Source organism: Vulpes vulpes, chromosome 13, assembly GCF_048418805.1.
Source record: "Vulpes vulpes isolate BD-2025 chromosome 13, VulVul3, whole genome shotgun sequence".
Lineage (NCBI taxonomy): Eukaryota > Metazoa > Chordata > Mammalia > Carnivora > Canidae > Vulpes > Vulpes vulpes.
The window spans coordinates 144,016,677-144,136,199 of NC_132792.1; the positions used below are offsets into that span (position 1 = coordinate 144,016,677).

Below are 119,523 nucleotides of genomic sequence, written 5' to 3' on the forward strand. Positions count from 1 at the left end.
TCATCGGTGGTGAGTGGAATCCTAATAGTTCCCAGCAGGCTATGCCAGTGCAATTGTCAAAACTTCCACTGTGGGTGAAAGGGAAGAGAATGCACTGGTGGTGCAATGTCAGGAGTTTGAGAAGTTTGGTGGACATAGTAATTATAAGGCCTGTGGACTCAATTGTGTCTTGCTGAGCATTATGTATTTACTGGCACAAGACAAAGACATGCTGAGGTAACCAATTTAAGGTGAAGTGTCAAAGCCAGGAGGCCTCCATTGCAGCACATAAAGAGATTTGTTTCCAGCTGAAGGGCAGAAAAAACTTGAGCTCCAGGTTTTTTATAAGAGTAATGGAGTTCTAGGGGTGCCAGGGTGGCTCAGTCAGTTAAGTGTCTGCCTTCAGCCCAAGTCAGATCTCAGGGTCCTGGGATTGAGCCCCACATTGGGCTCCATGCTCAGCAAGGAGTCTACTTGACATTCTCTCTCCTCCCCATCCACCACTTGGGCGCGCTCTCTCTCTCTCTGTCTGTCTCAAATAAATAAAATCTTAAAAAAAAAAAAAAAAAAAAAGTAAGGGAGTTCCAGAGAAGATTGAGTTCTCAGGCGCAGGATTACTAAACCAGTCAGGCTCTGATTGGGAAGGAGAGATCCTGAGATCTGGTATGAAGACATCCTGTTTGATGCACTGGGAGATACTGAACCCCCAGAATCCCCTGAACCCCCTGAACTCACTACTCTGCATTAAAGGCTAGAGTCCCCCATGCTTACAGATGATACATAGGTTTCTGCCTTGGAAGACTACAGGCAACACCCCTGAAGACCTACCCGCATCCCCTCCTGGCCACCAATCCAATAAATAGCGTTAAGAGACAACATAACCCAGCCAGAGATGCACTGGGTCCCCTAAGGGAGAACGAGGACTGGCCAACCTGTACTGGCATGACCTGGGAAAGTTTCTGCGGGAATCGATACTGAGGGTGTTAGATCAGAGAGTAGAATATAAAGTTGGGTAAGGAAGCATTTCTCAATACGGTTAGAATTCAACTCATTCACATAACATATATGACCCTCCGTGAGGCAGCTTTTGTATGTCTCTCCAACCTGAGATTTTGTCCCACTTTGCTCCTTCTTTTTTCAGTCATAACAAGCTACCTAGACCAAGTTATTTTACCCTTCTGTAAAATCACTAACGACTCTCTCTGCCCGGAATGTTTATCCTATTCCATCTCCTATCCCATCCCTGCCTTAGGTGCCTATAGTCTACTTGTATTTCATAACACAGCCCATCTGGAAATTATATCTGCTAATGGAAGTAGAAACTCATGCACATCCTTTTTGGGAAACAACTTGGCAATACTAGCAGCCTAAAAATGTTTACATATCCTGACTTGAGAATCCCACTTTTTGCTGGGGATGAGGGTGGGGGATACAAAATACAGGCAAAACTTATGCCTGTATTAAATATATAAAAATGGCATATTATTATAAAAATTAATGTACCCCCAACATCTGAAAGTATGGGTTTATGGAAATTATATCCATACAAAGAAATTGTATGCAGCTATTGAAAATAACATACTTAAATAATTTGTAATATGAAAACGTTTATCCTAAATAAAAGACTACACTAAAAAGTTAATATGATATAAACTATGTAATAATGTGATAGGAAAAAACATTGAAAGGAAATGTTCCAAAATCGAACAGGATTTAGAAACAGCATTTCTAAATCCAAAATGCTTATTGCCAAGCATTGGAAGTACAATTGTTTTAAATTTTCTTCTGTTTCAAAACAGCACAGATATTGCTTTCCTAATCCAGACTCAGCTTATGTATCACTTCTGGTAAGAAAGGTCTCTTTTTCCCCATAACAGGGTTAAAGTACATGTATACACTCGCAATATATAAATATTAAGTCAGAGTCCCTACCAAACACAATCATCTATCGACCTATCTGCAGTCTTCACCAAGATTATGAGAATAAGAATTATTCGTATTTCTAGAACTTTAGCACCTGTGCACTGCCTAGCACATACCAGGTTCCTACCTGTTTTTGTTTTTGTTTTTGTTTGGGAAAGAGGCTGTTGGTTGTAAACTTTCAACTAGGACAAATGGTCTCTGTTAATTCTGAATCTAAGAACAAGAAACCCCCACACTTTATTTAAACACACACACACACACACACAACTTTTTGAAGAAATGCTAGACTAAATAGATTTTACTTTCGGTGAGTGAAATCTGTGGCTAGCACAATTTTAAACAAAATCCAGGACTCCTGACCAAAGGCATAAACTTAGGGTCAAAATGTGATAAATGTCGTAATTATTCCCTGACATTGAAATGAAGACTAATATTTTCCTCAAAATAAACTCAAAATGTAACACAGTGTCCTTCCAGAGGGGTGTGAAGGGAGGCAGGTGTTTTCCCAGCGCTGCTCTGTGGCAGCTGGGGGCTCCCACGCAGCAGTCACAGCTGGGGCGTAAACAGAATTCATCCCAACTGGCTCCGCGCACACTTAATAGTCATCCAACAGACACCAGGGGTCTCATTTCTTCTCCAAAATGTGTTATCTTGAGCCGACCTCTACGGTGAAGGAAATCGTAGTTTGCACACAGTACGCCCAGCTGGAAATCTGAGTCCAGTTGAGAAGTTACATAAATCAGAGTCTTTAAGGGGAATTCTGAGCAGCACAACAGGGACCTGAATGTAGGACTCACCTACCGTTTTTGGCACAAAGTGGCGTGTTCAAAATGGAAAGGAGGTTTTATACTGGGAGCCGTGTGGACAGGCTGGGGGAAATCTAGGTGGCCGCACCTGTTCCTGGGGGTCCCTGGTGGGGAGCAGGGGTGCCAGCCGCCGGCTCCAGGGGCAACCCAAGGTTCTCTCCGATGGCGTCTGTGGGTGCGCGCGTCAACAGTGGCAGGCGGCGCAGGAGTGCGGCACGGCCACCTGAGGGCGCCTCACAGCCCCCTGGGGACCTCGGGGCCCCGGGGCAGAATAGAATTGCCTCCAGGGGGTGCCCAGGGCAGCGGCGGGGCGTTCTGGCCGGCGCCCTGCCCGTGCGCGCCACCTAGTGGGTGCGCCGCTCTGAGCGCCACACGCCCCCGCCCCGCCCCGCGCCCCCCACCCCTCGCCCCCCCAGTGCCCCCACCGCCTCTACCCCAGCGCCCTCCATCCCCTCGCCCCCCAGCGCCCTCCATCCCCTCGCCCCCCCAGCGCCCCCATCCCCTCATCCCCCCAGCGCCCTCCGCCCCCGCGCCGCCCACCCCTCGCCCACCAGCGCCCAGCGCCCCCCACCCCGTCGCCCCCCAGCGCCCTCATCCCCTCGCCCCCCCCAGCGCCCCCACTCCCTCGTCCCCCCAGCGCCCTCCATCCCCGCGCCCCCCAGCGCCCTCCATCCCCGCGGCCCCCAGCGCCCTCCATCCCCTCGCCCCCCAGCGCCCTCCATTCCCTCGCCCCCCAGCGCCCTCCATCCCCTCGTCCCCCCCAGCGCCCCCACTCCCTCTTCCCCCCAGCGCCCTCCATCCCCTCGTCCCCCCCAGCGCCCCCACCCCCTCATCCCCCCAGCGCCCTCCATCCCCTCGTCCCCCAGCGCCCCCACCCCCTCGCCCCCCCGGTGCCCCCCCCCCCGCTCCCCAGCGTCCCCCACCCCCTCGCCCACCCCCCAGCGCCCCCCGCCCCCTCGCGAGCTCCCCCCCTCGCGCCCTCGCCCCCCGGCCCCCCGCCCCCCTCCCGGGCCCGCCGCCCTCGAGGCCCCCGCACGTGGCGGGCTCCCGGGAAAGGCGCTAACGGCTCAGCGGGGCCCGCGGGGCGGGGAGATGGCGTCGGCGGCCCGGCCCCCCGAGCCGGAGGAGTCGGTCGGAACCGGCAGGCCCGGCAGGAGAGGCGCCCAGGGGCTGCCCGCGCCCCCCGGGGACTCGCTGGCGGTGGGGACCCTGAGGGGCGCCGCGGCCCCGGCGCGGTCGGTGGTGGCGTCGCCGCGGCCCGGGAAGGGGAAGGCGGGCCGGGAGGCGGCGCGGCGGCGGCTGCAGCTCCCTCCAGCCTCTCAGGCCGAGGCCCGGGCCGCGGGGGCGGCGGGGGCGGCGGCGGAGGAGGAGGAGGAGCAGGCGGCGGAGGCCGAGGAGCCGCTTGTGTCGGTGCCCCAGGAGGAGGAAGAGGAGGCGCAGCCGCTGCCCCCGGTCTGCGTGTCCCCCATGAGGGGGATGTGGCGCGACGAGAAGGTGGTGCTGTACTGCGACCAGGTGCTGCAGGGCTGCAAGGTGAGGGTTACCGCGGCGCTGGGTCCGCTCACCACTGTCGGTGGGGGCAGCCCTGCTGGAGCAGTTGCCGGGCTTTTGGCAGCTTCCAAGGGGTGACAATCTGATCGGTGATGGATCAGTTATCAGTGCCCAGGCTTGCCTCTTGGATCCATAGGTCTTATCAGTGCCCAGGGTTGCCTCCTGGATCCATAGGCCTTATCAGTGCCCAGGCTTGCCCCTTGCATCGATAGGCCTTATCAGTGCCCAGGGTTGCCTCTTGGATCCATAGGCCTCACCAGTGCCCAGGGTTGCCTCCTGGATCCATAGGCCTCACCAGTGCCCAGGGTTGCCTCTTGGATCCATAGGCCTCACCAGTGCCCAGGGTTGCCTCTTGGATCCATAGGCATCAGCAGTGCCCAGGGTTGCCTCCTGGATCCATAGGCCTCACCAGTGCCCAGGGTTGCCTCTTGGATCCATAGGCCTCACCAGTGCCCAGGGTTGCCTCTTGGATCCATAGGCCTCACCAGTGCCCAGGTTTGCATCTTAGTTTTCTCATTTAACGATGTATGCCCACACATAAGGATGCGATGACTTAGCAGCGACTTTGACCTGACAGTACTGCACAGGTCTACACGCCATGGCTGTGGAATCCTGTTTCGTATACAAGATAACGTACCTTGTAACACTCTGTAGAGCAAATACCAGATGTTTCTAGCCTATTTTTAAAAAAATTATAGTGGAAGAATATGTGTATAAAGATATTGGTTGCAATGATGTTTGTTAGAATTAAAAATTAGAGGGATCCCTGGGTGGCGCAGCAGTTTGGCGCCTGCCTTTGGCCCAGGGCGCGATCCTGGAGACCCAGGATCGAATCCCACGTCGGGCTCCTGGTGCATGGAGCCTGCTTCTCCCTCTGCCTATGTCTCTGCCTCTCTCTCTCTCTGTGACTATCATAAATAAATGAAAAGATTAAAAAAATATATTTAAAAAAAAAGAATTAAAAATTAGAAACTAGGGACTCCTGAGTGGCTCAGCGGTTGAGCGTCTGCCTTTGGCTCAGGGCGTGATCCCCGTCTGGAGTGGAGTCCCGCATGGGGCTCCCTGTAAGGAGCCTGCTTCTCTCCCTGCCTGTCCCTGCCTCTCTGTGTCTCCTGAATAAATAAATAAATAAATAAATAAATAAATAAATAAATAAATATCTTTAAAAAAAATTAGAAACTAAATTTCTGACTGTGGGGGTAGTAAAGAATGTGTGGTGGCAGCATATAGTGGAGAGACCCAGGCAGAGTAAAAATGAGGTTTTCAAGAACGTTAGTTATGCTTATCCTTTAAGGTTAAAAAACATGCCCCAGGAGACAAAACCAAACACGATTTATATGTATGGATGAATACATACATAGAAAAGTGACTGGAAGGAAGTAGCAACAATGGTTATTTTGGCTGTCAGGATCAGAAGTGGTTTTGGTTTTCCTTACATTTTGTGCATTTCCTTACATTTTCTGCAGGTGAACTGTATTTTATAATTGGACGAAAATTTTTTTAAGAACACAGTTACCATAAAACTAGGACAGTATTAATGGCCAACTTATATCTGATACTGAGAGTTGGAGGAGATGAAGTCTCCAAAAGGCAACTGAAAAACGTTTATGTAAATTTTTGTGCCATTAATCAGACAGGCTCTTAAGGACTGTGTTTCACAATAGCTTACATTATTATCCTTGAGGTAGCTGGATTTAAATTTTAAAAATCAAATGGACAGTATTTGTTGAATGCTTAGCATGCTCATTTGCTTTATACAATGAGGTGCTATTTTAAATTTTTATGTAGTGTCTTATTTTTTTTTAAATTTTTTATGTACTGTTTTAAATAGTTATCATATCTTTAAAGTTCAGAAAAAATAATTGCTGTTTTTAAATATTATAATTACCATTTTTAAATGTATAATTACAGTTCTTTCTCCTCAGTGGATTAATAAAACAAATTACTTAAATATAAATAAGTACATGTCTTAGCACTGAATTACTCTGTTGAGTGAATGGATCTCTTTTAAGTTTTTAATGTTTATGATATTTTCCAGCAAACATAGATTCAATTTATAAAAGTATATAATTTTATACAACTTACCTATATTTTTTTCTTTTGCTAGGCAGAAGATGCTGATGAGGCTATGAGTAAATATCTATCAGAAAAATTAAAGTTGAAAGACAGATGGCTTGGAGTCTGGAAGACTAACCCTGAGTTATTCTTTGTGAAATATGAAGAAGCTTCTATCCCTTTTGTTGCTATACTGGTTGAGGTAAATAATTTTTACCTGATCTTTGTTCTTTTGAGTGAAATTACCAGTTCTTTTTAACACTAAAATATGGCATTACTGATTTGGGGCTTTGACTCTTAAACGGAGATTGATTGACAAAAGGTTATGTCTATTTTAAGTTTCTAAGCAAATTAATAGTGTAAAAAGAAGGGATATTAGCATCCATTTACCTGTGCACAGTTAATTATTAAATGGAATCTAGTGTATCAGACAGTATTTATTAGTTTAATTTTAGTTACTCAAATAACAGAAGTACATTTCTTTAAAATTAGTAACTTAGGCTTTAACAGACTTGGGGCTTCTTTTTCTATCACTTTAATCTTCATTTATCTGTGAAGATAAATTACCAGGTTTAGTTAGATTAAGACAGAAAAAGTGGATCAGAAAACTATTGGTGGGTGCCTGGGTGGCTAAGCAACTAAGTGTTTGTCTTTGGGTCAGGTCATGATCCTGGGGTCCTGGGTTGAGTCCCACATCAGGCTCCTGCTCTGTGGGGAGCCTGCTTGTTCCTCTGCCTCTCCGTCTCATGAATAAATAAATAAAATCTTAAAAAAAAAAAGAAGAAAACTATTATTTTCTTTCCATGAAAAGTATCCTTTTAGTATAATACATCAACTTTCAAGCATTCATCCTATAACATTTTACTTTTTTAGGTCTATAGGTTAAATGTGGCATATTTAATGTCATAAATTTGATTCCCTTAAAGATTAATTATCCTTGTGTATACATTAATATCTATAATCACAAATGGTATCCCTGCCACAGATATCTCAAATCTATTGTTTTGGTCACAAGAAAAATTTGAAGTTCATTACATTGCACACTACCTGAAAACAATTCAGTTCCATTTCCGTGGAAAAGTAAGTTAGTGGTATTTTTACAGATAAAAATTGGCATATTTTTGATCATAGAGACTATACAAAAAATATAATAGAGACTTGAGATTAATTTTTCAATAATATTCTGTGTTTAGTGTTTCTTTGAGGTTTGCTCAATTTCAGGTTTTGAGTAGCCTTTCCCTGGAACTTTCATAACTTCTCTGGACCTTTTTTCATGTAAGAGGAGGTGTACTATGTGGGTATCTTTAACATTTGGGGGGGGGGATTTTTTTAGTCAAGTTTTATGTGGAAGCCTGACAGACATCATACGTTAAAGCAGGACATTTCTGACTGAAATGAAGGGAATGGGTTTTCTCCCAATACCTCATGATAGCCCCTATACTCCATAAAACATTAAAAGATCCTTAAAGTTGTGTGAAAACTCACTGGATTAGATTATCTAGAAATTCTACCAAGTTCTAAGATTTAATATGCAACATATTGATTATTTGCTCTTTCTTACTCCTAAAATAACAAGATTACAGATAGATTGCTTTAGAATCCTCTAGAGATTGCCAATGTTCTTTAAACACTAGAAAGGTAGGAAGAAAAGGGGTGAACAGAGGGAAAATAGTATATTGGAAGATTCTAACTCTTTGAATTATGTGGCAGTCAAACTAGCTCTTTGGACCTCTGAAGGTAGCACTGCACAATTCAGACATTGTTTTGTCTGCCTCTGCTTCTTAAGTCTTACTTGGATTAAAGTATCAGCAGTTGCTATATGATGCTCCTTGTTCTGAAGTCACAATAATTTATTTCTATGGACCTCATTCTCTTTTTATTTAGGTCCTCAATTAGTTTTCTATTGCTGTTGAAAGAATTTACCATAAGGTTTGGTGGCTTAAGCAATACAAAATTTATTATCTTACAATTCTATAGAAAAAAATCTGACATGGGCCCAGTGAGCTAATATCAAGATGCAGACAAGGCTGCATTCCCTTCTGGAGGCTCTAGGGGAAAATCTCTTTCCTTGCCTTTTCTACATTCTGGCCCCCTTCCTCCATCTTCAAAGTCTGTCTTTCTTCTTTCTTTTCTTTCTTTCTTTTTTTTTTTTTTTCTTTCTTTCTTTCTTTTTAAGATTTTATTTATTTGTTCACGAGACACACACAGAGAGAGAGAGAGAGAGAGAGGCAGAGACACAAGCAGGCTCTATGCAGGGAGCCTGACATGGGACTGGATCCTGGGTCTCCAGGATCACACCCTGGGCCGAAGGCAGGGGCTAAACTGCTGAGCCACCCAGGCTGCCCCAAAGTCTTTCTTAGACTATCTGTCTGGTTCTTTGCAGGCTGGAAAAGTACATGTCTTTTAAGATTCATGATTAGAATGGGCCCAACTGGGTAATTCAGGATAACTTCCCATCTCAACTCCTTAACCTTAATCACATCAGCAGAGTTCCTTTTACCATGTCGAATAATATTAATATATTCACAGGTTCCAAGGCTAAAGGCATGAATATCTTTGAGGGCCATTATTCTGCCTGCTGCAGGTTCACAACAATAACAAAGAAAAGTTTGGAAATATTTGATTGGAAGGAAATCTAGCATATCCTTAATCTTGGTTACAAAGTGGTCCAGAAATTAAGGAAACTTTTTATAACCTCCGTAGAAAGCAGTTTGCCAAAATACATTAGGAATTTTAATGTAGTTCACTCATTTTATGTCAGTTATCTCAATAAAGCTTGAAAAAAAATAAAAATAACAAAAATAGACTCCCCTGCACAGAATAATAAATGAAAATGGAAAAGTTCACTTAACTTCTAGAAATTTATTCTACAGAAATCAGAAATGCAGAAAAAGATTTATATATTGAATGTTCACAGTGATATTTATAAAATTAAAGATTGATAATACCATACAGCTTTAATAATGAGATGCTGGTCAAATAAATGATGATATATCCATAAAATAGAATATTATATAGTCATAAAAATTATGTTAAAAAAACTTTTCATGATTAAGAAAGTGGTCATTGGGGCAGCCCCAGTGGCGCAGCGGTTTAGCGCCGCCTCAAGCCCAGGGTGTGATCCTGGAGTCCCGGGATCGAGTCCCACGTTGGGCTTCCTGTGTGGAGCCTGCTTCTCCCTCTTCCTGTGTCTCTGCCTCTCTCTCGCTCTCTCTGAATAAATAAATAAATAAATCTTTAAAAAAAAAAAAGGAAAGTGCTCATTGTGTATTTAATAAAAGATTATAGAACTAGATATGCAGTATGATCCAATTATGTAAATTATATAAGTACATAGGAATAAAACTGGAAGATAAAAAGGTTAAGGTTAATGGTGGTTGGCTATTCTGTTGATAAGATTATGGTTGATTTTTAAACATTTTTAAACAAAGAGCATGTTTAGTCACTATCAATAAACTTAGAGAATCTATTTTTTTTAGTTTTATTCAAATTCTAGTTAGTTAACATTTAGTGTAATATTAGTTTCAAATGTACAATATGGTGATTCAACACCTCCATACAGTACCCAATGCTCACTACAGTGCACTCTTTAATCCCCATCACCTATTTAACTCATCCCCCCAGCTACCTATCCTCAGTAACCATCAGTTTGTTCTCTATAGTTAAGAGTCTGTTTCTTAGTTTGCCTCCCTCCATCTTCCCCCACCTCCTTTGCTTGTTTTGTTTGTTAAATTCCAAATATAAGTGAAATCATATGGTGTCTGTCTTTCTCTAACTTATTTTACTTAGCGTTGTGCTCTCTAGCTTCATTCATGTCCTTGCAAAATGGCAAGATTTTGTTCTTTCTTATGGCCAATGTGTCATTGTGTATATATACCACATCATTTTTATCCATTCATCAATTGATGGATGCTTGGGCTATTTCTATAATTTGGCTATTATAGATAATGCTGCTGTAAACATCGGAGTTCGTGTATCCCTTTGAATTAGTATTTTTGTATTCTTTTGGGTACTTAGTATTATTTACTAAATTACCCAGCAATTGCTGGATCATAGAGTAGTTCTATTTTTAACTTTTTTGAGGAAACTCCATACTGTTTTCTAGAGAGGCTGCACCAGTTTGCATTCCTATCAACAGTGCACAAGGATTTCCCTTTCTCCATATCCTCACTAACACCTGTTATTTCTTGTGTTGTTGATCTTAGCCCTTCTGACAGGTGTGAGGTGATATCTCACTGTAGTTTTGATTTACATTTCCCTGATGATCAGTGATATTGATGAAAAGACACATCTTTTCTGTTGGCCATCTGGATATCATCTTTGGAAAAACGTCTATTCATGTCTTCAGCCCGCCCCCCCCTTTTTAAAAAGATTTTATTAGTCATGAGAGAGAGAGGGGGGCAGAGACACAGGCAGAGGGAGAAGCAGGCTCCACGTAGGGAGCCCGACAGGGGACTCCATCCTGCCTTCTGCCCAGGGTGTGATCCTGGAGACCCGGGATCAAGTCCCATGTCGGGCTCCCTGCATGGAGCCTGCTTCTCCCTCTGCCTCTGTGTGTGTGTGTGTGTGTGTGTGTGTATCTGTCATGAGTAAATAAATAAATCTTTAAAAAAAATTTTTTTTAATAAATAAAAAATAAATAAAAAGTCCCCCACTCCTAAAGGCCTGCTTTCTCTAGTCAAAGGACCAGGAAAGGGGCAACACCACAGGAAAAAAAAAAAACCCAAACCTGCTGTCCCTCTTTCCCCACTGCAGGAAAAGACCAAGTGAAGAACCTAGGCTTCCACTCTTGTTAAGTTGTAACAAGGCACACTAACCCCAATGCCAAAGTGGTGTTAGAGAAGACCTAGTGGGGAGAAAATGGGGAGCTGAGTGATAAAGAACTTCTCCCACCCCCCTGTTATCAATGTAGACTACATGGGAAGACTGGACTACCACCCCCACCAGTAAGGGGAGACTCCTTCCACTTCCTGGAGCAGTGGTGTCAGAAAAGATCTAGTAGAGAATCAGGACTCCACCCTACTGTGATGTCAATGGAAACAACATGGGGAGCAGAAATGAGATGCTCCTCTCTCTCCAAGCTAGGGGGAAGTGTCAGTAGAGATCTCATGTTGAACCTGAACTCCTACTCCAGAATAGCAGTAAAGAAGAAATACCTCTCCCCATTCCTACAGTCAACAGACACTGGAGAATCTGGACTTCACTCCCCATCTGGCAGTAACAGGGTGGAAACTTCCTTTTTATGCCATATTGGTGTCAGAAGAGGACTGATGAAATAAAAGATTTAAATAAGGTCAAGAATCTCATGACATAATATTCAAAATGTCTAGATTTAAATAGAAAATCACTTGTTATCTCTTCTCAATCCCTTGTAAGAATTAGAATAACCTCAACTTGAATGAGATAAAACAATAGACACCAACACTGAGGTAACCTAGATGTTAGATTTACCTGACAAGGACTTTATTATTTTTTTTAAGATTTTATTTATTTATTCATGAGAGACACAGAGACAGAGAAAGGCAGAGAGACACAGGCAGAGGGAGAAGCAGGCTCCATGCAGAGAGTCCGACATGGGACTCCATCCCAGGTCTCCAGGATCACACCCTGGGCTGAAGGGGTTGCTAAACCGCTGAGCCACCCGGGCTGCCCACTGACAAGGACTTTAAAGCAACCACTATAAAAATGCATTACTGAGCATTTATGAGTGCATGTGAAACAAATGAAAAAATAGGAAGTCTCAGCAAAAACAAAGTTTTAGAACTAGAATAATACAGTAACTGAAAAAAACTCAAAAGGATGTGCTGAACAACAGAATGAAGACAGAGGGAACAATCAGCAAACTTGACAATAGAAAGTTAGAAATTATCTAATTGAACACCAGAAGGAATAGACTGGAAAACAAAATGAACAGAGCTGCAGGGACATGTTGGGCTATAACAAAAGACCCAACATTCATGTCTTCTGAGTCCCAGAAAAAGAGAAGAAAAGATGTGGCTGAAAAAAACTTTTGAATAAAATAATGGCTGAAATATCCTGAATTTGGCAAAAAGACATAAAATGTACAGATTTAAGAAGCTGAATGGTAGTATCCTACTGAGCAGGGAGTAAGTCAAAGTTTACTGGTACTGAATGTTAGGATCCTCTTCCTTCTATTCTGACTCTGCTTCTAGCGTACAGGCAGTTAAGGCATATCCCTTTAGGCATGAGATTTGGAAGATTTTTCTATGTTCAGCTCAAAAGAAAAGACCTAAAGATAATTGGCATATTGAGTTCCTATGGAAAGAGCCAGTGCAGAATATCCTGCATTTACAGATAGAACATCCATACTTGTTCCACCCATATACACAGACCTCTTTTTTTTTTTTAAGATTTTATTTATTCATGAGAGAGAGAGAGAGAGAGAGAGAGAGAGAGAGAGAGAGGCATAGAGAGAAGCAGGCTCCATGCAGGGAGGCCAATGTGGGACTCGATCCCGGGATTCTAGGATCACGCTCTGGGCCGAAGGCAGGCGCTAAACCATTGAGCCACCCAGGGATCCCCAGACCTCTTTTTTAATGCTCCACCTTTTAATATGAGCAGACAGCCAAGGATCACCAGATATCTAAAGAAACTCTAATAAAAAAAAATAGTTAAAACAGCAGAAAAGGGATCCCTGGGTGGCGCAGCGGTTTGGCGCCTGCCTTTGGCCCAGGGCGCGATCCTGGAGACCCCGGATCAAATCCCACGTCGGGCTCCCGGTGCATGGAGCCTGCTTCTCCCTCTGCCTGTGTCTCTGCCTCTCTCTCTCTCTCTCTCTCTGTGTGACTATCATAAATAAATAAAAATTAAAAAAAATAAAATAAAAATAAAACAGCAGAAAAGACATTTTGAAGAAACAAATGATAAGGAGAAGGAAATGTGTATATATATATATATATATATATATATATATATACACACACACACACACACACACACATTAAAAACCTATTAATATTCTCAGAAGTAAAAGACAAGTCATCCATGAACTGGGACCTATTCTAAAAAAATAGAAGGAGAAGGAAAGCTTTCAAATTCGTTCTATGAGGCCAGCATTACTCCAATACTAAAACCAGCTACCAAAACACTGCCAAAAAAGAGAGGGAGAGAACTGTAGGCCAATATCTCTGATGGGCATAGATGCAAAAATACTCAACAAAATTTTAGCAAACTGAATCCAACAGTACATTAAGAAAATTACTCACCATAACCAAGTGGGACTTATTCTTGGGATGCAAAGGTAGTTGAGTATTCACAAATCAATTAATGTGATACATAACATCAACAAGACAAAGGATAAAAACCATATGATCATTTCAGTAGATGCAGAAAAAAGCATTTGACAAAGCACAACATCCATTCCTGATTTTTAAAAAATACCCTCAACAAAGTAGGTTTGGAGGGAATATCCTGTAACACAATAAAAGCTATATATGAAAAACCCAGAGCTAATATCATACTCACTGGTGAAAAACAGCCTTTCCCAACTAAGGTCAGGAGCAAGACAAGAATGTCCACTGTCACCACTTTTATTCAACATAGTACTGGAAGCCCTAGCCACAGCAGTCAGACAAGAAAAAGAAATAAAAGGCATCCTGGGGATCCCTGGGTGGCTCAGCAGTTTGGTGCCTGCCTTTGGCCCAAGGCACGATCCTGGAGTCCTGGGATCAAGTCCCACATCGGGCTCCCTGCATGGAGCCTGCTTCTCCCTATGCCTGTGTCTCTGCCTCTCTCTCTATGTCTATCATAAATAAATAAATAAATCTTTTAAAAAAATAAAATAAAAGGCATCCAGATAGGTAAGAAAGAAGTAAAACTTTCACTATTTGCAAATACTGTGTATAGAAAATCCTAAAGATTTCACCAAAATACTAAAACTGGTAAATGAATTCAGTAAAGTTGCAGGATACAAAACCTGTATGCAGAAATTCATTGCATTTCTATACACTACTTAGCAGAAAGAGAAATTAAGAAACCCCTTCATTTCAATTACACCAAAAATAATAAAATCCTTAGGAATAAACTTAACCAAGGAGGTGAAATACCTGTACTCTGAAAACTATAAAACACTGATGAAAGAAATTGAAGACAACACAAAGAAATGGAAACATATTCCATGTTTAGGGATTGGGAGGACAAATATTGTTAAAATGTCCACACCATCCAAAGCAATATGCAGATTTATTGCAATCCCTATCAAAATACCAATAACATTTTTCACAGAACTAGAACAAATCATCCTAAAATTTGTATGAAACCACAAAAGAACCCAAATAGCCAAAGCAGTCTTGAAAAGGAAGAACAGAACTGGAAGTATGACAATCTAAGATTTCAAGATATACTACAAAACAGTAGTAATCAAAACAATGCGGTACTGGCACAATAACAGACACATAGATCAGTGGAACAGAATAGAAAACCCAGAAATAAATCCATAACCATCTGGCCAATTTATCTTCAACAAAGGAGGCAAGAATATGCAACAGGAAAGAGACAGTCTCTTTAACGAATGATATTGGGAAAACTGGACAGCCACATGCAAAAGAGTGAAACCAGGCCACATTCTTACAGCATACACAAAAAGAAATTCAAAATGAATTAAAGATCTAAATGTGAAACCTGAAATCATAAAAATCCTAAAAGAGAATACAGGCAGAAATTTATCTGCTATCGCCATAGCAACATTTTTCTAGATATGTCTCCTGAGACAAGAGAAACAAAAGCAAGAATAGGCAACTAGGACTAAATCAAGATAAAAAACTTCGGCACAGAAAAGGAAACAAGCAACTAAAATACAACTTGTAGAATGGGAGAAGATATTTGCCAATGATATATCTGATAAAAGGTTAGTATCCAAAATAGAAAAGAAATTATACAACTCAACAGCTCAAAACAATCAAATTTAAAAACGGGCAGAAGACATGAACAGACATTTCTCCAAAGAAGACATCCAGATGGCCAACAGACACATGAATAGTTGCTCAAACTGATCATCAGGGAAATGCAAATCAAAACTACAATGAGGGATCCCTGGGTGGCGCAGCGGTTTGGCGCCTGCCTTTGGCCCAGGGCGCGATCCTGGAGACCCTGGATCGAATCCCACGTCGGGCTCCCGGTGCATGGAGCCTGCTTCTCCCTCTGCCGGTGTCTCTGCCTCTCTCTCTCTCTCTGTGACTATCATAAATAAATAAATAAAAAAAAATTAAAAAAAAAAAACAAAACTACGATGAGATATCACCTCACCTTGGCTAATGGCTAAAATGTCAAATGGCTAAAATAAAAAACACGAGAAACAATAGGTGTTAGTGAGGATATGGAGAAAGGGAAACCCTTGTACACTCTTGGTAGGAATGCAAACTGGTACAGCCATTAGAAGATTGTATGGAGGTTCCTCAAAAAATTAAAAATAGAACTAGTGATCTAGCAGTCACACTACTGGGTATTTACTCAAAGAATACAAAAATACTAATTTGAAAAGGATACATGCACCCTATGTGTATTGCAGAATTATTTACAATAACTATAGAAGTAGTCCAAGTATGCAGTGATAGATGAATGGATTAAGACAATGTGGTATATATATTTACAATGGAATATTGTTCAGCCACAAAAAAGAATGAAATCTTATTTGCAACAACATGGATGGATTTAGAGAGTATAATGCTAAGTGAAATAAGTCAGAGAAAGATGAATACTACATGATTTTACTCATATGTGGAATTTAAGAAAGAAAACAAAAGAGACAAACCAAAAAACAAACTTTCAAGTATAAAGAATAAACAGATGGTTACCAGAAGGGAGTTTGGGTAGGGGGATGGGTGAAATAGGTGGAGAGGATTAAGACTTAATCGTGATGAACTCTGAGTAATATATGGAATTGTTGAATCACTATACTGTACAGTGATATAATGTTAGTAACTACACTGGAACTTTAAAAAAAGGAAGACAGAAATAAGGTTTGAAAAAATTGTGTTATTTTATTTAATATTGATCTATAATTACTTTGTGGTAAAGAGATCTTCAAATTTAAAAGAAGAAACTTTGTAAGTAGATCATGTGTGAGGAAAATATCTTTGTCGTTCATTTTGATTTGTAATTACATATTTTATAATATTTATCTTAGGTAACTTGTAAACCACGCCAAAGCTCATCATCTTGTTTCAAAGTTAGTGTATCTCTTGCTGAGCCTTTTTCTTCTAACATTGCAAATATTCCAAGGGGTTTGGTCAATGAGATTTTGGAAGAACTGGAGCATAGTGTGCCTCTCTTGGAAGTGTATCCTGTTGAAGGACAAGATTCCGATATACATGATATTGCTTTGGCCTTGGAAGTTGTAAGGTATTAGACCTTTTCACCTCTTAAAGTTATGATATTCAAAAAGTTAATATGTAAGTATATAAGCACTTTATAAATAGTTATAGATTTAATTTTTCTCACTGCTGAATTCAATTTGTCCTTTTTAAAGTTTATTTATTTATTTTAAGTAATCTCTACACCTAACATGGGGCTCGAACTCATGACTGAGATCAAGAGTCACATATTCCACTGACTGAGCCAGATAGGTGTCGATTTTAATGAACATATTTATAACTCTTAACATTCTCCTGCAGAAGTATTATATATGGGCAATGAAAAGTTTGCCATTTTTTGATCTTGCATTTTCAAAAATTGATTTAAAAAGTTCTAGAGATAAGTAACACTAAATTTTGTTCATATTTAAGCATCTTAAATATATTACATTTTATGTTTCACATGTAAGGACATTACAAATACTAGATGTCATCATCCACATTATGATTGCTTCTTAAGGTGATACAATTTGAGAGAAGTTATCCATAAACATAATTCAGAATTTTAGGGGCATGTTTTTTTCTTTTTCTTTTCCTTTTCTTTCTTTCTTTTTTTTTTTTTTTTTTAAGATTTTACTTATTCATGAGAGACACACAGAGAGAAGCAGGAGACATAGGCAGAGGGAGAAGCTGGCTCCCTATGGGGAGCCTGTTGTGGGACTTGATCCCCAGGCCCCAGGATCATGCCCTGAGCCAAAGGCAGACACTCAACCACTGAGCCTCCCAGGAATGCCCATATTTTTGTTTTTCTAATACTTCCCCAGAATATACAAATTTGATTATACCTGAAGTATTATTTCTGGGGTGCCTGGGTGGCTCAGTCGGTTAAGCATCTGCCTTTGGTTAGATCATGATCCCAGTGTCCTGGGATTGAGCCCCACTTCAGGCTCTTTGCTCAGTAGGGAGCCTGCTTCTCCCTCTTCTCCCTCTGTTCGTCCCCCACCTCATCTCTCTCTCTCAAATAAATAAATAAAATTTTAAGTATTATTTCTTTGTTGAACAAAACAGCCAAATCTATGAAATTTGGAACCTGCATTTTACATTCCCACTTCAAGAAACATGATCTGTAGCAACCTTCAATAGAATGTAGGTCATCTTGGGATGCCTGGGTGGCTCAGCCGTTAAGCATCTGCCTTTAGCTCAGGCCATGATCCTGAAGCCCCAGGATCAAGTCCCATGTCGGGCTCCCTGTGAGGGAGCCTGCTTCTCCCTCTACCTGTATCTCTCTGGGTCTCTCATAAATAAATACACAAAATCTTAAAAAAAAAAAAAAAAAAAAAGAATGTAGATCACCCAATTTTTAAAGGTTTGATTTTAATATTAGTTCACTGAAAGGTCATTTACAAATATTTTTCTTAGAATTCATATAAAGAATTCTGACATGAGAATGTCTTTAATTATATACATATTATTGGCTCTTTTTGATCACTTTTACATTATTTTCATTCATCATAGGTTTTTTTATGACTTTCTTTGGAGAGACTGGGATGATGAAGAAAGTTGTGAGAATTACACTGCTTTAATTGAAGAAAGAATTAATTTGTAAGTATAGTTAAAAGCTAATTTAGCACATTTTATAAGATAAACATGGTAATTATATTGATACTTTTCAGGTGGTGTGATATACAAGATGGAACCATACCTGGTCCTATTGCACAACGTTTCAAAAAAACTTTGGAGAAATATAAGAACAAGCGTGTTGAGCTCATTGAGTATCAGAGTAATATTACAGAAGATCCATCTGCAGCAGAGGCCGTTGAATGCTGGAAAAAATACTATGAGATAGTAATGCTCTGTGGATTATTGAAAATGTGGGAAGATTTACGTCTCCGGTAATAATACTCTATTTTAAACAAAAAAATTACATGGTTATTTTTTTATCATATTACTTAACTTAGGATATATGTTACCCTGACTGAAGTAGATTATAAAATTAGATGTCCAATTTTTGAGATAAGAACAAAGTGCAACTATCAGTATTAGAAAATCATTTTTATATAACTGAATTCAATGAAATCATTGGCTTTTTGGATTAAAAAATATTATCAATCTAGTTCTTTCCTTATCTTTCATTTTTACATTCTTGATTTTGGCCAAAGCCTAAGAAAAGAGGAGGGAGAGCTCCACCACATATAATATACAAAGTAAAGAGAAAGTTGAATAATTTGGCTGCCTCTTAATTTCTTTTTTCTCACAGATATTGATAAGTTGTTTTTATAATAAATAAAACAATGTGGATTTAACCAGCATCATTCTCCATAATACTTCAAAATGTCTTAAAATGTTTTTACATTACTATGCAGTAAAGTATATATTTCTGTCCTTGTTTTAGATAGAGAGGAAACAGGAATTCTTGCCCATGGTTTCAAAATTAAAGGAAAATTTTGAATGGAGCCAAAGGACATCTGACTATTTCATACTAGATTGTTAAACCTCTTTATGTTCCACCTTTACACGTTCTTTGCCTTAGGAATTCTGAGCCACATTTTATTTGTCCAACAATTAACTGTTAGCCTAAATCTTTTCTTTTTGTATTTTCTTTCAAATTTCACTTATTTTTTTAATCATTAAGAATCTCATTTCAGTGCCTATTTTTGATGTTACTGGGATTCTTGTGTAACGAAGCCTTGGGATTACTTTGGGAAATCGGTATAGATAAGATTTTTGAAATCTATTTATCTAGAAATTCAGAGTCAACAAAAGTTGAATTTGAATACAACTTATCATTATTAGACTTCAGATTCTAATAGCATGGGACAACGTGGGGTTCTCTCATCTTAAAAGTTAAATCACAGAGAATCTAGGTCTGGGAGTGGTGGAGTAAGGTAACTGGTCAAACCTTTGCATAGATAACAATTATAAAATTTGGACAAAAATATATTAAAAGCATCCAGCTATTTGAAGGCACTGTAAAATAACCAAAGTAGGCAACAAGCCTTGAAATATACCCTTGGGTAAGAAATGGGAATTTGTGGCTTTTCAGTATGAGAGTGATCACCAGGTTTTATAGTTTTGGTAGCAAAAAATGCAGTCCAACTATTTCAAGATGGCAAAGCACAGAGTTCAAAGCTGGCAGAACAGCTGGAAATATAGGCGGGGTATCCTGAAAGAAGACAGTTGCAAAAAGGGCCAGATCCAGAATTTGAGCATAAACTCTGCTCAAATTCTTGACTGACCACTAAACTATACTAGCATTGGTGGGGGAGAGAAATTGGGGAACGATGCTTTTTTAAAAAGTCTGTAGTTGAAGCGTGGAAGTCGAGAGAACTAAACAGATATATCAGCTGATTTTGAGCCCAGACAAGTTACCTGCCTGCTAGAATACAAGACTAACAATCCTTAGAAGAACACAACACAATCTAAAGTTATGAGAATGTATTTTCCAATGTCTCCAGTGTTCAACCAAAAAATTTATGGGCATGGAAAGAAACCAGAAAATTAGATCCATTCCCAGGGAAAAAGATAGTTAATATAATCTGACTCTGAGTGGGCTCAGATGTTAAGATTTTCAGACAAGACTTCAAAGCAGCTAGTATAAATATGTTCAACAAATTATAGGAAAACTTGGAATTAATAAGTGGACAGAGAATCTCAACAGAGAAATGGAAACTAAAAAACAAATACTTTCAGATGCAGCTCTGACATGTAAACAGCTTGTTAGTTATCACTCACATCCTTAAGACAAGAAAAAAGGTGAACAAAACTTAAAATGATGTTCTTGGACCCATAAGAAAACTAAGGTCATAGGGCAAACTGCCACCTTGAAATCTGGAGAGAGAAGTAAATTCAGAATCACAACCAGGATCTCCTTACCTGGAACAGATAATCCCCTAGAGCCATAAACTGTAAGAACACAAATGGTAATTTTGATAAACTGCTGGAGGTTGAGTATGGACTAGTATGCAAGTGAGAAATTCCTGGAGGGATGCATTTCCTAGCGAGACACCCCACATCTCTGTGGGGGTTTTGCCTCCAGGAATCTCTCTAGGTTCTCTGGTGAGAGCCAAGAAAAATCCCATTATGCCTCTAGTTGGGGATGGGAAAAGTTAATATTGTGAAATATACCCAGAGCATCTCCATGACAAAGATTCATTCACCAGAGGAAAAGATTACCATAGCATCTTCCCATCTAGGGGAGAAGGGTATTTCCTTGACTCCAGCCTCTTCTAGCCTTTCTTCCTATCTGGGAAGAGGAGGGCACTACGAAACTTGTAAAGATCACAGTCCAGGGACATAGACGCACTAAAAGACTAATAAGAACAATTCCTCTCCATTATACCTTCCAACCACACCAGTTAGGCTCCAGTATAATAACTGGATTATAGCTAAAAGAACAAGACACAAAAGGAGGAGTTTTTAGGGAAGCTCAAAGGCAACAGAGGAGACACAAATAATGGAAACCATAGGAATGTAAGGTGTCTGACACCTACAGCTATAGCAAACATTAAACACAGTTGACTTCCTGGCTAGATTAATATAAAACCTCACTCTAAAAGCCTGTTTACTTTAGTTTCTAGTCAATGCATCATGGTTGGCTTTCCACAAAATATTATAAAACATACTTGAAGGCAAGAAAAAAACTAAGCTTAAAGAGAGAAAGTAAGCATCAGAACCAGACTCAATTATGATTTTGGAATTAGATGGAATTTAAAATACCTAACTGATGTTAGTCTAATGAAAATGGGACACAAAATGTAAGAACAGATAATGTAAACATAAGATGGAAACTCTAAGGATGAATTAAAAGAAACTGCTAGTGGGATGCCTGAGTGGCTCACCAGTGCACCTGTGGCTCACCAGTGGCTCACCTCTGCATTTGGCTCAGGGCATGATCCTTGGGTCCTGAGATAAAGTTCCACATTGGACTTCCTGCAGGAAGCCAGCTTCTCCCTCTGCCTATGTCTCTGCCTCTCTCTCTCTGTCTCTCATGAATAAATAAATAAATAATAATAAATGCTAGAAATAAAAAACACTAAATAAAAATGAGACTTTTGATGGGTTAACTAATAGATGGAATGAAACTGAGGAAAGAATCAGTGAGCTTGAAGGTATGTCAGCAGGATCTTTTCAAACTGAAATGCAAAGAAAAAAAAGAATGAAAAAACAAAACATCCAAGGACTGTGGGACCATTTCAAAAGGTGCAGCATATGTGTAATTGGAATGCCAGAAGAGAAAAAGAGCAAATGCAGCCGAAGAAATATTTAAATTAATAATGGTGAGAATTTTCCACAATTAAATGCAGACAACAAACCATAGATCTATGAAGCTCAGAGCACACCAAGCAGGATAAATACCAAAAAATTCTATACATTAGCATATCATATTCAAACTGAAGACAACTATAAAAAAGGAGGGGGTGGGTGGGGAGGAAATGCTTATCTATAGGTGAACAAGAATAAGAATTACAACAGACTTCTTATAAGAAACTATGCAAACAAGATGAAAAGAGTGAAATATTCAAAGTGTTGAAAGAAAACTACCAACCTGGAATTCTATGTATGCAGTGAAAATATTTTTCAAAAGTGAAAGGGTAATAACTATTTTAGACAAAAAGGAAAAAAAAATAAGGGAATTTATCACCTTGCAAGAAAAATGAAAAATTCTTTAGAGGAAAATTGTTCAAAGTCAGAAACTCCGATCTGTGTATAGGAAGGAAGAGCTTTGGATAAAGAATAAACAAAGGTAAATTAAAATATTTTATTTTTATTTATCTCAATTGATTAAAAATAGCTGTTTAATAGTATTTGTGATGGTATTGGGTGATAATGTATGGATTGGTAAATTAAGTGACAGTAATATCATACTGAGAAATGGGAATACTCTGTTAAAAAGTGCCTGCACTATATATGAAATATGATAGTGTTATTTGAAGGTGAACTAAGATTAACTTTAAATGTATATTGCAAGACTCTAGCCACTAAGCATGTGCCATGCAACTGATTTTCTGGGATAGAATGGTACCCACCCAGCTGCAAGTCTCTCCTCTGGGGGAGGGAAGCAGTCCTTGCCTTGCCAGGTCCTTTAAGATTTGGAATTTTGAATCTCAGCCATATGACAGAGATGAATACACAAGAGAACTGGGGTGTCAAGCATGCTGGCGACTGGTCACAGGTTGAGAACAGTATTCTGACAAAAGCCTGGGACATAGAAGAGGAGATTGTTTGCTTTTCTGTGAGTGCCTCCTGAATAGCTGTGGCCACAGGTTCCCCTCCCTGAAGACAAGGGGGGCAGGATGATGCCATCTCTCCCCCCACCCTACAGCATGGTTGGACTTCAAAGAGAAGCACAGCACCTCCAGTGGAGGGTGGAGCTGCTTGCACAAAACCCTGCCTCCTTTGTGCCCAGGAAGGGCATCTTTGCAAAGGCAGGTCTGACTGTGAATGAGCTCAGAACACCTCCATCAACCTTCCCACCCTCGCATGTATAGATCTGCTGATCATAGAGTGCTCCAAAGTGTCAGTTTCAGCTCTCTTGGAACTGGGACCAGGCTTGCTTGCTTGCTTTTTATTTTATAACTTTATTTTTTTATTTTAATTTTTAAAATAATTTTTTCCTTTAGTATCAGACTTATGGGTTTTTTATTCATTTCTTAGTTTGTTTCTTTTTCTCCTTTTTCTTTTCTTTCTTTCCTTTTTCTTTTTTTTTTAAATCAGGATTTTTTTTTTCCTTTCTTTTTTCCTTCTTGTATTTTTTGGAATTGGGCTTATAGTTTTTTGTTTTTCTGTTTGCTTTCTTTGTTCCTTTTCTTTTTCTCTTTTCTTGCTTCAAGTTTCTTTAAAAAAAGTTATTTTTAATCAAGCTTATCTCAACAAATCAAAACATACCTAGTTAAAGGTCTGAACACTCCCTACTGCAAGCAAAGAGGAACTCTGCGGAGGACTGACCTGTGGGAAAGAGCAGCCAAAACACAACAGCAGAGAGCACACAACATACACAGAAACACTTCCTGAAGCACTGGGTTCTGGACAGTGTATGACCCCTTCTTAATATAGTATAATTCTCAAAAGCAGAAACGTAAAAAGCTTTCATAATGTGCAAAAGAGGGATCCCTGGGTGGCGCAGCGGTTTGGCGCCTGCCTTTGGCCCAGGGCGCGATCCTGGAGACCCGGGATCGAATCCCACGTCGGGCTCCCGGTGCATGGAGCCTGCTTCTCCCTCTGCCTGTGTCTCTGCCTCTCTCTCTCTCTCTGTGACTATCATAAATAAATAAAAATTAAAAAATAAAAAATAAAAACATAATGTGCAAAAGATAGAAACCTCAACATAATAAGATGGAAGAATTCTCCCCAAAAGAAAGATCAAAAAGAAACCAAAGCTAGGGATTTGCTCAAAACCAATATAAGCAAAAAACAAACAAACAAACAAACAAAATATATATAAGCAATATAACTGAACAAGAATTTAAAACAGTCATAAAAATACTGGCTGGGTTTGAGAGAAGCACAGAAGACACCAGAGAAACCTTAGCTGCAGAGATAAGACCTAAAAATTAGGCCAAAATAAAAAATGCTTTAACTGAGATGTAAAACCAACTGGATGTAATCACAAGAACGGAAGAAGCAGAGGAACAAATAGGTAATACAGAAGATAAAATTATGGAAAATAATGAAACTAAAAAGAAAAGGGAAAGAAAACTATTAGATTACAAATACAGACTTAGGGAACTCAGTGATTCCACAAAGCACAATAACATCTGTATCATAGGGGTCCCAGAAGAGAGAAAAGGGGGCAGAAGGTTTATTTGAACAAATTACAGCTGAGAATTTCTCTAATTTGGGGAAAGAATTAGGCATTCAAGTCCAAGAGGCAAAGAGAACTCCCCTCAAAATCAATGAAAACAGGTCAATACCAAGACATATTCTGGTGAAACTTGCAAAATACAAAGATAGAGAATTCTGAAAGCAGCTAGGGACAAAAAATCCTTAACCTACAAGGGTAGACACACAATGTTAGCAGCAGATCTGTCTACAGAAACTTGCAGGCCAGAAAGAAGTGGCATGATATATTTAAGGTGCTGTATGGGAAAAATATGCAGCCAAGAATACTTTATCCAGCAAGGCTGTCATTCAGAATAGAAGGAGAGATAAAGAGTATCCAAGACAAGCAAAGACTAAAGAAGTTTGTGAACACTAAACCAGGTCTGCAAAAAATATTAAAGGAGACCCTTTGACTAGGAAAGAGTAACCAAAAGCAATAAAGACAAGAAAGAAATGAGACAATCTTTAGGAAGAGTGACTTTACAGATAATACAATGGCACTAAATTGTATCTATCAGTAATTACTCTGAATGTAAATGGACTCAATACTCCAACCAAAAGACATAGGGTATCAAAATGTATTTTAAAAAATCCATCGAAAATCCATCAATCCCACAGCTGCTTACAGGAGTCATTTTTAGACCCAAAGACACCTCCAGATTAAAAGTGAGGGGGTAGAGAACCATCTATCATACTAATGGACATCAAAAGAAAGAGGAAGTAGCCATACTTAGATAAACTAGAGTTTTAGAAAAGACTGTATAAGAGATGAAGAAGGACTCTATATCATTATAAAGGGGTCTGTCCTCAAGAAGACCTAACAGATGTAAATATGTATGCCCTCAACTTGGGAGCAGCCAAATATATCAATCAATTATTAACAAACTTAAACTAATTGATAATAGTACAATAGTGGGGACTTTAACACCCCATTCACAGCAATGGACAGATATCTAAGGTCAACAAGGAAACGATGCCTTTGTTTTTTTTGTTTTTTAAAGATTTTATTTATTCATGAGAGACAGAGAGAGGCAGAGACACAGGCAGAGGGAGAAGCAGGCTCCATGCAGGGATGTGAGACTCGATCCCCGATCTCCAGGATCACACCCTGGGCTGAAGGTGGCGCTAAACCACTGGGCACGCAAGCTGCCTGGAAACGCCTTTGAATGACACTCTGGACCAGAGGAACTTCATAGGCATAGTTAGAGCATTTTTTCATCCTAACCCATCAGAATATACATTATTTTTTAATGCACATGGAACATTCTCCAGAATAGATCACATACTGGGTCACAAATCAGGACTCAACAAATACAAAAGGATTGAGATCATACCATGCATATTTTCAGACCAACCACAGTGCTATGAAACTTGAAGTCAACCATAAGAAGAAATTTGGAAAGACCACAAATACATGGAGGTTAAAGAACAGCCTACTAAAGAATGAATGGGTTTCTCATGAAATTAAAGAAGAAATAAAAAAATACATGGAAGCAAATGAAAATGAAAATATGACAGTCAAAAACCTTCTGGAGGCAGTAATGGCAATCATAATAAGGAAGTATATAGCAATATAGGCCTTCCTCAAGAAGCAAGAAAAGTTTGAAATACACAACCTAACCTTATACATAAAGGAGGTGGAAAAAGAACAGCAAATAAAGTCTAAAACCAGCAGAAAGAAATAGTTAAGATTAGAGCAGAAATAAATGATACAGAAACTGAAAAAATAGTAGAGCAAATCAATGAAACCAGGATCTGGTTCTGTGAAAGAATTAACAAAATTGATAAACCCCTAACTATACTTATCAAAAAGAAAAGAGAAAGGACTCAATAAAATTAGGAATGGAAGAGGAGAGATCACAACCAACACCACAGAAATACAATTAGAATATTATGAGCAATTATATGCCAAGAAATTGGGCAATCTGGAAGAAATGGGTATATTCCTAGAAGCATATAAAGTACTAAAACTTAAACAGGAAGAAATAGAATATTTGAACAGACCTATAACCAGCAAAGAAATTGAATCATTAATTTAAAAATCTCCCAACAGGGATCCCTGGGTGGCGCAGCGGTTTGGCGCCTGCCTTTGGCCCAGGGCGCGATCCTGGAGACCCGGGATCGAATCCCATGTCGGGCTCCCGGTGCATGGAGCCTGCTTCTCCCTCTGCCTGTGTCTCTGCCTCTCTCTCTCTCTCTCTCTCTCTGTGTGACTATCATAAATAAAGAAAAATTAAAAAAAAAATCTCCCAACAAACAGGAGTCCAGGGCCAGATGGCTTTCCAGGGGAATTCTACCAAACATTAAAGAAGGATTAATACCTATTCTCCTGAAGCTGTTCCAAAAACTAGAAATGGAAGGAAAACTTCCAAACTCATTCTATGAGGCCAGCATTATCTTGATCCCAAAACAAGACAAAAGACCCCACTAAAAAGGAGTATTATAGACCAATATTCCTGATGAACATGGATGCAAAAATTCTCAACAAGATATTAGCTAATTGAATCTAACAGTAAAAAGGATTATTTACCATGATCAAGTGGGGTTTATTCCTGGGCTGCAGGGGTGGTTCAATGTCCACAAATCAATGTGATACATACACCACATTAATAAAAGAAAGGCTAAGAGCCATATGATCCTCTGAATAGAAGCAGAAAAAGCATTTGACAAAACATAACATCCTTTCATGATAAAAACCCTAAGGAAAGTAGAGATAGAAGGAACATACCTCAATATTATAAGCCCTATATGAAAGACCCACAGTTAATATCCTCTGAGAGTTTTCCGCCTAAAGTCAGGAATACAGGGATGTTCACTCTTACCACTGTTTTTCAACACAGTACTAGAAGTCCTAGCCTCAGCAATCAGACAACAACAACAACAAAAAATGCATCCAAGTTAGCAAGGAAGAAGTAAAATTTTCACTATTTTCAGATGACATTATACTCTATATAGAAAACCCCAAAGACTCCACCAAAAAACTGATACATTAATTCAGCAAGTTGCAGGATATAAAATCAACATACCAAAATCTGTTGCTGTTCTATATACCAATAATGAAGCAGAAGAAAGAGAAATCAAGGAATCAATCCCATTTACAATTGCACCTAAAACCCTAAGATACCTAGGGATAAACCTAACTAAAGAGGTGAAATATCTGTACATTGAAAACCATAAAAGACTATGGAAGTAATTGAAGAAAACACAAAGAAATGGGAAGACATTCCTTGTTCATGGATTGGAAGAACAAATATTGTTAAAATGTCTATACTATCCAAAGCAATCTACACATTCAATACAATCCCTATTAAAATAATACACAGCATTTTTCACAGAGCTAGAACAAATAATTCTAAAATTTGTATGGAACAACAAAACCCCAAATATCCAAAGTAATTTTGAAAAGTAATGGCAAAGTGGGAGGCATCACAATTCTGGACTTATAGCTGTATTAACAAAGCTGTAATCAAGACAGTAGGTACTGGCCCAAAAACAGACACATAGGTAAGGAGGAGGATAGAGAACCCAGAAGGGGACTCACAACTGTATGGCCAACTAATCTTCGACAGAGCTGGAAAGAATATCCAGTGGAAAAAAGGTAGCCTCTTCAACAAATGATGTTGTGAAAACTGGGCAGTGACATGTAGAAGAATAAAACTGGACCACTTTCTTACACTATACACAAAAATAAATTTAAAATGGATGGAAAGGGCAGCCTGGGTGGCTCAGCGGTTTAGCGCTGCCTTCGGCCCAGGGCATGATCCTGTAGACCCGGGATCGAGTCCCGCATCAGGCTCCCTGCGTGGAGCCTGCTTCTCCCTCTGCCTGTGTCTCTGCCTCTCTCTCTCTCTCTCAAATAAATAAATAAAATATTTTTAAAAAATAAAATGGATGGAAGACTTAAATATGAAAAACAAGAAACCATCAAAATCCTAGAGCAGAAAATAGGCAGCAACCTCTTTGACCTTGGCTGCAGCAACTTCTTACTAGACAGGTTTCCTGCCTGTGCCAAGGGAAACAAAAGCAAAAGTGATTAGGACCTCATCAAGATAAAAAGCTTCTGCATAGTGAAGGAAACAATCAACAAAACTAAAAGGCAACTGACAGAAGGGAGAAGATATTTGCAAAGGACATATTGTATAAAGGGCTAGTATGCAAAATGTATAAAGAACTTATCAAAAAAAAAAATCAAAAAAAAAAAAAAAAGAACTTATCAAACTCAGGGCACCTGGGTGGCTCAGTCAGTTGAACATCCAACTCTTAGTTTTGCCTCAGGTTATGATCTCATGAGTCATGGGATCAAGCTGCAGATCAGGCGGCTCCATGCTCAGTGGGGAGTCTGCTTGAGGATTGTCTCGGTCTCCCTCTCTCCCTTCTCAGATAAATAAATCTTAAACACACGCACATACACACACACACATCAAATTCAACACCCAAGGAACAACTCAGTTAGGAAATGGGCAGAAGACATGAATAGACACTTTTCCAAAAATGGATAAACATTCTGAACAAACATCTCACCAGAGAAGATATACAGATGGTTAAAAAGTCTATAAAAAGATGCTCAACATCACTGTCATTAGGTAATTGCAAATTGAAGGAATGAGATATCATTACTTATCTATTAGAATGGTTAAAATCCAAAAACAAAACAAAAGCAGAAATAAACAAACACCCCCCCCCCCCGCCCCAACAATACCAATTGTTGGCAGGGGTGTGGAAAAACAAGAACTTTCATTTATTCTTGATTGGAATGCAAACCAGTGCAGCTTCTTTGGAAGATAGTTTGGCGGTTTCTCAAAAGCTAAATGTAGTCTGAGCATATGAATCAGTAGTAGTGCTCCTAGTTGGCATTTACTCACCTAAGTTGAAAATTTACATCCACATAAAAACCTACACAGAAATAAAAAAAAAGAGGGCAGCCCCGGTGGCTCAGCGGTTTAGCGCCGCCTGCAGCCCAGGGCGTGATCCTGGAGACCCGGGATTGAGTCCCACGTTGGGCTCCCTGCATGGAGCCTGCTTCTCCCTCTGCCTGTGTCTCTGCCTCTGTGTGTGTGTGTGTGTCTCTCATGAATAAATAAAATAAAAAAAAAAATTACTAAGGAATACTCCAAGCAATTATATACCAGAAAATTAGATCACCAGATCAAATGGACAAAATTCCTGAAAAGAAACTGACTGAAGCCAAAACAGAAAACCTGAGTGAACCTATAGCAAGTAAGGGGATTGAATTAGCAAATTAAAAACTATCCACAAGGGATCCCTGGGTGGTGCAGCGGTTTAGCGCCTGCCTTTGGCCCAGGGCGTGATCCTGGAGACCTGGGATCGAGTCTCATATCAGGCTCCCTGCATGGAGCCTGCGTCTCCCTCTGCCTGTGTCTCTGCCTCTCTCTCTCTCTCTGTGTGTGTGTGACTATCATAAATAAATAAAAATTAAAGAAAACAAAACTATCCACAAAGAAAAGCCAGAGACCAGATGTCTTCCCTGGTGAATTCTACCAAACATTTAAAGGATTAACATCATTTCTTTACAAACTTCAAAAAAATCAAAGGAAACGCTTACCCAATTCATTCAGTAAGGCCACTATTGTTACCCTCATACTGAAACCACAAAGACATAACAAGAAAAGAAAACTACAGAATAATGTCCCTTATGAATATAGATGCAAAATTTTTCAATTATATACTACAAACCTGAGTCTAGCAGCATATTAAAAGGATCAGACCCTATGACTAAGTGGGATTTATCCCAGGGTTGTAAGGTTGGTTTAACATATGAAAATGAGTCAATATAATACACCATATTAATAAATAAAAGACAAAAGCCACACCTCAATAGACAGAAAAAGAATTTGGCAAAATTCAATGCTTTAATGATAAAAATTTTCAAAACTGTTGGAATAGAAGGGATATTTCTCAGCCTGTTTAAAGCCATCTATGGAAAACCTTTAACTAAATCCTACTTAGTGAAGGAAAGGGTGTTTCCCCACTAAGATCAGGAAGAGGATAAGGATGTCCATTGTTACCACTTCTACTCAAATTGTACTAGAGGTTCCAGCTGGAGCAACAGGTAAGTAAAAGAAAAGCCATCCGGAGGGAAAAGAAGAAGTAATAAAATTGTCTCTGTTTGCAGAAGAGAGGATTTTGTTGTATACAGAAAATTCAGTAAAGGAATACTGCTCAGCAATATAAACAAAATGCTGATACACAAAATACCATGATGGATCTCAAAATAGACTGAATTTAAAAAGCTAGACACAAAAGAGTACCTCATATTATTTCACTTTAAAGTTTCATTTTAAAAATCCAAGAAAGGGAAATCTATGACAAAAAGTAGATCAGTGGTTGCATGGGAATAGTTTTGGAGGACTGACTGCAAAGATACATGAAGGAAACTATCAATGTGATGGGAATGTTCTATATCTTGATCATTGTGATTGAGTAAAATGGGTATACACATTTGTAAAACCTTATGGAATGGTTTACTTAAAATGAATGTTATGTAAATTATACCTTAATAAATTTGATTTTTAAAAAAACACTGATATATACTTTTGATTTTAAAACTAGGATTGCTTGATAAACTGTATTTCCTGAATTTAGGATGCTGTACTCTTTGAGCAGCTACTGATAAAGTATATGGTGAAGAAATGTGTGAGTAGTTCTCTTTCTCAAGATCATAACCACTTGCTTAAATAGGTATAAAAAATGCTGAATGGGTTTACTTTTGAAATGTTCAGTGGAAAAAAAAAAGAAAAAGAAATGTTCAGTGGAACTTTTGAAGCTGAAAAACATTGGTAGTAAAGCTGCATCTTATTAGCATCAAGAAATAAAGTGCTACAGAGAACCCAAAATATGACACCTAAGGAGATTATTAGTAAAGCTACATCAGTTGGTAAAGGAATCCCTTTCAGCTGATAATAATGATAAAAATTATACTCAAACTTTCTTTCTTTTGTTGACACATGATTAAGAGATAGGAAACAGGGATTGTAAGGAAGAGCAGAAAGAACAGAAAGAGTGGAATTAATTAGAAGTGCTCAACAGCAAACAATAATAATAAAAAAAACACAAGTCAGAGAGAAGCTAGAATTGTTCTGTTGGGAGGCCACAGCCAACATATCTATGGATACCATATCCTTTGAAACAAAACACTATTAGTTGAACACAGTATCTAAAATTGGCATGTCCCTAAACATTTTTAAGCCTCAGTATCATAGGCATAACCCACCTTTGCTTTGTTGTGAGTTCACAATGCAATGGACTATGAAAGCACAATTAAGAAAATTTCCTACTGTATTTGAACAGTTGATGTGACAGGTATTGATTGTAATGGTTATGTATATAGATTTTCAGGTACAAACAATGAAAATGAAAAGATTTTAGAGTGTAAGGATTTAAACACATGGTCATCTAAAAGATTTTAATCATTTCATTGCTCTCAAGTTGCTCATTGCTCTCAAAGAGCTTAAAATTAGTGAAACCTACTTCTCAAAGATGGTTGGTGCCAAGTTTTATTTTCTAAGTAAGTATAGTTTGCGTCTTTTTCAGTTAACTTAATCATAATCAATGTTTTCAACTCTAGAGTTCATGGACCTTTCTTTCCAAGAATTCTGAGGCGCAGGAAGGGAAAAAGAGACTTTGGAAAGACTATAACACATATTGTGGCAAAAGTCATGACTACTGACATGGTAAGAAATACACTTTATCTCTATTTGTTCATTTAAGTTGCAGTTGTTTATAATAAAAAAGGAAGCTCTTTGAGGGCAGGGTTCTTGTCTGATATTAATGTCTTATTTCTCCTATTACATCCACTTCAGTGATTAACATAGAATAGATACTAAATAATAAATGTCAACAGCTATTTATTGAGTACAAACCTTGTTGCTAGGTACTATGCTAGTAGTATGGGAAGGATAGGAGACAAATATGAGAAAGACTGCATTTGAGGGGGATATAATTTTGAAGCAGATCCACAGTCTTGCTGCTTCATAGATTTGAGAAGTTTGAATTATGGTGGAGATATGGACATGGAAATAGGCAGTTACAGACAACACAGAATGATAAAAGTATGACAGGAATATGTACAGAATGCACATAGGACAGGTATATAAGTCAGAATGAGGAATTATGGTAATGCTAGCAGGAAGAAATAACTCAGCAGAAACCTGAAAGATGAGAACATAAACCAGCCCAAGAGGGAAAAATGTTTTAAGTCAAAAAGTAAATATTTCCATCTCACTTGATGGCTCATTAGTATTTCACAGCTCTCTCCTTGAAACATTCTTTTCTGTTGTCTTCTATTACTGTACTTTTCCTGATTTTCATTCTCTGTAATTTTTTTTCTTCTTTCTTCTAAATGCTTGGTACTTACTTTTTTTCTTTACACTGTATTACCCTTAAGTGATCTGATCTGATCTCTTCCCATTACTTTGATTATATATACTGATAATCTAAAATGTGTATCCACAGCCCAGATTTTTGTTCTTTTTTTTTTAAGATTTTATTTATTTGAGGGAGAAAGAGCATGAGTGGGTGGTGGGATGGAGGTGGGGCGGAGGGAGAGGGGTAGGGAGAAGCAGACTCCCCGCTGAGCAGGGATCCCTTGACAGGGCTCCATCCCAGGACCTTGGGATCATGACCTGAGCTGAAGGGAGATGCTTAACTGAGCCACCAAGGTGCACCTAGATTTTTGTTCTTAGCCCAAAACGTTCATGTCCCGCTGCCTATTGGTCATCACCACTTAATTATCTCACAAGTACATCCTCTTCATGCTAGTAGTATTTTACATTCTTTGTTTTTTTTTTTTTTTTTTTGTTAAACTACCCCTGAATTCCTAGAATAAATCCCACTTGATCAGAGTATGTAACTATTTTAGTATGCTGTTGAGTTTGTTTGCTAGAATTTGTGTTGTTCAAGACCTCTATTTCTTTATTGACCTACTGTCTAGATGTTCTAGTTATTTATTTTTTTTTTAATATTTTTTTTAATTTTTTTTTATTTATTTATGATAGTCACAGAGAGAGAGAGAGAGAGGCAGAGACATAGGCAGAGGGAGAAGCAGGCTCCATGCACCGGGAGCCTGACGTGGGATTCGATCCTGGGTCTCCAGGATCACGCCCTGGGCCAAAGGCAGGCGCCAAACCGCTGCGCCACCCAGGGATCCCGATGTTCTAGTTATTACCGAAAGAAGAGTGCAGAAATCTCCAACTAATTGCTGTTGAATTGTTTCTCCCTTTAATTCTGTTTGCTTCATATATGTTGAGGCCTCATTGTTTGGTGCATTTATGTTTGTTATATATTTTTGATAAATTTTTTTGTCAATAAATAATGTCCCTTTTAGTCTCTGGTAACAGTTGTTAAGTTAAAATAAGTCTGTTTTGCTTAATATTAGTAAAGTCACCATAGTTTTGTTGTTGTTGTTGTTGTTTATTTGTATGGAATATATTTTTCTATTCTGTCAGTACTAACCTGTTTGCATCTTGGGTTCCAAAGTAGATTCCCTTGTAGAAATCATATAGTTGGATCATATTTCTTTAGCCATTCTATCAGTCTCTGTCTTTTAATGATAATCTATTTACATTTGAAGTGACTACTGATATGGAAGATATAATACTGATATAAATACTCTGCTCTTATATAGCTTCATTTCCCCCATTGCTGTTGTCATAAATTACATCTTTATACATCATCTGTTCATTAACATATATTTATGTTTATTATTTAATGCATTGCTTTTTTAAATCACTAGGAGGGACACCTGGGTGGCTCAGCAGTTGAGCATCTACCTTTGGCCCAGGGTGTGATCCTGGCGTTCTGGTATCAAGTCCCACATCTGGCTCCCTGCGAGGAGCCTGCTTCTCCCTCTGCCTATGTCTCCACCTTCTCTCTGTCTCTCTCATGAATAAATACAATCTTTAAAATAAAGTAAAATAATCTAGGAAACAAAAAGAGGAGTTATAAGCCAAGATTACAATATTTCTGGCTTCGTATTTACCAATGTAATTACCTTTACTGGAGTTATTTCTTCCTATGATTCTGAGTTACTATCTAATGTCCTTTTCCTTCAGTCTGAGGAACTCCCTTTAATATATCTTATAGAGAATATCCAGTCTTATTTTTATCTGGCAATGTCTTAATTATTCTTCATTTTTGAAGGATAGTTTTGCTAGATATAAAATTCCTGATTGATAATACCTACATACCCTTAAACATGCCATCCCACTGCTTTCTAACTTCCATGGCTTCTGTTGAGAAATCAGCCATTAATCTTACTGCCAATTGTTTGAATATACTGAACTGCTTCTTTCTCACTGCTTTCAAGATTCATTCTTTGTCTTGACTTTGAACAGTTTGATTATATGTGGTTTGGTTCTCTTTGTGTTTATCTTACTTGATGCAGATTAAGCTTCTTGGATGTGTGGATTAACATCTTTCAACAAATTTGAAATGTTTCAGCTATTTTTTCTTCAAATATCCTTTTTGTTCCTTACTCTCTTCTCCTTCTAGGACTCCTATAATACATGTTGTATTCTTGATGGTATGCCACTGGTCCCTTCAACATTGTTCATTTTTCTTTATGCTTCTTTCTTTATGCTCTTCAGACTGGATATTTTATTTGTCCTATCTTCAAGTTTGTTGATTCTTTCTTCTCCCACTCAAACCTGATATCTAACCTCTCTAGTGAGAGGTTTATTTCAGCTATTGTAATTTTCAACAATAGAATATCTATTTGGTTCCTTTTTGTGATTTTTATTTCTTTATTGATAGTCTCAATTTGTTCATTCATTGTCCTTTTGGTTTCTTTAGTTCTTTGTCCATGGTTTCTTTTATCCCTTTGAGGATATTTAAGACAGTTGATTTAAAGCTTTTGTTTGATAAATCCAAAGGCTTGTCTGGGCTTCCTCAGAGATGGTTTCTGTCAATTTTTTTTTCCTGTAAATGGGCCACAGTTTCCTGTTTCCTTGAATGTCTGGTAATTTTTTTGTTGTTAACTGGTTATTTTCAATATTATAATCTAATAACTTTGGAAAGTAGAGTCTACCCTATACCCAGGGTTTGCTGTATTAGTTGTTGAGGACTGCAGTTGTACATTGGGTTAGCAAATTCTCCAAACTATTTTTGCAAAAGCTGTATTTCTTTTTGTGTGTGGCTACTGAAGTTCCATTATGTAATCTCAGCAGGTAGCCAGTGACCTGACAAATTTCCATAAACACCTATAGCTAGAAAACAAAAACAAAAATCTCTGTTTTTGCAGATTAGCTTTGAGCTGAGGCACTCCTTCAACATTAAGCCAGGCTCCTACAACTGTGCCTTGGCTCTCACCTCTTGCTTGCATAGGGCCCAATTATCAGTGGGAAGCAAAGCCTAGAGTCCTTTCAGATCTCTTCCAAGCATGCATCCAGCCCTGGGCCTGTGCATTTCACTCTAGATGTCCTAGTTTATGAGGTAGCCCTTATTCTTCCAAGAATCTTCCTTCTAACCCTGCTCCATCATGGACTTTTTCTCTGTCCCAGATAGCTATGTGTATTGTATGTCTTTAAATGCTGTCATCAAGTGATACCTATACTGCCACTAAATTCTGAGGGAGGTGTGAGAAAAAGGTAGCTTTGTCAGTCCTTCCTGTGAGATACTGACAGGTCAAAATGTACAACCACATTTTTTTCTTTTTCCTGAAAGAGAGCAAAGGAGGGGCAGAAGGAAAGGGAGAGAGAATTCTTTTTTTTTTTTCCTTCAAGATTTTATTTATTTATTCATGAGAGACACACAGAGAGAGGCAGAGACATAGGCAGAGGGAAAGGCAGGCTACTTGCAGGGATCCCAAAGTGGGATTCGATTCCAGGACTCTGGGATCTTGCCCTATGCTGAAGGCAGATGCTCAACCACTGAGCCACCCAGGCATCCTGGAAGAGAGAGAATCTTAAGCTCCACTGTGGAGCTTGGTGTGGGGCTCAATCTCACCACCCTGAGATCATGACCTGAGACAAAATTCAGAGTCGGATGCTTAACTGGCTGAGTCACCCAAGGGCCCCTCACAACCACACTTTTTTTTTTTTTTTTTTAAGAATAAGGTTCATGGGATGCCTGGGTGGCTCAGCGGTTGAGCACCTGCCTTTGGCCCAGGGCCTGATCCCAGGGTCCCCGGATTGAGTCCCACATTGGGTTCCCTGTGGGGAGCCTGCTTCTTCGTCTGCCTTTGTCTCTGCCTCTCTCTCTCTGTCTCTCATGAATAAATAAAATCTTAAAAAAAAAAAGGTTCATATTGCCACCACCCCAATGCCTGCTCCAGCACCAGCAAGCCACAGAAACATGGGCTGTTCTTTCCACAGCTTCTGCCAAGCTGGGGAATAGGAAATGGTAGGCAGGTAGGCAAAAACAACACTTTTTTAAAAAAACCAAATTTTAACAACTTCTTCATTAAGCACTTCCTTGGTTGCTGTGTTTAATTAGGTTTCAGAGTTCCAAAAATGTTGATTATGGAGTGCCAGGGTGGCTCAGTCAGTTAAGCCATCTGCCTTTGGTTAGGTCATGGTCCCAGGGTCCTGGGATCAAGCCCTGCATCAGGCTCTAAGCTCAACCTGTTTTTCCCTCTCCCTCTGCCTGCTGCTTTGCCTACTTATGCTCTCTCTGTCAAATAAATAAAATCTATTTTTTTAAATGCTGATTCTGTCATTTTTTCCAACTTATTATTTGCTTCAGTGGAAGAACCAATTTTTGGAGCTCTTTACTCCACCATTTCCATGACATCACCTCTCTTTTGTATCATTCTCTCTTCTATTTCCTTCTTAAATGCATTGAGATGTATTCAGTTGTTTTAAATAACAAAACAATGTATCCTAAATACCATACCTCCATCTCTTCTTTTGCACAGCAAAACCTCTTGAGATAATTATCTGTACTTGTCTCTTATTTCTTCCCAATCATACCTCTACTCACAGTGATCTTATTTCTGCCTCCAGAATACCAGTGAAAATGCTCTTGTAGCCAATGTGGGATCAAACTATGGCTAAATGCAGCAAGCACAACACAAAGATTACCACCATCTCCTTTAACCTTTCAGCATCTGACATTATCAACTACTTCTTCCTTTCATGACATCTTGGTCTCCTGATTTTCTCACTACCTCTCTGGTTACTCCTCAGCTTTAAGTTTGTGTTTTTTTTTTTTTTTTAAGATTTTATTTATTCACTCATGAGAGACACAGAGAGAGTGAGAGAGGCAGAGACACAGGCAGAGGGAGAAGTAGGCTCCATGCAGGGAGCCCAATGTGGGACTCAATCCCGGGTCTCCAGGACCACACTCTGGGCTGAAGGTGGCGCTAAACCACTGACCCATCCAGGGATCCCCGAGATATTCTTTTATTTCTATTCTATATGTGTTCTTCAGCTTTTTCTCCTAGAGTGCTATCTTTCCTTCTTTATATAATCTTATAGCTAATCTTATCCGTTCCTATTTTATATGTAAACAACTCCAAGATCTTTATGCTTCGTCAAACCTCAGTCCCATATTCTAAGATTGTATTTATTTGACAGTGAGAGCAAGTGAGCACAAGCTGGGGGAATGGCAGAGGGAGAGTTCGGAAAAGCAGGCTCCTTACTGAGCAGGAAGACCAACATGGGGCTGATTGTAGGACCCTGGGATGAGCCAAAGGCAGATGCTTAACCAACTGAACCACCCAGGCACCTTCAGTCCTATATTCTAGACTCTAATGTGCAGTCTACTAGATACGTTTACATAGAGACTCCACCAGTATTTTAAAATAAATGGCACCAAAACTAAATTCATGCTCTCCATCAAACTCCTCTATTGGGTTTCCTATTTTCATGAATAAGGAAAATGAGATGGATTCTAGAGTTCTTCCAAATTATTTATTTGCAGAGGGTAATTCTGGTAACCTCCGCCACCAAAGTGTTTAGAACACACACATGAATGAATATAGGGGTTTGCTGATTTTTTTAAAATTTTATTTATTTATTCATGAGAGAGAGAGGCAGAGACACAGGCAGAGGGAGAAGCAGGCTCCATGCAGGGAACCCGACGTGGGACTTGATCCTGGGTCTCCAGGATCTCACCCTGGTCCAAAGGCAGGCGCTAAAGCACTGAGCCACCGGGGCTGCCCGGTTTGCTGATTTAATAAGGATTGAGTTTCAAATATATCTGGGAAAAATGTTCATTCTTGGTTATCAAAGGGAATTTAAATGAGGCAGTGAGGATTTTTGCCTATTAAGGTGGTAAACATTTTATAAAGTTACTATTTTTTAATAATAAATTTATTTTTTATTGGTGTTCAATTTGCCAACATACAGAATAACACCCAGTGCTCATCCCGTCAAGTGCCCACCTCAGTGCCCGCCACCCAGTCCTCCTCCCCTTCCACCACCCCCTAGTTCGTTTCCCAGAGTTAGTAGTCTTCTATGTTCTGTCTCCCTTTCTGATATTTCCCACTTTTTTCTCCTTTCCCCTTTATTCCCTTTCACTATTATTTATATTCCCCAAATGAATGAGACCATATAATGTTTGTCCTTCTCCGATTGACTTATTTCACTCAGCATAATACCCTCCAGTTCCATCCATGTCGAAGCAAATTGTGGGTATTTGTCATTTCTAATGGCTGAGGAATATTCCATTGTATACATAAACCACATCTTCTTTATCCATTCATCTTTCGATGGACACCAAAAGATACCCCACACTGATGAGTTTGCAGCAAAATGAGGTCTCAAACCCAATGTTAATTGGTTAAACTTTTCTGGCAACTTAGCAATATGTATCCAAGAAACTTAGTCTTTTATACTTTTGACACAGTAATTCCCCATCTAGTAATTTATCCTAAAGAAATAACTAGAGATATGTGTAAGGATTTATTTGGTGTAGTATTTTCATTTTGAAAAACTGTAAAGCATCTAAAGAGTAATGCAATCAATTATATTATGATATGTCCATATAATACATTTTATGTAATCATTAAAAATTAGGCTTTGAAAAATATTTAAAGACATGGGAAAATATGATGTAATGAAGAGTCAGGGTTCAGGGGTACCTCGTGGTGCAGTTGGTTAAGCATCTGACTTGGTTTCAGCTTAGGTCATGATCTCAGGGTTGTAAGATCTAGCCCCACATTGGGCTCTGCACTCGGTATGGAGTCTACTTAAGATTCTCTCTCCCTCCCTCTAAAATAAACTTTTTTTTTTTTTTTAAGTCAGGATTCAAAGCCATGTTCATGTATGGTATGATATGTTGGTATTACAACGAAGATATGCATGGGAAAAAGACTAAAAGGAAATATCTATATAAATACATATTTAGGTTCAGATTTCCACTTTTGTTATCTTTTCATTTTTTATGTTTTTCTTATAACCACTTTTATAAGAAAAAGGATATATGAATGATAATGCCATTTGTATTTGAACAAAATAGTAGATATTTTCTCAGGATATATTTTTAGTTTTCAAATTTAATTTGAAAGTTCCTCACTCTTCCTAATAATGAAGTTCTTCTCCCCCCCCCTTTTTAAAGATTTTATTTATTTATTCATGAGACACACACACACACACACACACACACAGAGAGGCAGAGACATACCCAGGCAGAGGGAGGAGAAGAAGGCTCTCCACCAGGAGCCCGATGTGGGACTCGATCCCAGATCCTGGTATCACACCCTGAGCCAAAGGCAGGAGCTCAACCACTGAGCCACCCAGGCATCCCTCTCTCCTCTTTTCTATTATCAGTGCAGACTCTTGGTATCTTTTTAGTTATACAATATTTAATATATAAAGTTGTATTGATTTACTAAAATTATAGGATTAGCTCGAGTTAAAGAAAATAAAGTAGTAGACTGGAAAGAGACCTGGTGTCATAAAGATCTGAACTAAAATGAACTAAAATTTGCTTAAGCACTCACCAATTCTATGTCCTTGGGCAAATCATTTCATCTCACTGAGTTTCAGTGTCCTTCACCTGATAACGGGATACTACTACTTCCCCTCCAAGAACTATTGTGAGGCTTGGGAGGTAATATGCTAAGTTCAAATTCTGCCTTCTGGCACACAGTCTTTAAAATTAAAAATTTTTAGTGTCTGTAAAATTATTAGTGATTGTAAAGAAAATCCCATATCACCATTTCCTTAGTTGATGGACTGAAGATATTTGGAACATTTAATGAACACAAATACATACAGTATTTACAGTGTATTACAGTGTAATAAACAAGGTAATTCTTTGAGAAAAGCACATTACTGATAACTGATTAAAACGACCTGTTTCAGTTTAATTCATTGTTAAAAATGTACTATTTCTTCTTTTCAGGTAAAGGACTTATCTTCAGACACACTTCTCCAACAGCATGATGATTTAGATTTGGCTTTGGATAGTTGTTATAGTGGAGATACAGTAGTTATTTTTCCAGGAGAATATCAAGCTGTAAATCTTGCTTTACTGACTGATGACATCATTATAAAGGGTTAGCAGGGCATTTTTTGCAATCTTTTTATAGCAATGTATACGGGGAAAAATGTGCATTAGAAACATGATTTACCTAACACAAAAATCCCTACGTACCTTTTAAATTAAGATTTTCTCACCTGTTCATGAATACTATCTGTACAGGTGACCTCATTAGGACATAATGTACCAGAGTGAATCAATGAGATGACTACTTCCCCATGATAATGTAGCAGTATAAGCAGATTCTAAAAAGATCAAAACCAGAAAAAAAAAAAAACAACCCTATTGGTAACATTTTTAATTTACTCCATCTATATTTTTATCCAAACTACTTTTTCTATCTCTATTGCACTTACCACTTTAGTAAGAAAACCCAAATGTAAGGCTATATTAAAATGTATTCAAACATTTTCTCCGGTCAATTCACACGCAAATTTGCTAAAATAGAAGAGTTTACTAAATTTCTTTTAGGTTCTGAACCTCTTTAGTAATTTTAATCCTGCCCTTTGACATTGAAGTTAGGATATTCCCACTGTCAGGCCAAAAGAAAAGAACCAGGTAACTTAGGCTTTTTTGCCCATCAATTCAAAAATTGAGCAAAAATTCACTAGATCTTGATAACTAACCAGTAGTATTTGCTGAACTGCATAGGTAATAAGGACTATCCTTGTCATTTTCAAATTTCATAGCTTTCTGGAAGATTCAATCCTTATTTTTGGGTTGATTTTATATTTAGATGATTGCTTTGGCTACTCTAGATCAAAATTGTGGATATGATTAATCTTGTAACCTCTAATTCACAAGTCTCTGACAATCTTTTTTAGTTATGGTAATTTACTATGGTTTTGAAATCAGGTTATGGTTAAGACAATTTTTATATCTTAGACATTTTGTAAATGACTGCTGATTATGTAATAGGAAATTGAGAAAAATATATTATGGAATGAGTATGTTGACTAAATACATAGGTACATTTGTATTGACAATAAACCCAGATTCTTCCATCATGGCATCAAAATATGGACAAAAGATTAAAGTATCTAATTAGTTAACAAGTAGATAATTACATATATTACTTATTAAAAATATGTGAAAAGGACAATTAGTAATAGCAAGTATTATTGCATGACTGAGGGACTTTAAACTTTGGGATTACTGATTCGTTTTTGTCTCTATGAATCAGGAGTTGGAAAGAGAGAGGAAATTATGATTACTTCTGAACCGTCTCATGACAGTTTCGTGGTGTCTAAAGCTGATAATGTGAAGCTAATGCATCTATCTTTGATACAACAAGGGACAGTTGATGGTATTGTGGTAGTGGAGTCTGGTCACATGACTCTAGAAAACTGTATATTAAAATGTGAAGGAACAGGAGTGTGTGTTCTTACAGGGGCTGCTTTGACAATTACAGACAGTGAAATAACTGGTGCCCAGGTATTTCATTTTATAAAAACAGCTTTACACGATAGTAGATAACTATGAGTGATCTTAATGTGCAAAGGACAACAATTACTTTATCTTTGTATGGAGTTACAATCAAGCTTAGAATCTGGTAAAGGACAAGTACAGAGCATCATAGCACATGTAGGAAAAATGAACTAAGTCCAAAGTAAAGAATCATTAGCTTTAAGTGTGATTTTTTTATAATCTAGGAATTGGCAGCTACAAAACAGATCATGAGTCAGTTAACTTGTTAACAGATTAGTTAAAAATAAAAGAGTTCAAGTCTTCAGATAAGAATCACAGAGCATTAAAAGATTAGAAAATTGAGGGATGCCTGGGTGGCTCTGTGGTCAAGCATTTGCCTTTGGCTCAGATCATGATCCTGGGGTCCTGGGATGAAGTCCCAGTATCAGGCTCCCTGTGGGGAATGGAAAGATTAAAGAATGAAAATAATAGTATCCTTTTATAGAATGAATTTCCACTAAATTGAGGAAGTAGATGTTAGCAGCATTAAGGGATTTAGAATACATATAAATAAATTTTTATAACTATTTGAAAGAATTGCTTAAAGAGATTTTAGGCTCCCTTCTGGAGATTTCACTTGGGTGGGAGAGCAATGTGACTCAATGAGACTATGTGACCTAACACTCCTTCTAGGCCCAATGATCTTCTAACACAGATAATACTAGTTTTCAACATTTTTAAACATTATTTCTACAATAAATCATTACCTGAATTATATTTTTGTGTAACTTAGTGTTTTGTGAGTACTAATATAGAATTACAATGTTTGTATCTAAAGAAAATTTTGGAGAGGTACATGTGTGTTTTGAGATTGTTTTATTTGCTTTTAATTTACAGGGTGCTGGTGTTGAACTGTATCCTGGGAGCATAGCTGTTTTAGAAAGGAATGAAATTCATCATTGTAATAACCTCAGAACCAGTGACAATTCAAAAAGCACCTTAGGTGGAGTTAATATGAAGGTATTCTCATATTTCTTAATATACAGTTGTTATAAGAATTAGAATTATCACAAAAATACTAAAGTATTACTTCTAGACAAAGTTTAGTTTAAATGTTATCATTGATTTGGAAAATAGTAAAGATAATTAAAATATGGTTTAAATGATGGCTGCTATAAAACAAGTTTAACCTAATTTAATAGTTTCAACTTAAATTCTTAGTGAATAGTTTTGCTTTTATAAAAATGTTTTAGATTTTTCATTGGGTGGATCTGTATATTATGTTTTGGGAAGTAAGGCAAATAAAAAAATAATGAATATATTAAGAAATATTTGTCTTACTTTCAAAGATTATAAGCTAGCCAGTTAAAATAACCAATTATAATAGCAAAAATTTGTAAGTGAAGTGCCTTCCAATTCCTTTCTACTTCTGTAAGTTCTACCTTTCTAGATTCCTCTCTAGACTTAATGTAGTTAATGAAGTTTTTCCCTAGAACTGTAGGTTACATATAATTATTTGAAATTACTTTTAAGATGCAGTTGTTTTAAAGAAATGTGTAAACCCAAGAATTCTAGAGTTCATATCTTATTTTTATAGAAATTATTGAAAAACTAATTTTCTTGAATAATTTAACAGGTTCTTCCAGCACCAAAATTGAAGATGACTAATAATCATATTTACAACAACAATGGCTATGGTGTAAGCATTCTTCAACCAACTGAACAATTTTTTATTGTAGCAGAAGAAGCCCTCAACAAAGGGGCAGCTTCAGGGGATAAAAAAGAGGACAGTATGCTCTCCAGGGTAATGCAGAATCTGAACCTAGAGATGAACAACAATAAGATAGAAGCAAACTTGAAGGGGGATATCAGAATAGTCACAAGTTAAAGCATCTGGATTTATGTTATGTTTTATATTTCAGATATTTGTTTAGTAAATAATTCTCATATCCCACAGAAATGGTAGCTTTAATTAAATTCAAACCCTATTAAAACTATTAAGCATTCTAAAGCTTTCATTGGATGATTCATTTTAACTTTTTAATATAAGTTTTGAGATATAATTCACACACTACAAAATTCACCCTTTTAAAGTATATAGTTTAACAGTATTTACTGTTTTTAGTTATATAGACCCCACCATCATCACTATTTAATTCCAAAACAAATGTGGTCTTATTTTTTTTTCAAATGTGGTTTTAAACATTGTTTTTGATACTCAGTCCAGTAAGAAGCATTAGGTGTTCTATGCAGATAATAGGAAAAAATTAAATTTATAGCCAATTCCTGATTTATTCCCATTTATCTGTGTTAGGAACTGGAATTAGGTAAGAAAGCACTGTAGCACTCACTGTATTTATACAGAATTAGGTTCAACTGTAGGAAACAAGGAAATCCAAAGAGAGTTAAAGACTATAGAAACAGATTTCTTCCTCATATTCAAGAAGGCCAGAGGTAATCAGCATAGGGTTAATAGATGTTCCGTGTTTGTACTTAGTGTAGGCAGCTGTCCATGTTAGAAATTAAAATGTTTTCTATCTTGTTTTACCACTGTAGGGTTTCCCATTCAAAATCACCACATGGGCCAAGATGGCAACTGTTGCTCAAGCCATTATGTTTAAATTCCAGCCAAGCCAAAGGGATAGGACCTTCCTACAAAGTTACATTATTCCAACTTTCATGCCTCCCTCCCGCCATGAGCTAATTACATGGCTTCACCTAATTGCTAAGAATTTTTTTTTGAGTCTTTTAATTGGACTGCTGTGGGTCCTCTAAAATAGGGCGTTTGTTTTCTAAGATAAAACCAATGGTCTTTTTCACAAAGAACTCATATACTGATTTTAGCACACAAAAGGAAATAAGCACTCAGGCTCACTTATTTTCCTTCCTCAATTTGCCTTTTACGTCATGTGATCCGTAGCTTAGCAACATGTAACTCAGGTAACACAACCTAACATGTCATGTTATCTAAGTTGCAGGTCACTCTGTGTTGCCATAGAGAATCTGTTGAGGCTGGGTTGAATGGTTGTTTTTCAGTTTCATCAATGGCCTTTTCATGTATTCTTTACACAAGGTCTTGTTAACATGAGATAATTTTACTTATTGTCATGGAGGCTTTAACAAGAGTAGTCTTTCTATAATGAGTTTAATGAACTGTAAGAGGGGGGATTTTCCTTTCCAGTCTTCTCCACCTGTTTTTGGCTTCAGGAAGAGGCCATAGACAAAGATAGGATCTTTTGAGAGGGAGCAGAAAGAGCAAGAGCTTTGCATGAGCATACTGCTCACTCACAAGTCATTTGTCTTTTTATCTGTTGCCACCGTTGTTTCCGATTTCTCTTTTTCCAAGGCTCTCTTCAGAGCAGGTTTTTTTCTTTCCTATTCTCTCGAGAATGAAAAAGCATTTTTTAGATTTTCTAAGAAATTTGATCTGTTTTCTCCCTCCCTCACCTTCCATCTCTACTTTCCCCTCCAGTGTACCAAATTATCACAACTTTAAAGATGTAACACCAATTTATTATCACACAATTCTGTAGGCTGAAGTTTGACATGGCTTCCATGGGGCTAAAATCAGGCTGTTGACAGGAATTTTCTTTCTGGAGACTTCAGGGGAGGAGCTGTTTTCCTGTGCATTTGGGTGGCTGGCAGGATTGTTTTCTGCAGTTGTAGGATTGAGATGTTTCCTTGATGGTTGTCAGGCAGGGACTGCTCTCCCAGCTTCTAGTGGCCAGCTACATTCCCTGGGTTATGGCTTCCTTCCTCTGTCTTCTGAGGCATTAACAATTGAGTCCCTCTCCTGCCTTTTTCAGTCTCACTGCTCTGACCTACTCTTTTACTTTTAAGGACTTGGCGGTTAGATATAGCCCACCTGGATAATCCATAAATTCATCTCAAGGTCTTCAACTTTAATCACACTTGCAAAGTCCATTTTGCCATGAAAGATACATATGTACATAGTCCCTGGTTCTGGGGATTAGGATATGGACATCTTCAGTGAGGGGCCATTATTCTGCTTACCACTTATTTTAACCCATTTTCTAGGTCAGGGGAAGACAAATCCAAATTCTATTCCTCAAATGGGATTTAAAATGTTTCCTCCACCAGGATTAACTAATCCATGCATAGCTTGCGTTTCCCTATTTCCGTTCTGTCCTTCCCTTTTATTCTTAAGAGTATTGGCAATGGGTTTTAGGAACATTATATCCCACACTGTATGTGCATTCCAAGTAATAACTGCTAGTTTTAAAGTGATACTAAGGGGTCTCTGCCTATGCTAAAGACTGAAATGAGATTTACAATCCAGGATTTTTAAGGACATCTCATCACAGTTGCTGGAAATGGAAACATTAGAATTCGGAAGGTGAAAACTGTACAAATCAAGATTAGAAGAGTGGACTCTGATGGTAAACAAAAAGGGATGAATTTTAATCCTTTTTTGCTTTTTTATAAGACTGGCAGTGGGAATGGAGACTTTCTTTGTTCCGTTGCTCTGCCAGCAGCAGCTAGGAAAGAGCTTCAACTGAAGAGAAGAATGGGACCCACAATGCTAGTGCATGTTTTCAGTTTATGAAGTAAAAGCAGTGAAAGTAGCAGGTGGCTACAAATCAAAGGACTGAAAGGCATTCCTCTGGCAGCACAGGGCACAGAAAAGCTGCTCTGATTATTGGAGCAAGTTGCCATTCTTGGTGAGACACCCACCCGAAGTGCCTAAGTATTATCTTCTAGACTGAACAGTTACAACCAAAGGCATTGCATTTGAGGAGAGGAGTCTAATTTTTCTAAATTATTAAGGTGAAAAATGAGAAAACTAAATATACTGTATACTTTCAGGGACTAAACCAAACTAAGTTTCTTAAACAAATCTATATATAGACAGGTTTCAAGAGTCTGTGAAGTACTGAAAAAATAAAAAAATAAAAAAAACCTTATCAATGAGAGAGAGGCGCAAAGACACAGGCAGAGGGAGAAGCAGACTCCATGCAGGGTGCCTAATGCGGGACTTGATACCAGAACTCCAGGATCACACCCTGGGCCAAAGGCAGGCACTAAACCGCTGAGCCACCCAGGGATCCCCAGTACTGAAATTTTAAGTAAATTTTGTGTACATGCCTTTTGGTGGACAGTCCACAGCTTTCAATTTATTCTCAAATGAGCCTCTTAGCCAAAAAGAAGCTTACGCCCACTGATTTGGGTAATATTTAAGCTTCCTTTCACATATTCTTCATTGTTTGGTCAAAGCCTTAAACACTTGTTTTTAACCAAATGTTTTTTTCTACAAAACACTGACAGAAAACTCAGGCAACTTTATAATCTAAATAAAAAATTTAGATTTTATTTAGATTAGGTTAAACAAATCCTATTATTTTAAAAAGAGCTTTACATTTTCAATCATTTGAATAATTACTAAAATATTAAAAATATAGTTATTTTACAATTTTATAGGTTAACATGGAAAACACAGGTGTTTACCAGCTAAAATGAGAAGTGTTAAACACTGGATTATGTAGACAATTTCCTTTATTGCCTCTCTACTTAAAATTTAGTTCTAGTTTGAAGGAAATATGCAGTTTCAAAGTTTGGAGATTCCTGAATGATCGCCCATTAAGATTAATTCTAGGGTGACCAACTTGTTCCAGTTGGCCACCCTAATTAGTTCCCAGGAAGAGATTCTTTCCTAAAAGCTAAATTATTACTGAAGTAATCTGATAACCTCAGTTAGCTCTGAAAGATTCAATAGTAAATTTTCCCCACAGGAGTCAGCTTTTACACTATACCTAGTAGGACAGTCCACTAATATCTAAGGCACGCAAACACACTTTTAATAAATTTTCCTGTCTCCCGGCCAAATCTTTCAGGTAAATCCAGTGGAATTCAGAAACCTTATTTTCAATCAAAACCAAAACCCGTCAGTTTCAGTGCAATTCAGAATTCCATTTTTAGTGTCCTTACTGTCCTACAATCCAACTCTGCTTCTAGAATTAGAAGCAGGGAAACTAGCTTTCAAATAGGTGCTTTGGGGCAGCCCGGGGGGCTCAGCTGTTTAGTGCCGCCTTCAGTCCAGGGCGTGATCCCGGAGACCAGGGATTGAGTCCCACGTCAGCCTCCCTGCATAGAGCCTGCTTCTCCTTCTGCCTGTGTCTCTGCCTTTCTATCTCTATGAATAAATAAATAAAATCTTAAAAAATAAAGCTCTTTAAAAACAAACAAAAATAGGTGCTTTGCCACAGCTGATGTCCTTCCTAGCTGTCTGTCTGTGCTGACCCTAAACTGATCCACTGTTTATGTTGTCCTGGTCTGTTCCTTTGGCATAGGTGATGTCCAGAGGGTTTTGTATGTGCAGCTCCATAACACGGGAGATTCCATCAAATTGTAGCTGTTACTTAACACAATGCCAACAGTTTCCTGACAGACAGCTCTTCGGCACGGCTTCCAACAGATTCCCCCGGTTACCTTTTTGGCCTTGCTCTGGGCCCAACAGAGTTTTATAATTCCCTTCTACATCACCCTCAGTCTCAGAGAAAGCTGCTGAGTCATAACTGCTACAATCTTCCAGCTTCTACACAGTAAAGATGTCATCATAGACAGAAAAGGTCTATTCTCTCATTCCTGCCTAAATTTCTAGAAGGGCAGACTCAATTTGGTCAGTGCCAACTCTCATACTTCCAAACCCTTATGTATGTGTGTGGTGGTCTACAGATTCTTTCTCTCCAAATTCTCTCCTCCTTACTGTGTCTAGCTACTTTCCATCTCCTGAATGGGAAAGGGGTTCAATCAGCTCTCATTTTGGAAACACTTTCCAGTCACCTTGCACCTGCTGCAACATCCCTTAAACTGAATATTCTCTTTGGTCTAGGCAAACTGTAGAAGGATGCTTGAGAAAGGAAACATAACACATTGGTTGCAATCTCCACACGTCTGATAATTTTTTCAAAGAAGTTACTTCTGGATATGATGTTATAATGGACTGACAATTAAAATGGACTTGACTTTCACCTACAGCTATGACAGTCTGACAGTTGATTTTCCTTCCCACTCCCATGGAAACAACTAGAAAACCAAATGATCTATTTTTTAAAAACAATCTCCACACAATTATACGTATCTCTGCATGTATGTATATATATACCTGAATCAACAGCTTTCACCCATCAGACAAACAATGCAGAACTGTATAATCACCAAAATAAGGGAAACAAATGAGCCCTAAGATCACTCTGCCTTTCTCTGTGGAGGCACTTTGGTAGATCGTGGCAGAGGAAGAAAGAACCAAGCAAAGCACACACAGTCTCACAGAAAAGAAGAGACAAAGGCCCGTTTAGGGAGGATAGCTATAATTTATAGGGCAGAATACAGACAGGAGGCAGCCACAAAGAGAAGGGTTCTAGAAATCTGCATAGGCATTTACTTAGGTTTTTAGTTAAAGACTAAAAGATTATTAAAGGTCTCGAAGTGGTTCTTTCAACCTTTAGGGGATGTAATTTGACATCTCAGTCATTCTTGATCATCTTGATTTCTCGTTTGTGGTTGAAGTTTGTGGAGAAATTAGTACCAGTTAAGCGAGGCACTGAATTTATACATTCTGTGGTACAAGATTTCACAACACGTGCAAAAGGCAAGAGAAAGCATGGTCCAATGACAAGGCTAGAAGTTCAGTATGGTCGGTAAGGAGGACTGAGGCTAGAGTAGAAGAGGTGAGAAGTTTAGCCTCTACTCTCAAGGCTCTAGGAATCACTGGTTAAAGGTGGGAGTGGGTGGTAGTGGTATTACATTTGAATGGGAATGTTTATTCTGGCTGTAGTATGGAGAATGGATTGTAGACAGCAGGAGGACTTCCAACAGGAAGATCAGTTAAGAGGTTGCTGCATCACTGTACATCCAAGTTATCGATAGCCTGAATAGAAGAGGTAGTTGGGCTTACAAAAGTACAAATGGAAGGTGTTTTGGGAGAACTAACTACATGTGGCAATTTATAAAGTTTTGAAAATTAAATAGCTGAAACTCCTGAGACTTAAACAAACAAACAGGGAAGAGAGTATAGGATAGGGCACAGGGTAAATTAGGTGGTTTTCTTCAGTCTGGTAAAGTGCTGAGTTCTTTATTTCTGTGGGATACCTAAGCAGCAATGTATGTCAAACTGCAAACAGTTGTTAGTATGATCTGATGCCCAGAAAGGAAATCTCAGCTGGATACAGAGTTGAGACTCTAAATAGATAGGAGTCATCAGATAATCACAGCAGGTGATCTAAAGCACATAAATAGAGGGGATTCCTGGGTGGCTCAGTGGTTTAGCGCCTGCCTTTGGCCCAGGGCGTGATCCTGGAATCCAAAGGATCAAGTCCCGCATCAGGTTCCCTGTATGGACCCTGCTTCTCCCTCTGCCCGTGTCTCTGCCTCTCTGTCTCTCAAGAATAAATAAAATCTTACCAAAAAAAGGGACATAGAGAAGATTTTGAAAAGGGTACTAATGTAAAATATAACCTGCCCAAGATCACTCATGGGCCCTAGAGCAGCTTTAAGATAGGAGTCCAGTTCTATTTAATCCAAAGCCTTTGTGATCTCTACTGTACTGTGCTATATCTCAAATAAGCGATGTAAAAATTTATTGAAAACCTAATATGTTAAAAACATAAATATCTCTATGAAAATAAACTTGATGCATGGGTGAAGCTTTACTTACCTTCATTCTTTGACTAAATACAACCTTAATTCAAGAATTTTGTAGATTAATTTTAAATTCTAATTAAAATTAATTTTTACATTGCAAACTAACTTAGAAAAGAGAATGTGGATCTTGGTCTCAGATTATTTCAAAGACAAAACTGGGGAAAAAGTCAAAATGTTCAGCCCTAGGTCCAAAGTTTTATTCAGGGATCAGAGGCTCATGTAAAATTGTGCACTGACCAGTATTTACTAGAAGAACAACAATTCCATTTCAAGGCTATTTATTCTAAATACAAGTAACAGTATCACTTGGTATACTTTGAAAAACAATACAATTCTTCCTGTGATGCATAAAACTAAGATGTAACTGGCATTGCATAATTATTCTAATGTGTAATGTCAACAATGAACTACATGACCAGTATTTGGTATAATACTTTATTTTCTATTGTATTAAACTAAAGCCAAGAAAATATCAAGTTAATTTTAAAGGCAAATCTTTACTCCTTAAAGAAAAGAATACAAACTGGTAGTTTCAGAATCAGTATATTTTACATAATATAAACAAAACCACTAATGTATCCATATGCTTGGTTTCCTTAAACTATAATGAACCACAAAATGGGTGGAAAATGGGTTTACTTACTGGCATCAAATAAACAACTTGGGAAAACAGGTTGCATGCATTTTTTAACTGTCTATGCATAGGCACTGACATAACAAGTTTTAATAGCCACCACCTCCTCTTCCTTGTCCAAAGTAACCACTCCCATAGCCCTCTCTGACACCCCCTCGCTGGAATCCCCCAGAACCTCTGTAGCCTCCTCCACCAGATCCTCTATAGTCTCCTCCAGAACCACCTCTATAGCCACCACTGACAGCTCCTCTATAGCCTCCGCCATAGCCTCCCCGATAGGAGTTGGAGCCACCAGCATAGCCACCGCCACTGTAGCCTCCGCCACCAACATAGCCTCCACCACCTCCATAGCCTCCGCTGCCATAGCCTCCACCACCATAACTAGAACCTCCTCGTCTATATCCACCTCCATTGTCATATCGAGCCATCTTGGGAGGACGTGGACCATCTCCATACCTAGGAAAATACAAAATCACCACTTTAGCAAAGCATCCTTAATACATCTCAACTAGTCACAAAGCATAAACATTTAGTCATATTTGAAAATTTAATACATAAAGGAGATGAAGCCAAGTGCACAAATACAAAAAGAAATAAAATCTGACTAAAAATAAAATTCTCCACAGAAGAATGCATCGACTGTAACCATCTGTTTTTCTAAAATTCTTTTTGGTTCATTCTCAAAGATCTTACATTTTGACAGTAGGTCCTTACAGCTTTAGATGGTACCGAGGCTTTTCACTTACCGAGCCTCAGCTATATAGCATTCTACAAAAGCAGTAATATGTAAGAGGCTCCTGGAGTTGGCAGTGTGATCTTTATCACCAAGTACTTTTTTGCATTAACTCTGAAATATGTTTTTGAAAAATGCCTGTGATTTATTTACACCTAAATCTGATTCATGTGGCAAACAAAAAAACGAGGTGTAATGAAAAACTGCATAAATCAAGATGTCTCACTTGTTAACAACTCCAATTCAGCATACCCTTATTCTTCCTATGCAGCTTTTCTTATAGACTAACACTATGAAATTCACAGCTTTTCAAGTCAGAAATATAGCTGGGATCTAACTTCACTCCTTCACCGCTCCTCTGTTCCCACCCTCCCATTTCAATCCATTACCCATTCCTCCCAATTGTCCTACAAACCTGTCTAATCTACTCCTCCCCATTTCAATTCTCCCTACTGTAAATTCAAGCCACCATTATATTCATGCATCCTAAACTCTGATATTTATCCCATCCTTTGTAGGTTCTGGAATTTTGTCCTTCAGGGATTATATGTGAAGCTTCCTTAATCACCATCCTTCCTGCTGAAAGTAATCTCTCCTATTCTAAACACCTACAATTGTTATCTACCCATGACACTTCTTTATCTTTCTTTTTGAAGACTCTCCTCAATAATTCTATATATCTGACCCACTGGGAGAAGAAAGTATACACAATAAATAAGTGCGCTGTTTTAGAAGCTATTTACTGCCTTAGTTTGAAATCCAGTCCTACCATTCACTGGCTGTATAGCCTTGGGTCTTAATGTCTCTGTGTTAGTTTCCTTACTCATATTAAAGGGGAAAAAGATCTACCTACATCACAGATAAAATGTTAAAATGAGTTAATATCAGAAAAGCACTTGGCACAGTGCCTGGTACACACTGAATACTATGTGTATGATTAATAAATTTAAAAAAGTAAACTAGTTATAGCAAAATGGGACTCAGAATTCACACAGGACACAGTTCTATATAATAAAATTATTAACAGTTTATAACCAAATGCAGTAAGTGATCATTGAAAGGAAGATCAAAGAATTATTCTTGGATGATTAGAAAAATTTTAGTATGTTTGTAATATTAGATAGGTTAATATTTAAAATTTTGGGGTGTGATCATGGTATTGCTATGTGCTTAAAAGATGCATGAAGTATACTGATGTAAAATGTCCTAAGCTCTGCAACTTAGTCACAAATGATTAAGCAAAAGTAGGTGTGTGCACACACAAATGTATAAAAGCAGGTGTCACAGAACGCTGACAATTAGTGAGTTTAGGTTCTAAGACTTTATTGGTGTTCACTGTACTATTCTTCTGCCTTCTCGGCAGATATCAAATATTTCCAAATAAAAAGTTGTAAGCAAAGAAAGATTAAAAAGGTGGGAAAAGTCAACCAAATAAGACATTTTAAGAATTAAGAGAAATTTTACACTTAAGATATTTGCATTCTTGCATTCCCCTACTAAGATGAACCTTGAGGCTTTTCATTTGAAGAAGCTCCAATTTAACCCCTCAATCAACATTTTTTCATTGGAGAAAGCAAAAGAGTACCGTGGAAAGAGAATGGTTTGGGCTCTGTCACTTTTCCTGTCATGTGACCGACCCTGGACTTTCTCTGACATGCACTGATACAATATACTATTAACACAGACAAAAGTTAGTAACATCCTTTTTTCTGAATGTGTTAACCCGCATTAAATCTCATATTCAGTGTTTGTCTAGAATTTTAAAGTAAATAAACAAGGCCTCTATTAGCTAACTGTGAATTTTAGGCCAGTATAAGATTACTGTCTTCTGCTTGGTTCAAAGAGAAGTTACTGTGGTACTCACCGTGTACTGCCAATCATGAGGTTGATACCAGCAGCTGAGGGCCTAGAGATTTGGCGAATCATGTTTAGCATATGTTCATTAACAGGGTCCAACTGGCTAATGATATTAGGCTGTTTGGTTACTTCAACAACCAGAGCTTCCATGGCTGCCCGGAGAGCAGTGATACAGGCAGCAGCTTCATGAGATATTTGCAGTCTGATCCTAAAGCAAAGAAAAACGGTAAGGTAAAAGAAGGGTATATATAGCAAAGACTACTGTCTCTCAATTTCACACATGGTTAAGTGATAGAATAAATTTAACTTCTTACTAAGTACCAATACTTTCAACTCCTGCAATGAACCCTACTTAGGCAAACACAGGTATGAAGAATGGTAACAGTTTTTAAGATCCACTGCAGGCTACTGGCAGGTATTGTAAACCAAGAAGTCTATCAAGCAAAATACTGTAAGCAATATAGATCATTCATTTCCAATAAAAGAATGAAAGAGACTCACATTGCTGGAATTGTCAAGAATATGACTGAGCCTACTGACTTGTCAACTAAGATCTATTCCCTTTTCGTCAAGTGCTTACTACATGTTTACCAGTAGTCTTTAACCAACATACAGAGTACATGAAAAGGTACCCAAGTTTCAAGTAGATTCCAATTCCCTAGGGTAATATTCATGCGGGGCAGATGTAGCTTCAATGCCTATGCAATTGCTTCCACTGGTATGACTATCAAGTATGAACTGTACTACCAAGATATACCACTCTCCAAGAAGAGACAATGTTATAAAACACTTCATTTTTGCCATGAAATTTTGTCATGTTTATTCCACAAATAAAGTTAGATTAGCAGCTAAATCCCATTACACCTCAATTCTAAGAATGTGGTTTGAAGTTCACATCTGAAAATCCATACCAGTCATCTACGAGCACGATCTGCCCATCAGACTGGACCTTCTTGGAGGCAAAGAGAAGCAACTGCAAGGGAGTGACTAAGGTCATGCCCTTAGCAGAGATGGCTCGGGTTCGAATCTGCAGATGGAAAAGGAGGCAAGAGGAAACAGATGACATTCCAGGTTGTCAAATGCCATATAATTTATTGAATTATGTTTTAAAAATAAAAACTCACGTTCCCACTGCGCATTAATAAGTAATGACAATGTAGATTTCTAATGTAAATTTTTTTTTTTGAGGTTGGGGGAGAGAGAGGAAGAGTGTGCTGGGCAGAGGGAAAGGGAAAGAATCTCAAGCAGGCTCCATGCTCAGCACAGAGCCCAACACAGAGCCCTGAGATCATGACCTGAGCTGAAATCAAGAATTGGACACTTAACATACTGAGCCCCACGCAGGCGCCCCTCAATGCAAATTTTTCTAAACTAATCTTTTCTTACCTTTTCACCAAATACAAAGAAGGGAGATGGGTACTTCATGTCTTGGCTGCTAAAAGGACAATTAACAGACGACTTGTGGATAAGGGCATTACGCCCTTCAGTGGTGAGAATCTTTCTTTTTTCCTTATGATAGCACACATTAGGGTACACACCAAAAGCCAGAAGAGAGATAACAACATCCAAATTATTATCTGGTCCAGTGTTAGTAAACACTTGGGTCAACAAGCAATCTGTTAAGAGGAATGGGGTAAAAACATCAGATTATCTGGCTAATCCTCGGATTGCATGTAAACTTGTTAAGAAAATTAGGACTGACTCCTTCCCACCTCTTTTTTCAGATTTCCTGTCTTCTCAGAACTTTTGCACCCACATTTTAAGTTCAAGGAGAAATTCTGAGTCTCCACAACAAAAACTAAAATACTTACATTCTCTTATAGACTCAACCATAAGAGTCGAGTGATTACTTAAAGACAAAAGCCAACTCCTCACTCTCAGGTTATCATCTACTTGCTAAAAGTGAGCCAGACCTAACAGGTGAGTAAAGTGGAACATCTACTGTTCCTCAATAACTGTTTTTTTTAGAGAAGAATGACAGTTCAAGGGGAGCCCACTGGAATGAGGGCTGATGTTTCCACCCACACTATGCTTTAGAAGTACTTCCTCATGGTTGAGAAGCATGACAGTGACCACTAAGAACATGGATATATTCTGTGCTGGACAAACCTAAGTTCTAGTCTCATCACTTAACTGAATGAGTTTAGACAAGTAATTTAAACCTCTGTGTTTCCTCTTCTATAAAACAGAGTAATATCTGTATCTTGGGATTATTGTGAGGATTCTATCATATAAGATATGTTCTTCCTTTTTTCCTTTGATTTTGACTTAAAAAATTACAAATTCAGTCCACTTACAACAGAGGAAAACATTTGTCTAGTTACTTAGATTATATCCTTTTGAAATTTGCCATCTTGCCCAACTATGTTCTCTGTCTCTCAACTATAATACAGCTATGTCCAGTTGTGTGCTTCAATTCCCAACTTTAGGAAATGATGCTCTTTTAATATAGTTGGAGAACAAAAGTTTAAAAGCTCAACTAATATAAGAAATAAACAGCTAAATTACTCTCTCTCCATCAAATATCGAAGCCTCCTTACTCTCCAGCACACTTAAAGGCACTTAAAATTTAACATGGTAAATTTCATGTCTAAACACAAATGTGGGCAGAATGATCAATCACTTCACAAAACACTATTTGAGGTTATTCAACGAGCACAGGGTCTAAAGTCTGAAGCTAAAAGACACTGCACTGTCAACGTGCACATGCTACATAAATGTCACTTTAGATAGATCCTTAGAATTTGAGAGTCATACCTTCTGGAAATCCAGAATTAATCAGAATCTCTTTGAGCTGAACTTTGGCTTCCCAGGTCATTCTTAGTGTAGCCATATTGAGTCTCTTGTGCTCACAAAAACGTATCTCTGCTTCTTCTCCACCCATTCTAAAATAGATAAGAGTCATTCTTTTTTTTTTTTTTTTTTAAGAGTCATTCTCAAAGCCCCAAAACACATTAGAAACTAAAGAGAGTTCTCACAGCTTTACAACTTTCTGCTTTCAAATGCATACCTAGCATCATCCCAAGCTTGGAAGACCGATAAAAGGGCCACATGATCAGAAAATCTGTTTCCAGCAAAATTTCGATGAATATAACCCAGTCGCTTTCCTTCACTAATGAAAGGCTCCGGAAAGCAGGTTGCAGCAGAGATGGTACAGACGGCGTCTCCCACACTGAAACAGACAGGAGAATTCAGTCTCATACTTTCTTTCCAGCAGTTCACGAGCCGTACTGTCACTGTGGGTCAGTCTTTACTGGCTATGATACTGCTTTATCAGCACCAAGACTGGCTTAACAAAGAACTTTTACAGTTGCTCCCTCCAGAAGCAGAAAGAGGAAAAAAAATGAAGGAGCCCTGATATTAATGGATGAATATTTACCATAAATTATGACCAAGTATTTTATTTTTCCTTTCCTTATTCTCTTCCCCATCTTCTCAAATCTCTTAATTAATCTTCAATATTTCCTGATAAAGTATACCTGTTTTCCTAGTTCCATTTCTCTTTTAAAGACAACCACTATGCTCCTCAGAGGAACTGCGCTTCCCTTCTGAGAACCTTGTGCTCTTTCCCCTAAAAAGCTGGGCCCTGGTACCCATCTACTGCTATCATGCATTCTCATTTCATACTTTGCTTAATATCTCAAGTATGCCACTTCTAAGAATTTAATTTTTTCTTCTGAGCCCATCCTGTTTTTTATGGTAAGGGGAATAAGATCCTGAAATTGTTTTTCTACCATTTAAGTATCAGCAATAAAACAAAGCACTTACTAGAAAATACATCCCATTATCATCATTTTGCCAAAACGAGGCTCAATGGGGAGTTTAGCCAGGATTCGTCCCAGAGGAGTCAACTCATCATTGGCATCTAACGCATCAAGTTCTGTGGGGAAATATTTCTTTATGAGCAGAAACAGTAATGAACACTCCTTTAACTGAGGCAAAGATGAAAAATTTAAGGTTAATTGAGTTTTTAATATTTGTCAAGTCAACTGCCAGCACCATGCCCATAGCCAATAATTCTCTTCACTCAAAAATAGAACAAAACCAAATTCTGGAGCACCTAATAGGAAGAAGGTACTAGAATTAGGTCCTGTAAGCTGTAAAGCTTGAATACAGCCCATGCAAACTCTATAGATAAAATAAAAACTAAAATAACAGCATAAGTACATATGCCCTAAAGTCTCATGCCATCTACAGGTAATTTTTAGAGAGAAATGAGATGCGAAGAGCCAAAGTCTAAAGTTCATATAGCAGATGAGTACTGGATTCAAAATCAGATTCCCTTGGCCAATGTTCTTAGTTTTTCCCATGATACTACACCACTTCTATGACATGATTAGAAAATACAAATAGATATTTTAACAGATATATATAAAATACTAGATAGTGAGTAATTCATATTTTAATTGTTAAATACTGGTGAAGAGTTTTGTGGGTTTTTTTTTTTCTTTTTTCTTTCTTTTTTTTTTTTTTTTACCAAAAGAAGACTCATGTTACCCCTTTCTTACCCCATGTTGCTCATTTTATAAAACTGACCACACTAAATACATAAGGTAGCACTGGAAGTCTTACCACAGCCTGCCAAAAATGTATCTTGATTCATCTGTTACATGTTAGTTGCCAGGACAAGACAAATGGCATAATTAACATGTGTTAGGTAGGTTCTGTGTTTATAGGTACCTCTAAGGGTATGCTCTGCTTCGATCACAGCATCCAAAGGTGGAGGTTCAATTGCCTTGGCCAGAAACTGGCCAATTCCTCCCAGACGCAGAAGTTTTATGCTCAAAGCAATTTCGTGTAATGGTGTTCGGAACATCTCAGGTGTCATATGGGTTTCAAGTCTAAGTGAAGAAAAGCATAAAATAACCATCCATTCTTGTATATACACGTCTGTTTAACAAAATCTTTGCAGAGAGATAATCAGGTTTATAGAGCTCTCCTTCCCTCACCCTTTTATAATTAACAAAAAATGTTTTGTATTTACCACAAAGACTCTCTGGACAAGACCCTTTTAACTGCTTGAGCAGTGGTTTACCACTTACAGCTTGATATCATTTTTGTCTGAAGAGTGAAGGAGGATGAAAAAAAGAATTCTTAATGTTTTTACCCATACCTATGACTTCAGATCTTGCCTGCTGACAAACCTGAGTTATAAACAATGGCTAAGAAGGGAGAGGGTGAGGAGACAGGCAAAAATGGGTGAAGGGGAGTGGGAGATACAGGCTTCCAGTTATTGAATGAATAAATCACAAGGGTGAAAGGTACACCCCAAAGAATATAGTCAATTATATTGTAAAAGTGTTATATGGTGACGGATGGCAATTACACTTGTGGGAAGCACAGCATAATATATAGAGTTGTTGAATCACTATGTTGTACACCTGAAACTAATGTAATATCAGTTATCAACAATACTCAAAAACAAACACCTCTCACCCCCCCATACCCCTAAATGGTAATAAGACTTTCTGTGGAGATTTGGGCTAATATTAACATTTCCCCACAATCACCTTCCCTTTCTGGTTCATAAAATTTAGTGCCACCAGAAAGTATTTTACAGATCATCTAACCCTTAAAATTTTAGTAATATGTTACTATTACAAATTAATATTAACAATGATAATAACTAACATTTACTGAGAGCTTACCATGTGCCAAGCACTGTTCTCAGTATTTTACATTATTAACTCATTTAGTTCTCAAATCTTGTGGGTTAGGTATTATCTATCTTCCTCTTTCAACTGAAGAAACAAAGTTAAGCAACTTGATCTCACTTTACAAAATGGGAAAAGAGGTCTACAAGACTGTAAATATTTAGGTTTATGTGATATAATAGGTATAAATGGTATCAAAATCCAGGTCTCAAATTTTTTTTTTTTTAAACTAGGGTCTATGCCTAGCAGGAGCTCAACATGATGGGGCTTGAACTCACAACTCTTGAGATTGAGACTTGAGCTAACATTAAAAGTTGGCTGCTTAACCAACTGAGCCATGACTCAGGGGCCCTCAGTTCTCTACATTTCTAATTCACTTCTTGGCTACTATTCACTGTTCATGATGAAAATTCATGGAACAATTTACAGATGATTCCAACACTGCTGGCAAGACACTTAAGTCAGCTTAAATAAAGTTTACATAAATGTAGATAGCAAAAAGAAAAAAAAAAAGCATACAGTGTTATCTGTTTCTTATCCTACAGAGAAAAGAACAAAAATCTTTATTATGGGTTCATGCCATTGCTAATTAGTAGGTGATTTTCACTAAGATGTTCAAGTATGGCACTTGTTTCTTCAGTTCAAAGGACAATCTAGGGCAGCCTGGGTGGCTCAGCGGTTTAGTGCTGCCTTCCGCCCAGGGCATGATCCTGGAGACCCAGGATCGAGTCCCATGTCGGGCTCCCTGCATAGAGCCTGCTTCTCCCTCTGCCTGTGTCCCTGCCTCTTTCTCGCTCTGTGATCTTAAAAAAAAAAAAAAAAAAAAAAATTCAAAGGGCAATCTAACCTTTAAAAAGTAGGTATCTTCCAAATGTTGCAGCCAGTCTCCTGAGCCAACTTCTGATGCTCAAATAAACCCACATTTACAATTTACCAGGGAGCCATTTAAGTTACCAGGACAAAAACAAGTCAAAGTTTCCTTGGTTTCTCTTCAGTGCATTATATACACATTTGGCCACCTAAATTAAATCTGTCCCGCAATTCTTTATTGTGATAAATATACACATGTAGAAAAGCCCTAACTCTATCTTATGGTTAATCAGTTAAAGCTAATGCACACACACACAGATCTTCAGAAACATATAACTATGCATCTTATTTAAATCTGGAGTTCAGGGCAGCCCGAGTGGCTCAGTGGTTTAGCGCCTGCCTTTGGCCCAGGGGGTGATCCTGGAGTCCCGGGATTAAGTCCCACATCAGGCTCCCTGCATGGAGCCTGCTTCTCCCTCTGCCTGTGTCTCTGCCTCTCTCTGTCTCTCATGAATAAATAAATAAAACATTAAAAAATAAATAAATAAATAAACCTGGAGTTCAGAGATAAGGATTTTTTTTAAATCAACAAGTCCCAACCACAAACATTCCCCAAATGGCATACAGTATTTTTTAAATGTACAATAAGTTAACCATTCCGTAAGTATCAGTAATCCTAAAGTGACCTATGTGGAGCCAAAATAATGATTTGTAGTAAGGAGGAAACAGTATCAAACATGCAAATCACTGACAATCTCATTCTTGGACAATCTTGTTTTTTAAGCCAAGTATCTATCCTCTAATATATGTAACCAAAAGCATTTATGTGCTGAGTTTATTAAGTTCATAGTTGGTAGAGTGGGGGGATATATTATATGAAGGGGTAAAAAAAAAAAATCTGTAATCTTGATTCAAGAATTAGTCTTACCTCTCAAAACGAGCTCGGCTACAGAGGTGAAAGCAGAATCCAGGCCGCACGCGGCCAGCTCGTCCTTTCCGCTGCTCAAGGTTTGTTTTGGATGCCCATACTGTAGCGTAGTTGGTCATATTGTTGTGAGCAGTGAACAGCTTCACTTTCTGCCTAAATAGGGAACAGTGGCTAATTCTAAGATTCACATGTATCACCAGTACATAACTATGGTATTTCCACTAGAGGATGGATACTTTTCAGGTAGCTATGCTGACATGAAGCCTGAGCAACAGCAGGAAGAATGGGACTGCACTCTGAGCGGTCAACCTCCTAAGAAGCAGTTACAACACGTCTGTGCCACTTACCAGCTGGACAGGTCCTAGACAAGTTACCTTTCTGTGCCTCATTTTCCTCATCTGAAAATGGCTAACATACTCTTACTGACCTCACAGGGTTTTTATTTATAAACATTAAGTGAGTTAATGAATGGAAAGCAAATAGGATTTAGCACATATATTTAAGTAATCAGTAATTACTCAAGCAAAATTTATTTCAAAATTTCGTATAACCTCCAGCATATCTATGATCTAAAAGTTAGGTGATAAACCTGAGTATGTGGCACTTCTGATGACCTCACCAACCAGTGCTCACACAGTTCTGCTGAACCCCTAAGGCAACCTCAGAATCCTTCAACGTTCCACATAGGCAGCTGGCACTAAATGACTGGAATTGGCACAGACGAGCTGCCTGCTACTCACCATTCCCTATAGTGGGCACTGGTAGATCTTTCTCAATTACCCCGGGAGGCTGAGGTACTATGTAGAAAAGACACAGGGCACAAGCTGGCCAGACAGAACAAAGTTTTGACTTTTCTGTCCTCTCGGTGTATCAATTACCATGTAATTGTGTACTTTTTATCCCTACATAATGCATCCGTGTGTATTTCCCCAGCTCATTGCATTATCGAATATGAATCCTTTTAATTCTTGAGTGAATGTCCCATAGGTGGGATATTTGCCATAAGATAAATATTGATCTTTATACACTGAACAGTATACTACTATATGGCTGTGATCAATGGAAACACCCAATGAGAAATGAGCAAATATCCACTAACAAGAGCAGTGGGAAAGCTCAAAAGTTAGTGTTAAGCTTGGTCACTTTCTATGATAGCTGATTTGTGATAAATCAACACCAAGTATTAGTAATTAGCCTATAACCAAGTATATATAGTCATAGTAATATAGACACTACAGAACACAGGATTTCAAAAAAATAGGTGTGATTTTTGAATGGAACATTCTAAAGATTTATTCTAGGCAAATAGGTTCCTTGGAAACTTACTTGCAAGAGTCAATGACATAAACAACATCATTTATGGTAATGCTAGTCTCAGCAATATTTGTGGACAAAATAACCTGTGAAGACATATTAAGAAAAATTATACCTCAGAAAATATTTTCCTCTTACGCACTTAAAAGAATCATTTGCTCATGTAACAAATGATGAGAATTCCAGGAGCATTAAAAAAAAAATTCACCCACTGCCTAATAAAAAACTTAATTATTATTAGTAAGCTCAGGAAGAGAAGACCCTTTCTTTCCCTCCTCAATTTAGATGAATTACAATTTTGAGGGAGGTAGCTCTCTGAAGGCCTCTAATACCTGCTTAATATCAATGTAACTTCTAACCCCGTAAGTGTAAATGTTTATACTTACCTTGGTAACTCCCGCTGGTACTGGGTCAAATACTTTGCGCTGTTCCTCACGAGGAATCTGAGAATGCAGAGGTAGAATCTGATACCTGTGGCTTCCTATAACAATAAGGAAAGGTTAAGGCCAAAAAATAATAGTCTATTTGAAAACTGCTCTACATTATGCACATTTTAATTCAAATATTGACACAACACTACATTTTTTCACATGCTGCCTAGGGCACAAGCAAAAATACTCATACCAAAATCTGGATTCATCTCCAAATGCTTCTGCATAGTATAAATCAAATTCCAGCCAGGCAGAAAAACCAACACAGCTCCAGGAACATTAAGGGTCTCAATGTACTTAAGTAGAGCTTCAATGAGTTCAAAAGGAGTTTCCTTTTCATTCAACTGAGCCATGCTCGTCTTTGTTTCTGGACCATATTCATCACCACAGATCAGGTTGCAATTTGCCTGCAAATAAACAGGAGGACATATTTTGAATTGTTTTAATTACTACAGCTCACGAGATGTCTCTAGATTTGTTCTTAACATTCAAATAACACCTAATGCTCTTATTAATTCTGCTGATTAGTCATATCTGGCATATAGAAGAAACAATTTCCAAAAATGTAGAACCTACTACATGTTGAGATACTGAATTTTTCTCATGACCAGTATTTCCCATAAGCAATGTCTAAAATTCAAGCACAAACTTTTAAATTTGACTCTGAAACTTCTAATGGCTTCTTCTACCAAGTCCATTTCTCTTATGACCATACTCCATTGGTTTCTCAAAAATATTCTTCTGATTAATGAACTGCTCCTATAAATCCTGCCTGTGTATCAATTAACTGCTTTATCTATACACAAAACCTGTGTAATTCCCAGGTTCATCACATACCAAATATGAAGTCCTTTAATTCTATTTTTTTTCTTTTAAAGATTTTATTTATTCATGAGAGACACAGAGAGAGAGAGAGAGAGAGAGAGAGAGAGGCAGAGACACAGGTAGAGGGAGAAGCAGGCTCCATGCAGGGAGCCTGATGTGGGACTTGATCCCAGGATTCCAGGATCATGCCCTCGGCCGAAGGCAGGCACTAAACCGCTGAGCCACCCAGGTGTCCCAAGTCCTTTAATTCTTAAATCACTGTCCTGTTGGCAGCTTCATTTGATCATCTATTTCCAAAATAATGTGGTCTGTATTTTCTAAAAAGTCTGCCTTAGGGGCAGCCCAGGTGGCTTAATGGTTTGGCGCTGTCTTTGGTCCAGGACGTGATCCTGGAGACTCGGGGTCGAGTCTCACGTCGGGCCTTCTGCGTGGAGCCTGCTTCTCCCTCTGCTTGTGTCTCTGCCTCTCTGTGTCTCTCATGAATAAATAAAATCTTTAATAGCTAAATAATAAAAACATGCCAGGTTCTTTCCTATCAAATTCTGCATTGCTGTCTCATAGTCTGTTCAAATTTCCATATACAAGATGTCTTTTTATATTATTATTGGTCCACATCTCAAAGTAAGTGTCATTTTCCTTTATGGTCTTCTTAGGAAATCCCTCATGACTCCCTGGTTTAATACTCTCCATTTGATGCCACCACTACACAGGCTCTATAACCTAGGAGGGGAACTGCTGCTTCGAAAACTTTATTGTACATATCAATCAAGTGGAGATTTTGTTAAAATGTACAGTGATACAGTAGATCTAGGGTGGAGCATAAAATTTTACTTTTCTACCAGCTTGTTAGGTACTGCGACCCATGGAAAACAAACCCTTGTAAAATTGGGAGTTATTTCTAACCACATGTGGCCTTTAAACATCTCTTTCTTCCTTCTTCTTTTGACTTTTATCTAGAGAGGATTTAACTTATAATATGAAAAAAGCTTATCACCCGACATGGACTCCTTTGGAGTAAAATATATCAATTAAAAAAAGACACGATAGGGATCCCTGGGTGGCGCAGCGGTTTGGCGCCTGCCTTTGGCCCAGGGCGCAATCCTGGAGACCCGGGATCGAATCCCACGTCGGGCTCCCGGTGCATGGAGCCTGCTTCTCCCTTTGCCTATGTCTTTGCCCCTCCCTCTCTCTCTCTCTGTGTGTGTGACTATCATAAATAAAAAAAAAAAAAAGAAAGTGGTAGGGAAAGAGTGATCTGGTTTTAAAAAAAAAAAAAAGACACGATAGTCACTTTTTAGAGAAGTTTTTTAAAAAAGATTTTACTTATTTATTCATAAGAGACATAGAGGGGCAGAGATATAGGCAGAGGGAGAAGCAGGCTTCCTGCAGGGAACCTGATGCAGGACTAGATCCCAGGACCCCGGGATCACGAGCTGAGTAAAAGGCAGATGCTCAACCACTGAGCCACCCAGGTGCCCCAAAAAAGTTTTCTATAATGCTAACTCACTGCATGTTTTTACTAAAATCATTGTTTGTGATAATATCAATTTGTCACTAATAAAAATTTTCAATGAAGATTCACTTACATCATCATCCTCACCACCATCGTCTTCTTTATCTTTCTTCTTTTTGTCCTTTGGTGGAGGAATAAAGTGGGTCATCTGAATACAGTCTTCCAAAAAATATTCTGCCAAGACAATCCAGTAGGTAAATATCATTCAAAATCAAAATTACCTTAAAACCCTTCAATCTGATTCTTCATAAATAGCAAAAAATTCCAGTCATAATAAAAAACCTTTTTTTCCAAACTCAGTGTTCCAATAACTTGGGCTTTGAAAGAAGGTGAGATATCTGTCCTACATGGTCCCCCTAAGCCAGATAAGGTACCGTCTGTATACAACACTCAATCATTTGTGGAATGTCTACAAGGTATACACTATGTATACACTGTATACACTATGCCAATACACTCCCATGGTATGGCAGTTAGGCAAGGAAAGAATGTGTATATGGTAACATACTGTAACATATGGTAACATACTGTATATGGTAACATCCTTCCTCTATCAGGATGCACAAATAAAATGGGTTCCTTTTAGTTACTACTATAAAAAAGGACATCAGCAAAGCTGGAATATCTGATCAATTTTATTCCTGTGGTTCTCTGCTGGGCCCAGAAATGTCTCATATCTATAAACAATACTCCTCTATATGCAAAGAGCCCCACGAAGTGCTACTCATCACATTATATCAAGGGTACACACAACCAATATGACTCATCACTGATGACGTTAAACTTGTTCACTTGAGGTAGTGACTGTCAAGTTACTCCAAGTTACTGCAAATAGTATATACGAGAGTATACAAACATACTCCAAGTCACTGTGAAGTTATTATTGTTTCTCTTTCCATACTTTACTCTGTGGAAGCAAATCATTAAACACAAGACACTCCAGAACAGGGAGGTAAGCCTCACTTTTCTGAGGTATGAAGGAGAATATCTACATAATTTTTTTGAAATTATTCCATATGAGAGATCTGTATTACCCGTTTATTTATTCAACCACCATATAGACTCATGGGTATTTATTTTATCCCTAGGGTTATAGTCCAGTACTGTGTTTTATTTTTGCTCAAATTATTCCAGCTCTTTCAGGTTGGCTCCTGTGTCCATCTCCATCACTGTGGTCAGCAGACAGAAATATGTGTATAAGAAATATACACATGCACTCTTACCCATGTATTCATACATATCTGTAATGATTTCTGTATCTATTCCCTGGTATTGGAACTTGGACTTCTTACTGACGTTTCCACATGTAATTGTATACCACATGGTTCATTCAAGCTTTCCCTCCTACTTACCTACAGCCTCTCAATCCAACAGTAAACCTGGCTCCCCCATCTGCCATCCACTTATTTTATCAATCTCAATATACATGTAAACAGTTTTAAAACTGTCAACCTATACCCTCATAAGATACAACTGCAGTTGGCTTTTACTGTACAGCTAGAGCTGACCTTACTTCTGAATTTCAAAAATAGCACCCCCATGTAGCCAATATTTATAATTTCATATGCACACAGCGAATTTTTTAGCTCATTTTCATGCCCTCAATTTGACTGCTAGATAGAATCTATTTTTTTAACCAAGCTATCAGAGGACTGTCCTTAAAAAATGGTGAAGGTAAAATATTTTGAAGAAAGTAAAGGAACAGGCTGCCTGGGTAGTTTAGTCACTTAAGTGTCCTATTCTTGGTTTTGGTTCAGGTCATTATCCTTGGGGGAGATCAAGCCCTCCGTCCTTAGGCTCCTAAGGCTCCACGCTAAGTGGGGAGCATACTTCTCCTAGCCCCCTGCTCTCTCTCTAAAGTAAATAAGAAGAAGAAGAAGAAAAAAAAAAGAAAGTAAAAAAGCTCAAAAATACCCTTATCAGAAATACTTATCGTGAAACACCCATCTTAATGTCATTTTAAAACATGCCTGCTCCAACTCTAAGAAAGATTCTCTTATAATTTGACTCTGGCTGCTTAAACTTTCTAGTAGTATTTCCCATAAACATCTACATGCTATTATGATTTACACTTGACAGTATGTAATTCTGAAAGTTATCTTTAGCTGTAAGGAAAAGGCAAGAAATCTATTGGATATGCCAACTCCTCAAGTAGTGAATGAAACTTGTTCTTGTTCCTGAGACTATACTCATTACTGCTGGACCAAAAAGCCTGAGAATGCTATAATGTATTTGATATTCTACTCTGGCCTGTATTTTAAATATCTTTTGAACTATGACTCCAACCTCTGGGATTAAGAAAATCCAAACACAATGAAATAAAAGTTGTTCACCTTCCCATTCCACCTCCAAACTATTTACCTTGAACAGGATAAGTTCTCCCATAAACTTCAATGATGGGGCAATTGAAGAAATATTCACAGAACATACTGGTGTCAATAGTAGCAGACATGAGAACAATGCGAACTTCAGGATAAGCCTGAACCACGTCACGCAACACTACCAAGAGGAAGTCAGTCTATTAAAATACAAATGAAAAAACTGCGTTAAGAAATTCATGCTAATCAACACCTAAGAGATTTCTTGTGTTAGGCAGACATCAGTGAAATTCAGTGAAATTCTTTGGTGGCTTGTAGAAGTATAAGATAAAGGGTTATGGTGGGATTCAATTGTATTTTTTTTTTTTTTTGGCAGTGGGGGGGATAGTATTTTTAAGAACAGCTGTAGCGTAACAGCTATGGGAATTAGAAATAAGTGCTATCTGGGTAGGAGAAGGGAAGAGAAAAAAAAATTAATGACAGCAAAGAATTCATCTCAAAATTTTCATTGAACTTTATTATCTGTACACATACATACTTTAGGAAAGAGGGAAAAGTCATGATAAGCCAAAACGCAGTTATCCGATCACCTGCAAAACTAATCTCTAAAATGCTGAAAAGGTCTTATTTCTGGACAGTGCTGTCTAGATGCTTATTTATATTTTTTACTTAAGATTTTTTAAATTGCTTTGGCACTTAAGTCCTTATCTATCTGGATATGATTTTTGTATCTGGACAGAAGGCAAGGATACAAATGCAACTATTTCCTTATGATGGCCATTTGTTTACAGCTCAATTTATTGAAGAACCTTCACCTTTCCCAATGACCCTACATGTATCACCCTCTTATACCAAAGCTCCATTCAACACACCACCTATTTCTACACTCTGAATAATTCAATGCTCAAACTGTCAATCCATGTACTATTTCAATTATTATGATTTTGAATTAAGTCCTGATATCTGTCAAGCCAAGACAATACATTCTGCTCTTCTCTAGAAACCCTGGTTATTTTTGGCCATAAATCATCTCCATACATATTCATAATCACCTTACTAAAAGTCTATGAAAAATTCTGATGGGAATTTGATTAGACCTGCATTCAAACTGGCTCAACTTGGGGAGAATTAACATCTACAGGATTGACTTATTCTTAAGTATTTGACATTCTGATTATTGCAATAGGATCTTTTGAGTGGTTTCCTAGCTGTGTTTTTTTTTTTTTTATAATACACAAAACACAACTACTGACTTTATGAAATTCTAGTTTCTTCCTAATTTGTCATGATTATCATTAATATTGGAAAAGATCAGAGCTGCAAACATCCAAAAAGACATTACTAATCATATTGAATTTATAACTTACAAAATTTATCCCAGATAAATCTCCAGTTAAAAGAAAAACTAATTATTACAATTCTATGAATGATTCAATCATCAACTGTTCAGCTGCTGAATTATGCTACCTCTCACTGTAATGATACTTAATGAGAGGACTTTATTTTCAGAATTCTGGGCTAACAAAGAAAAAAAGGTTTATCTGCTTGCTAAAAACAAGTATCCATTATCTTAGTGACTGAAGTTCCTGATTTTGATAAAAGATGTAAAAAGTGGGAAAAGGGAAAGAAAACATTGTTTTGATTTTTTTTTATTCAGAATATTAGGAGTTTGCTATAACTTTCAATTTACTTACGTTTATGTCCCTTTCGTGTATTTCATCTACAATTACGTGACTGATTCCTCGAATGCCTGCTTCTAATTTTCTTAGGAGCACACCTGGAAAAAGAAATGAGCCCACTAACTGGGGTTGCATTTCTATGTTAATTAAAGTAGGGAGGTATAAAAAAGTGCAAAGAAACAAACTTCTAGACAATTAACTATGCTTCAGTTAATATAACCCCAGCATTATTTTAGGGAAGAAACAGTAACCTGTTGTTATTATTAAAAAGGTAACAGCGTGCTCTGAAACACATTTGAAATAGAGTATTAAAAGACATAACTCTAGTAACTTAAGCAGATTTAATCTTCTCTAAGCTGCAACAATCAATGGGTAACATCATGCTCTCATCAGGAGAGAAAGTGCCAAAAGTTCTACTGAAATTAGAATTCTGAGACTGGCTCCTTGCCTTTTTATATCTTGTCACTCTGCACTGTTACCAAGTTTCTTCATAAATAATACTATATAAATCCCAAGTGAAAGAACAAAATAAAACATACTACTGACCGACAGTACAAAACATTATACTGGCATAAGGACGAGGAAGGACAGACTCAAATCGAACACTATAGCCACAGCTTTTTCCAGGTTCTTCTCCTCTCTCATAGGCAACTCGCTCAGCCACAGAAACTGCACTTATTCTCCTGGGCTGAGACAAGAAAAAAGAAAGTGATTCAAGACACAAAATTAGTTACACTTATTAGGGTTATTAAATTACTATAGTAAATCTGTCCTACTCCCAGCTTGTCAATCAACACCAACAATAGTAACGATCTTTTTTAGCAAGCTCTATAATTTATTAGAATACATCAAAACAAAAAAACTACCACTTAATTCTATGGTACAGTCTTAAAAAGTTTTTCATATTGTATATTAAAATAATTCTTACTTTTTTTTTTAATTCTTACATTTTTATAGAAAATAAACTCTTCACCATTGGCCAAAACTCTTAATATTCAGAGTAATTTTCCAGTAAACAGATTATGTATTCGGAGCTTGTTCTTTTAACTGCCTACCAAAGTAAAGGCACGTGTTTAAAAAATTATTTAACTGAGCGGTATAGGTATTAGGAAGGTTAGCTCCTTCTTTGCCATATCTACTATGGCCACCTTTCATTTAATCATTTTATTAACTCATAAAGTAACTCTTCATGCATATTTATATCAGGTGCTATAGATAGTGCTAGAGACAGAAAATTGAATGAAATCACTCTTGTTCTTGATGAGCTTACATAGCGAGGAAAATAGAGTGTTTATTACTGTTTCCAGCAATAAAGACGTCAAGCCCAAGGAGAATGTCATGTTAATGTTTTAAGTGTTGGACTTTAATTTTTCTGAAAATAAAATTTTCTAAATTATTTCACATTCTTGTAGGTATACAAACAATACTTATGTGGTGGATATGATGGCTATTATTATGTCCTAAAGGTAAAGATACAGAGGTAGATGGAGATTTATAAACACTGAATGTTAAGTTGCCTTGAATTTGATTTTGTAAAAAGTTCTTGATAACAGGTTGTACTTTAGTTCCTTGCTTAGAGAAAACTTTTCTGAGTTTCATAATTAAATACCAATGTTATTCCAGGTTAGGACATGACTTATTAGGAAATCTAAGACTAATAATAATCTTTAAAGAAAAAAAAAGTCCAAAACAAAACCTCAGTAACTTCACTAAAGCTATTAATTATCTTTAAATCAAAATAAGACATGATCTATTCATTTCCATAACCCTAATTTAAGAGTCCTTTAGGGAAGGGATTAAAAGATACCCCCTTGAACATGGTGTTGGGTTTTCTCGAGCTTATTTTTTTCGTTTTTTGCACCTTGACTTGCCAAGTTATGCTAGCTTTTACTACTGACCTGTACTCTGCACCTAACTATGAATAAGTGTTACATGAAGAATTGAGCTCTGTATGTATCCTGTAAGAGAAGAGTTTGACTATATACTTACATCAGGAAATGTAAAAATGATATTCCACAAAAGGTACAAAAATACATTGTTTTCTGGGACCTTTCAAGTTCACAGCTTTCTATAATCAGGTAAATTCTTGACCCCATTATTGTCTCCTTGCTCCATTTTGGTCTTTCCTAAAGTTTTCAACATTCCTACTAAATAGATAGCTTCTAGAAGAACTTCAAATCTATTAGGTTATTTGACTCTTCAGAGGAAGTTACTACTGGGTACTCAGGGGTTGCTTTTATCTCCTTGGGGCTACATTCAGGTCTACTATCTTTATGTTTCCAGCCTTCTAAAATAACCATGGACAGCAGATAGCCTATTCCCTAAGCAGTACTTACTACAGTTCTTAAGTATATGGCCTCCAAATACAATGGTCTTAAGAGACTCAAGAAAGGGGCACTAACTAGGTGGCTCAGTTAAGCATCTACCTTCAGCTCAGGTCATGATCTCAGGGTTCTGGAATCGAGCCCCACGTCAGGCGGGAGCCTGCCTCACTTCTCCCTCTGCAACTTCCCCTGCTTGGGGCACTCTGTCAAATAAATAAAAATCTTAAAAAAAAAAAAAAAACAGAGAGAGAGAGACTCAAGAAAGCCATCCATGGGCGAGGTTAAAAATTAACATAAGAGGTTCTAAAACCATTTTCAGAAGCACTATGGGCCACATTTCCTTGAATATGCACACAAATCAGCATCAAGATGACTATTCATCCAAACGGCTAAAGAAACAAATGACTCTGCAATCTTCCCATATTTTTGTATGCTTCTCTGACTTTTCAGCTTCTAGTATCCTTAACAGCTCTGATTTTAAAACAAAAAACCCCTTTAGCTACATACTGAAAAGAAACATTTCTTTTATTCATAAATAATTTGATGGGATTTTTCCTAAGGTGAGTATAGAGCCAAGTGCATTAAGAGTTAAAATATAGGGGCAGCCCGGGTGGCTCAGCGGTTTAGCACCGCCTTCAGCCCAGGACATGATCCCAGTTGGGCTCCCTGCATGGAGCCTGCTTCTCCCTCTGCCTACGTCTCTGCCTCTCTCTTCTCCGTGTCTTTTATGAATAAATAAATGGAATATTAAAAGAAAGTTAAAATATGTATACCATCTGACCCAAAAATTCCATGTTTGTGAATTTATTTCAATGGAATAATCAAAGGAATACATAAAGATTTAGGTGCAAGTATGTTCATCTCAGTATATATAATACCAAAATGTTAGAAACAGTCTTTAAAAATCTCCATCCTTTAAGAATAACAGCATGTGCATAAAATGGAAAATTATTTTTAAAGATTTTACTTGTCAGACAAAGAAAGAGAGAGCACACACAAGTGGGGGTAGGAGGGAGTGAAGGGAGGGCAAGCAGAGGCAGAATCAGACTACCCAGTAAGCAAGGAGCCTGATGCAGGACTCAATCCTGGACCCTGGGATCACCCTTGAGCCAAAGGCAGAGACACTCAACCACTAAGTCACCCAGGCATCCCACAGATGGAAATTTTCAAGCTTAAGTTAAGTGACCATCTATAATAAACATTCCACCCAGAGAAAAAGATGGAATAATTCTCCAAGTATCTTTCAACTTTATGATTCCATCACTTTATGAAAGAATAAAAGAGGACTAATAGAAGTGAAAGCTGTGTGTTCCTATGCAAAGGAGAATACCATTCTGTAACTCATTACTTAACATTTGTTATAGCCTATATATTAAAACCTGTGCATTTCACAGATAAAACCAGTGGAAATGACCAAATTATTTGGGAAAGGACACAACCTAGTGAAAGTTAAAAAGTGTTTATACAAAAGCCATTTTTGGCTAGATCAACTTGGCTTTGATATCTATTAGATAGCTAGTGAAAAAAACAGCTTCTCACTTCAACAGGAAATGACTTTTATTTTACTCATGACATGTGATCAACTTCTGAGTGAGAAGACAAGTTTTCAGCTCATCTGCTGAATTCTGCATCTCCTTCTATATGACTGAACTGTTTTTTGAGATGAAAAGGGTGAGTGGCAGTAAGGAAGGAGGGCAGAGCAGAGTTCAAGACTCCTCTTCTAAACAATACGCCTTCCTGAAAAATATACCTCCTATAAGACAGGTAAGCATTAAGAGCAAAGATATTAACAAAACAAACAACAAAACATTTTATTGGTCACAGTACTGGGTGCTGGAAATTTCACTATCAAGCAAAGGATTCATAGCCAGTTTTGGGAATGGGAAGGGCAAACATTTTTTTAAAGATTTTTAATTTTTTTATTCATGAGAGATACATAGAGAGAGAGAGAGAGGCAGAGACACAGGCAGAGGGAGAAGCAGGCTCCATGCAGGGAGCCTGATATGAGACTCGATCCCGGAACTCCAGGATCATGCCCTAGGCTGAATGCAGGCACTAACCCGCTGAGCTACCCAGGGATCCCCTGCAATCAAACATTTTAAGAAGAAAGTTAAGAGTCCTTTCCCAGGGGATCCCTGGGTGCTCAGCAGTTTAGCGCCTGCCTTCGGCCTAGGGCATGATCCTAGAGTCCCGGGATCAAGTCCCACGTCGGGGTTCCTGCATGGAGCCTGCTTCTTCTTCTGCCTGTGACTCTGCCTCTGTGTGTGTGTGTGTGTGTGTGTCTCTCATGAATAAATAAATAAATAAAATATTTTTTTTAAAAAAAAGAGTCCTTTCCCAGAACAATGTAGACCTATGATACTTTTTAAGCCTAAAATGCCATTGATTTAAATGCAACATCCATTCTTTCAATAATCTAGTAATTTTTTAAGTCAAAAAGCTCAATTCTTTTTTTTTTTAAAGGTTTTTAATTTATTTATTCATGAGAGACAGAGAGAGAGGCAGAGACATAGGCAAAGGGAGAAGCAGGCTCCATGCAGGGAGACTGACGTGGGACTTGATCCCAGGACGCTGGGATCACACCCTGAGCCAAAGGCAGATGCTTAACCACTGAGTCACCCAAGTGTCCCAAAAAACCCAACTCTTATATCAAACATAAGACAACAATCAAGATCTACATCAATTTCAAAAATTTTAAAAAATACGGTGTGTACATACACATAAATGCATAGGTATAAACAATTTTTGCTATTTTGAGGTTCACAACTCCTCCCCAAGTATCAGTTATGTGTCCCAGGTTAAGAGTCCCTAAGTCAAGGTCTGAGGCTGCCTACGAGGTGGTATCTGGCTTCTTTCTATACAGTGTTCTCCTTCTAAGTGCCAGAAGTACAGGGTTAGAATGGACGGGAACTGCTTCAACCCAAGGCTTGAAAGGGCTAATTAGTTCTTCCCTAAGCTCTGGGACAAACTCACAGGCATCACTTATTGCTGGTAAGGTAATACAATGTAGTAGTTGAATCCTGAAGGCAAATCGTTTGGTTTTGAATCCTAGTTCCACTACTTCCTGTGTTAATAACTTGGGCAGTTTAGTTAGTTCTTTGTGCCTTAGTTTAATGAAGGAGAAATACTAAATAAGATAATATGTATGTACATCTTAGAGTCATAATAAACTTCAAATGAGTTTAAAAAAATACCAACTGTTTCAAATAGAACCTGGCATACATAAAGCATTCAGTTAGAGTCAACCATTACCTGTTTTGTTGGCTTGCCTACTCTTGCTCTGAGTAGTAAGGTGGATCTTAAGATGGAGAGGACCAACATTTACATATTAACTTAAGGAGAAAATATTCTCAGTCTTGTCTGATTCTAGGACCAAAGATTACCTCTAGCCCAGACAAGAATGATTTACATGGTTCAGTTCATCAGTGAAGGAGATTAGAACCAGACTTCTTTTTTTAAAAAAATAATTTTAAAGAGCCTAATGTGGCTATAAAGGGGAGTTACAAAGAACTAGAAATAGCCTGGCCTCTAGGTGTTTCCACCTCTCAAACTCTATCAACACCAGACACCCCCCTTGTAAGCTGGCTCACTACTTACCTGAGTTACTACAATGTTACACTCTGCTGCTCGGTCATTCTGGATGAAGTCATCTAGAATAAACTGTGGAACCTGTGTGGTTTTACCACATCCAGTAGCACCTCGGATAATGACAACCGAATTTTGACTAATTGCTTCCAGGATTTCACTTTCAAATTTCTTCACAGGCAGCAACTCTCTCTCCTGTAAGATCTTTTTTTTTTTGGGGGGGGGGGGGAGTGAGAGAAAGAGAAGAGAGAGAAGAGAGTAAGAGAGTGAGAGAGAGAATGTGTGTGTAGGTGTGGGGCTGGGGAGAGGGCAGGGCAAGGGGAGAGAATCTTAAGTAGACTCCGTGCTGAGCACATAGCCCAACATGGGGCTCAGTCTCATGGCCCTGAGACTGTAACTTGGGCTAAAACCAAGAGTCAGGACACCCAACCAGGTAAGCCACCCAGGAACTCCCCTAAGATCTGTTTCAGAAAAGCTCCACAGCAGTCGAAGTTTTACCAACATATATACATTAGAAGCGACTGTCTTAATCCTAAGAAAAATTTCCCATCTCTATGAAAACATTCCTTCCCACTGGCTTCATACTCAAAAATACCTATTTTCATAAAACAATGTATATATTTATATCTCTAACAGAATATATGCTCCTCTTCACTGAATTTGTGAAGACTCTCTTTTGTGGCTTTGTCCACTTCCTTATTTTCCTCCTTTCTCCCTGGACATTCCATACATTCCCCTTCTTACAACATTTTAATGTTGTTTTACCTTAAAAATAGTGAAAAACACCAAAAAAACTTATCTGAATCTCCATTACATTAAGAATCCCAGGCCCTTAACTCAAAAGCAATTATCTTCAGAGGTACCTACAATTAGAAGTTTGGTAAATACCTTTGATCTACCTCCCTAGAAAGGGCAAAATGTATTTTTCACTATTCTTTTGCCCATACCTAGAAAGTTCTGAACTCTGGGGACCTTATGTCTAAATACTTCAGTGACTTACTGCTGGCAAATCATGATCCTGTTCCAGCTGGTACATTAACTCATTCTTGAGGTCCATGCTTATTTGTTCTGGAGTAGCCTATAAAATCGTAAGGCAACAGTAAAACAAAAGCACATAACAGCTTCAAATTTAAAACATTTTTAAAAATCTAGAGATCTTAATGAAATATATTCAAAAGTAAAACAAAAGAAGGAGTCTGAGCTCAAAAACAATGATGGACTTACATAAGCCAGGGGCCCCTCATCAATGTTGCTACTAGTCCAAGGATTCCAATTAGACTGTGGAGGTGACCAAGGAACCACGCCCATTTGGTTTTGTCGCTGAGATGGCTCAAAGTGAGCCAATTTGCCAAGGTTCAGTACCACAGGCATAAAAGGATCATCAGGCTATTAAAAAATAAAAAACAAAAAAAGCAATACCAGTTGCTTGTCTGACTAGGAATGTTCAATACAAAGGTGAACTAAATAATTATATGCTTACTGGGGGCACGATCTCAAGATTTAGCTCCTGAATGATGTTTTGCAGCTGATGTTCTAAGTCTTGTGAGAGATTAACTTTGTAAGGCTCCACCTACAGAAAAAGGATAGCCATAAGAATTACATAACAAACATATGAGCAGTACTCAAATCTACCAGAGTTAAGGCCATGTAGTCAGCATTAAGCCTCAATATTCCTAAAGCCAACAATGAGTCAGTTCCCCATGAAAAGAATAATGATTATTTACTTAATTGCCTACTCTGAACACAGTATCATGCCAGACAGATGATCATTCCATTTCCATTTCTTGAAATAAGATTCTAAGAATTATGAATTAAACTTCTTTAGCCAAATACTAATCAAAAGCTAAATGGAATTGCAAAATATCCCTCTGGGCTACTAAGTCTAAAGACTCACTGTCTCTCCTTCTTTCTTCTTTGTAAGTCCAGAGTAAGCTTCAATTACTCCAAGGTGGTAGAGTTGTCTGACAAGTGACAGGGCACAGGACTGTGCTGCCAGTTTTTTATTTGATCCATGTTCACGTGCGAAAATCCCTATAATTTAAGTTCAAGATTACCAAAGACGATAGGATAAATCATCTGAGCAAAGAAACATCTCATCATGGCAACTAGGGTCTTAGGTACAAAAGTCTCTCTAAAATACAGAGTATATTACAGACTTTCTCATGCTAATTGCTAACCAAAGGCAATTCCATTAACAGCATATTAAATAACCATCTTGATTATAGGCAGAAACTAAGATATGGACAAATCATTATAAAAGCAAAAAACTTATTTCTACCAAGTTGTCATTAATATTGCCTGGTGTTAAAACAATGAAAAAAAAATGCAGTTTAACTTTTGAAAAGCAAAACAAAGAAAGAAATGAAAATGGGTCCAAAGTAGTTACTGAGACCAGGAGTTGGCAATCTTCTATAAAGAATCAGATCATTAAAAAAAGAAAGAAAGAATCAGATCATAAATAGTTTAGGTTTGGCAGGCCACATAGTTTGTCACAGCCACTCAACTCTGCTTAAAGCATGAAAGCATCCATAGACAACATCGTTTTACAAACGATGGGGCCAGGAACTAAAAATGGCTTATATATTTTTAAAGTGTTGTAAAAATAAGACAAAAATAACAACGGGTGATATGTATGTGACCCGCAAAGCTTAAAATACTTACAATCTGGCCTTTTATCAAAGTTTGTTAGCCCCTGACATAAACAAATAAGCGTCGCTGTGTTCTAATAAAATTTTGTTTATAAAACAGGTAGTGGGCTGTATTTGGCCAGAGGCCTACAGTTTGCTGATCCTGGCACCAGACTGAAGCCAACAAAACTACTACTCAAATTCTTAAAGAAAATGCCAATACAAAGTTTTTCTCCTCCAGTATCATTCAACTTTAAGAGATGGCTTAAGGCAAGGAAAGGGCACAGATACCTTCAGGCCTACTAGCCAATTTAGTCAAATTAATTCTGAAGGTCAGATCAACTGCACAAGTTGGACTGTCTTTAGCTTCTTTCCCGTAACATCCCACCCAAAATCTAACTTATTTATAAAGTCTGGGATAAAAAAATTCAACATCAACTCCTGATGATTCATTTGAACGTTTGATTTTATGAAGAAAGTCTTTCACACATTATACATTTAAATTCTTAGTGGCAGTCGCAGAATTCTCAATCTGAAAAAAATCTTAGGCCATTTCTCTCAATTTGCAGATAAGTAAATGAAGTCCCACCAACGTCAGTAACAAAACCAGGTACAAAGAGCCAGTTCCTTACTTTCATGCATAACACACTGCCTGCTTTAAATTTACTGTCTAAGAACAGCAAATACCTGATCCTATCTTTGCCTTTTCACTTCCTTTATGAATAACCCCAATCCATTCCTGTTTTCTCGGGCTAACTTTTCCACCTCTTCTTGACTCTGTGACTCTTAAATGCACATCCACCTTGAGGTTTCAAATGTTATCATCCAGTATATTTCTTTCTAAATTTCTACCTGAACAAATTCAAAAAAGACTTTTATGTAGAGAGATTTAAAAAAAATGCTCTCTGACACTAGTGGGCTCCTAAGTAGTCTACCTGCCATCTCTCACCCTTTGAAATACACTACCAGCAATGATCCTTTTTTTTTTTTTACATGCAAACTGGGAAACCGGGCCCTCTAATTCATATAATTACTAATATTCTAAAAAACCCCAGGTTGCTACCTTTCAATTAATACTCCAACTAATAAAGCTTATATTTATGTGGCTGAAGACTATAATGTATTACTCCACTATATAAGATTCAAAGTAGCAGGGAAACAGTAACACTTACTTCTGCCCAGCTGCTTGATATAAATGGTCATTTCTGCAATAAAGCTCCTGTAAGAACATATACAAACAAGGTTAGGAATTTCACTGTTAGAAATTTCTAAATCCAGGACTCCCAAATCAGGCAGGCTTTCCAACTGCTTAGGCAAGTCACAGCAAAAAAAACCATTGTAAACACTTATTTCTGTTCAATCCTAGAACAAATCAAGTATATGTAAACTTCAAATAATGTACATGGCACAAGACAACTATAATCAAAGTTGACAAGCCAACTGTTCACGAAAAGAAAATGTTAAGGTTTTAGATTCTGTGTTTACTTACTCCAAAGGTTGCAGTCTCAATAGCTAGAACACAAAGGAATTTTCCATTTAGCCTGGGGCCAAGAAATAACACAGGCCCCAAATTCTTTAAATTACAGTTTTGATTATTTTATTGCTTTGCATGGGCCACCCATTAATGACTTCTTTCTGTTAAGATAAGCTAAATATATGCATGCATGCACACATACACATGAACATACAAACACTAGGCTTGTATCTGTGGCTCCTGAGGCAGGGGTCTGCTATCTGCCTGCAGTTGGAAGCAGCCCTTGATGACAAAAAAACTTAGCTTATTTATATCACACTTATTTAAATCAGAGAACAAAATGTTTTTGGAAATCGCTAGCAGATTCTAGGGGATGAACTTAGGCCTCAATAAAGCATAAACTGTCCTTTGAAAACTATATGCTTTCTGATCCTTCCACTGGTCAGGTACATTCTAGCCTTGACTTTGTGCTGTGAATAAAAGGTTAGGTAAGGCTTAAGAAAAAAATAAATGTTAGACTCCTTCCTATACCTCTTGTGAACTGACCTTCAGGCACAGCGGCTTCAGGGGTCAAAGGCCACTGGCTTTCAGGGGAACAACATCCACCCTTTCATTAATGACACCGATGCCAGTATGTTTCTCAGCCAGGCTTAAAGTCAGCACTCAATCTCATTCTCCTCCACCTAGGGGGAACAGCGACACCAGAAATCAGTTTACAATAGTTTTCCATGTGATTGCTTAGTTCAGCCTAAGCAGCAGCACATGTGTGTATGAACACAGACCTCTGGTGTTGCTGTCTGTTATGCCTTTAAATAAAAGACATACAAGGAGATGCTGTGTCCTAGCTCCCCCAACTGTCTCTGCCTCCCTCCCTGTCATATCCTGAATTCTTCATTTCTTTGTATCAGGAGTCAATGATAAAACATTGGTATCAAAACATGTTTACAACAAGCTCCAGACACATTTATCTGTTCTTAAAATCACCAGGTGCTACTAATAAGCTAAATCAGTTCAGAAGGACAAAATATTAAAGAAAAATCAACAAATGGATCCTTCCTTTATAACCCCTGAGGGTTTTAAAAAATCTGATGTCATATTAAGTATCTGAGAATTCAGGAATGAACAAGTAGTAGAAGGCAGGGGGAGCCATGCTCTGAACATCATCTTGACCATAGTGTCAAAGTTTTATTTTAGTAGTAATGATTTTAGGATTACTAGATGTATTGGAGGGAGAACACTCTGATTTTCAAGGAAAATACTTTTAATGTATTTTGAGTAATTTTTTATAAATAAAGGACAGCAAATTAAATCATCCAGAAGGTTTCCACTGTAGCCTTCTTTACCTTCCAATAAAAATACAGTGCCCCCAGAAGAGTCTAATCCATATGAGCCTTCCTGGGAGTAATAATTACTACACCCTGGAATGCTCTCAGGAAGAATAGCAAGCAGGCTGAGAAACATACTGTCAACTATTACAATGACCTCCTTTTATGTTGTTTTATATATTTAACAGAATAAAAGTAGGCTAATTTAACTCACATACAAAGACTGAAGCTATCCTTCAGCTTTACAGTAAGTCCTTAAACACTTCAACGGAACTCTTAAGAGTTGGCAACTTTCAAAGCTAAGGAAAATATGGATCTAGATGCAATACAGTCTACCTAAGACTTTGGAACTGAAATGTCTAACCTGACCCATTAAAGAAATAAATCCTTGTAACTACCTTCAACAATACCACAGTGAATAAACTCACCACCTAGGGCTGATTTTTAAATCACGGACAAACCACCACTTGTGGCTATGATTTGCCTCTCAGATACAAATGAGAACCTCAAAAGTCTAGCAACACAAATGACAGATTTTGCAGAACTAAAAATCATCCTAAGTGAAAATCATGGTAAACTACTAATTACAAATCAGTGACAATTTTTCTTGTGCAAAGTATCTTCTTTTCAGAATTCACTGCCAATCCACAAACTGAATCAGATAAAACATACAAAAATAGAACAATGACTATACAAAACAACTCTAACTTACTATAGAAGGAAAAGACTGAAACAAGCAAACCTGTTGTGATCAGGACCCACTTGGGTGTACTTATATTCTCCTTGGATCTTTTCCTTTTGGAAATACTGGTTCAGACGAGCCTTAGCATTTTCCAATGTCCAGTTTCCATGAAGTCCAGCATTTAAATCCACTTCTTCTGATTCTAAAGTCTATGGAATCAATAATTACAGTTGGCTGCATTAATTTTAGTTTTGTTATGCATGTCTAAGGTATAAAAATATATAACAGTATCTTCTTTGTATCATCCCCTTATAATGCAGAAACTTCTTTTTTAGGATTTTATTTATTTATTCAAGAGACACACAGAGAGAGGCAGAGACACAGGCAGAAGGAGAAGCAGGCTCCATGCAGGGAGCCTAATGCGGGACTTGATCCTGGGTGTCCAGGATCAGGCCCTGGGCTGAAGGCAGCGCTAAACCACTGAGCCACCTGGGCTGCCCACAAAAACTGTTTTTAATGCTCCTATTCCTAGTCAAAATTGAACTAGAATTAGTTTCTGCTGCATCTGGTGATCCTATTATATAAACAAGCTATTAGTTAATGTACTGTGTATTTACATTATTCCTAAGAAACCTTGACAAATTTTCTTGTGTTGGCTTTAATACTTAATAAGCTTTTCTATGAAGACATATTTACTCTGAGTGCTCAGGAAATGAAGTTTACTAAGGTAACTAATTATATTTCCTGTAAAACAGTTGGGGACACATTGTACCACCAGAAAAATATGGTTTTATTTCATAGACAGTTCTAGTGATCAGTTATAATGTGTAGCTTAGGGTTATGTTGTCTTGTGTGAACAAGCAGCCTCAAGTAATAACTTAAAGAGAATCACTAAATTATTAAGTTGTGAGTATCTTAAGCCTTGCAGTGAACCAAGTACTAAGTCACAATCCTGGATATGTGACAAAGAGTGATATGATAATCTTACCGCTTGTACTTCTTGTTCTTCCTTTCTTGAATAATAATCTTTCAAGTTAGCTCCTCGATCCCAGGTGGGCCCAGGAGGACCATAGCCAGAGGCCCCGATTCCAGAATTATTTTCTATTAGGAAGAAAATTATTGTATTCTTAATTAACCAAACTGTAGGAAGATCCAAAATATTTTAAAGAATATTCTTAGATTTTGGTATTCTGTAACTAAAAGCCAAAATTTCAATTATTTGGAAATGTGCCCCAAATCTTCATGATTTACTTGAAAAGTGTTTCATGATTGAAATAGAGGTGTAAATTGATAATCCCAAGGCTGATATGTAGGGAGGAGATACTAGCAATTATCCTAAGTGACTGACAATCTAGCATACATTTTCAAGTTCATTAAAATTAAGTTCATTAACTGATTAAATTTGTTAAAACCACTTCTTTGCTAAATATGACCTTGAGAGAAATCTGTTAGCGCTAATGATGGGGATAAGTAGAAGCTAAAAAGGTGTAATAAAGTGATGAGTCTTGGGAAGAAAGCAGAGTAGCTAAAAACAGCTAATACTGCCTGATTATTAACTCTACTAAGTCTATGACATGCTTTTTAAAAAATTCATTCCTCACAACAATCTTATGAAATAAATACGGGTATTTTCATTTCATAAATACTGGATCTGAGACTTAAATAACTTGACAAGAACCTAATCTATCCTATGCAGACCAGACCAATAAAAGCTTTGATAATACACAGAATTCAGAAACATTTTGGATCCACAAGGTATAAATCTACAATATATTTGATAGGAATAAGTTAGAAACAAGAAAGGATAATAAATAAGACCCTTTAATCAAATGTCCTAGCTTGTACAAAATCTATCCAGAAATAAAAATTAGTAATGACAGCAAGGAATTAAGCTATGTCACACTTTGTAAGAGAAATCACTGGTGATATTTGTAAATTTATGAAGGCCTTGGGTTGTCTTGACATTAGGAATTTTACTGCAGTTTTCTCTATCCAAATGAGAAAGAGATGAGGACCAAGAAGGATCGTGTGTATCTTACCACCATCATATGCACACAATCAAGTCTCTCACCTGCCTTAAGAGCCAAATGTGGAGGAAGAGGCCCTCCCATGGTTGTTGGTAAACCTCCACCCATAGTTGCTGCGGAGTCAGGTGTATCAGTAAGTGGAGGTGGAGGAGGTGCTACCTGCAAGAGGAAAAGTCAGGACAGGGTGAGTAATTTCACCCTCACAGACTAGTAAATTTTTTTATATTTAAAAGGAGGCCCATGAGTCACCCCTTCCTAACCCTGTAATAGTAATATGTTTTCAATAATTATAAAATTATGTTCTGACTTGAGGCAGAAAAGAAGGGTAGTAAAAATTACTTGTTAATTTGCCACCTGGAAATTTTACATGTGTAATATATAAACACATACAGTTTTTAAAAAGAAAGTAGGATTGGTTTATGGTGTATAGCTAAGTTTTTTCCATTTAGTAGTTTTATAAATTCATTCCACATTCATGAAGTATCTGTTAGGAACCTGCTATAGAGTCGACATTGTTCTGGGTACGGAGGATAAAATGAACAAAAGAGATGGATGTTCTGTACTTAAAGCCATATTCAAATATTCTAATTCTTACAGAACTAAATAATGAATAAAGTACGTCAAGTATAACAATACTATAGAGAAAAATGAAGTGAAAAAGAGAAATACGAACTGTGAGAACACTAAAGTGAACTGGCAAAGCCATACTTATAGGTTACACGTGAAAAAAAAAGTGAAACGAGTGAGGATACAACCAAGAGTATGGGGAGGTGAGATTTCCAGAGATTATGTTCCAAGAAAGATATAAAATATTTTATGTACATCTTCTACCTTTTTTTTTTTTTAAAGATCTGAGAGTGAGCATGCTAGAGAGAGAGACAGACAGACAGACAGACAAAGAGCACACACACAAGCACAAACAGGAGGGAGGGGCAGAGGGAAAGGGAGAAGCAAATGCCCCGCTGAGTAGAGTCAAGAAAGGGGCTGGATCCCAGGACCCTGGGATCATCACCTAGGCTGAAGGCAGATGCTTAACTGACTGAGCCACCCAAATGCCTCTCATCTTCTACTTCTTTAAAGATTAATCTAGATGAATTTTAGTGACTTACTATTCCATTGTATGGATGTAGTACATATAACTCAAGCTATACCATGTTGATGAACATTTAGCTTACAGCCAATCTTAAATTGTGAAACAACACTGCCATAAGCCCTTTGTACTTTGGCTTATTCCTTTCAGGAAAGATTTACTTAAGTGAAATTCCTAGGTCAAAAGCCATCAACATTTTAAAAAGCACCATAGTGCATTACTGAAAGCTTGGACTTCTGTATGTGCTCCTGCACTATATATCTGACAATCTATTTCTTCACATCATATCCAATTCTGGGAATTACATCAAGTGTTTTACATCTTTACCAATATTAGTTTAGTTTTTTGTTACAGTAGCCTATCATTTTAATTTATTTTCTCTGCCTTTTATTCTATCTGGATATTTGTTATTCTAATTTCTAAGAATTTAACATTTCAGTGCTATTCATTTCACTCTTTGTTAAAGATACAAGCTGCAAATAATTTTTGCTGTCCTTTTCCAACTTTGTTAATGCTGCTTATTGACCAAAAGTTATTTTGTTATTTTTTTAAGATTTTATTTATTTATTCATGAGAGACACACAGAGAGAAGGCAAAGACATAGGAAGAGGGAGGAGAAGCAGGCTCCATGCAGGGAGCCCAATGTGGGACTCAATCCCAGGACTCCAGGATCACGCCCCGAGCCAAAGGCAGACACTCAACTGCTGAGCCACCCAGGCATCCCTTGTTTTTGTTTCTGTAGTCAAATCTAGTTTCTGCCTGTGAGATCCTTCATAATATGGCCTTTCCTGTCCAAGACCTATTCTGCAATATTTTCACATGTGTTTATAAATATTTTTTCATTTGGAGATAGCATCATGTAAATATAGTTACTGTTATCTTACAATAATTAGAATTCTTTATTAGTATGTGGACCACTTATTCTAACTTTCAAAAATTCTTCTTGGTTATTTTTCAGCATTATTTTTCCTAACTAACTTCTCTAATTTATCACATAATGTTAAACGTGTAAAATTTAGGGCTGTTCTCAGGGAGAACAGCCTTTCTTACAAGAAGTAATTGATATCCTTCGATAACAGAACTCCCACTCAGAAACAGTGTATAAACAGTGTATGGCTCTACATTTCATAAAGTCTTCTATCTGTTGAGACAATTCTCCATAGATATCTTGTGGTTCTCTAAGTCTTACTTAACATCTTTTCGAGAATGCCTGAAAAGCAAATAACCTTGGAAGGTAAAGATAGTATTTTCCTCCAGGGTAGGAAGCAGATTTGTTTCCTATTGAGGATGGTAAAGGTAGGGAGGGTGGCAGGTTTGCCAGCAGCCCCTTTCTAAGACTGAGGGTTTCTTAAACTCAGAAGTACCTCAAGCGTAATATATGCTCAATGTGCCCTCAGTATCCACATGGATCTGCTCCATATAGTCCCCAAAAGTTTTAGGGATACGTGGGAACCAACACAAACATGGAAGTACACGCTGCCTGCTATTCTATGAGTAATAATACCCTTTTGTCTCTGACTCAGAATCTTGTGTCTTCAGCAAGCAGGCTGAAATCATTAGACTGCAAGTATGGTAAAATCTCAGGGCTCTTTGTAAGACTTCATGATCTATCCTTCAATAAAAATCTGTTATACTGTTCTTAAAGGTCCATGATTTTCACTTAGGACGATTTTTAGAAGTTCTGCAATTTAATTTTTATATTTAAACTACATAGTCTTAAATTCTTTGTAATTTCACTATTACAGTGAATAGGATTTTTCCCAATTAAATTCTTTATAATAGTTCTACCGATTTTTTTCTCTTATATACCCCTATTTTTTATTTACTGCATGACACTGAGATTGGTGGTGACCGTGCTTGGTCTTTGTCTTAACTTTACAGTACAGAAATTCCCCTATGGCAATGCATCTCAAACCATCTGTAATGAAGAACTGGGTTTTCCCCCACCTAATCCACTGGAAACAATATTCTTGTATATATACAAAAAATGGACTCCTACTAGAATATAAAACACATACAAAATACAAGCCCAAGTTTTCTAATTATCAGATTCAACAAATGTAAAATTGCTGTCACAATTCCATTAGTATTTTTAAATGTGCAGGCATTTCTGAACTTAATTCCTTAACATTCTGAACAGCACTACTCTATGACTTGTTTTTAGTACAGGGTATACTATTATTTTTGTTATTTATTATTATTTTTAAAGAGATTTTATTTTAAGGAATCTTTACACCCAATGTGGGGCTTTAACTCAGAAACCTGAGATCAAGAGTGTGTGCTTACCAACTCAGCCAGCTAAGCACACCTATTATTTACTTTTCAACATTTATCAATGAAGTATTTTCCTACTCCATTTCCTAAGTACTTTATTGGTAATAAGCATTTGGTTTTATAAAAATTTTTAAAAAAAGATTTATGAGAGAGGGGGAGAGAGAGAGAGAGGTGAGCACACGAGTGCATGAACGAGGGGAGAGGCAGAAGGAAAAGTGGAGTGGACTCCCCACTGAGCAGGGAGACTGAGTGGGGCTTGATCCCCCTGAAATCATGGCCTGGGCTGAAGGCAGACATTTAACTTACTAAGCCACCTAAGCAGCCTTCAAATGCTTTTTTTTTTTTTTTTTTTTTTAAAGATTTTATTTATTTATTCATGAGAGACACAGTGAGAGAGAGAGAGAGGCAGATAAATAAGCAGAGGGAGAAAAAGGCTCCATGAAAGGAGCCCGATTTGGGATTTGATCCGGGGACTCCGGGATGACGCCCTGGGCCCAAGGCAGACACTCAATCACTGAGCCACCCAGGTGTCCCCTTCAAATGCTTTTTAAAAAAAAAGCTCTAGGGATCCCTGGGTGGCGCAGCGGTTTGGCGCCTGTCTTTGGCCCAGGGCGCGATCCTGGAGACCCGGGATCGAATCCCACATCGGGCTCCCGGTGCATGGAGCCTGCTTCTCCCTCTGCCTGTGTCTCTGCCTCTCTCTCTCTCTCTCTGTGACTATCATAAATAAAAAAAATGAAAAAAAAAAAAAAAAAAAAAGCTCTAATAAGTCAAGCACTGAGTAGATAGGTATTTTTCTCTTATGAACTAATTAAGGTGATGTAGCAAGAAGTTTGATTACCAGATTTTGCTTCAGATTTGCTGGAGGTGTCATATAAAATATGGAATGTGCACCATATTACTTTAGTAAAATATGAAAAATCCTGAATTCTCAAACCTATCTTACCACATGGATTTTTTATAAAGGACTATGAATCTTTAGCTTTTTACTACTTTCTTAATTAGATATGGGATAGACCTTTTTACAAAGATATTATTCATAATTTTTATTACCTAAAATTTTTACTCATCACTATTTCTAATTCTACAATTTGATTTTATCTCTATTAATTTCTTCCTGTTCTACTTGTTTCATTTTACTGAGTTGAAAACTAGGGACCTCTGGGTGGCTCGGCAATTGAGCATCTACCTTTAGCTCAAAGCGCGATCCAAGTTCAGAGATTGAGTCCCACGTTGGGCTTCCTGTGAGGAGCCTGCTTCTCCCTCTGTGTCTCTGCCTCTCTCTCTCTCTCTCTCCTCTGTCTTTAATGATTAAATTAATAAACAGGGTCTTAAAAGCACTACCAGTTTATTCATCTAAAAAATAAAAAACTATGTCTTGTGCAAAAAGTATTTGATATTCTTCTGAATAAATGACAATTCCTTTGGCCTTCCAAAGTTTTGACCTTGTTCTCTAAATAGTCTATAATTTTTAACTTTCATTTAAAATCAATGTTTAAATTTCCTAATGTTTAGGGTTTTTGCTACTTTCTCACATTACCGTTTTATTGGGCCAGTATACACAGGAGCATTTCTAATACTAGGTAGGATGGGTATATTGTGAACTAATATTTGTCTTTTTCTTTCTTCCTCAAAGTTTATTTTGATACTGATACTATTTTATTTTGTATGTCATTTGTTTGCTATAGCTTTACTCATGTCTTTACTTTTAATCTAACTGAAAGATTTTATACAGATAGCATATAACTTGAAGCACAGTGCGTTTTCAAGATTAGGGCTACAAAAGCAAAGTACACCTTATTCTAAGGACACCCTATTAGCCAAGTCACAGGAAAAATACAAAACAAAACAGTGGGTAACAATGGTGCTGACCTCTCCTTTCCGCCACCTTGCCTACTCCAGGTCCAAAATCCTGTTCTAGGGCAGCCCAGGTGGCTCAGTGGTTTAGCGTCGCCTTCAGCCCTGGGTGTAATCCTGGAGACCCGGGATCGAGTCCTACGTCGAGCTCCCTGCATGGATCCTGCTTCTCCCTCTGCCTGTGTGTCTCTTGCCTCTTTCTGTGTCACTCATGAATAAATAAATAAAATCTTAAAAAAAAAAAAAAAAAAACCACACACCAAAATCCTGTTCTACCTATTTTCTTTCAACATAAACTTAAGAAACAATTTCTTCCTCAAGTCTTGGTTGTTTTCTTTTATCATGAAAGACACACAGAGAGAGAAGCAGGACTCCCTAGATCTGGGTCTCCAGGATCACGCCCTGGACTGAACATGGTGCTAAATGCTGAGCCACCCAGGCTGCCCCAAGTCTTGAGGTATTTGAATGGGATAACTTCTTGGTTTTCAGTGACCAGGAATATAAGGAATGGAATGCCCAAAATTAGTATTTTGAAATTCTAAACTCCAATGTGATAGTATTAGGAGGCAGGTCTTTGGGAGGTGATTAGGTCATGAAGATGAGGCCCCCATGAAAGAAATTGGTGATTTATTAAAATAACAGAGAGATCTCTTGCTTTTTCTGCCATGTGAGGATACAGTGAGAGAATCTTTCATGAACCAGGAAGTGGGCTGTCACCAGTCACTAAATCAGCCAGAGCCTAGATCTTATACTCCCCAGCCTCCAGAAGTGTGAGGATATGTTTCTGTTGTTTATAAGCCACCCAGTCAGTGTGTGATGGTACTTTGTTTTAGCAGCCTGAACTAAACAAGGAGGATTTGCTTTTTTATATTTATCAATTAAGATGAAGGCAGAGGTAAAGAGGTTATTAACCTCCAGACACTCTATGGAGCACCCTGGCTAGCTTGGTCTCCATTATAGCTGCGCATCCCCTGTGAAGAAGGGTCAGTGCGACCTAGTTAAAAGTATACATCCTGCCCATTACTTTGAAGATCAAGAAATGTAGCTGACTCTCCTAACACACAGAAACAGACAGAGTTAGGTAAAACAAGGACATAAACGAGTACGTCACAAGTGAAACAGAACAAAACCACAGCAAGAGACACGAGCAAAACAGATATAAGTAACATGCCTGAAAGAGACTTTAAAGTAATGATCATAAAGATACTCAACGGACTTGAAAACAGTGGAGGACATCAGTGAGACCCTTATAAATATGCTGAAAGAAGCAGAGGAATGAACTAATGAACTAGAAGAGAGTAATGCAAATTAATCAAGGTGAACAAGTGAGAGAAAATTATGCAAAGTAACAGACTCAGGGAACTCAATGACTTCATCAAGCATGATGACATTCACATCATAGAAATCTCGAGGAGAGAAAAGTGGGCAGAAAATTTACCTGGAGAGATAAAAGCTAAAAACTCCCCTAATCTGGGGAAGGAAACACATATCTAGATCCAGGAGACACAGATCCCCCAACAAAATCAACCAAAGAAGGTCCACATCAAGACACAGTAATTAAAATGGTAAAAAGTAGAGATAAAGGAAAAAAATTTTAAAGTAGCAAGAGAAGACAGTTACATACAAGGGAAACCCCACAGGGATATCAGTGGATTTTTCAGCAGAAACTTTGGCAGCCAGAAGAAAATGGCAATAAATATGCAAAGTGCAGAAAGGGAAAAAAATCTAGTCAAGAAAAAAAAAAAAAAAATCTAGTCAAGAATATTCTATCCAGCAAAGCTATCATTTGGAATAGAAGACCTAAGTGTTTCCAAAACAAGGACAAGCTAAAAGAGTTCAGGATCATTAAACCAGCCCTACAAGAAATATTAAAAAGGACTTAAAGTGGAAAGGAAAGACCATGAGAGCATGAAAAATAAGAAATACAAACTAGTAAAATGTATTTCTGTAAAAAATAAGTCAATCCATCCACAAAATAAAAAGATGTAGTAAAATATGATACCATATACATAAAACACTGGGGTGAAGAGGAGTAAAGAATGGGTATAAACTTAAGTAATCATCGACAAATACAGACTGCTACATACAGAGTATGTTATACACAACGTAATGGTAACCACAAATCGAAAACCATTAATGATATGCAAAGAATAAAGAGAAAGCAATCCAAGTATATTAATTACAGAAGAAACCCAGCAAATGATGAAAAAGAATCAGAGAAATATGACAAAAACAATCACAAAATAAGCTAAAAAAAAAAACGATACTTATCTATCCTAATTACTTGGGTTCAGTGTTCCAATCAAAAGAGGGTGACAGAGGGGCACCCGGGTGGCTCAGTGGTTGAGCACCTGCCTTTGGCTCAGGTCATGATCCTGGGATCAAGTCCCACATCAGGCTCCCCCCAGGGAGCCTCCTGCTTGCTTCTCCCTCTCCCTATATCTCTCCCTCTCCCTGTCTCTGATGAATAAATAAATAAAATCTTTAAAAAAAAAAGAGGGTGACAGAGTGGATAAAAAAACAAGACCAAAATGTTGCCTACAAGAGACCCACTTCAGATAGAAAGATACCTGCACACTGAAAGTAAAGGGATGGAGAAATATTTAGGTGTCAAAAAAAGCGAAGGCAGCAACACTTCAGACAAAACAGACTGTACCTATATATGTATATATATATATACTGTACCAATAATATTACTAAATATTAATACATTGGAAAATCCAATAAGAAGATATAACAAATATAAATATTTATGCACCTGGCATGGCAGCATCCAAATACTTAAAGCAGTTAATAATAAACATAAAGGAAGTAATTGATGGTAATTCAATTAATAGTAGGGGACTTTAACACACCACCTACATCAATGGACAGATCATTCAAAAGGAAAATCAACAAGGAAAGAGTGACTTTCAGCGACACAGTGGATCAGACAGATTTAACAAATTATTCTGAGCATTCTATCCCAAAATAGTAGAATACACATTCTTTCAAGTGCATATGAACATTCTCCAGAATAGATCACATGAAGCCACAAAACAAGCTTCAACAAATACAAAAAGGTAGAAGTCACACAAATTTTCTGACCATATGCTATGAAATTAGATATCAACCATAAGAAAAAATTTTGAAAGACCCAAATACAGGGGGTTAAATAATATCCATTCAATAAACAATTAATGGATCAACTAACTAAGAAATCAAAGAAATCAAAAAGTACGTGGGAAAAAGTGAAAATGAAAACACAACAGTCCAAAATCTCTGAGATGCAGCAAAAGTGGTTCTAACAGGGAAGGTTATAGCAACATAAGCCTACCTCAAGAAACAAGGAAAATCTCAAATAAACAACCTAATCCTACACTTAAAGGAGCTAGAAAAAGAACAAAGAAAACCTAAACCAGCAGAAGAAAGGAAATAAGATTAGAGCAGAAATTAATATAGAAACTAAAATAATAGAACAAATCAATGAAACCAGATGCTGGTTTTTTGAAAAAGTCAAGAAAGTTGATAAACCTCTAGCCAGACTTACCAAAAAAGAGAGAGAGAGAGAGAGAAAGAGAGAAAGAGAGAAAGGGCTCAAACATGACCACAAACTAAAGGAGACAACTATTACAAATAACAACTATAAGAGAGTATTATAGAACGTATACCAACAAATTAGACAAACTGTAAGATATAGGTAAATTCTTAGAAACATATAACCTACCAAGCTGAAGCAGGAAGAAATACAAAATTTGAACAAACTGATTACCAGCAAGGAGACTGAATCAATAATAAAAAGAACTCCCAAAGGGATCCCTGGGTGGCTCAGCGGTTTGGCGCCTGCCTCTGGCCCAGGGCGTGATCCTGGAGACCTGGAATCAAGTCCCTCATCGGGCTCCCAGCATGGAGCCTGCTTCTCCCCTGCTTGTGTCTCTGCCTCTCTCTATGTCTATCATGAATAAATAAATCTTAAAAAAACAAAAACAAAAACAAAACCTCCCAACAAACAAAAGTCCAAGATCAGGTTTCACAGGCAAATTCCACCAAACATTTAAAGAGTCAAACTATTCCAAAAATAGAAGGAAAACTCCAGATTCATTCAACAAGGTCAGTATCACCCTGATACCAAAACCAGATAAATGTTACAAAAAAAAGGGAACTATACGTCAGTATCTCCAATAAATAAAGATGCAAAAATCCTCAAGATACTAGCAAACCAAATCCAACAATGTATTTTAAAAAATCATTCATCACAATCAAGTGGAATTTTGGGGGGGGGGGTGCAAGTATGGCTCAATATTTGCAAACCAATCAATGTGATACATTAATACCAATAAGAGAAAGGATAAAAACCGTATGATCATTTCAATAGATGCAGAAAAAGCATCTGACAAAGTACAACATCCATTCATGATAAAAACCCTCAACAAAGTAGGTTTGGAGGAAACATATCTCAACACAATAAAGCCATGTATGAAAAATCCATAACTAACATCATATTCACTGGTGAAAAACTTGAGAGCTTACCCACTAAGGTCAGGAACAAGACAAAGATATCCACTCTCAACACTTTTATTCAACATAGTACTGGAAGCCCTAGCCACAGCAATCAGGCAACAAAAAGAAATAAAAGATATCTAAATTGGTATTAAGGAAGAAGTCAGATTTTCACTCTTTGCAGATAATATATTACAGATACAAAACCCTGATGTTTCCATCAATAAACTTCTAGAAATGGATATAAAACCAATATGCAGAATATAAAACCAATATGCAGACATCTCTTGCATTTCTATACAATAATGAAGCAGCACAAAGAGAAATTAAGAAATCCCATTTACAGTCACACCAAAAATAAGATACTTTGGAACACACCTAAGAGGTGAAATACCTATACTCTGAAAATTATAAAACGTTGATGAAAGAAACTGAAGACACAAATGGAGATACTTCACATTCGTGGACTGTTAAGAACAAATATTATTAAAATGTCCACACTACCCAAAGCAGAATCTACAGATTTGATGCAACCCCTATCAAAATACCAACTGCATTCTTCACAGAACTAGAACAGTCTTAAAGTTTATATGGAACCACAAAAGACCCCGAAAAGCCAAAGCAATTTTGAAAAAGAAAAACAAAGCTGGAGATACCACAATCAAAACTTTAAATTATATTACAAAGCAGTAATCAAAACAGTATAGTACTGGCACAAAAACAGACAGAGAGATCAATAGAACAGACTGTCTTCAAAAATGGTGGAGGGGATCCCTGGGTGGCTCAGTGGTTTAGCGCCTGCCTTTGGCCCAGGGGGTGATCCCGGAGTCCCGGGATTAAGTCCCACATAAGGCTCCCTGCATGAAGCCTGCTTCTCCCTCTGCCTGTGTCTCTGCCTCTCTCTCTCTGACTCTCATGAATAAATAAAATCTTAAAAAAAAAAGAAAGGTGCTAGGAAAACTGATCATGCAAAAGAATGAAACTGAACCACTTTCCTACACCATATATAAAAATAAACTCGAAATGAGTTAAAGGCCTAACGTTTAAGGCCTAAAACCATAAAAATCCTAGAAGAGAGCATCAGCACAGATATCTCGGACATTGGGTGGAAAAACATTCTTCTAGCTCTGTCTCCCAAGGCAAGGAAATAAAAGCAAAGTAAACTACTGGGACTCTATCAAAATAAAAAGCTTCTGTACAAATAAGAGACAACCTAGTGAAATGGAGACGGTATTTACAAATGACCTATCTGATAAATGGTTAGGATCCAAAATATATAAAAAACTTATACAGTTCAACACCCAAAAAACAAATAATCCAATTAAAAATGGGTAGAAGTTGGGGCTCCTGGGTGGCTCAGTCAGCTAAGCACCTGCCTTTGGCTCAGGTTGTGGCCCCAGGGTCCTGGGATCAAGCCCTGAGTCAGGCTCCCTGCTCAGTGAGGAATCTGCTTCTCCCTCTCCCTCTCCCTCTCCCTCTCCCTCTCCCTCTCCCCCCCACAGCCACTTCTGTAGCCTCTCAAATAAATAAAATCTTAAAAAAAAAAAAAGGACAGAAGACATGAACACATGAACACGTATTTATCCAAAGACAAACAGATGGCCAACTGGCCTATGAAAAGATACTCAATATCATCCATCATCAGGGAAATAAAAATCAAAACAAGGGTATAAGATAGTACCCCATACCTGTCAGAATGGCTAAAATAAAAAACACAAGCAGCAACAAGTGTTGGTGAAGATGTGGAGAAAAAGGACCCTCATGTACTGTTGCTGGGAATGAAAACTGGGCATCCATTGTGGAAAATAGTATGGAGGGTCCTAAAAATTAAAAATTACAAATACCCTATGATCCAGTAACTCCACTAGAGGGTATTTACCCAAAAGTATATGAAAACACTAATTTGAAAGGATATTATGTGTCTGTAGGTATGTTGCAGAATAACTTACAATAGCCAAATTATGGTAGCAGTCTAAGTGTGTACTGATAGATGAATGGAAAAAGTGGTATATATACATACACACACACACACACACACACACACACAATGGAACATTATTCAGCCATAAAGAAATGAAATCTTGCCATTTGTGACAACATGGATGAATCTAAAAAGTATAACGGTAAGTGAAGTCAGAGAACGACAAATACCGTATGATTTCACTCATGTAGAATTTAACAAAGGATAAAAAGAAGGGGAGAAGGACAAATCAAGAAACAGACTCTTAACCATAGAGAACCTGATGGTTAACTGATGGTTACTAGAGGGTAGGAGGGTGGGGGGATGAAATGGGTGATGGGGTGAGGGAGCATACTTGTGATGAGCATTGGGTGATGTATGGAGTGTAAATCATTATATTTTACACCTGAGACATTGTAAACTATACTGGAACTAATAAAGAAATAAAGAGGGTATTAAACCTGTGCCATAGTGAATAACTTTGGCTCTAAGGAAGATCTAATGATCTGAAAAATTGTTTATGACTTTAAGTGAAATAAACAGGTTATGAAGTAGTATATGCAGGATGCATTCTATCAATTAAAATTCACATTTAAATATCTACACAAAAATCTGATAATAGGGCAGCCCGGGTGGCTCAGCAGTTAAGTGCCTGCCTTTGGCCCCAGGGCGTGATCCTGGAGTCCCAGGATCGAGTCCCACGTCGGCTCCCTGCATGGAGCCTGCTTCTCCCTCTGCCTGTGTGTATCTCTGCCTCTCTCTGTCTCTCATGAATGAATAAATAAAATGTTAAAAAGAAAACAAACTGGGGATCCCTGGGTGGCGCAGTGGTTTGGCGCTTGCCTTTGGCCCAGGGCGCGATCCTGGAGACCCGGGATCGAATCCCACATCGGGCTCCTGGTGCATGGAGCCTGCTTCTCCCTCTGCCTGTGTCTCTGCCTCTCTCTCTCTGTGACTATCATAAATAAATAAAAATTAAAAAAAAAAAAAAAAGAAACAAACTGATAATAGTTCATTCATGCTCTTCTTTACAATTTGTTTTGCAAAATTTCTGCAATTATTATGTATTAAACACTGTAAAAATGTGTAATTCTAGAAAAATTAATATACATAATAAAACATGAGCTACTGACAAATGGATAGACAATTCAAATGAAAAAAATTAGGGGTACCTGAGTGGCTCAGTTGGGTAAATGTCCCATTTGATTTCAGCTCAAGTCATGATCTCAGGGTTGTGAGTCTGAGCACTATATCCAGCTCCACTCTGGGCATGGAGCCTGCTTAAGATTCTATCCCTCTGCATCCACCCCCTCCCCCTGTCCCACTCCTGTGCTGGCTGTCTTGGGGGTGGGGGGTGGGGGACAAAAAATATTAGAAAGAGTTAACACATAAAAGAAATATTCCATTTATTGAATAACTAAAGAAATACATATTAAGTCAAACTATTATCTTTCATCTCATAAATTAGTAAATTTTAGAGCCAGGTGTGAACTCAACCTGGAACTCCTCCCTGATGAGCAAAGATTTCAACTCCCACTGGGCACCCCAAGTTTTAAGACAAACACTTGAAACAGGCCTTCAAAACACCTAATTTTAAAAACCAACAGTTTATATTCCAAGACCCACAAAACAGTAGCAATCTGTAAAATGTCTTACAGGGTTTGTGTGTTGGATTCCCCTGTCCCAGGGCCCAGCTCAGAGCAGCCAACTGCACCCAGACTTAAAGTGAACAAAACACTGGCTTACATTAAATCTTGGTCCAAGGGATAGGCATCTACTTTAACACACCCATCTACAAGTCTGTTGGAACACCAATCAGGAATAGAAACCAGTAGGTTCTACCTTTGCATGCTTCAGAGCACCAAGATCTCCTAGAAAAGAACCTTTGTATGTGTGGTGCCCCAGATTTTGTGGCTGCTGCAAAGGGTATACCTCTTCATCACCTGGCTCTCGAGGGCCAGGGAAACTTGTATTCCTGGTCACACAGAACTGTAATTATCAACATCACCCAGAAAGGAGTTCAAAACCTGTCTGTGGCCCCATATTTCATGACTGCTGCCAGGGGACACCTCTACTTTGCCTGGGTCAGGTGGCCACCGTGACTTACCCTCTGGAGTCCCACAAGACGGCAACCAATGGAGAAAGAGTTCTTTTTCTTTTAATTTTTGAGTAAAATCAACACACAATGTGTCATTAGTTTCAGATGTACAACATAGTGATTTGACAAGTGTGTATACTGTATTACGCTAACACACCCATGGCACGGGAAGAAGTAAAAGATCCAAGAGCAGTCTTTCTGTGGAAGGAGCCCTATTAGCTAATCATTATGACTATGGCCTAAGTAGTAGGCTTCTAATTAAATAGGAATCTAGGGGCTGACTGTAATCTTTTCCAGAGACCTCTGAGTGAAGGCACTACCTCCTTCTACTGTGTTCCAGAGTGCCAGTGTCTCCTGAAGGAAAGCTTTACAGGTATCTGGATTTTGCAGCTAATACCCAGGGATGCCCCTCAATCATCTGGCTCTGGTGGCCAGAGGGGCTTGCATTCTTGGGTTCCATGGGGTTTTGTCACTTGGAGCAACAGTCCTTGTCAGACTACTATCCCCGGAGCATTGTGCACTAAGTGGACTGAGGCACATCTCCAATCTTTCTGTGAAGGAGGTAACTTCATTTGTCCTAAATCTTCAGACAGAGGCAGGCTTCAGGTTTGACACACATTACCTATGGAGCTGCTCTGAAGGAACATATACAATGGATGCCATCTTAGTGCTCTCCTTCTACCTTGTTTCAGCTTGTTGGTATCTCCCCAAAAGGAGCTTATACACTCATTTAGAGCCCAGATATCTGCAACTGCTGCCCAGGGAACACCTCTAGATTAACTGTCTCTGGTGGCCAGGAGCTTTCGGCACCTCAGAACTAAATATATTTACAACTTTTAAAAGCTGCCACCTGAGGGTCAGGCTTCTAATCTACCTGAATCTAGGTGCTGAGATCTTACCCTTTGGGATATTGAGTTGTCTTAGCATATCCTCAACTACTAGGAGCTATTAAAAATATAATAGATCTGCTTGGACAAGCAAAGAGGTTTAAGAAACAATGAAGAGCTGGGGCAGGGCTGAATGAAAAAGTTCATCTCCTACGTGAGGTCTCTTCTTCAAGACTTGGAAGAAGTAGTTGTTTCATTTACTGTATAGAAACCAATAAAGTCAGGCAAAATTAAACAGGAATGTGTTCTAAATCAAAGAACCAGATAAAACCTTAATGAAATGAACTACAAAGTTTATGATAAAGACGTTAAAATAATGGTCATAAAGATGCTCACCAAACTGGGGAGAAGAACGTATGAATAAAGAGATGGAAAATACATGAAAGTGCCAATTAGAGAAGTTGCAGAGCTGAAAAATACAATAATTGAACTGAAAAAATACATTAGAGGGTTAAACAGCCAGATGGAAAAGAAGAAAGAATTAGTTAACTCAAAGCCAAGGTAATGGAACATAACAATCAGAACAGGGTAAAAAAATGTGAAAAAATGTAAAGACAGTTTAAGGGACATACAGGAAAACATCAAATGGACTAATGTTCCTATCACTGGGCTTCTAGGAGGAGAGAGAAAGGGGTAGAAATCTTATTTGAAGAAATAATTTGCTGGAAACTCTCCTAAACTAGAAGACAACCAAATCCAGGAAGCCTGGAGGGTTATAAGTAAGATGAATCCAAGGAAAACCAAAAAGACATTATAATTAAAATGTCAAAAGGTAAAGACAGGAGAGACTAAAAAGCAGCACAGGAGAAATATCTCATTACACACAAGGGAACCCCAACCAACCAATGAGTAGATTTTTCAGCAGAAACTTCATGGGATAGAAGGGAGTAACAGGATATATCCAAAGTGCTGAAAAAAAATTCCAATCGAGGGAGCCCGGGTGGCTCAGTGGTTTAGCGCCACTTTCAGCCCAGGGTGTGATCCTGGAGACCTGGGATCGAGTCCAGCGTCAGGCTCCCTGCAATGAAGCCTGCTTCTCTCTCTCTCTCTCTCTCTCTCTGTCGGGCCCTGCATGGAGCCTGCTTCTCCCTCTGCCCCTCTCTCTCTCATGAATAAATAAAATCTTAAAAAAAAAAAAAATTCCAACCAAGAATAAGTTACTGGCAAAGTCATCATTCAGAACTGGAGAGAAATAAGTTTCCAGGCAAGCAAATGCTAGAAGAGTTCATCACCACTAAACTCGTCTTACAAGAAATATTAAAAGGATTTCTTGGGGCCCCTGATGGCTCAGTCAGTTAAGGGTCACCATCCCAAAGTCCTGGGATGTAGCTCTGCATCAGGCTCTCTGCTTAGCGGTGGGCCTGCTTCTCCCTCTCCTGCTGCTGTATCCCCTGCTTGTGCTCTCTTTCTCAAATAAATAGAATTTTGTTTAAAAAAAAAAGGGGGGGGTGGGTGGGACATGAAGGAATAAATCTCACCGGAAAAGTTTATATAATAAAAGTAGTGAATTAATTACTTATAAAGTTAATATAAACATTAAAAAATATAGTAAACAACTAGAATTATAATAAAGAATACACAAAATAAAAAAATGTAAAATAGTATATAAAAAATAAAACATGGTGGTGAGGGGAGTAAAAATGTTGAGCTTTAGAACTTAAGTTACTGACTTAAAAATACAAAGAATAAAAAAAAAAAAAAATACAAAGAATATGGGCATACCATTAAAGAAATCCTCAGACCAGAGAGAGCAAAAGAAAACAGAAACTAGATAAACATATAGAAAACCATTAACAGGGATCCCTGGGTGGCGCAGTGGTTTGGCGCCTGCCTTTGGCCCAAGGCGTGATCCTGGAGACCCGGGATCGAATCCCACATCAGGCTCCTGGTGCATGGAGCCTGCTTCTCCCTCTGCCTTATCTCTGCCTCTCTCTCTCTCTCTCTCTATGACTATCATAAATAAATAATAAAAAATTAAAAAAAAAAAAAAAGAAAACCATTAACAGAATTGCAATAAGCACATACCTATCAATAATTACTTTAAATGTAAATAGATTAAATTCTCCAATCAAAAAACAGAGTGGCTGAATGGATAAAAAAAAAAAAAAACATGAACCATCTATATGCTGCCTACAAGAGATACAGTTTATTTTATTTTTTAGTAGGCAAAGAACTTTGTTAACTTTGTTTCAAACTTTATTCCCAGGATTCTTCAGCTTAATTAGCTGCAAAGAATGAATTACGTATAAGCAAAAACTGAAAAGAGCTGTAGTGTCATCCTAGGAGCTCGGGCTTAAAAATATTAGAAATCTAGATTTTATCAGATCCATGAACAAAATTTCAAAAAGCAGTCATAATATAAAATAATAGTTCCCAGTAACTTCAAGTTTTATAGTCTTCAGAAGTTAACTCAATTCAGTTTGCTTCATTCATGGAGCTTCATCAAAATTCCCGTAAGATCTGGAACTTCATCATCCTCTCTGATAGCAAGTGGGGCTTTTCCTTTTTTTAAGATTTATTTATTTATGAGTGGCAGATAGAGATCCAGGCTCCTGGTGGGGTGTGTGAATTGGGACTTGATCACAGAACCCCAGGATCACAACTGGAGCCAAAGACAGACAATCACTGAGCCACCCAGGTATCCTGCAGGTGGTGCTTTTCCATCCACATATGGTTGGGACAGAGCTTCAGTCAGTCCTCTTAAAGGTGTCTGACTGTCTCCACCAAGTTGGTTTAAGATACTAGGTAGTGTTTCTGTCAGCTGCTTTGTCTCAGCATGGCCCGTAATGGTGGAAGTGTTTGCTGCCAGAGTGCCTGAAATTTAGGGTTGTTAAAGTGGATCACTGCTTCCTAGTTTGTGAACATGCTCACTTTTTCAATACCAGAGATACTGTTTGTCTCTAACTTCTTTAAAGAGAACTTAAGTTTTCTATCATCTGCTGTAGCTGTTCTGTGAATTACCTTCTTTTGGTAAGCAGTTTCTTCCCACCAATGTGCATGTGTGCTTGCAGTTTGGCAAGTTTCTCCTGGTTCATGACAGTTTCTTCCATATTGTTGGAGCGGAAATGGGACAATATGAGGGAATAGGGTTGGCATTCAGGGGGTCTTGGGTGGACCAGCTAAGATTAGGTACACACATGTGGGGATGCAAGATAGCAGCCAGAGGGAGGCCAGAAGTGATCCAAGAGATACACTTTAGATGGAAGTACACACAGATTGAAGTGAAAGGACAGATATTCCATGCAGTGGAAATGAACATTTCCATTTGTCTGGGGTAGTAACCAGACCATAGACTTTGAAATAAAGTGTAGTAAGAAACAAAGAAGGGCATTTCCTAATGATAAAGGGGGTCAATCAGACAAAAGGATACAGCATTTGTAAATATTTAGGCAACTAACACAGGAGCACCAAAATATATAAAATGCAAATATGAGAAACAGGTAACAGTAGGAACTTTATACCCCAAATCCATCCAATGGGTAATCATCCAGACAAAAATCAGTAGGGAAACACTGGATTTAAATGACTTGTTAGAGTAGATGGATGACAGATATTTAGAGAAAACTGCTAAATAAAATGAAAAGAATCAAACATCTCACTTTCCCTGTTTGAACTCTAACTCAGGGTGACTAAATTATTGATAAAAGAGGTTTCTTGTTATAAAAGTATTCTAACAAACCATGAAAGACTCCTAACTCTGAAAAATAAACCAAGGGTTGTGGAAGGGAAGATGGGTTGACTTGACTGGGTGACAGGCACTAAGGAGGGCAATCAATGGGATGAGCACTGGGTGTTATACTACATGTTGGCAAATTGAATTTAAGTAAATTTTTAAAAAATAAAAATAAATAAAAGTATTCTAGCTCAAAATCAAAGGACACTGCTAATGAAATAAATCTACACAGTGATCATCAACCACTGCTAATATCACATTACTACATGTCTGCCTCCTCCTGATAGAACATCACCTTCGGTATTTCCTTGTTCTTGTCCCTCTACCCTATTCAAATTTGAATCTAATCAAGTCTCTAGATCTAACTACCAAACATGGGAAACAGAGAGGCAGAGAAAAATTTTATGACACCACAGGATTGTAATTTGCAAATTCCAAATTCTGGAAAACTAAAGAATAAATGATGTGCTTTTTTTTCAACAAATTACAGAGAAAAAAGAGAAAGAGGGTAAGAGAATATAGTGATTAAATGAGACATTCATCACTTGCTATATAAATACAGACATCATTTGGAACATGATTTAAACAAAATGTAAAAATTGGATTTGTGAAACAGGAAAATTTGAATACTAACTGGGTATTTGAGGACATTAAGAAACAATTACTAAAATTTTTTAGATTTGATAATGGAACCATTTTTAAAATGGATTATCTTTACAAGATACTAATTGAAGTAATAATAGATGACTCATAGGATGCCTAGAATATGCTTCAAAATAATCTGAAGAAAGCAGAGAAAGACTAGAGATGAATCATTACTGGCCATATTGTAAAATATTGCAACTGGATTATGAAAACATGCATTCATACTATTATTCCTACTTCTGCACACATTTGAAGTTTCAATAAAAAAATTATAAAGTATCCTTTGCATTCAGAAACAATAAAAAAATTATAAAGTATCCTTTGCATTCAGAAACAGGTTACTTTCAGCAAAAGCAATTTGTGGAATTAAAAGGGCAAGTAAGTGACATGAACAAGGATTTGGCAGGGATGAGGAGGTGAGATAAAGATGGTAGCTAGGGGCACCTCATGGTTCAGTCGGTTAAGCATCTCCTTTTGGCTCAGGTCTAGATCTCAGGATCCTGGGATTGGCCCTCCCTGCTGAGTAGGGAGCTTGCTTCTCTTCCTCTCCTTCTGCCTTGCCCATGCTTGTGTGCAGGCTCACTCTCTGATAAATAAAATGAAAAAGAAAGAAAAAAGAAAAGAAAAGAAAAGAAAAGAAAAGAAAAGAAAAGAAAAGAGAGAGAGAAAGAAATAAAGAAAGAAAGAGAAAGAAAGAAAGAAGAAAGAAAGAAAGAAAGAAAGAAAGAAAGAAAGAAAGAAAGAAAGAAAAACTCGCTCTTATGAACTTTTATTCTTTACGGAAGTCTGGGGAGAAATGAAGTTAGAAGAGGGTTTTTTACATTCAGTACAACTGACATTTTGGGCTGGTCAATTCTTTGTTGTAGGAGGCTACCTTGTGCATTGCAGGATGTTTAGTAGCATCCCTAGCCTCCAACTATTTTGGGTCGGTATCCCTGACACCCCCCCCAGGTTGTAAAAACAAAAATGACTCCACACACTACCAAACATCCCTGGGAGACAAATCACCTCTAGCTGACAAGCACTGTGTTAGAAGAAGTGCTACTAAGAAAAATGAAACAATGAAAGGAGATAAGAAATACCAGGTTAACGGTAGTTAACAAGGATTGCTGTGAAGAGCACTCAAGACAGAAAGGATACTTATATACAAAAGTCTTGAGTTAGAAAGGTGTTGGCATATTGAGAAATGGCAAGAAAGCCAGTGTAGCTGGAACAGAGGAATGGGGGGGAAAATGGCAAATGCATAGATTAGACTGACCTTCTCGCAAATAACATGAAATCTAGGGGAAATACAAAAACACCTGCCCAAAAGACCCCCAAGCTATATGCAGGCCTATGAACAAAAGCTGGAAGATTCTGAAGGTGTCTTGAAATGAGAAAGCAAGGAATAGAAAAGGCTGTACGTGTCTATTAGGGCTGTTAGCCTGAAGAAGACCATGTTAAGCAGTTAAAACTTCAAAAGAAAACCCAGTCTTTCTGGCCTGAACAGAGAATATGAGCTTGGGAAACAAATGCTGCTAGAATATAAGAAGGCAATCCTGGAAGGGAAAGAAGGAAGAACCTCAAATTCTGTTTTTAAACTCTGCCTAACACCGAGGGGGGCACTTGACAGGATGAGCACTGGGTGTTACACTATATGTTGGCAAATCGAACTCCAATAAAAAAAATATACCAGGGATCCCTGGGTGGCGCAGCGGTTTAGCGCCTGCCTTTGGCCCAGGGCGCGATCCTGGAGACCTGGGATCGCATCCCACGTCGGGCTCCCGGTTCATGGAGCCTGCTTCTCCCTCTGCCTATGTCTCTGCCTCTCTCTCTCTCTCTCTCTCTGTGATGACTCTCTGTGATGACTATCATAAATAAATAAAAATTAAAAAAAAAATACCAAAAAAAAAAAAAACACAAAAAAACCAAAAACCTCTGCCCAAATCACTGGACAACACATGTACAAGACAAACTTCAAGTTGCCTAGCAAGCATCAGAAAACTGAAGTGAGATTTGAGCTATTACCCAAAGATAGTGTTTGTAGTAGGAGTCCAACCAAATTGCTTAACAGTACAACAAAATCAATAATCTTTTGAGAAATATAACATTATTTAGGGTCTTTACAACATAATTACCGTAACACCCAAATACAATCCAAAATTACTTGACAGAGAAAAAGGTGAACAAATCTCAAGAGAAAATACAATCCACAGAACTCAACCTGAGATGACCCAGATGTCAGATTTAGTAGTCAAGAATTTTAAAGCAGCTACTGTAACTATGCTCAATGACATAAAGAGAACTCACATATTATGAACACATGCTTATAATGAATGAAATGGTAAAAAATGCCACCAGAGAAATAAAATCTCTCTCTTTTTTTAAGATTTTATTTATTTATTCATGAGCAACACAGAGAGAGAGAGAGAGACAAAGAGAGAGAGGCAGTACACAGGCAGAGGGAGGGTCTCCAGGATCACACCCCGGGCTGCAGACGGCGCCAAACCACTGCGCCACCGGGGCTGCCCTAAAATCTCTTAAAAAAAAAAAAAAAGAAAAAACACCTGATAATTCTGGAAATGAGAAAGATAATATATGAAATAAATTCACTGGATGGACTGACAACAGCAAAATGGACAGAACATTCTGCAAACTCGAAGATAATCAGAAGTCATTCAATCTGAAGAACAGAAAAGAAAGAAAAAGAGAAAAAGCCCCAGGGACCTTTAGGATAATATACAAAAGTTTAATATGAGTCCCAAAGAGAGAAGAGAAAAAAATGAAGTGAAAAAATTTTTTGAAAAAATAGCCAAAGATTCCCCAAGTTTGGTAAAAGACATAAATTTACAGATTCAAGAATCTCAGCAAATTCCAAATGGAGTAAGTACAAAGAAAACCACACCTAGTCACCTCATAGTCAAACTGCTGGAAACCAAAGAAAAAAATAAATGCAACCAAAGGAAAAAATACATTACACAGAGGGGGAAATGACTGGATTATAATGGACTTCTCATCAGATAACAATGGAAGAAGATAAGTGCTGAAAGAAAAGGAAACTGGCACACGAGAATTCTATGTCCAGTGAAAATATGCAAGACAAAAAATAAAATAAAAAATATTTTCACATAAAAGAAAATTAAGAATTTGTCACCTGCAGACCTACACTTTGAGAGGAAGAGGCCAAAAGATACAGAAGTCGTAACAGATGGAGTAAATCCCAATGTTCCAAATATTTGGAAGATATTTGCAACATTCTTTTCATAGCTGGAAAGAATCTCTAAGATCATCTTGTCCAATCCCTTCCTTTTGCAAATAGGCCAACCATTTGCAATTATCTAGTGGTACAATATACTACAGAGTGAGTCCCTTAACTTCTGGGTCAAAGCAATGGAAGGAAATAAAACATACACATTAAGCTTTATAAATAAGTCAGAATACAAACAGTGAAAATAAATTGTTAAAATATAGATTTTTTTCCCTAAAGTTTTGATAAAAACTGAATCTTTTAAGTTACCTTAGGTATTTACTTAAATCATAATGTGAATCTTCTTATATTGTTATGAATTCCTCTATTTTTGTGAAAACTCAATTTTCATTTTTAATTAAATGCAAAATAAAGTGTATCAAAAACACTAGAAGGGAGTCTTTGTTGCATATCTACACAATATAAATGAAGTAATCACAGTATCAAAAACACAAGAATGGTATGCCATTGCACAAAATAGAATTTTTCCTCTGCTGTAACAAGGAACTGTCAATGGGGGTATATGCTGTGTCCTAAGGTATTTCTGATTTTTATAGTGTGTGTGTATATAATGTTCTCTATATTTTATTTTTATGTTCTGTATATCTTTTCAAGTATACAGAACTGAAAATTAGCTCATGAATGAATGAAATATATAAAACCATAAGACACACAGATAAAGGAATTTCCCAACCCCACAAGTCAGGTACATAATGAGAATAATATCCCAATCCTCATGAACTCATCCCAAGGCTCTGAGAAAACAAGATTCTAAGGTTCACCAAAGAACACATTAATATGTTTAAAAACATCACTGAAAAATCATCACCCTGTGTCTTTATACATAGGGTTGGCATGACCTTGTGACATATATTTTAAGTGCTGGACCATAAGCACTTACCCCAATAGCTGGGACTTCCTCACTCTTTACTTCATTTATCCGAACCAAATAGTTAACAAAATCTCTGGCAGCATTGCTCTGTGCATCTTTTTTATTGGTGGAATTGCCCATGCCAATGTAATTATAACCTTCCACTCGAACCTTTAACAGTCAGAAAAAAAATGTATTAGAAGAGACTAACTCAGGTAATTCTGGGATTTAAAAAATTTGTAATTCAATAGTTCATTAAGAGGTAATAGTCAAACTTTGAAGATATACTCTATAAAAACATTGAAAATAACACATCCAAAAGAATTTACAAGCTAACTTATAAGAAAGCTTGAATTGTTTTCCACTGATAAATATAAAAACAACAATATTAATTTATATGGCTCAGATATTCTCTTCTGTAACAGAATGTTCCACATTAAAATCTGATTTCATAAGACTCAAGAACAAGCTCCTCATCTGTATTTAAACAACTTAACTTGAGGCAATCAAGAATCTACTTTCTACAGGAATTAGTAAAACTGCAAATAGCAGTACTGGGGAAGATACATGTTCTAACCAGAATAATTCACCTTTCAGATTTGTTTTAAAAGTAACGCTCACTTGAAAATGATTTATAATGAAACAGAATAGCAGGCAAGCGACAATAAAGAACAAACAACACATTACTCTTTCCAAACAGAAAATACTGTTCTAACACCAAAATAAGTGTCAAAAATCACATAAATGTAAATTGTATTCTGTAGTACCTCACACATGAATTTCTGCCTGTTTTTGTTCCCCACTGCTCTAATTTCATAGGATGGGGTCATCTTCCTTTTGCCACACCAGGCATACAGAAAATTTTTAACATCACCCATGATTCAAGTGTCTTCTTCAGACCTAAGAAAACAAAAGTTACATCACATTATTTATAAGAGCAAACACTGCAAAGGACCAGTATCTTTGGTTAACTAAAAATCTAGATTAAACACAGGATATTCTATCAGGCTATTAAAATTGTCTATGACAAAATTTTAATGACATAGTTGGAATGCCTACAACATGTTATATGAAAGGCAGGATACAAAACTACACAATTTGAACTATATAAAAGGATATATGCATAAATCAAGACCAAAAAAGAAATATCCTTCAAAATGGTTACCTTTGGGTGACTACAAGTGATTCTAAATCGCTCTTTTTATTCTGAGAGAGGAAGAGAGCTAATTCTAAGCAGGTTCCAAGCCAACACAGAACCTGTAAAAGGTCTCTATTTCACCATCCAGGTACCCTTGACCTTTCCTTAAAAACATTTTATGAGGTGCCTGGATAGCTCAGTCAGATGAGCAGGTGATTCTGGATTTCAGCTGGGGTCATGATCTCAGGGTCCTGGGACTGGGCTCTGCATCAGGCTCTGTTTGGGCAATGGACAGAGTCACTTGAGGATGCTCTCTGCCCCTCCCCCACTCGTGCATGGGCATGTGCTCTCTCGAATGAATCTTTAAAAAAAATTGTAGGTAATGTCCTCCTTTTTACAATAGGCACCTTATGTGTTTTAACTCATTTAACCCTCAAACAATGGGAGATAATTATATGGTAAATACTATACTATTATCACCTCTATACAAAGGAAGAAACAAGACAATAGAAAGTTTAACTTCCAAATCACCCACCGTGGAGGCATAAATTCAAACTACAAGATTAAGAAACGGTCATCTATCATGTGTGTAAATCAGAGTGTTTATTCTCATTCTGAGGTGTCTCCTAGCAGACTGTCCTCAAAGTTGTAGGTTATGTATCACACTACTAAGCCCAAATACAACAAGTATTCAGTACTTAGACTAAAAACACTAATCTGGGGCAGCCCCGGTGGCGCAGCAGTATAGTGCCGCCTGCAGCCCAGGGTGTGATCCTGGAGACCCTGGATCCCAAGTCAGGCTCTCTATATGGTGCCTGCTTCTCCCTCTGCCTGTGTCTCTGTCTCTCTCTCTCTCTGTGTGTGTCTCTATGAACAAATAAATAAAATCTTAAAAAAATAATAAAAATAAAAATACTAATCTGTTAAGTACCCAATCTCTCCTTTAGGCCTTTTTATTCATTATAATTTGAGGATGCTATGTTTTCTTAATATGCACCATACCATACTTGTTGGCACTCTCCCTCTAAACTAGTTTATAAATACACCAAATGATATGGAGCCTATAAGTCTAAAATCTGAATCTAAGGATGCCTGGGTGGCTCAGCAGTTGAGCACCTGCGTTTGGCCCAGGCCATGATCATGGAGTCCCCGGATCGAGTCCTGCGTCGGGTTCCCTGCTTGGAGCCTGCTTCTCCCTCTGCCTGTGTCTGTGCCTCTCTCTCTCTCTGTGTGTCTCTCATTAATAAATAAATAAAATCTTAAAAAAAAAAATCTGAATCTAAATCAAAAGCAAGATATATGAAGGATGCCTGGGTGGCTCAATAAAGCCTCTGACTCTTGATTTCGGTTAGGGCCACAATCAGGGTCATGGGATAGAGCCCTGAGTGGGCTCTGAGCTCAACAGGGAGTCTGCTGGAGATTCTCTTTCTCCCTCCCTCTGCTCCTCATTGCACATACGTGCGTGCATGTGCGCTCTCTCTCTCTCAAAATAAATAATAAATATTTTTAAAAAGGCAAGATATCTAAGACCAAATTTAATCTGGAAAAAATATGCAAAAAAAATAGTTTGTGTGTGAGAAGAAACCCTATTACTTCTTCTGTTCAGTGCATTTTGTTAGCACTTAAATCTAACGTCATGATACCGGACCCTAGTATAAGGTTATTCTGTAGCGACAGGTTAACCTGGGTAGATCCTATTGACCGAAAAGCGGCGGAAAGCTCCCGATGTCCATCTGTAAATTCCACCCCTGAATAATCAACTAAAAACAAAAACAAAAACAAAAACAAAAACAAAAACCAAGAACCTCAGGGTGAAGGAGTACCATGAAATATGAAAGACTACACTATCAAATTCCTTCCTTAGGCAGTCTCAACGAACGCCATTATACTCAATTATCAACTATATGCTGATCGTGCCCAAATATATATTGAAATAGTCTTTTCAAAGCTCCAAAATCAAGTATCCTCCAACTACCGCACTCATGTGCAAACGCTAACCTGACGTCTCAGTAAAAACAGACGTTTCCTTTCCACACCTGCCCCTTCCTCCCCGCAGTCCAAGTGTTTCCACCTCCTGGAATGGCACCGCCAAGTTACCCCCGTCACAACCTGGGAGTCCTACGCTCCCTTAATAATGCCCTCCACAGCCATCCCTTGGAGGACTCTCCGTATGCACACCAGGCAGTAAAGCCTTAGGGGATCATCTACACGTAAAGGACTTTTCCTGAACCTACAATAATTATACAGATGAGAATACTTATTCTCCCCGTTTACATACAGATGAATAAACTGAGACAAAAACAAACAAACAAACAAAAAAACCCCCACAAAAATCCCAAAATCCTTTGCTCCAGAGAAGACAAGAGCTCTCAGCTGGGAGAAGCCAGACTTCCAAGCCGGGTAGGCGGACTCCTGACCTACACGCCATTCCGCCTCCAAAACCAGTTTTGCACCCCCTGCGCGTCTGTCCGTCCGTCCGTCCGTCCGTCCGCTGCCACCACTGCCGCACCTCCCGGCCTCCTGCAATCACGCCCTGGATCTAGGTATCTAGATCGCCGTTTTCCACGCTGACCGTCCTGAAACCCATTCTCTTCACCCCTCAAAATATGCTCCAGGTAACAGGGCCTCCTTGCCGTTTCTTCCCCCAAGTCCCGCTCTCAAGCGCTAGCTGATCCCGCATCTCGGAGCTGACGCATCCTCGACCTCATCCGCTCGGGAAGTCCTCTCTCCCCCCGGCCCCTCGGGTGAAACCAGCCTTCCCCCTCGACGACCTTCCATTTCCTCAAGCTTCTGACTGCAGCCTGCAGACACTGGTGCTGCCGGAGCCTCCTCCCACCGCCGAAACCTCCCGGCGGAAGGGGGAGGGACTGCGCCCCCACGTGCTCACGGCCCCGCCACCGCACCCGCAGGACAGCGCCCGGTCTTTGTGGCCGAAATGAATGGATGAAGGGCCTCGGGCGTGTGCGGCGTCACGGCGGCCTCGCCAGCCCCGCGATTCCGCCAAGAGCAACCAGGGCGTGCAGGCCGCGGGAGAAAGTGGGGCTCGGCGCCGCGGACAAGGGTGTGTGTGGGGGAGGGGTAACGGGTCCCCCGCACCGGCCCGGGCAGCGGAGGGAGGGGGAGGCGCGGCGAGCCGCCTGCAGCCCGTAATCCGGGAACCCGGCGGGCGCCGCGCCCCTTCCCCCACCCGCCACCGCCGCCCGCGCTTCGCAACAAAGCCCGGCTGCAGGAGCGCGGGGCCCCGCGCCCCACAACGGGTGGCAAAGACGTCTCTACCCTACCGGCGTCCGCCTTCCGGTGTCCGAGAACGCAGCCCTCTCAGAACCCTCCGTGGCCGCGGCCTCCCTCAGAGACGCCCGCTTAACGCACCGCAGCTTGCGCGGAGGCGGCGGAGAAAATGGCTCCGACGGCTGCGCCAGGGGGGCGGGGCCAGCGCGCGTACGCATGCGCAGGGAGCGAGCTCGGGGCCGCGGGCGCCCCGGGGGGGAGGGGCGGGGCCGCGGGCGCCCCGGGGGGAGGGGCGGGGCCGCGGCTACCGTGCCCGCGCGTGGCGTCCGGTTGCCAAGGAGATCCAGACCCCATTCTTCCCGTGCTGTGCTACCTACCCTAGACTCCCTTGGGTAGATATGGAGGGCTGTACATGATATAGATGTCAAGGGCAGATATAGGGTTTAGTTCTTACATTAATTAAAATAAATGTTTATTGAAGGATGTTTTGTTTTGTTTTGGTACTAGGCACTATTGGTACTAGGAAATAGCCATAAATAAGACAGATGTGAGATCCTTTTCTCACAGAGCTTGCGTTTGGAGATGACTTCTGCGTATGATAGAGTAGCTTTTATCAAACCAATTCTCTTGCCAAAAGCAACTCCAAAATCTGAAGCAAAAAAAAAAAAAAAAAGTCAAAACAAGACAGCTATTTGAAGCATTAGAGGCAAGGCAGCTAATATCCTGGGGAAGGGGAAACATCGGTGCTTTTTAAAAAAAATTTTATTTTTTTTTTTTAACATTGGAGCTTTTGTGTCACTTTTCACTTTGATGCATTTGCTGATTCCTAAGCTGCCTCGGGAGAGATGGAGAAGCCAAGTAGCAAACAGAGGCTGCAAGGCTGAAAAGCTAGGTAGAGCATTCAGGAGCCTCATGGTCCTGGAGAGACAAAACCTGGAGTTCACCAAGGCAGAGAGCCCAGACTTTCATCTGATACCTCCTGCAGGGGTACATTCTAAAAGGAAGGACAAACTCCGGTGAATGAAAACCAGCCTTGAATCATCTCACTTCCTCATTGGACCAAAGTGCTCTAGCTTTCTCTTTCTGCCAGAAGAGGAAGACAGAATGACCTATAACTTCTATAATTTTTTTTATAGAATCGCCCAAATTCAATAAAAAAAAAGTCCCCAGGCAAGCCAGGAGACAAAACAAATGACTGAAAATCAAGAGGGAAAAATAGAACTATGATCATAAATGATTCAGATATTGAAATTATCAGAGACTTTATAAAAATTACAATTAGTATGATCAAGAAAATAGATGAAAACACTGGAATAAATATGAAGTATCAAACAGAAATTTTAAAAGTGAAAATGGAATCACCAAAATTCCGGACTTAATTAATGGGTTAATAGATTGTATATAGCAGGAAAAAGGATTGGTCAATAGTAAATAAATAGATCAGTAGAAAATATCCAGTTGGACCTTGCAGAGAAAAGCAAATGATAAATACACGAAAGAACCTAAAGGATGAATGGAACATGGTGAAAAGATAATTAAAGTTTCAGTAATGGAGGAGAGATGGAATGGAGAAAAAGCAGTATTTGAAGAAGTATTACCTAAAACCAATGAAGACATAAAGCCACAGATTCAATGAAAGCTTGCATTTGAGCAGACAATAAAAAAGGATGCAAATAAAATATTCACTGGAAATAAGTTGCTATGCAGAGAATTAAGTGTAATGCTAATGCTGAGATAGAATTTGCCTGGGTGGGGATCCCTGGGTGGCGCAGCGGTTTGGCGCCTGCCTTTGGCCCGGGGCGTGATCCTGGAGACCCGGGATCGAATCCCACGTTGGGCTCCCGGTGCGGTGCGTGGAGCCTGCTTCTCCCTCTGCCTGTGTCTCTGTCTCTCTCTCTCTCTCTCTCTCTGTGTGACTATCATAAATAATAAATAAAAATTAAAAAAAAAAAAAGAATTTGCCTGGGTGGCTATTTTAAACTGGATGGTTAAAAATATCATCTCTGAAAAGTTAATATTTAAGCCAACATCTGAAAAGCAGACAAGAAGATAACCATGTGAGGATCAGGAGAAGAGAACTGCAGGCTCTTATATTCCCCTGTAAGGAGGAAAAGAGGTAACAAGTCAAGTCAGTTAGGGCTGAATAAAGTTTGAAACAGAACAATGTCTGTGTTCTCAAAGTACCTGGAGCACCATGATCTTCCCAGCCGGGCAGTTCCAAAGATTATCAGTTGAAGAACAAGACATTTCCAAGGGAAACTCTACCACAGGTCAAGGCAACTCTTTACGGTAAACACCTAAGCTCTTAGTAGGAAACGTCTGCAACACAGATAACAGGATATTTGGGAGGAGAGGATGGTGGGGAAATAAATGGCTGTTATTTCTTCATATGATCCAAATTCCTCCCTTGGAAGCAGAGCTGATGGCCATAGTTTTTGCATTTTATTTCATTCCTTCTGATCCATTTTTCGTGAATCCCCTATAAGAAAGTTCTGTGGTTCCCTTGACTGTGGGTCACAAGCATAAGTCTTTCCTGAACTCCCTCAAGGGAAGTGAACTGTTTTGGCAGGTCACCATGCTTTTAGTTATACACAGACTATACTAAAAGAATTCACCCCAAATTTTCATACATAATTAATTCAGTTAATTGTGGTCCCTTTCTTTTAACTGGGGTATTTACATATGTAAAGATGAACTACCCTTGAATGTACAGCCCCTCATGTTTTTGTTTTTTAGCCTGTGTGTACGTACACCAATAGAACTACCACCCAAATCCAGATATCAGCCATTCCTATTATCCACTAAGTTATCCTGTGTCCTGTCTCAGAGGAAACTACCATTCTGACTTTTATCACGATAGTTTTGCTTGTTCCTGAACTTCACAAAAGTGGAATCACGTAGTATGTACTGTTTTGCATCTGGCTTATTTCACTCAACATAATACTTTTGAGATTCATGCATGCTGTTAAATATAGCCATACTTTAAAAAAAAATTTTGCTATTAGTACCCCATCTTATTATCCACGATTTGTTTATCCATCCTCCTGATGATGGGGATTTGAGTAATTTCTAGTTTGGGCTAATATGAATAGAGTTGCTATGAACACTTCTGATTAAGTCTTTGGCCTCTCTGCTTTTAGTTTTAGTTTTTGTTTGCAAGGGGAGAAATGACAGCCTTTGAATGGTTTGCAGTACTAGAACTCCAACAAGGCAATATTTAATAATTGTATTAAAATGTGGCCCCAGCTCTATAAACTTTAATTCAACTATTATTAACAATGAAGGCTTAGAAATAGTTGAGTTTTCTGATCATGATTTGAAAGAACTTAAAAGACTTTGGGCAGCTTATTAAAGAAGAAATTCAGAGGCTAAAGGAAAAGAAAATGTGGATTGAATGGGCCATTTCCACAAAATCATCTCAAAGTTTAGTTTTCTATTGCTACTTAACAAATTAGTATAAACTTGGTAACTTAACACTTGGTTATTATGTCACATTTCTGTAGGTCACATTCTTGGTAGAACATTAAAAAGACTGTGGTCCTATTTGCTTTAGGAAGAGTAAACAAATTTTATATTGCTAGGTTTGAAGTGTTTTAAGTGGCTGGTCTCATCCTACATTGGTCTAAGATTGGTCTTTTGGGGGAATTGCATACGGAAAGGGATGGTAGGTCACTCCTGAGATTGCTTTAAAAGACTATGATTTCTGTTTTGGGCTCTGGCACATTCTTTCTTTCTCTCTTTCCAGAGAAAGCAAGCTGAAGCCAACAGCCAGCAAGGAACTGAGGCCTGCTCACTACTATATAAGTGAACCAAGAAGCAGATTTCTCCAGCCCCAGTTGAACGTTGAGATGAGTGAAGCTCTTGCCTATAGCTTGACTGGAACTTTGTAAGACACCTTGAGCCAGAACCACCCAGTTAAGCTTCTCCTGGATTCTTGACTCTCAGAATCTGTGTGAGTTAATAAAATGTTTGTAGTTTTAAGCTGCTAAGATTGGGGGTGATTTGTTATATGGAATAAATAACAAATGCAACTATCTTCTATATCTAGGTTCTATTCTTCTTTCATTCCTTGCTACCACTTTCTTAGTTAGAGCTTCACCATTGGGTATTAATTGCAATAGACCACCAAATGGTTTATCTGTTTCTTGTCTCTGCTTTCCAGTCTACTCATCACACTGCTTCAAGAGTGAAATTTTTAATACAAAGTCGTGTCACGTACTTCACTATCTCATATGCACATCTTTTTAGTGATGACTCATTGTTTTCCCTTTTCCTATCCATGCATCTTTGATCTGCTTGTTCCTCTCAAATCACTTAGCAAAAGGCATCGTCTCATTATATAAGTCACTGTTCCAAATAGTCACATGTGGCTCACTCAAGAGCCCAGAGATATTTTTCATTTCCTACCCTCTATGGTTAGAGGGAAACAGTAAAAACTTCCCAACCCAGGAAACAAATCTGAGACTGGCACTATCATCTGGGCTCCATTAATAATAAATGCAAATTTCTATTGCAGTCCTTGCCTCAGGTTTAGTATCATTTTCTACTTTATTTTGCCAGCTATTAGTTAAAAGATTTAGCAGTGATGTAATGTTTCTCTGTTGTATAAAGAGCATATACTGAATGCCTTGGATAGCTCTAAAAACCAATACTTCACTGTGTTTATGCTGTGCCAGATACTATTCTAAGAACTTTATATGTATTATTTGGTGTAATCCTCATAAAAACCAGGAGATAGATAATAACATCAAGAGATAGGTATTCTAATTCTGTTATAGATAACTGAAAGACTGAGAAGTTAAATAAAATATTGTAGGTCAGATACATAGTAATCAGTGGAGCCAAGACTTGAACCCACACAGCCTGGATCTGAGCATATACTTACAACCATGAGGCAAATCTGCCTGCCATACAATATGGTATAGTGTTTGTCATTTCATACTATATCGAACCTGACTCTCCACTACATCAGTAGTAGGTCCTTGGGCTTGAATCTTAGGGAGAACACTAGCTAAGAAGTATTGTTTTTTTTTTAAATTTTTATTTATTTATGATAGTCACACACACAGAGAGAGAGAGAGAGAGAGAGAGAGAGAGAGAGGCAGAGGGAGAGGGAGAAGCAGGCTCCATGCACCGGGAGCCTGACGTGGGATTCGATCCTGAGGCAGGCGCCAAACCGCTGCGCCACCCAGGGATCCCGCTAAGAAGTATTGTTAAAAGTAGACATATGGTTTTAAGATTTTCGGTGTGAAATGTAGTCTGGTGTCACCCAGTTAAGATTCATATTCTGGCTCTGCCACAGACCATGTGTGACCATAAGGTATTTAACTTCTCCTTGCTACAGTTACTTCATTTTTAAAATGGGAAGATGCTATGTTGTATCAATTCTAAAATACACTTAACAAGAAAAGTGTTAACTACAGTAACTGATGGCTTAAAAGCCAGGGAGGCTCTGAGTTAACATTAAGTTCAAACTTAATGCTACAGATCCAGAGAGAGATGCTGCTGAGTGGAATTGTGCATACTCACTACCTGAGCAAACAATACAGACTTGGAGTGAGGATAGGGCTCAAAAGATGCTAAACACAGCAAATACAACATAATAAAACAAAAGTTCAATCATTTATTAAAAGTGGAATAAATAATGGTACTATTAACAGCTTGAGATTTAAAGGACTGATGACTTGTTTAATGTGGTGAATGTCATAGATGAAGTACATAATCCAGATTCCAACAGAAATGATTGTATAGGTTTTGAGGATGAAGAACGTAACATATCTGATACCTTTAAAATTATTCCCTTCCATGTCATGTAGTTACGGTATTCATGGATGCCAGTTTCTATTAGAATTCATTTTTGTGGCTTGCTGTGCATATTGATCAGTGAACACTTGCTTTTTTTTTTTTTATAAGCAAACATGACATTGGAAATCGTTCACATGAGTTATTTTTCTATATCTGTTGTACCAGTTTCTATGGAGCCATTTGTTTATCTACAAGTTTATTCAAGGTCATTGGATTTTGCAACTTGCTTTGTTCTGCTTTTACAATTCTATTTGCTTTCTCTGCCTTTTTTCTATGGGAATCTGTTTATTTTTATTTTTATTTTTTTATTTTTTTATTTATTTATGATAGTCACACAGAGAGAGAGAGAGAGAGAGAGAGAGAGAGAGAGAGAGAGGCAGAGACACAGGCAGAGGGAGAAGCAGGCTCCATGCACCGGGAGCCCAATGTGGGATTCGATCCCGAGTCTCCAGGATCGCGTCCTGGGCCAAAGGCAGGCGCTAAACCACTGCGCCACCCAGGGATCCCCGGGAATCTGTTTAAATTCAGTTAACAGTTTGGCTGCTTCTCACTTCTGTAGCCACTGAAACATCATATTAACATTTGCTTTAATGGTTCCCATATTAAGGTGTGGGGCTTATTTTCCCATGTATTGGAGCATTTTGTCATCTGCTTATATCAGCTTTCATGGATACTGATATATATCTATAAGATAGTGAGATTTTACATTTTTTCAGTGTTAGTTTCACATATCCAGAATTGTTAATTTCCCATTGGATACTACTGTATTGTCATTTTGTCATAACAAAATAATATGTTTCCCTCTGCAAACTACTTTAGAAAGACTTTTCTTTCTTTCTTTTTTTAAAGTAAGCTCCACTCCCAGCATGGAGCCCAGCACTGGGCTTATTTTTTTAAAGATTTTATTTATTTGTTCATGAGAGACACAGGGAGAGAGAGAGGTAGAGACACAGGCAGAGGGAGAAGCAGGCTCCATACAGGGAGCCCGACGTGGGACTCGATCCTGGGTCTCCAGGATCACGCCCTGGGCTGAAGGCGGCACTAAACCACTAAGCCATCCAGGCTGCCCCCAGCACTGGGCTTAAACTCACATCCCTGAGATCAAGACCTGAACGGAGATAAGAGTTGGACACTTAACTGACTGAGCCACCCAGGTGCCCTTTTAAAAAAAAAAAAAACTTTAAATAAAAGTAAATGGGATAAACTCACCTATTAAGAGAAAATGACTCTTAGATTGGAACACATAGCAAAATATGTTTGCTCTATTTAGAAGAAACATCTACAGTGAAAGATTCCAACTTGAAAAAAAATGGAGATGTTCCAAATAAACCTAATGAAAAATAACAAAAAAATGTTGAACATAATTTAAAAAAATGCATAGCTGTGCTGCCAAGAAAGTAAAGATATACCTTAAAGGTAAACAAAAGTGAAAGGAAAAATGAATCAGAAGAGGCAAGAGAACCCTGATGTAAGTAAGCATCTACCCTGAGGACTGCTCATCCCAGATGGACTTGGGCTTTCTTTCACTGAAAACTGCCTGGGGCTTAGGAGAAAGGAGACAAAGCCTGGAGGCTGCCTAAAGTGCAGATGCTGGGATGCACTCAGAAGTCAGAATGCTTTACACCTGTAGTGAAAAGTGAACAGAGACAGTAAAACAGCAATAACAATAAAAAACAAACCTAGAGGAGGACCATATTTTTTTAAAAGATTTTATTCATTCATTCATGAGAGACAGAGAAAGAGAGGCAGCAAAAGGTAGAGAATACTCAGTGGAAGGATTCAGGAGGGCTGCTCACATTGGGAACTCAAGGCTGACTGAAGTGATTTCCTTAGGGAAAGGACAAGGACAATACTAACTGGTCAATGTACTGGAGAGTCCAGATAGCAACTGCAACTTGCAGACCTCCCAGGCTTGTGAATATTACCTGCAGTCTTAGTAAGAGATGCTTTAGATTGTGCCCATTCCCTCAAGTTCTGAGATTGATCACTTGGTTGCAGTGTAGCCTGAGCATTCCCAGGAATGTGGTGTGTTGTCCTGGTGCCACCTCCTCCTACCTGAGACAGGGGATCTTAAGCGGGGCCAACTAGACTTGGACTCTCGATCACTCTGAGACCCTGACATGCTTGCCTGTCAGTGGGAGCCCACTTCCAGGACCTCAAAGATAACTTGGTTATGTGTGCTTGCTGATGGGTGAGAGGCCCATCCCTCACATCAAAGGTTGATATTTGAAAATTTCTTCTGTGCCTACAGGACTTCATCCAACATCTGGCTCAAATCTGGGAATTTGGCATTAATGAAGGTCATTCTAGCTGCTGTGCAGAATAAATATTGGAGGTGAACATGATGTCCAAGCACCTAGGTGCTCCATCTGGCATAGAACTTGAACACTCTGTAATTGGTATATAGACACAGCTTAACAAGTCCTGCTGGATATAGGCTCTATATACATTTTGTGCATTTTGTGGAATCTGTTCCATTATCTTTACTAAGCTAATGTGTGATTAAGATTTAGGAAATTTCTGTAAGGTTTTACTTCTGGTTGTCTAACTTAAAGTACTAAAAAAGTGTCCTATGTATCAAATGATTTCTCAAGAATCA

The 119,523-nt window shown here is 38.3% G+C and overlaps 2 protein-coding genes across 3 annotated transcripts; one reads left to right on the forward strand and one right to left on the reverse strand.

The window, feature by feature from the left end:
* The first annotated feature begins 3,800 nt into the window (after positions 1-3,800).
* Positions 3,801-44,354, forward strand: SHCBP1L (SHC binding and spindle associated 1 like). Its single transcript, XM_072733224.1, has 10 exons — positions 3,801-4,241; positions 6,367-6,516; positions 16,459-16,673; positions 18,140-18,226; positions 18,298-18,516; positions 32,028-32,133; positions 40,748-40,901; positions 42,069-42,319; positions 43,190-43,312; positions 43,929-44,354. Exons 1-10 carry the CDS (start codon positions 3,801-3,803, stop codon positions 44,178-44,180), a joined length of 1,998 nt encoding a protein of 665 aa, XP_072589325.1. The 3' UTR covers positions 44,181-44,354.
* A 7,020-nt stretch (positions 44,355-51,374) lies between these two features.
* Positions 51,375-111,360, reverse strand: DHX9 (DExH-box helicase 9). Of its 2 annotated transcripts, XM_026001153.2 has the most exons (28): positions 111,173-111,360; positions 107,521-107,653; positions 106,784-106,924; positions 83,738-83,852; positions 82,655-82,767; positions 81,727-81,875; positions 79,358-79,404; positions 77,453-77,589; positions 77,039-77,128; positions 76,783-76,944; positions 76,559-76,636; positions 75,571-75,762; positions 70,196-70,337; positions 69,665-69,747; positions 68,014-68,170; positions 65,726-65,826; positions 63,508-63,721; positions 63,270-63,364; positions 62,896-62,969; positions 61,570-61,722; positions 58,858-59,018; positions 57,946-58,057; positions 57,188-57,349; positions 56,935-57,062; positions 55,564-55,793; positions 55,089-55,204; positions 54,185-54,385; positions 51,375-52,043 (listed from the first exon to the last, which is right to left on the reverse strand). In XM_026001153.2, the coding sequence occupies exons 2-28, from the start codon at positions 107,629-107,631 to the stop codon at positions 51,677-51,679; spliced, it is 3,831 nt and encodes a 1,276-aa protein (XP_025856938.1). In that variant the 5' UTR covers positions 107,632-107,653; positions 111,173-111,360; the 3' UTR covers positions 51,375-51,676. The 2 variants fall into 2 exon arrangements, with proteins under 2 accessions (XP_025856938.1, XP_025856939.1); XM_026001154.2 differs by lacking the exons at positions 81,727-81,875; positions 82,655-82,767; positions 83,738-83,852; ... (1 more) ...; positions 107,521-107,653; positions 111,173-111,360 and adding an exon at positions 80,206-80,342.
* Positions 111,361-119,523: the final 8,163 nt, after the last annotated feature.

Bases quoted from the DNA above. Each gene is read 5' to 3' on its own strand.
- SHCBP1L (XM_072733224.1), top strand. From the start codon at position 3,801: ATGGCGTCGGCGGCCCGGCCCCCCGAGCCGGAGGAGTCGGTCGGAACC. The intron at 16,674-18,139 runs GTATTAGACCTT...CATTCATCATAG, and splicing joins TTGGCCTTGGAAGTTGTAAG to GTTTTTTTATGACTTTCTTT. The intron at 32,134-40,747 runs GTAAGAAATACA...TCTTCTTTTCAG, and splicing joins AAGTCATGACTACTGACATG to GTAAAGGACTTATCTTCAGA.
- DHX9 (XM_026001153.2), bottom strand. From the start codon at position 107,631: ATGGGTGATGTTAAAAATTTTCTGTATGCCTGGTGTGGCAAAAGGAAG. The intron at 106,925-107,520 runs GTACTACAGAAT...TGACTGTTAAAG, and splicing joins GGCAGAAATTCATGTGTGAG to GTTCGAGTGGAAGGTTATAA. The intron at 65,827-68,013 runs GTAAATAGTTTG...TTGTCTTGGCAG, and splicing joins GAGAACTTATCCTGTTCAAG to AATATTTTTTGGAAGACTGT.